General features: G+C 34.8%; 10 protein-coding genes, 2 long non-coding RNA genes, 1 other non-coding gene and 1 pseudogene across 17 annotated transcripts; 9 read left to right on the top strand and 5 right to left on the bottom strand.

The window, feature by feature from the left end:
• The first annotated feature begins 2,039 nt into the window (after positions 1-2,039).
• On the top strand, positions 2,040-8,200 carry LOC145574607 (protein WVD2-like 3). The gene is made up of 7 exons (XM_081632436.1): positions 2,040-2,247; positions 4,331-4,793; positions 5,600-5,667; positions 6,146-6,227; positions 6,314-6,385; positions 6,502-6,612; positions 7,576-8,200. The coding sequence occupies exons 2-7, from the start codon at positions 4,335-4,337 to the stop codon at positions 7,843-7,845; spliced, it is 1,062 nt and encodes a 353-aa protein (XP_081488562.1). The 5' UTR covers positions 2,040-2,247; positions 4,331-4,334; the 3' UTR covers positions 7,846-8,200.
• A 3,499-nt stretch (positions 8,201-11,699) lies between these two features.
• Positions 11,700-18,100, top strand: LOC145576356 (hypothetical protein At1g04090-like). Its single transcript, XM_081634124.1, has 3 exons — positions 11,700-12,199; positions 15,488-16,017; positions 16,813-18,100. The coding sequence occupies exons 1-3, from the start codon at positions 12,061-12,063 to the stop codon at positions 17,866-17,868; spliced, it is 1,725 nt and encodes a 574-aa protein (XP_081490250.1). The 5' UTR covers positions 11,700-12,060; the 3' UTR covers positions 17,869-18,100.
• A 579-nt stretch (positions 18,101-18,679) lies between these two features.
• On the top strand, positions 18,680-29,722 carry LOC145576355 (uncharacterized). Of its 2 annotated transcripts, none has more exons than XM_081634123.1 (10): positions 18,680-19,070; positions 19,562-19,831; positions 22,738-22,864; positions 23,541-23,602; positions 23,830-24,042; positions 25,704-25,825; positions 27,220-27,358; positions 28,172-28,297; positions 28,456-28,556; positions 29,187-29,722. In XM_081634123.1, exons 1-9 carry the CDS (start codon positions 18,723-18,725, stop codon positions 28,486-28,488), a joined length of 1,440 nt encoding a protein of 479 aa, XP_081490249.1. In that variant the 5' UTR covers positions 18,680-18,722; the 3' UTR covers positions 28,489-28,556; positions 29,187-29,722. The 2 variants fall into 2 exon arrangements, with proteins under 2 accessions (XP_081490249.1, XP_081490248.1); XM_081634122.1 differs by having other exon boundaries at positions 29,017-29,722.
• Positions 29,723-32,404: 2,682 nt separating this feature from the next.
• LOC145575247 (F-box/kelch-repeat protein At3g06240-like) lies at positions 32,405-35,355 on the top strand. The gene is made up of 3 exons (XM_081633138.1): positions 32,405-32,433; positions 33,152-33,236; positions 34,666-35,355. The coding sequence occupies exons 1-3, from the start codon at positions 32,405-32,407 to the stop codon at positions 35,353-35,355; spliced, it is 804 nt and encodes a 267-aa protein (XP_081489264.1).
• A 21,353-nt stretch (positions 35,356-56,708) lies between these two features.
• Positions 56,709-57,772, bottom strand: LOC145575246 (protein FAR1-RELATED SEQUENCE 5-like). The gene is made up of 2 exons (XM_081633137.1): positions 57,014-57,772; positions 56,709-56,825 (listed from the first exon to the last, which is right to left on the bottom strand). The coding sequence occupies exons 1-2, from the start codon at positions 57,770-57,772 to the stop codon at positions 56,709-56,711; spliced, it is 876 nt and encodes a 291-aa protein (XP_081489263.1).
• A 2,056-nt stretch (positions 57,773-59,828) lies between these two features.
• Positions 59,829-72,222, bottom strand: LOC145576354 (uncharacterized). Its single transcript, XM_081634121.1, has 13 exons — positions 72,078-72,222; positions 71,921-71,983; positions 71,665-71,835; positions 70,701-70,832; positions 70,374-70,513; positions 64,760-64,846; positions 64,144-64,269; positions 63,835-63,987; positions 62,833-62,904; positions 61,524-61,616; positions 60,387-60,557; positions 60,213-60,292; positions 59,829-60,082 (listed from the first exon to the last, which is right to left on the bottom strand). The coding sequence occupies exons 1-13, from the start codon at positions 72,106-72,108 to the stop codon at positions 60,031-60,033; spliced, it is 1,371 nt and encodes a 456-aa protein (XP_081490247.1). The 5' UTR covers positions 72,109-72,222; the 3' UTR covers positions 59,829-60,030.
• An 11,915-nt stretch (positions 72,223-84,137) lies between these two features.
• On the top strand, positions 84,138-85,937 carry LOC145575245 (uncharacterized; annotated as a pseudogene). The gene is made up of 3 exons (XR_014098261.1): positions 84,138-84,356; positions 84,438-84,485; positions 85,427-85,937. The product of XR_014098261.1 is annotated as an uncharacterized LOC145575245 (transcript).
• Positions 85,938-88,730: 2,793 nt separating this feature from the next.
• LOC145576353 (uncharacterized) lies at positions 88,731-93,291 on the top strand. The gene is made up of 3 exons (XR_014098369.1): positions 88,731-88,942; positions 89,037-89,132; positions 93,158-93,291. It is a non-coding gene; the product is annotated as an uncharacterized LOC145576353 (long non-coding RNA).
• A 4,391-nt stretch (positions 93,292-97,682) lies between these two features.
• On the bottom strand, positions 97,683-97,789 carry LOC145577247 (small nucleolar RNA R71). The gene has a single exon (XR_014098709.1). It is a non-coding gene; the product is annotated as a small nucleolar RNA R71 (small nucleolar RNA).
• Positions 97,790-104,145: 6,356 nt separating this feature from the next.
• LOC145576352 (uncharacterized) lies at positions 104,146-104,650 on the top strand. Its single transcript, XR_014098368.1, has 3 exons — positions 104,146-104,236; positions 104,333-104,449; positions 104,558-104,650. It is a non-coding gene; the product is annotated as an uncharacterized LOC145576352 (long non-coding RNA).
• Positions 104,651-107,931: 3,281 nt separating this feature from the next.
• On the bottom strand, positions 107,932-109,609 carry LOC145575244 (protein FAR-RED IMPAIRED RESPONSE 1-like). Its single transcript, XM_081633136.1, has 3 exons — positions 108,966-109,609; positions 108,529-108,708; positions 107,932-108,397 (listed from the first exon to the last, which is right to left on the bottom strand). Exons 1-3 carry the CDS (start codon positions 109,607-109,609, stop codon positions 107,932-107,934), a joined length of 1,290 nt encoding a protein of 429 aa, XP_081489262.1.
• A 7,122-nt stretch (positions 109,610-116,731) lies between these two features.
• Positions 116,732-117,768, top strand: LOC145575243 (uncharacterized). Its single transcript, XM_081633135.1, has 2 exons — positions 116,732-117,278; positions 117,689-117,768. The coding sequence occupies exons 1-2, from the start codon at positions 116,732-116,734 to the stop codon at positions 117,766-117,768; spliced, it is 627 nt and encodes a 208-aa protein (XP_081489261.1).
• A 5,930-nt stretch (positions 117,769-123,698) lies between these two features.
• LOC145575242 (putative nucleoredoxin 1-1) lies at positions 123,699-125,579 on the top strand. Its single transcript, XM_081633133.1, has one exon. It carries the CDS (start codon positions 123,699-123,701, stop codon positions 125,577-125,579), a length of 1,881 nt encoding a protein of 626 aa, XP_081489259.1.
• A 3,977-nt stretch (positions 125,580-129,556) lies between these two features.
• On the bottom strand, positions 129,557-133,237 carry LOC145576350 (serine/threonine-protein kinase PCRK2-like). Of its 3 annotated transcripts, none has more exons than XR_014098367.1 (6): positions 132,474-133,237; positions 132,289-132,374; positions 131,067-131,373; positions 130,619-130,954; positions 130,324-130,446; positions 129,557-129,877 (listed from the first exon to the last, which is right to left on the bottom strand). XR_014098367.1 is itself a non-coding variant. In XM_081634119.1 (6 exons), the coding sequence occupies exons 4-6, from the start codon at positions 130,857-130,859 to the stop codon at positions 129,773-129,775; spliced, it is 243 nt and encodes an 80-aa protein (XP_081490245.1). In that variant the 5' UTR covers positions 130,860-130,954; positions 131,067-131,373; positions 132,289-132,374; positions 132,474-133,237; the 3' UTR covers positions 129,557-129,772. The 3 variants fall into 3 exon arrangements, 2 of the variants coding, with proteins under 2 accessions (XP_081490245.1, XP_081490246.1); XM_081634119.1 differs by having other exon boundaries at positions 130,845-130,954; XM_081634120.1 differs by having other exon boundaries at positions 130,845-130,954; positions 132,289-132,371.
• Between the last annotated feature and the right edge of the window lie 10,942 nt (positions 133,238-144,179).

The following is a 144,179-nucleotide window of genomic DNA, read 5'->3' as shown; positions in this document are numbered from 1 at the left end:
GGACAGGACCGGACCAGACCGAAGATCGGGAAATTAAATTTCAAGACCCGAAGACCGGACCGATTAATTTGGTCCGATCCGGTCCATTTTTCCGGTCCGGACCAATTTATGAATACCCCTACTGTTTATCATATGACATTTTTGTAAATAAAGGCCTATTCAGATTTACTGAAAATAACTGAACTGACTGGGGGCTGAATAGAGCTGAAATGAATTGTTTCTGAGAGAAGGAAATTAGGAACTGAACTGAACTGAATTGAACTGAAATTAAGCTGAACAGAATATGCCAAATCAATAACTTTTTTAATTAAAGCAGATCCTATATTGATGATGACTGGATAAATTTGTTGCTTTATTTACTAAAATGTCATATGATAAACATTTTTTTTGTTTATCTCATTGACTAACTGGGGCTTCCTTATATATATTATATGAAAATACAAAGTTGTGGATAGTTAAGAGAATTATAATGGATAGGGAAGGGGAAGGGGAAGGGGAAGGGGAAGAGATAATACAGAAGGGGAAGAGAAGAACAAAGGGATGGAAAAAAGGGATTTTATAAAAAGAGGCAACGATAAAAGTAGGGGAAAAAATCAAGAGAGAAAAATAATAGTATTTCTTAAAATAAATTGTAGCTTGACGTTTCAAACAAAAAAAATTGTAGCTTGATATGGATAATATTTTTATACAATTAAAGAGTTCTTTAATAAGAAATACACGTGTATAATTAAATAAATAAATAAAAATATAGCAAGTTTATTATAGAATTAATATATAGATAGTTGAATCACAAAAATACAAAATGTCATATAATTTATTTTAAAATCTTAAATTTCTCACCATTACGCTCTCCGTTTTTTAAGTGATAGTGACACGACACACATGTTAATGTAAATATTTAACAAATATCATTTTTAATTATCATTAATTATAAATTATAACAATTAAACATTTTTTTACGCAAACAATTGAACATTATTAATACTTATTGAGAAGATTTTAACAAGTATGTACGGAGACAAGATTATACGAAGTACTATTTTTTTTTTCTTATGTATAATTCACAAACATTGATCAAAGTATATTTGATAAATAGTGTCAAAATCTTCGATAGAGCACTTAAATAAAACCGAGCCGTCCCCCATTGATCTTCAAGATTAACATTTTATATTTATCAAATGGCCATTTGGTAAATAACTCGAACAGTAAATGAGCCATATCAACATCTAGTTGTAAACTACCCAAGAAACCGTCATTAACGCCATTTCCCTCTTCCCGCCGTTGAAGCTTCTCATGCTTTCCTCTTTCCTCCATTGATGCATTCTTCTTTCCTACATTAAAGCTGCTTATGGACCACAATGTCAATCACCATATTTTCGACGACTTCGCCGCCGAATTAAACGAAAACCCTAGTAGAAAGTGAGAAAATAATGGGCATGGTTAACTCCAAAGGGAAGAGGTATCATCCTCCTCCATTGATGCAGCTTGCGAGCTTCAATTTCGCCATTAACGTTCTTCAAATACTCCGTCCTCCGTTAACGGCAGTGTTTAGGAAAGTTAACAATGTTAACTTTTTTTATCAGTGAAATTACAAACTTACCCATACTTAAATGCATAATGTGACAATTATACCCTTAGGGTCTGTTCTGATTGACTGAACTGAACTTATTGGAGCTGAATTGAATATTTTATGAGAGAAGGAAATTAAGAATTGCACTGAGTTAAACTGAACTTATTGAAGATGAACTAAAATGAACTAAACTGAAAATAATCTGAATACAACAGACCCTTAAATAAACATTTTAAGTTTTTCTCGAAAAAACCGGAGGGAGTATCTAAGAAGATGGATCCCTAATTCAATTGTTGTAAGTTTGTAACAATTTTTAAAAATGGGGCCAAAAATAAATAGGGTTTAACTGACTTTTACAAAATGGAGTTAGGTAACGGCGTTAAATTCTTAAAAAAAACAAAGAAAGAAAAGGCAAAGAATTGACTATAAATAAACAACGGCACGACAAACCACAGGTTTAAGCCTTTTTCTCTCTCCTCCAAAATCCCACCACTCTCAGAAAAATACTCCTTTTTACCCAAAAAAAAAGAAAAAAAATCAAATATTTTTCACCAATTTATTGGGTTCTTTTTCATTTGAGCAAGAGAGAGAAACAGGAGAAAACAAGTTTAACAAAAAAAAAAAAAAAAAAAAAAAGCTTGAGGTTCGAGATCTTTCTCAGATCCGAGCTCCAAAGCGTAAGTTCAAATTTCTCTTCTTTCGTTTATTATTTTCTTCATTTTTATTTTTGTTTTTGTTTTTGTTTTATGTTTTTATTTTTGTTTGTTTTTGTTTGCAATGCTGCTTGATCTATCATGATTTATCTTTTAATTTTCTGGGTGTAATAAAGTTTTTGTCTTTCTCTTCTACATTACTTGGATTTTTCTAATTTTCTCTTTTTATTTTATATAAGAAAAATTTAATACGAGTAATATTTTCAAGCTCTGATTTCCCTAATTTTTTCCATTAATTTGAAGACTAATCTTATGGAATAAGAGAATTTAAGCTCAAAATTTCTCCTTTTTTTTTTTTTTTTTTTTTTGCTTTTTCTGGGAATTTTTTTTAGGATTCATATTCTTTTTGCCATGTTTATTTTTTTTTTGTATCTGGGTGTTGAATATATTTTTATTTTTTTTGAAATTAAAGGAGGTGATTTTGGGAAAGCAGGGGAAGAGGGTACAAATATATGGAATATTCATGCATTTATCTTTTTAAAGGATTTTCATTTTCCCCCTTTTTATTGTCTGATTTTTTTTAATAATATTATTAAATTTTTAAGGATTGAGTTAGATTTTTCATTGGGTCCTAATAAAACCTCTCATTGTCTGCCTAAAATAATTGAGTTGGCAATTTTTGTTTGTTTTATTTTGTTTGTTTTGGCATAAATAATTTGTTTGTATTTTTTGGGCATGGATAATTTTAGTTTCTTTTCCAATGCTTAATTTTTTTTAAAGTTATGATGATTATGTGTTTGATCTAATTGCTAATTAGATTGTGCTAATTTTCCTATTTATGATGTCTAATTTTCCTGTTTATGATGTCTAATTTTTCTATTAATCATATCCTTTTATTTTATTTTATTTTTCAAAATTTGTCTTACCTTTCAAAGTCAAATTAGACCAAGTAAAACCCTGATAGAATTTCGGAATGATTCTTACATACTTTATTTAAAAATGAATGATTACTGTTGAATGAAATTGATGGCATTCACGTCAAAATAAAAAATATAAAACAAGAAGAAATTGATGGCACTTGAAGATTCATACTTCTTTTTTTTTTTTTTTTTTTTTTTTTTTTTTTTTTTTATAAATTTTTTTATTATAAAAAATTCTGTTTGGCGAGAAAAAAAGGGAGGTGAAGGGGCTGAGAATATGAATTTTAGGTAAACAGAAAGTAATACTTGTATGTTTTTACCATATGTTTGTTGAACAATAATTTTGCAAAATGCAAAAATATATTAATGTGGGTTAAAGTCACCACCATGATATTCATAGTCCCGACCAATTATAAACTTTAAGTATTAGGAGTGATTTTTGTTTCTCATCTTGTTGGGGATGTTATGGTGGTCATGGATCATGCAATACTAATTTTCCGCAATTTTTTTTTTTTTTTTTAAATTTTAATGGGGATTATGAGGTGGTCATAGATCATCCAATAATTGGTTGCTAAACGTAGGATTTTTATTGTTTGTTATATATCCGAAGTACCTATTTCTATTTTCATTTCCATCTCATTCCCCCTTGGCCCCTTCCCATAATACATCAAAAAAAAAAAAAAAAAAAATTACTATGAAGGTGTATCATTGGATATAGAAAGGAAGGCGATGAGGGTTAGTGACAAGGATATTTTAGGAGCATTTGATATTGAGAATGGTGTGTTGTGTTTAGAAAATTTAAATCTGACATGTGTGTGTTACTTGGGACATTGCTAATAGCATTCTTCTTTTAATGTTTTTGTATACCATGACTTAATTGATGAAAAAATGGATTCATGAATTCTGAGCAACTCTGCTTATGTTAGTTACTAGAATAGGAAGATGCTCAAGATGTGCGTGGATGTGCTTTTGCATCTTTGCTTTTTTTTGCGATTTATCATTAAGCATATGTTCCTATACAAATAAAAATGGTCAACGTATTGTACAATTTTTCGTTAATATACTAGTGAACTAGATAAATTCAATGATAATTTGGTGGTGGCGTTTCTACTTATCTGCTACCAATATTATACTCAATCTTACCTGGAGATATAACAGTATCATTTTTCTGGTTGTGTAATGTGCAGTGTAATGGGAAGAGAGGTTACAGGTGTACGCATAGAGCAAAATAAGTCCTCTTTTGCCAAGGTAAAGCCAAAAGTCTCTGTTGATTCAGATCAGGAGGCAAATCCTAAAGCACCTGAAGGAAACATTGAACTAAAGGATTGTGAAGTGAAGGAATGTACCTCAGAGGTCCCACGTGCTGAAAACAGCTGTGAAAATCAAGAGGTTTTGGCCATTAAGAGCATCAATTTCGATACTGAAAAGCCTGATATCAAGTCACCCATAGCTGAGGATCAGAAGATGAGCTCCCCCGATAAAGCCACATCTGGAACAACAGATGCTGGAAACTTGAAGATGAACACTCCTCAAAAACCCACTAATGTTAGAGTTGACAAGCAAGTGTGGGAGAGTCCTAGAGCAGCTGAAACTCCTATTTCTCCATCTCCAAGCAATCCAAAGTCTCCTAGCTCTTCCCGAAAATCACAGGTGACTAATGGAATTCAGTGCTTAAGGTGGTGGTATTTTATAATTTCTCATAGAGCTTTTCTCAACTTATCATTTGATCTTGCGGAAGTAGAAATTCATAATGTCATATATATCTGTCCTGCTGCTCACGTGCTCTATATCAGATAATAATTTGCAAACTTGTCAGTTGTCACCTTGATTAATTATGTCCTTTTGCAGCAACACTTTAGGATTATTGAGGAGAAATTAGGGAGTCTTCTTTTCACCCTCTGAAATATTCTCAATAAAGAAGTCTGTTCATGTTGTTAGTGTTATGATGGTCACATAGTAGAACATTTTTATATATATTTGCCCAGGTTACTTCACATCTGCATTATCAACTTTCAATATTGTTGGGGCAGCTTGAATGTTCTAGTTTATCCTCCAGCTGGTTGAATTTCCTGAAAGGTTTTGAGTTGAGGAATTGAAATGTTTTTTGTAACCAACTTTTGGTGAAGTTTTGCTGGTTTGGCTCGGGTGGGTTTCAGTTAAAGGAAAGTTCTACATTGTTATGCAGGCTAAAAGTGCATTTTTGAAGTAATGTTTCATTATATGTGGGCTTTCTAGAATGTAGATTGGGTTTTCTTTAGGCGGGCCGCGTTAGTTTTTGATAAGGTTTTGGGTTGGGTCAGTGTTACCAGATTATGATATTGATCAGTCAGAGGCTCATGACTCTGATGAATTTGTACATTGTTCATTTTCGTTTCCAAATTTTGTGAAATGGCACTTGATCATTATGCAAGTTTAGAAACCTGCTTACAGTTGCAATGTTGATGCTTACTTTGCAGCCGACTACCCCATTTGTAGCAAGGAGGTCTTTTGCAGACGATGATGACAATTGGTCTGTGGCATCTTCGTATCCTTTCTTTTAACTACATCAGTTTGTCTTTGTATATTTATCCAGCTGTTTCAAGTCCTTTCTCGGTTGAACCTCATGAGAGGATTGTTGGTGATTGTAGTATCTTATTTGTGTCAAATTGTTCCATGTTTTATTTATTTATTTATTTATTTTTATATATTTTTTTTAAAATTTATCTTTTTTGCTTCAATTGGACCCCATCTTAATACCGCAACATCTATGCTTCTGCATTTGTTGTAATTGCCTTTTAATCCGGTTTCTGGAATCTAGTCAGTGTGCAACTTTTTTCCTGAGTTAACAAAGTCAAATAAGACACATTAGGAGTTGTTCTTGGGACTGAATGTTAAGTATATGGCTATAAGCAGTTTCTATTCTTTATGTAGGCTTTTACTCAAGGATAGAGTCTAAAAAGTAGTCTTCTTGTTATAGTTTGAAATCTTTCACTTTTTGCTAGTCCTTGACCAACCTTTAATAGAGCACGGACTACAAGATCCAGAACTACTGTCGGTGTAGCTCCTACATTCACCTGTACTGATCGTTTGGAGAAACGCAAAGAGGTACTTGTGATGAGACTGAGGTCTCATTTGATGTGTATTTCATGGTTTAGAAATATTCCTCAGTTATTTTGATTTCTCCTTTCTAGTACTATGCAAAACTGGAGGAGAAACGCAAAGCTTTAGAAGCAGAGAAACGGGAGTATGAAGCTAGGACTAAGGTAAATACCCATTTACCTATATGAAGTTTAAAGAGTTATGTTAAATTGGCTAGATAGTAGATACAGATTATTAACCGTGTGTCAATATTTTGTTTTTTGTTTACTATCAAATACAGGAAGATGAAGAAGCAGCTATAAAGCAACTTAGGAAGAACATGATGTTCAGGGCTAATCCAGTTCCCAATTTCTACTATGAGAAGCCTCCACCTAAGAAAGAGCTTAAGAAGGTACATGTCAATATTTTTTGTTTTTCATCCATATCTTAGAATCCAAGTCTAGGCTAGATGGTTCAGCTGCAATCTTGTTTTGTTTTTGTGTTTATAAGCTGTCAACTTTCTGCAGCTGGGTCTGGGTCCTCAATTTTATTTATTTATTTTTTTTGGTTGCGTTTCATTGCTGTCACTAAATAGTCTGAAGTCTGTATTTCTCATGCTTCATTGGCTGGGCCATACTTTGAAGTAGGAAGTTGGCATTAGGGTGTCTATGCCTCAGCTTCAATTTTTATGTCCACTACAGGCTTTGATTCTTTCGCTTCATTTATGATCTCAACCTTTTGTTGCGTTGAGAAATGCAATTTTTTTTCTCCATTTGCAAATTAGAATCCCAAGTTCTGGCCTGTTTTTTTCCTACAATGTCAACTTCTTGGAATATTCTGGCTTTAAGTAATGGCCTTAGCACCCTAGTATATATTCTTCATTTGTAGCACCAAAGATACAAAAAAGAAAATCATCTGTATTCTCTATGTTTAACACAAGTATTGAAAGGTTTTCGATTTTTCAAATGCAATTAAATGTGAGATTGTCATTAGGAACTAAGCTAAATTCTGTATTACTTTTGATCTATTGATTCAGCCATCTGTTTCATGGATCTTCTGTTGGTGCTTTGGAAATTTATTCAAGTTTTGTGTCCTTTGATTTTTATTGTTCTCTTTGATGTTGGACAAACCTCTCTAATTTCTCTTCTCATCTTTAGGGTTATAGATTTGATCACTAGGAGTAAAGTAAAATTTGCTTGTTGTTGGTGGAAAATATGGCAGGATCTCCTTTCTATTTCTCTCTTTCCCGCTGAAATATAGTAAACCAAGATACATGCCTTTTATTGACTCTATAACACAGCTGATTCTCAGAGTTAATGTACCAAAGTTTTTGAGGGTACAACTTACTAACTTGCATCTTCAATTGGTATCCTAGCTTCCTACAACTCGTGCTGTGTCACCTAAATTTGGACGCCGAAAGAGCTGCAGTGATGCAATCAGCTCCCAGTCTGAGGATAAGAATAATGTACGTGCATCAAGGCGCAGCCTAGGAAACCTGAGAGAAAGCTCTTCCCCGAATAGCTCTACTCCTAAGAAGAAGGATCCACTAGTTAAGAGTCGGTTGAAGCAAGTGAAGGAGACTACCAAAAACACTCCTGCTAAAATTACAGAGAAGAGCAGCCCGGATATTGCTGTTCATTCTTAATGATCAGTAGGCTTACTTGTGGTATCGTGTGGGTCGAGATTTTGGAATTTCTTGGCTTTTTAGCGTTTTTATTCCTTTTTTTGCTCTTTATCCTGAAGAATAGGTAACGGAAAGGGAAAGATGGAAAAGAAAACACCTCCACTTGGGAAAAGAAATTCCTTTCCTTTTCTCTCAACCTTGATTATTTTTCGACTGACTTGTTTCCCGTGTTTCTTTTTTCTTTTGTGTGACATGTGTTGTATATCTCTGTAACTTATAATAGTACATAATGTATACCATTAAAAAGTCATTAAGTCCTTGTATTTTTCACTTGTTTGATTGTGGGATTAATGGGGATGTGATCTAACTATCTGTTGTTAACACAGAATTCTTGGTTTGGTATGCCTTTTTTGCCTTGTACTTTCATGTTCTGCATTAATGTCCTGTCCTTGATTTTATGTACTTCGTATAATATATGCTTCATGAATTCTGTAAGCAATGTCATCAGATTTTCTGACTGAAGTTTGTGTAATTTTACTGCATGATGCTAATGTTTCGTTTCCGTATATTCAAAGTTGCATACGATTTTACCTCTTTTGGTTCAGAATAAGAAGCCTTCTCAGTCTCACAAGGGAAAAGCTTAAACTGAAAGGCATTTTCATTAGTTTTCTGGACAGCTTCTGCTACAGAAATTAGGTTACCGTGGCTGAAGTAGCTAATCACATTCCTTTGTAACTTGTTCTAAACTTCTAACTTCTTCTCTAATCTATAAATGTTTAACTATTTTTGTAAAATCTAATTAAAATTATTTCTTGAATCACAATTTTTTTTCTTTTAAATATTTTTGAAGAAAGTATATATATGCTCTAAAATTAGTGAATATTGTGATATTAAAAAAATAAACTTGAATAATTTTGTATTTTCTTGATATATGGATATTTAGCCATTTTTTTTTCCCAATACTTGATGTTAATTGTTTGGAATTTGTGCTTGTACTCCGTACTAATTAAAAACACAAATTCTCCAAAAAGACGGATGTGCGTTAATTTATTGTAAGACGACTTAAAGTTATCTTAAAAATATTTAAAGGTTACCCTTTATACTACTAAAGTTATTATTTTTAATAATAAATTTTATTTTTACAAAAAACTTATAATGTATTAGACTAATCATATTAGCCTTTTTTAGTATGAATTTCAATGATAAATTAAAAGTTATCCTTACCCCTAACTAATTGTTTTACAATAAAATTAACGTATATCTGTCTTATGCAAGACTTATTGAATCAAAAATAGTTGGGGAGATTTCAAATGGTGCAAAACTGTGCATGTGGTTTGGAGTCCTCTAGACTTTGTCATTTGAAAAAAAATAAAACTAAGCAAAACTTTTGTTTGGCATTTTTGTGACTGCTTATAATCTACTCAAAATTCTCTTTAGAAACACACTTCGAATGTTGTCCTCCAAATTGCCTTGAAACTTATTCGCGAACCTAAAGGAATTGATTAGTATCTAAAGCAACAATGAACATTTTGAGACCGGAAAGTAACATGGTACGGAGTGCTAAATGACGTCTATTAAAGGATCTATTAAGAGCTTGGAAAACCTTAATTCTATGAAAGATAAATAGCAGAGGAGTGGAGGGGTTGTTTCATCCCTCCATCTCGCCTAGGTGTGACCTAGGTTCGACTTCTCATCATAGAAGGAGGATCCCCCATATCTTATCTTAAAAAAAAAAAAAATTAGAAAACAAGATAGATAGTAAGTATACATATATACTTATAGTCTTTTCTTTTTTCTTTTTTTTTTTTTTAATTTTTTTTTTAAACAATTATATAGTGATTCTTGAATGAACATTTGTGGGAAATTCATTATAAAAAATTAATTGTTCTAAAGTGGTTATTCATTAAAAAATGTTGTAAATAAGGCTGATTGAGTAACCTTTGTAAGACTGATCGAGTAACCCTATAACATTGACGAAGTTACACTTGTATTCTTGTAACATTAACCGAGTAACCTTGTGTATTCAATTACATATAAAAGTTAGTGTATTCCAAAAGGTATTTCTAAGCTCAACATAAAAAACTTGGGTATAATCATTTAAACACAATTTCGACGGTTCAGTTCTCAACAACTCTGCAGTAGCAGGAATATCATCAAAGACAACACTCTGACAGTTGTTGGAGCGCGCACCTTCAATCTCGGCAATACCAAGGTTTTCATAACATAAACTACTTCACTTCACAAAGGCATTCTTCTAGCTCTCGAGAAAGAGATCAAGAAAATTCACAACAAAGGTGATAATCTGCTAGTCATCAACTCCGTTATAGGTACTTGGTCAATTTCATGTCAGATCGATCATATCATTACAGACAAACGCTACCTTCTTAGCAAATTCAACAAATGGAGCATCCGACATATTTTTCGAGAGGCAAATAAAGCGGCAGACTGGGCTGCTAATGTGGGTCATTTAGTTATCAATAGAATGGACATCAATCCTTGTAGCAACTCTTCTTTAATTCCTATCATTTCTTCAGATGTATTAGAAATTCCCCTCGTACTAAGAGTTTTCTAATTTTTCTTCTTTTTCTTACCTTATTAAAAAAAGGAAAGAAAAAAAAAAAAAAAAAAGACCAACTAAAAATTCTTTCATATGTAGACATTGATCAAAAGGAATGGTCCGAATGAAGTCATAATTTTTTTGGTTCTCCCAAGTCCCAACATTATTTAGCAAAGTAGCAAATGAAGGTTCGTTTACAAAGTTACAAAACATCGCAATTTCTGATATTTGTTCCGAACTATTTTATTGGGACCCTAATTTCTGCTGGACTTTTACAAGCAAAAGAGTCTAGCATTGGCCATTTTCTACATTCACATCAATTGTTAAATTTTGAGAAGGACGTCTTTGGTTCTTAGTTATTCTACGTAACCCCAATTATTGGAGGCAATTTTAAACGAGGAAGTTTAACTTTGAGCAAGTCAAGATCATACAGCTCTAGCTTCAATTATTAATAATTTTCTAAAATTAAGTTCAAGCCCAATTATAGTTCAATTTGAGATGAGAGTTATACATACGCCGCAAAAATAAATAATAAAATAGTTATTACTCGTCTATACAATATGCAATGTTTAGAAATAATGCATTGTAATTTTGGATGTCATAAACTCCTTTGTAAGACTATAATATATTTTGTACGTATTCTTTTTCTTCAAAATCAATATATGTTTACCTAATATTAATGATATCTAATAAAAGAATTGTATTTTATCGGGTAATACATTTTACACTCTACCACACACATTAGATATTTTAGCCTAACATATACAAAGTACTCCGTATATTAATAATAATAGAGGGTGGAGAGGATGAAAATAAAGAATACAAGTAATATAAAAGCAAATCGTATGATTCAAAAAAAAAAAAAAAAAAAAAAAAAAAAAAAAAAAAGGGCAAATCGTCAATTATGAGAGATGGGATAATATAACTACTCGTATTTATTTTAAACAGAGAACGCATAAACTTGATTTACAAGAGAGACATAAATTTAACTAAAACATTTTCAAGTGGGAAAACAAGTATCAAACTATCATCCAACTAAACTTAGTTTACAACTTTACATAGTCCAATACCATTGGCCCCATAGTATTTAAGTTGGTGGTGATGGGTTTGAATTATTTGGCATATGCCATTTATTATGGAGGCAAAAAATCTCAAAAATTTCAAGGTCTCAATACAATTATGCAATGAACATTGAAATAAATGGAAAAAGTTGTTAAAATTTAGATAGCATTATATTGCTTTATCATTTAGAAAGAATTATAATCCACTCATTATATTCATATTATTTTATAAGTCCAAAAGTTATGCTTTATCCTATTGTCTTGGAGATTCATACAAGACAAGTTAAGCTTTCACCATTAACTTAGCTTCATTGAACATCTTTCCTCCATTTTTTGTAGCACAATTCAAGCTTAATTTATTTCCAAATTAGTTAGTTATTATGATTATTGCGTGTTTTATTATTACCTTGCACGTCACATTTTCATATTGTTTGCCATTTTTGAGTGTGAACATTCTCATCAATTATTTGAATTATATAGTTGTTAACGTAATTATTAAATGTAACATGATGAAAATATGTCATTGCCTTAGCTTTTTAGTTTAGTTTGTTTCATTGTTTATATAATTGAGGTTATTACTTGCTACCCTTTGCATTGTTGATAAGAGTAGATATTATCATGGGCAATTGCATTACTAGAGATTCCGATCCTCCTCCTAAAGACGATGCCGATGCCGATGCCGATGCAAAGGAGAGTGGAGCTTTAGCAATTGATGCAACTTTCAGTTTGCCTTCTCCTTTACCAGAGTGGCCTTCAGGTAACTCATAACCGCTAGCTATTTTCTCTCTTGCTTTGATATCGTAGTAATTTGCATCATGTGATCTACACATAAATTAACGACTTGTTTGGTAGGTGGTAATAAACAATGAAATATTATTGAACGGTTGAACCTTTTCTTCACATAATCTATACTTTAGATTTATGTATGTAATTATGTACATTCTTCGTATTACTCCATTAAATTTGGAGCAACTCAATATTAGTTCATGTAATAGAGTTTGGCTAATTTATATTCTGTACTTCGTATTGTATTATATTTATATATTATATCAAAATTAATCTATTGACTGTTTCTAAGCTCACACCCCATTTCTTCTCTATAAATTGATGCATCAAACTCAACAAAAATTTAAATTGAGCTCAACCTTGTGTCACGTGCTAAGTGTACGGATTTTGCTAAGTTACTTTGTGTAAATTTGAGTGGAGTTTTGATTGAGTTTGACCTAAGGTTGTCGGGGAAAGTTAAACATATTTGAGAAGTTCGTTCAAGGAGTAAAATATCTCTTGAAGTATTAAATTACCCTAAATATACTACCTCCGTTATATATTAGTTGCAACTTTAGAATATTTTATATTTTCAAATAATACTCTAAATAGCAACTAATATTTAACGGAGGTAGTATATACCTCTTCAATCCTTCAATTCTCTAGGTTGCAAAACACTGATTTTGTGTCTAGTTCGTTCAACCTGTAATCACATCCTGTGGAACGTGGGATTGCCAATATCTAAGGTCATTGGTGTGACGATTTTGATTTATTATCCTCATTTAGGCTATGTTTTTCTCTCTTTAGTGTATTGAAAAATTGGTGTTGACCTAGAATATGGATTAAACTAGATCGTAATGGAAACACTTATCGTCCTATGAGCTGCAAATTTATTTTTTCAGTTTGCGGTCAAGTTAGTACAAAATCTTTATAATTCGGTGCAATTTCTACCCTACTCCTGGAGTACCGAAACAATCATAGATTTAAATTATGCCTAATATTTGCGTATTTGTTTTATAATTCGGCGCAATTTCTATCTTACTCTTCGAGTACCGAATCAATTTTTTTAAGTCAGAGTTGTTTTAAATTAGAAATAAAAAAAAAAAGCCATTAAACATTAGGCTTTTTAAGGTTTTGTTTGTTTGTTTATTTATTTATTTTATTTATTTATTTTTCCTATTTTAATAAAAAAAGTTATTGATGCTGAAACTGGTCCAAACTAGCCTGGTTCAGGTTTTGGATAATTTTATCGTTATGGTCTGTTTATGGTTTAGTATAGCCGATCAGGCTTCTTTGGGCCTTAAATTTTAAATTTCATATTTGCAATTTGCCCAATGAACAACCTTAAACTCTGGTGAACAATATAATACCACTTTAAACAAATCTATCCATAACTTTTATAGTACGTATGATGAAAATTATCTGTAATACTCTCTATTATTTAATTGCTCCAATTTAATAATTTAATTGTGCACGTATGTTAACTTTTCCTAATACTGTAATATCTTTAATTATCAATAAAAATAAGCTGTAAAAATGTAAAATTCAAAAATTATACATTGAGACGATTTCAACATATACTAAATGACTACTTTATTTTCTTATGTATCAATCACTAATGTTGGTTAAAATTAATTGTATGTATGAACAATGCCAAAAATTAAAGTCAAAATAGGAAACTTAAAAAAAAGGAAGGAGTAATAATACTCATAAAAAGGTACCAACTGTCTATCTTATCCAAAACCATAAGAAAGGAATCAAATCAAGCTAGAAAAGGAAGAATACAATTGGACATATCAAAAACAATGAATCATATGATGTGATTCATATCAAACATTTATGTGAGATTTATATAAAAAAAATCATGAATTACCTTTTAGGATTGATCATATTTATCAATAATAATTGATATTAAACAATAATTGCTTCAAAAACCATTCCTATATATAGCCCCAAATACCATTCACTAAGCTTCAAAAACACCGCACAATAAAACTACACCCACAAAGATATGTGTATCAACCCTTGTTTCCATATACTCATGTAGCTAGTCGAGCTTATAATTACATATCCGTGGGAGACATAGTGTTGGTCGGTGATGCCAAATATCTAGGGTCACGGGTGCTATTAGGCAATAATAGCTTTCAACAAAATAAAGTGGCAACACAACAAAAATAAGGAAAAGCCGTTATTTAGCTAGATGAGCTAATCTAGGACAAAGCCAAACAAACAAGGTGGAAAAATTCTTAATCAAAATTATTATTCCCAATTTTCTTTATTAAAGGGGATAATCATGTCCATGATTAGCTTATTTCTATAGGTAGGGTAGAAGTCTCCCAAAGGGGGACTACATTGTTCCCTAAATATGAGAAATTAAATTAATATTAATTTTTCTAATTAATATTAATTAAATGGGTGTCATAAACTCTCAAATTTTGTTGCTATTATCATTGATAATAGCATTAATCCTAGGCAATTGTCTTTGTTACAAACAATCCAAAAATCTTCCAAACATTGATGTTGTTTCAAGAAACACTTCAAATGATTCAAGTTTTGGTGATGTTTATCATCATAAGCTTAATGTTGTTTCAAGAAGAAACTTCCGAATTGATTCATCATCTTTCAATTTCCCATCTCCATTACCTTCATGGACGAATGGTAAATTTCCTTTAACTCCCTTTCTCTCATCTTGTTTAATCAATTTAGTTATTTTAATTTTTATCTATATATATTTTTTTAATTGAATCAAAACATAATATATATTTTGTTTGTATATGCATTTTGTGAGAAACTTTGTATGCTCAATTTTATAATGATTATATTTAATTATTTTCATTTGGGGTTCTAATAGGATGGTTTAATTTGATTTTATTATATAGTCTAATGTAAGAAATATGCACATGATACATAAGTTAAACATCTTTTCTGCATTGTAGTTTGAATGTCATAATATATTATTTGAGCTATAAAATGTAAGCATATTTTTTTTTTTTTGAAAGAAAATGTAAGCTACATTATTAAAAAAGCAAACAACAATAACTAAAGCAACTAAATTGCACTTTCAATTGAAATTTCATACAGAGCATTTAGTACTCCGTATATTATAATTGTATATATAACATAATTAAAAAAAAAAGATAAAAAAAAAAACAAAGATGGTAGGTATAATAACTCATTTGTTGTTGGTCTTGAGTTCAAACCTTGTGACATGAGAAGGGTGTCACGTAACACATATACTTTCTTAGGAAAACTGTTTAATATATTTTTCTTTGGCAAATAGGTGGCGGATTTGCAACGGGCACAATCGATTTTGGAGGACTAGTAGTAGCCGAAGTGACAAATTTCACCAAAGTATGGGCAACTTATAATGGAGGACCAGACGATGGAGGGGCTACATTTTTCGAGCCAATTGGGCTACCAGAAGGGTTTTATTTGTTAGGGTACTACGCCCAACCTAACAATAGACCTTTATATGGGCGTGTTCTAGTAGGCAAAGATACTAGTAATCCTGCTAATCCAACGTTAAAGTGGCCCGTTGACTATGCCCTTGTTTGGAGTAGCAAATCTCAAGATGTTAAAGAAGACACTCCTGGCTACATTTGGGCTCCTATACCAAAAGATGGGTACCAAGCTGTGGGTCTTGTTGTTACCTCCACGCCCGAGAAGCCGCCCCTAGAGAAGGTTCGATGTGTTCGATCTGATTTTACTACGTTGTGTGAACCCGACGATTGGGTATGGGGCAAAACTGGTGGTGTTGATTCTGATGAGTTTAACATTTTTGAGTCCAGACCTGTAAGGAAAGGAAAACAGGTACTCATAATCACTAGTAGTGTACACTTTTTATCTTTTTTCTATTCTAATAGTGTAACTATTTTCTATTTGAAATTAATAGTCAAACTAAATCTAAAACTCCATGTTAGTCAATAACCGTCAATTTATAGGTGATAATTTGTGCTCATATAGTCACATGTAAATAGGGAGTCCAATTCTACTATTCTTTTGGTTTCACATTTGTGTTAATATTTATTAAGATCCCATCATCCAGTTAGAATAATTTAAAAATATGTTTTTGTATATAAATGGCACATAAAAATGTTGGACAAAAATTTTGCTTTATAAATGAGCTGAAAAATGTTTTAGCTAGTCGAAACAAAATATTTTGTCCTAAGAACAAGTAAAAACATTGGTAAAAATGTAAAACATAATAAGTGAAACAAAAGATTTAAATTTGTTATAGTAGTATCAAAACAATAATGATTAATTAGCATTCTTATCACTACAATACTTGCCAAAATCTTAATTTAGTTTAAAATTAAATCATTTTAAATCCAGTGCAATGACTAAGACAATGGAGAATGTTCTATGTACAACCGGTTGCACTTTATGCACATTACACTTGATATTATCTCTTTGATCATCATGTGCATTTGCTACCTTGATTGTTACCCTGCAAAGTACAATAATAACCAGTTGTATGGTAAAAATCCTCGACAATTGTGATATTGCACCAGTGCACCACTAATCCTTTCAAGTTTCAAATTTTCTCTTGATTGTCATAAACTAGCTTAAATTGTAATGCTAACATGTTGATTGAAACATAAACAGGCATCAGCAGTGAGCGCAGGCACATTTTTGGCTAAAAGTGGTGGAGGAACAACAGTGGAAACTCCTCTCTTAGTCTGCTTAAAATATGCCCTAAAAAACAACACTTACATGCCCAATTTACAACAACTTGAAGCACTCATCAAGACCTACGCTCCTAAGGTATACATTCACCCAAAAGAAGAATATCTACCTTCATCAGTTGATTGGTTCTTCCAAAATGGAGCGTTATTGTACAAGAAAGGTGACGAGTCAAATCCGGTCCCTATTGATCCCTCGGGCTCTAACCTCCCCCAAGGCGGCACCAATGATGGCGAATATTGGATAGACCTTCCAAGGGATAAAAACGAAAGGGAGAGAGCCAAGAAAGGTGACATGGGATCAGCCTGCGCGTATTACCACATTAAGCCTATGCTTGCAGGAACATACACTGACTTAGCAATATGGCTGTTTTACCCATTTAATGGACCGTCAAGAGCTAAAGTCGGGTTTTTCACCATACCATTAGGGGAAATAGGGGAGCATGTAGGAGATTGGGAACATATAACCTTAAGAATTAGTAATTTTAATGGTTTGTTAATGAAGGTGTTTTTTTCACAACATGCTGGGGGTGAATGGGTGTACCCTCCTGACCTTGAATTCGGCGATGGTAATAGAATTCAAGGGTATGCTTCATTGCACGGCCATGCTAATTACCGGAAAGCAGGGGATGTTCTACAAGACGGGAATGAAGAAGGGACTGATAAATTTGTCGGAATAAGGAATGATACTGATAAGAGCAACAATGTATTTGATACCGGGGCTAATTACAAGATCATCTCCGCGGATTATCTAGGGACAGTTACTGAGCCACCATGGTTGAATTACGCTAGAAAATGGGGTCCTATGATTACTTATAATATAAACGATGAAATTAATAAGGTCGCGAAATTGTTGCCTGGGAAGCTTAAGGATAAATTTCTTAGCTTTATTAAGAGCTTGCCTGCCGAATTGCTGGGGGAACAAGGGCCTACTGGTCCTAAGATGAAGAGGAATTGGGATGGAGAAGAGACAGTTTAAGTGTTACTTTGCTTGTTTTTATAGATCTTGATTCTTGAACTTGTTAATAGAGTGATCTTTGATTAATTTCCTTTAAAGTGAAGTTCATGTATGAAGATTGGAAATAATGTTCACTTTTTCAAAGAAAAAATTGAATTTGGTTTTAAATTCTGCTATGTAATAATAGTTTCTCAAATGATAGTATATGTAGCAAACCATTTTTTACAAAAAAAAAAGGGGGAAGAATTTCAATTCAAAGATTTAAAATATGCCCATCATCAAGGACATCAACTACAATATTTAAAAACTGCTATTGCATTGTTTGGTAAAAAAATTTAAAGGGGTGTTACAAGCCAATAAACCAATAAGATAACTATTTTATGAACTTCTCTTCCAATTCTAGTAAGTTCGATAACGGAAAATGATTTTTTAGGACTTAGCCATTAGTTTCTACTCTTGGTTTGTATGGTATCATTCGAGAGCCTAGTAGCCTCTCATTAGCTAAATTTAACCACATGAATAATATACATCGGAAGATAAAAAATGAACGGATGGAATAACATTAAATCAAACGTTAATTACACCAATTTACATGTTATTATTTCATATATTCATACATCAATACAATTTTAAAAATGCTTATATAATTTTTTATTTTTATTTTTATTTTTATTTTTTTTTGGTTTTATACAAGTATATATCTGAAGGGAGGATAAATCTATATCATCACTATTCACTAATAAAATTTCTAGTTGTCCGATTGTATCTTTAATCAGTAACGGTCAAAACTGAATTTGGCGCCTCTATAAATTCAGTTAAGTAACAAATTTAGATAAGAGTATCAGTCTCAGTAGTAGTAGCAGTAGTAAAAAACAATGAGCACATCCACTCAATTTCTTTCTCCTTTCATTTACCAACCTCTGAAAACCCCTAAAACCCTAACCCTAATTTTCAATCCCAAATTTCCCCAATCTCATAATTCTCAAATTAACCCCAAAATTATTCAATCCCAGAACAAACCCATTCGCAAAAACCCTAGAAAAAGGTCTTATGGAAGCTCAAGAAGGTCAGTTATTAAGAAAACATTCATTCAGGAACAAGTGGTTTTTACTGCTCCGATTTCCGATGACCCGGAAGTTGGGATAATTGGTGGCGGAATGGCGGGTCTTATGTGCGCTCTAAATTTGGAGAAGAGAGGGATTCGTTCTACTGTTTTCGACACGGTTGGTTAATTTCTATTTTCTATCTTATAATGTTTTAATTTGAATTAATTTTGGTCTGATATAAAATTGATTGTATTTTTTCTTTTGATGATTTGGGGAATGTTTCTGGGTATTGATAATAATTAGTTATGTTTTAAATTGAATTAATTTTGGTCTAAAATACGTTGATTGTATCGTTTTGATAATACAGGGAAAGATATTTATACTACCTCCGTTTTAAATTATTTGCAACAATTAGACATTTTATTATTTGCAACGATTTGACATGAAGTGTGAGTAGAAAATGTCTAGTCGTTGCAAATAATTTGAAATAGAGGTAGTACTTAAATTCATACCTATAGGCAATATTTCATTTTGGGCTTATTAGGAAAATGAAAATGAAAATGAACACAAATTGATGCATTATTAATGATATCTTGCTCAAAAATTTGATACTTCTTACTGATGATTGCCCATTGAAGTTCTGAGTTCTTGATAGTTTTCTGTCATAGGGAATGCATGGTTTGGGAGGGAGGATGGGAACAAGAATAGTTGAACCTAAGCACTATGTTTTCGACCATGCTGCTCAATTCTTTACTGTCGGCGATATGCGGTTTGGTGAGTTGGTCAATGGATGGATTGAGAAGGGGCTTGTACAGCAATGGCAGGGTACAGTTGGAGAAATTGAACCCGGGGGTCGATTTTCTCCATTGCCTGCTTCTCCACCACGATATATAGGTGTCAATGGAATGCGTACACTGGCTGATTCAATATTGTCCGAGGTGATTATGTTTGCTGTTTCACTACAACTCTTTTCCTACTATGCTATTTACTTATAATAGATGCATTTTAATTGCTGGTTGTCACTTGTCAGTATAGTCAGTATATGTATATCTCTTCCATTCTCGTTGATATTTTTGTAATGTGTGACATAGCATCTCTCTCCTGATGAGGGTATTGAATTCCATCAGGTGATGGTAGGCTTGTTAGCACCTAAGTCTTAGATCAAAGATTACACCTGAATACCTTTTTCATTATATTCACTGTTGATTGAGTGTTGACAATTTGTGTCATCATTGAACTCTTGCATATCAAATTATTTAGAGAAGTTAGTAGACCCACTAACCAAAGACTTGGAGTATGTGTATGTAGGAAATGACAAATACATTGTAACATCTATTTGTACGGATTTTTTTTGTCAACAACTACATTTTAAGTTACCACTTTTGCGAACAACTACCTTTTACTTTAGAATTTGTGAATAACTACCTTATATTGAATTTTTATTTTGGTACCACTACCAGTTGACGGATTCCGACAATATTTTTGTTACTTCCAAATTGAGAGCCCTAATTTATAATTGAAGAGTAAGAGAAATGTTTTGGAGAGAATTCGATGTGAATTGGGAGTAAAATAAGCAAATTGAAACCACAAATGCATGTTGGAATTATATTATATTAGCCCCAAATTGAAAACCCTGATCTAATTTGGGTGTAAATTAGGCAAATTAAAACCGAAAAGCATTAATATGGGGTTTAAATTAACTAGATATAACATTAAGGTGCTTAAAATAGGTTTTAATGGAGTCTAATCTATGTAATTAAAGTTAATTTTGTTTAAAATCGTTGAATGTGGGTCTTACTAACGGAAATTTTGACGGAATCCGTCAAATGGTAGTGGTACCAAAACGAAAACTCAATATAAGGTAGTTGTTCGCAAACTTTAAAGTAAAAGGTTGTTGTCCGCAAAAATGGTAAATTAAAAGGTAGTTGTTGACAAATTTTCCTATTTGTACATACAGAGTATATGTAACCCCCTTTATCCCAAATTTTTTACACTTTCTATAACATCTGTCTCAAATTAGTTTTTACACTTGTAGTAAAGAAAGGTTATACTATTATTTTAATACATCTTTTCTCATTCCTAGAAAGTTGTGGTCTTACGCCCTCTCATTAATTTATTATTTTTTTTTTTAAAAAAAAAAGCTTTTTCCATCTCAACTACTTTATTATAAGAGAAAACTCTCCACTTTCTTCCACTACATCCACTTTTTTTTTCAATAAAATAACAAATGATAACCAAATAATGATCCCACCTGAAACTATGTGTCTTGATAAGTGTCGAAAGTGATTTAGATACCACCTTTAGGTGCATATCTACAAGAGGGTGCTTACAGCTTTACATATATAACTCCTCTCATTTCCATAGCTTACACTAATTGATGTAGGTCAAATATTAATGAGATGACCGTCTAACTTCATTTGGCCATAACTATCATTTTATTTTATTTGATATAAGTATCTTGACTAAAGTATCTAGGTATGTTATGCTATCTAAAGTGGTGTCAAATTGTATCAAGACAAATGTTTCACTGACAAAGCCTATAACTAGCCTCATCATATTGAAAGAGAAAAAAACTACTCCCTCCATTTACAAATAATATTTCTGTTAGTTTTGGACTTGCATATTAAGGAATTTAGTACGCTTAGGTGAAATTGTGATGGAAAGAAAGTGGAGGGATGCACATCACATGGTTTGTGTGTATAAATTTTCATGTTAAGTAACATGAAGATTTTTTTGTGGACATCATAAAAAGGAATATAGAAAGATTTTTTATGGATGGAAATAGTACAATCATTCAACCCACCTTGAGTTTCCATTGTTAACCACCCCACCATTCTTACTTCTTTCTTTCTTTCTTTATATATTAGTACCTTCATTCAATTCTTGTCCCTGTTTTACTGCTACTTCCTTTGGTAAAAATATCTACCTTCTTTGTTGTGACACTACAAAAAGTTGACCCCCCAATTTCTTATTGGTATAAGCAATTCTATACTGCTCTTTTACTTTTCTCTGTAAAGGCTATAATGATTCATCATTCATTTTGCAACTGTAGGGATGAAAATGGATTAGATGAGAGCCCTTCATTTTGAAAGAGAAAGAACATACTTGGATTAATCTTTGGAAGGGCTTCAATAATTTTAAATATTTATTGATGGAAACCTTTCAGGTACTTATAAAGAATATCTTTAGCTCTTATCATTTTAAGCTGGATGATCAAGTTCAAGTTACCACTCATAATAATCACATATTATGTGCTGCATTTGAAAGGATTCTTTGAAAGAGTGATAATGTTGATTGCGAACCACTTCCCACGTGTAATGATCCTTTTCACAATGCCGTCGTGGTTATGCAATGTTCTTACAAAATATAAGCCAACCTTGTGTTTAAATATTTTAGGTGTAATGCAAGACAAGAACATGTTGGAAATTATAATGTTAATTGGAGTCTCTTAAGTAGATCCTTTCCTGTTTCAGCAAACTAATGCATCGTCAACAAAAACAGAATTATATGATTTTAGTCATACTCATATCAATCTATCTCATACTATGCACATCTCTAGTTCATCAAATTGATCATACCCATATACAGTAAGGCACCAGGAAGGATAAAATGAAGTTTACTATTAAATTTGTCAATGATCTTTTCTGTTGCTCTATGCCGCTGTTAACATCTGGCCTTATACTTATCTTTCTTCTCTCCTTTTCCATTAGATTGGCATGGAATAGTTTGCAAAAGATTGTATTACATGTTGTCAGATCCAATTCAGACTTTTGTTTTCATTTTATGTCTTCACTCAGTCATTCTACTTATTCAATTAATTTAACTAATTCTTGAACTTGTGCAGGCAAAAATGGTTGAAGTTGTTAGGCCATGTTGGATCAGTACACTAGAGCCATTTAATGGGATGTGGCATTTGAGTGAGAATGGAAAGCCACGTGGAAAATTCGATGCTATTGTTATTGCACACAATGGTGACTTTTGCAGCCTTTGTTTCTTTTGTTTATTTATTTTTTACTTCCCTTCAGCACTATATCGAATTACAATCATATCCAAGTAACTTTTAAAGAAAACATCCATCTGAGGTTCACTTGACATTCTGAACGAAAAAGTCCATGAAGAGATAAATGGCAATCTTGACTTATGATTTAGGCGGAAGAGGTGTTAATATGAAAGAAACAATCATTTCTTGAATTATTTTTATTCTTGTTGTTAATTGCTTACCCATAAACTGTAGAAAAAATTGTTCAGTTAATTCTGAATTGTCGTGTTAAGTCTATGGTCATTTTGCTTGATATGCTTGTAGTTTGTTGAAGTCATATCGATTTTTGTACTGCAAACCTGTGACCTGTGGTGATCAATATCGAATAATTTCGGCTATGGCTGTTTCCAGAATTCTTATTTTGAAGGTCTTTTCCAGAATTCTATCAATAGATGATTGTTGTTTTTCCTTCTATTATTGGACATTTTCTATTAATAACAATTTAATATTTCATCCTGACGCTTATTAACTTTGGCTTCAGATTGTTTAGTAGATGGAATGGTTGAAATTACAACTTTGAGATATTTTTCTTATGGCTCTTTTTAGGCTTCACTAGCTCTTGGTATATGCTGGCAATGAATCTTTTCAATATTCTACTTTGTCATCAGGAAAATGTGCAAATCGCTTACTCGCCCATTCAGGCTTGCCACTTATTGCTAAACAAATGAAGGTGTGATGAATTTCCTTTGTTTTTTTTTTTTAAAAAAATTTTATTTTACTTTTTTTTTTTTTTTTTTTTTTTTTTTTTTGGGTAGGCTTACTTTTTTCAGTTGGTGCTCATTTTTTATTGTTTGCCTGATAAATGTTTCATTATTCTGGGACCTACATTATGAGATCAAACTTGTACTGTAGACTAGCAACTTCCTGTATTTGATAACGCAGTACATATTTTTGCAGAGATTAGATTTGAGCTCTATTTGGGCCCTGCTTGCAGCATTTGATGACCCTCTTCCTTTGACTTCTACCTTTGAAGGAGCATTTGTAAATGGAATAGATGCTTTGTCATGGATGGCCAACAACTCTGCAAAATTGTCATCTACCCAAATTGGTCCTCATTGCTGGACTTTCTTCAGTACAGCAGCTTTTGGAAAACAGAACAAGGTTCCACAGGTTTGTTATGCATTGAATTGTGGAACATGTTAGTACAAATTTGACTTTCTGGGAAATCTATGACTCTGCTCAAAGTTTATATTAAGAGCTTTGAATTCGCTTCTCGTGTAGGCTCTGAAAAATTAGCAAACTAAAGACACACATGAGTTTATGTGACAACTTGTTACTAAGGATTTGTTTGGTTCAACTTATTTTAACTTTTTTCTTTGTCTTACTTCAGACAAATAAAGTTGAAATAAGTTTAGTAAGTTTTGTTAAGTTCAGACAATAACTTTTTTTTAAGATTTTTTTTTAAGACTTAATAATTGTTGATAATTTTGCACACAAATAAGACAATTTCAGACAAAAATAAGTTCATATAATGTCACTATGTCAGATAAGTTCAGACAAAATAAATTTATCAAACAGAGCCTAAAACACCCCTCTCCTCCAGAAAATATGTTCATGTTTCTGGAACTTTTTTTAATACTTGTATTAAGTGAAGTTAGTGTTTTTAACACTCAGTTGCTGAACAAGACTTTGATGGTTAAGATTAGAACTGCTATATTTCTATTATTCCAATATCTGTTATCTTTTACTGTAGCCTGATCAGTTATCTTGCCGTATACATATGTCTAATACTCTAATCTGTCCAATCTAATTTATATTTGATTGTTAATAACCTTAAGCTGTCAAGGGAATGCTCTATCGCTGACTCGCTGAGTTAAATCCCTTGCCTGCCCCCTTTAAGATCTAGAACTAACTGATCCTAAGCCAAGGGGTGAGGAACTCTACATCAACTTCCATCATTGTCAATTTTTAGTTACATTATTTGAACCCAGTTTTGAGAATTTTGTATGGTCCTCTGACTTCTTGGTTTGTATACAAGTTACCAAGCCATGGGGATGATGCTAGAGTGTATGAATTGTTCAGTTAATCTAACTTCACAAAGTATCTCTCTGGCCCAGTTGAACGAACTGGTATAGTTGGAAAAGTTCCTACTGAGATATTTCTCAGTTGTAGTTGAAAAGGCTTAATTAAATTCCTCTCTAGATGTCCCCTACTTTTTGTGTGTTATCAAGTCATAGGTATGTCCATTGCAGGTGTAAGGTTTCTAGCATATTAAATTATCCTTTTACTTTATTCTTATCAGTGCTTGATTTTGTAATCTTTACTTTTGTTAATAACAGTGTTGGGTAGTCAGATAGTATAATGTTATTATGTTAAGAGTAGTGACATTTTGCGATGGGTCTTATATACGATATCAATGTACTTTTTCAGGATACAACATATAAAATGAATGCCAATATTGTTATTAGTGTACTAAGCTCCTAGTTATATTATGGTTACTCATATGAAGTATATCTTACCCAAATCAACGAATTACAAATGCATGCTATTAAATTGTTGATGTTTCTATAATAATGCTTCAGAGCACCATCGACCCTTCCATACAATAAAAGAATACGACTTGTGACATTGTTATGCAAAAATCTGAAATGGACATTAGTTTGACCAAGCGCTCTTTGATGCCTCAATTGCATTTCACTATATGGCCTTGCATAGAGCTATAAAGATGATCACTCACTGCACCTTGTGTCTTAGCTCCTCATGCATGTTGCATCTCACCTTTTCACACATTTTTTGTCTTTGTTGCTGAATAATAATTTGTCTACTATTAGGAAAACATTCCAAGTGTCACCGCAGAGAAGGTAACAACACAGATGCTGGAGGGTGTTGAGATTGCATTAGGGCTCCCAAAAGGATCACTGAAGAAACCTAGTTATACCAAGGTGCAACTATGGTAAGGAACTAATAGAGAATATTAAAAATTCCTTGTTCATGCATGTTTATTGACAGCTGCTAATGCTATATGAGAGCCTTGATATATTAGAAACTAGCATACTTCCTTCGTTCTCTTTTAGTTGCAACTTTTTAACTTTCACACTTGCCAGTGCATAATTTCAACCCTTTACATCTCTAATTATGGATAAGTTGTACAAAAATTTGTTATTGTGAAAATATAAATCAGGTTGAATCTAACAAGATCCCACATGATTATATTTTCCCTTACTTATAAATCAACAAAGTTGATCAAATGGGAGAACATAAATAGTGAAATCTTGCATATTTTACTGTCTGAATTTATTTTGTTTTCTTATCCATTTGAATGAACTGAATTACCTAATATAAATGACACAAATCATTTGTATTTTGAGGGCGGTGAGGGCCTGAGGGGTAGATGACTGGAGCATAAAATGGAACGGAAAAAAAATATATATATCAAAGTTGATACTAAAACCTTGTTTTCTTGGCTTCAGATGAAAAGGGTATGTGAATTACTTGTTTTCAATGTTTCTTATTATGTGGCTTCAGATGAAAAATGGATGTGAATTACTTGTTTTCAATGTTTCTTATTATGTCGACAGATTACTGCAAAGAAATTGTTATTCTTACTGCAAACAAATTGTTATTCTCCATTTTCCAAGCCCAGTCAACGAAGTGCCATCCCACAAAAAATATAATCGTAAACTTTGCTTCTATAAAATGGTATGACATGGTCTAATTTCAATGAAATCATGGATATTCTGACATTTGAATTATTACGAATTAGTTGTGAATGACTCAATTGCCAGAGGTTTTATTTTGCTGTGTAAATAGGAAACGATCGTACTGTATTGTGTATTAGGCTGAGAGTCAATTGGAAAAGGCCTCTCTGTTATTGTGGTATAAGGATGGCTTACATCCATCATACTCCACCCCAGCAGCCTCTTTGGAAGCATTGACGCGTACAACGATGTAGCGCGCCTTAATCTATCCGGCCTTCTTGTCATTAAATTTTTTTTTTTCCCTCGTCTTGCTTACTTATAATTTTCCCCCTGGTGTTTTGAAATTGATCACAATTTAGACTTGCTATGAAGAAACTCAATTCATTAGGATTGAAACAAACTTTGTGTTCTTATTTTATTGATGGATATGCAAAGGCAATAGTTGGCTGATATTCTCTAAGACTAAGCATGCAAAGAAATGTGATCACTGCAATTATCTGTCACAAAAATATGATAATGTTTATTGAATGAGTTTCAAGTTATGGCTTAGCGGTCATGCTTCATTTTCAAACTGTAGTTTTTCACTTTCTTTACTAGGAATTTGAAGCTTGATTGAACAAGCAGTATTAATTATTTCTGTAATCTGCAGGGGTGCAGCTCTTCCAACCAATACTCCAGGCACTCCATGCATCTTTGATCCTCAAGGAAGAGTTGGTATTTGTGGTGATTGGCTGCTGGGTTCAAGTCTAGAAGACGCTGCTCTCAGTGGCATGTCAATGGCTAGTCATGTAAGCATAAAATCATCACTTAAATCATTCTCACTTGACATTTGATATTTTGTCTAACATCAGTACTAAGTTTGGAGGCGTGTAAGCTATGGAGTATCAACTACTCACCCTGCCCCTATATGATTCTCACACTTGCCATTTTCGTCCATTTTAATTACATTGTCCCACTTCAATGGACCCACTAATATTATATTACCTCTCTTACCCTACTAAAAGTTATGGTCCCACACTCTATCTCATTAAATAAAAAAAATTCCGCCACTCTCTCATCACATCTACTTTTCTATTAAAATGTACTTCCTCTGTCTTTTTTAAAGTGACATACTTTTTTTTTTTTTTTTTTGGAAATATTCTATTCTACTATTTTTAATTATATTCATTTCTCTTTCAGTCACACTACTATATTTTAAATTATTTCTCTCTCATCATTGTCCCAACTCCTACATTCTTAATTAGTTCTCGCATCTCACATCCTACTATTTAAATCTCTAAAAAAAGCTGCCCTACCTATACACCCTATATATTTTTCTTAAAACTCTGTGTGAGCTTGGGTCACTTAAAAAAAAACGGAGGGTGAAATAGATAAGCAAACATCTTATCACCTAAACATTGTGCAAACCTTTCTGCGATGTTTTATTTGGGATGGAGGGAGTGCAACTTATATGTCAATCCTGCTCAAGTTTAAATGCATGTGAACATCAAACAATGAATTTGCTGGGGTCTATGAGATATATATAACTGAAAACCTTCACGACATGCGGTGCTTTTTATTTCCATCTTGACTTACACCTGGGTTTAATTTTGAATTTGCAGATTGCAGACTATTTTCAAAGTGATGGAACACATGCAGAGGATTATGCAATTGGCTTGCACAATGTATTTCAACAGATACAAGGACACGACATTGGGCGGTTTCCTGGTTTAGAACCTAAAGACCTGGTAAATTAATCTTATATCGTGTTCCAAATTATCTATGTGATTCTTGTAGAGGATCAGAATTCCTGGAATTTTTAGTGTTGTGTTTGCTACTGCTGCATGTTTTTGTTGTTGACACTGATGATAGCTGTGCATTCTTTATATTAATTTGCTGAGAGTAGGTGATGGGAGAACTTGTACAAACATATAGTTAGCAAACTTGGTCTAGAAGGATCAGTCTGACTTATTACAAGACTCCATTTGAAGCATGGACTCATAAGAGGTACGTTCTATATCTAAGCAATTTGATAAGTTTCGCTTACCTGAAGTAGGAATGTAAATCATATAGACTTCAGGACAGGGGCTTCTTGTGAAAATACGAACTATGATCTTTATAGTAGATTCAGCAAACCAAGATGTTAAAGACAATTTGAGAAGTTTTTAACAGCTAAACCAACTTGTTTTGGGCACATAGAGGTCATTGTCTAGCTTGAAAGTTTTATCTTTTGTTTTTCTGCCTTTATAGCATGAGATAGATGTCTCAGGAATTTTTTTTATTAATCAGTTACTTTCACAAGTTTTGTGAGAAACCAGTTAGCAATCCAGCATGACATAAGAAATGGTACTCATACGATTAAATTTCAAACACACTGCATCAAACTGTGTCAAGGAAAAGTTGTAAGAGAACTATGAAATTATGTACCATCTAAGAAACTAAGGATGTTGTATTCTTTCCGTTTCAGCTTCTCAAAACGTGTGTACTAGGATACAACATAACAGCAGATGAGTATCAGGGTGTACACCACACCCATTTTTCTCACCCACCAGAGGCAATATCAATATTCCATCACTGATGTTCATTGTTATGTTGATATCACTAATGGCAGCCTTTCCCATGCATGCTTTCTTGCAGGGTCCCTTGAGGATGTTTCTTGATGAAAAATTGATCTACTTCAGTGAATTTTTGGATATACAAGCATTTTCAAGCAGACTCACTTTTTGCAAGAGTTTAAGCCCTTCGTTACATGCTTGCTTTTGGGCTCTCTATGAAGCTCGCCGTAAAGGCTTTCTTCGTTTGCTAATCTACACAGTCGGCGCAGTTTTAATTTCGTTGATTCGTCAACGGAGTTCAAATGACATCTCATATTTCTGGTTGCTTCATAGTTCATCCCTATTATCTTTCCCTAGCTACTTGCCGTATTTGTAAAGTCCTGCGTACTTGGGTTTCTCCTGCTCATTGGCTGGCTGTGGGAGCTCGTCGCCGATGTTTTCTGTATTTGTCCTTTTAATTTGGTCTTTGTTTGGTTGGTTAGTTTGTTTATCAGCTCTTCTTGTAAAAGAAAAAAAATTGCAATTCCAGTCCTAGACTGTTTGCTTTAAAACGATCCCAACTTTTAGGTGTATCTTTACAAAATGGTTCACGTAAAATTAACTTTTTTTTTGAGGGAACACGTAAAATTAACTTGATAAACTTCAAATTGGTTAATATGACCACTTCTTTTGAACCCCAAAAAAAAAAAAAAAAATAATAATAATAATAAATAAATAAAATAAAAAATGGTACTAAAGTGTAAGAGTTTTTTTTTTTTTTTTTTTTTTTTTTTTTGGAATAAAAAGTGTAAGAGAGTATAAACTACCTTAAAGGGACACTTTTTCATTGGATGTTTCAATCTATAATTTATAATCTATATTAAAGTGAGTTCTTAAGAAAGTATGTGTTATATGGAACCTTTCTCATGCACTAGAATCATGCCACATCATTCACAGTTTTTATAGTTTTTGGACTCATGACCAACTATAATTAAGCTATAGGTCTTACCATCTTTTGTTTATACTTTCATATTTAACTCAAATTTAATATATCTGACTTTGGTTGGAATTATTTATTTTGTATTCTTTTTGTAATAATTTAATGACTATTGGGGTGAGTAGTCACTTTTAGGGCATGAGCACTTTAGTCAATGGTTGAAATTTCTACATTGTAAACATGAATAGAATTAGTTGTGAGGATATTAAAGTTCACATGCTTGAATGTGAATCTAATTTCTTAGTTTGGGTTGATTAAATGGACTCAAACTCATTAATAGTCGGGCCTAGTTAAATCATCATGCGATTCTTTATTGTGTTTTATTTTGTGATTCTTTAATTTTTTTTATTGTGGTAAGGTGATTGCCATGACAAACAATCCTCATGCAAGTTAATTAAACCCAAATTACCAAATTAGTTTATCAAGGGTAGTGTGAATGGCATTGAAAATATTCACCCTTAAAAGTTTCTATAGTGGAATTTGATCTCAAAAGAACTACTTGTTGAAACAACTTCTTGCATAATCATAAATGTTAACCAGTTGAGTCAAGACCAAGCCTAGGTAGGCTTGGCTTGAGCTTGAAGCTCGTCAAGTGAAGGCTCGAGGCTCGATCAAGGCTTGAAAAGCCCAAAATCAGCAAGACCCAAATGGTGCCCATAATCATAGTTTCAACAACAATTAAATTTTGCTTTTACAACTCTTACATTCTATCACTTGCTCCAAACTTTCGATGAGGGACTATTTTTTTTCTTAACTTTTGTTGGTTCATCTTCTACATAACATGAATGAAAGCTCTAACACTCAGAGAGGACACAAACTAGAGTTTTGGAAATTATTATTAGTTCCTAAGTCCTAAATATGAAACAAAAGTTTATGTTACTGATTGATTTATTACAAAAAAAAAAATTAATAATATATATATATATATAAATTCGAGCTTGTTCACGAGCTTTTGAGCCGAATCCAAATTCAAGTCGAGTCCATTCGAGTCGAGCCTATACTGAGACGATTCTCAAGCAATGCACGAGCAGGCTTGGCTCGTTAACACCCCTGACATTTAGTGGTAGTTTTAATTTTAGACATAAAACATAGTATAGTTAAGTATTGAACAAACACGCTGATGATAAAAAGACTAATTGGAGAACTAGTTCATCAATGAAATATAGAGGAGAAAATGGAGCACATCAGCGTATCCAACTCAATAAATATCTCACAATTGACCATTTAACTAGTTCTCTACTTACCCTAATTTGATACTCCATCCGTGCCAAAATAATGTTCCAATTTAGAGTTTTTTTATGAGACAAATTTGATTAAAGTAGAAAACATTATTGTAGAACAGGTGGAGTAATATTTACCACCCTAACACCAGCACACAAAAAATATCAAACCATTCAATTTCAAACATAGATTTATCATCCCTCTTCCAAGGAAAGTTCTTACATATTTTTTTTATTATTTTTTTTTTGAAGATTGAGTTGAATGATCTCACATTCTCACTACCCAAGTGGACAAGGCTATAGTAGTCTCAAACAGCTCACCTCAAAAAAGCTCAATATTACCACTTCTCCCATTTCCCATTTCTTAAATATCAATCCCACCCACCTCCACCCCCTTTTCTCCTCATTACACGGTTAGCCCAAATCTAGCCCATCTCCCTTCTCTCTCTGCCACCACCATTTTCACTTCTTCTCGTTCTTCCTCAAATTCTCAATCTCATCCTCAAATTCACCAAAATCCCAGATCAATTCCCTCAAAACCCATCAATTTTCCACCATTAAAATGAGAATCAGAAGATCTTTAACTTCCTCTGTTTCCCCTTCTTCTCCTCCAACCCCTTCACCTTCACCTTCTTCCTGTTCTTCCTCTTCTTCTTGCTTCTCATCTCACTCTACTATCTCAACTCACTCTCTTTCTTCCTCCTCTAACTCCACCTCCTCTTCTTCCTCTCCTCTTTCCGCCGCCAATCCCCGCTGCCACGGCCTCGATCTACTCGTCAAGGCCGTCTACTACGTTGCCGGGTCTGTGATCGGTGTTCCCTATATTCAAAGGCGGGTTATTCGTCGTCGTAAGCCCGCCCTTCGATTTGCTAATCTTGTCATCAATTCCGATCAAAATGATGTTGGGGATTTAGTTGAAGGTGATGAGAATGTTGTTGATTTTAAAACTACTGATTTGATCGAAATTCCGAAGAAGATTAATAAGAATAGTAATGCTGCCAAGAAGCCGCAAAAGCGAAGATCAAAGGCTGTACCCTTGAAATACAATGACTCTGTTCTACAGGCTTTGAAACCGAGGGATCGGCGAAGAAGAAGATCGATTAAATGATTGAATCTTTGTGGGTTAAGATCTGGTTAGTGATCTGGGTTTTTTTTTAATTTTTAAAATTGATCTTTAATTAGATCATAATGCATTGGTGATAATTGGGTATTTTTGTTGTATTATTAGTTTATATAATATATCACTTATATATTGTATTAATCAATCAAATTTAGCTTTGATTTAGTTTGATGGGTGTTGGAATTTTACTATTCTTTGTTGAAAATCCATGGAAAAAAAATAGGTTTCTACTGTAGTATAGATGAAGGTAGAAGTAAAAGATGCAATTTTGATTTAGAATTTTATAGTAATTGATGTTTAATTGGTAGAATTTTTATGGGATTTCTCAATTGTTATGAAAAATCCATGATTTTGGAGGTTTTATACTTGTTTTTTATCTTTTGATGATTGAATTGCTAGATTTATGGATTAGAATTTGACAGATTTTTGCTGTCGGTGACTTGTATTATTGGTCTGAATTGGCAGTACTATTTTTAGAGCAGTAATTTGTGTTGCTATGAAAGTGCAAATTTTATGAATTGTTGGTGGTTTTAATTGTCCAAATTCTCTCAAAAGTTTTGTTTTTGGTCCCGTTCTTTTTATTGTATTGTTCCTTATGACTGATTCATGTTAGCCGAGCCCAAATCATTTTGGGACTAAGGCCTTGTTGTTGCTATCTCAAAATTTTGTTTTTCATCTTGATCTTGCATTTTTACTCCTTGTGGAAAAAATGATACACTTGTAATCTGTAGCTTTTCTGTTAAAGGAGAAAATCTCTCTGTAGAATCGGCGCTGGCAGTCCAGCTACACAGGTTGACGCTTAGGAGTAGGGGGAAGGTAAGGGAATCTCCACTCCCAAGCATTAGTAGAGATATTGAGACTCAGAAGCTTGTTATCTGTTGTTAAAGAGCATTGTCTTTTGAAAGTTTCAGGACCTTTATATTGTACAGATTTTCATGTTCATTTCAGACCTTTGATGTTGTTTGAGAACTTTTGCTGTGATTTTATGACCAACAACCTTTTAATTTGTTCTGAAGCTTGAGGTTAATCAGTAAGTTGTTTTGATTTGTAAGTTAAGCACTTGAGAAATTGAGTTTGTGAGTTCCAGATTTTCATTTTATAGCTGGCTGAAGTTAATCAGAAAGTTGTTTTGATTTGTAAATTGAGCATATGAGAAGCTGAATTTGATGCTGAACTGGTTGAAATGATCTAATGTTTGATCAAGTATTTTGTAAATGAATTTGTACTCGAATTTTGGGTTTGCTGGAAATGTGCAACAATTCAGGTCAATTTTTGTAGTGTACCCCCCTTTAAACCGCACGTGTGCTGCACGCGGTGGTAGAAGGCTAGAAGCACTATTTTAGAGCAATCAATATTGAATTCTAGCACCACCCAATATTTTAGAGCAATCAATATTGAATTCTAGCACCACCCAATCCGCCTCATCGATAATATGGAAGCAAACTCCAAATAATATGAATGATTGAATGGCAGATATTTGACGGGCACTATATAATAACTTTGCAAGCATATTACTCATTTTAATCATTCATGCAGTATTAAGGTTCTTTGAGCTCTTATGCATATTTTAAGTCTTATTTCTTGTCCTTGGCCAATGTTTGATCCAAGATTTGTGGAGAAGGGTGGCATTGTTATGGTTATTGGTAATATTACCTCCGGTTCATATTATATGCAACTTTGGAATTTCGAATTTTTTATATATCACAAATAATACACCAAAGTTGCATATAATACAAACCGGAGGTAGTATAGTAACAGATCATTTCAAACTATATAAGGTTAATTTAAGATAACCTCAACCAGTGAATGTCTCAAAATAAACGAATGACCTTGATTTACTGATATAGCAAATCTCTTAAGAAAAATTGATTCTAGTCACCAAGGCCATGTGGCACGTTCTGATTGGCTCCGTTTTTAATAAATAAATCAGCCATTAAAATAAAACTATGAAACGGAGAGAAACCAACATAACAGTATCCTGCCAAAAAAAACTAACCTTTGCTATTTCTATTGTGCTCTTTCCCATATAAAATTAAAAAATCGAACAACATATTCGATTTACTTGTGTTTGTAAGTATTGGTTTTCTCTCATTAGATCTCCTGAGTTTGCAATGAAACATTACACGACTCGTATAAATAGTCGAAAAGATCAATATGATCACGATTCTCTGTTGTCCGATTTTCTTCCTGGTCTTTCTTTTACCATATTTTTTATGAAAACCTTAGCGTTAAAACTCTGTTCAAGATTAGACCTGCTGTTCCTGAACCTGTATCACATCTTCGTATTTGTCATTATGATATAATATCATCTTGCTTCATTTACGGCCCTTGTAATGGACTCTTCCTTGTAACATTGAGGAGAGCTGATACTGATGATCAAGTAGGTGAAACCGTGTTTTTGCTATGGAACCCGGCTACTAGAGAAGTCTTTAAACTCCCTGATACAGATGGTATTGAAAGCTCGCGTGCCGGAGTTGGGTTTGATGATATAACTAACAATTACAAGGTTGTTAATTTTGATGACACGATGAATTCCAGCGTCGTACAATTGTACTCCCTTGCTGAGAATTCTTGGAGGCAGGTTGATGCCGGTTTTTATTTTGGTGGCCAGCCGCCGGAAACATCTGTGTCTGATCCTACTTCTAATGGTCGTATGCACAGCTGGATATTGAATTATGAAGTTGGATACGATCTTAGTTGTTCTCTTCTTTCTTTCGACATGGCTGATGAGGTCTTCGTGGAGACTCCTTTGCCTGATGAAACAAGTGAACTTCATCGTGCCTTCTTGCAACAGAGCTCCAACGATAAGTACCCTACCTTATATAATTTTGATGACGGCAGTTGTATAAAAGGTATAAGTATTTGGGTTCTAAAGGAGTATGGTCCGACAGGATATTGGACCAAACAACATTATATCAGTCTTCCCACGGAGTAAGTTTAGGCCATGAAGTAGTGTTATGGAAAAACGAGGGAGTTTTGTATATCAATTGTCAAGATCCTGACATAATGAAGTGGTATCGAAATCAAGATGAAATAACTTTGTATAATTTGAGGACACAGGAAAAGAAATCACTCCATATTCCTGCATACCACGGTATTATTGGTTATACAGAGAGTCTAGTTTCGATTGCAAAATGTGTGCGCCAACAACCAGAGCATGGACCTAGAGGAGGAGTACTGCAGCAAGAAGATTCATCTCTTGGAATGAGCTTGATTCCGCGACAGAATGACATATTTAGTGGAGTAGAACAAGAGAATGCATCCCTTGAAATTCCCATAGTTCAAAGACAGAACGATGTGCCTAGAGGAGTACATCTAGAAGAAGAACATCAAGAGAATTATTCATTGTCCCTAGAAATGGCGGTCCAACAATCGTTACCAGAAGAAGATGAACTACTACATGAAGATGATGAGGATGACAATAAGTCATCCACAGACAGCACGTACTTTCCGCATAATAGAGAAAATCAGGAGCCACATAGTTATTGGGTTGATTATACAGAAGATGAAATCAAGTATTTTGAGAAACATCATGAGGAGATTAGGAGGTTATCTAAGCTGCCTTATTGTATACGTGAAGTCAACCAATCAATTAGTTCCAGGCCTTGTACATTTTAGTATTTTTATAAGGAGAAAATTAAATTTTTTTCATTTTCCATCCTTAATGAGTTTCAACCAATTGATGTTTAATTGGTAAAATTTTTATGGGATTTCTCAATTGTTATGAAAAATCCATGATTTTGGAGGTTTTATACTTGTTCTTTATCTTTTGATGTTTGAATTGCTAGATTTATTAATTAAACTTTTATGAAGTAAATGTCAAAATGTTCTGAAATGCAAATGCTTGATCAAGTGTTTTGTAAATCAATTTGTACTCTAATTGTGTGTTTGCTGGAACTGTGCAGCAGTTCAGATCAATTTTTATAATGTGCCCCTCCTTTGGTGCTCACATGTGTGCTGCACACGGTGGTAGGAGCACAATTTCAGAGCATGTATGCTGCTCGGGCCAACCGGAGCACCATTCAGGAGCAATCGATAATATCTAGCACCATCTACCCGCCTCATCACAAGGTTTCTTTTGACATAACTAACACTACTAGTTTATGTTGGGGACTTTGGGTTAAGTGCAGTGGAATCATACCCCTAATTAATAAGAATGATTAAATGGCAAAATTATCGACATGTACTCCAGTACATTTCCTCTGTTCTTAACAAATAACACCAACCCTTGGGTGTATACAAACCTCCCTGAAACAACAGTGGTATTCGCCCATTTGCTTTTGTAATTTTCATACACGAACAAGACTGAAGTTAAAGAAACGCCTTGGCCCTTGGGACAATCAACTTAAAAAAACACCACTATAATCAAATACGAATACAACGATTGCATGCAAAATCACACTTTCAATTACTTAATACCATCATAATTACAACTGTGAATACAACAATTATATGTTGAATCAAAGAATTTTACCACAGCAATAATGAAATGGAACGAGCAAAAGGCTGTATTCTTTTGGACTTGTATTTTAGAATTTAAGTTAATAAGTATTGCTAGGAAGAGGCAAGTTGTCTTATACCTCTTACATCAAGATATCATAATAGTTGTGCCAAATTAAAAGCACAAACATAATACTTATAAAAACATTTCAATATTTATTACCTAATTGAAATCTTAAAATATGCAGGAGTTCGAACTAATTGGTTGGTTGACTTCACGAAGACAATATGGCAGCTTGGATAGTTTTTCCCACTCTTTTTTTCTGAGAGGGTAAGGATATAACTCTTATCTCCATATCGGTGTCGTATTCTAGAAAAGGTTTTCCAAGAGGCACCTGGAACGCGCTGTCAGTGGACGAATCATCACTGTCTTCACCATTTTCTCGTTTTAGTTCTCCTTCAAGCTGCAGCAGTTGTTGATGCACATTTTCTACTGAAGAGTCCTCTTGATGATGCTCATGTTGCACTCCTGGTGGCGCATACTGTTGTTGCTGTAACAAGGGCAATTCTATGGATGAATCCTCTTGATGATGCTCATGTTGCACTCCTAGTGGTGCATACTGTGGTTGTTGCTGTAACAAGGGCAATTCAATGGATGAATCCTCTTGATGATCCTGAAGCAATTCCCCTTGTGCAATTTCAACTGATACATGATACCCAAGAAATCCCCCAGATGATAAATGATCCTGAAGTATTCCCCTAAGCGCATTTTGAACTGATAATAAATGATCCGGTGGTGGTGGTGAATGGCCTACGATTTTTGCAATAGAAATTAGACTCTCTGTATAGCTAATAGTGTTGCATCCAGGAATTTGAAGTGGTTCCATTACTCGCGTAGTCAAATCATACAAAACTATTGCTTCCCGATCTCCATAACTGTGAGACACAATAGCCTTGTTCTTCCACAACAGTAGGTTATTAAGTATAAAATGTTCGGAAATTGTGATAGATTGTTGTTTGTTCCAAAACCCTGTTGGACCATACTCCTTTAAAACCCAAATATCCATAACCGTTGTACCATCAATCCCATCTTCCAAATAGAACACGGTCGGGTACATATGATTCGAGCCTTGATCCAAAAACTCAGATCAAAATTTTGACTCATAAGGCATAGGGGTGAGCACAAATACTTCATCCACCATGTCAAAAGTGATAATACTGTAAATATTACACAAAAGTACATCAGTACTTTCAGCATATATCCAATTGTGCATACGACCATTCGAGGATGAGGATGAATTCTCATCAATATAACCACGCCCAAAGTCAAAACCGGTATCAATGTACCTCAAAGAGTTAGCAGCAAGGGAGTACAATAGCACCCCGCTAGAACAATTGATATAGGTAGAACCAATAAGAACAACTTTGTAATCATTTGTTATGTTATCGAACCCAAAACCAACAGTAGTAAATCAAAAATTAATTATCTATAGCAGGGAGTCTAAATATTTCTCTAGTAGCAGGGTTCCACAAAATAAACACAAGTTCATCTGAAGGAAGAGGCCATTACAAGGGCCGTAAATACGGATATCAGAAATTACATCACGATGATAGATATCAAACCGAGGTCGTTCATAATCCGGAGCGGGTCTAAGTTTAAAGGCGGTTTCAAAAGCGAGGTTTTTGTAAGATAAAATTGAAATTTAACAAGCTGGGGGATATACGATCAATAATGAATCATTTTCATCAAGATTTTGCAAAAGACGAGTAGCATAGTGTTTGGTTGCAAATTCAGGTGATGAGATGATGTTAAGCCAATACTTACATACACAAGTAAATCGAATTAACGACTTCACAGGTAATCGAGCTAGGATCTCTATCAAAGCATCCTCTTGCAATTCCATTTTTCCTATAAATTACATATTCATTTGTTCATTATAATTATTGCAAATAATAAAACATTAATTAACAAGTTTAAAGTTAAGATTCTTACCAATGAATTTATAATAAACCAATTTGATGATTATACAGAAGTGCAAAAGATTCAGAGTAAGACACAAATTGAAGGAGTTGAAAGCGGAGAAGAAATGAGAGAATGTGAATTTTTTTTTTTTTTAAACAAAATTTAGGACACTTCAGTTCGGGTAGCATTTATAACTTTATACTTGTATTATTATATACGGAGTATAAGACACTTCAAAGTTCAAATGTACCAAACTTAGGACACGTGTAACACCAATTTTTTTGGGGTGTATGAAATTTGGATTGAAATTACTGCAATGATATCATGTACAACGTACGAAGTATGAGATATTTTATTGGTCACATACTCCCTCCGTTTTTTTAAGGCCTTATTTGATATGAAGAGTTTTTTGAAAAGCTTTTAGCTTATTAAACACTATTAGATGTTTGATTATTTTAAAAAGCTAATTTTGGTATTTGGTAAAATAGTTTTTTTAAAAGAGTTTTTTAGAATTAAAAAGCTCTTTATAAAAGCTTTTTGAAATTAGCTTATTGAACAATTAGCTAATTTTAGTATTAAATATACTAAAACAACTAACAATAAACAACTATTTACCAAACACTTTTACACAATCATCTATTTACAACTAGGTAGTCCAATCATCTAATATAACCAGCTAGTCAAACCAGTTAATACAATCAGCTAATTACCAAACAGAGCCTAAGTGCCCCATGGTTTTAGGCAAAAGAATAAAATAATATATGGGTAGGTATGGTTTAGGGGTGAGCAAAAAATCATGGTATCCTGAATCGGAACCGAAATCTATTAGGAATTGCAGGTTCCGAAACCATAACTTGTACAAGAGGTTCCAGTTTCGGGTAGCAAAATGGAGAACCTGTTACAACAGGTTCCGGTTCAGGTTTTCAATTTTTTAGAACAGGTACCTGTAGGGTACCCTGTAACCTGATAAAAGTATCACTTAATTTCAAATTATACACCAATTCTAACTTATTTTTTAAATAATAAATATCAAAATTACAATTATAATTATATGTATGAAATTTGTTAGACAACTACTATTAGTTTGTTTTATTTGCGAGTTGTAAAATTATATATTAGTGTTAGAGATATGAGATATCAGAAAATATATGTGTGATACATTTTTCGTATTGATCTTATTAGTAGAATAATATATTTAGGTTTATTTATGTTAAGATAATATTTGGTGAATATATCTTTAGGATATATGGTTATAGTAGTATATCTTTTAGAAAGATTATTTCCTATCTTGGGACCGTTCACAAAAAATTCCCCCTGCCAGTGGGTTGGAAATTAAACCCACCGGTGGGATAAATAAAAAAAATAAAAAAAAGGAAAAATACACTTTAATAATCCCAACTTTGCCCGATTTACTTTGAATAATCCCAACTTTCGATTATTCTGTAATAATCCTAACTTTCAACTGTGTTTCTTTCTTCAATCCCAAATACCGGTTACCTGAAGAAAAGGTTAAAAAAAAATTTACAAGTTGTCTGCCACGTGTTGGATGCTTATTGGTTAAAAAAAACAATAATTAATTTTTTTTGTAAAAAAAAAAAACAGAATACCAACCCCTTCTCACCGGTAATCCCACCTAACCCTTTCCTCTTCCCCCACCGGAAAACCCACCTTCCCTCCTCCACCCGCCCGCCGGTCGTCACCCCTCCCCCTCCCCCTGCGACAGTTTAGTCACCACTCCCTCCCCGCCGGTCGTCGCCAATACTCTGTTCTTGCGAAGTTGCGATTTGCGATTAAGGGCTGTTGCTGATTTGTGATTTGCTCTATATATTCTTACAGCATCAGGGGAAGCTATTACGGTTGTTGGATTGTTGTGCGGCGTGAGGTGTGTTGCGACTGTGGGCTGTTGTTGATTGTTGCGACGGTTCAGTGGTGGCTTCGATTGCAGGTTGGTGTTACGAGGAAATGCTTGGTGATGGAGCTTCTTTTGGCGATGTGGTGTTTGGTGGGAGTTAGAGAGGAGTTACGGGCTGCTGCTGCGGACTTTCAGGGGAGGGGGGTGGCGGTGTGGGTTGGGATAGGAAAGGGAGGCTGCCGGAGTGCCAAGGGTTGGGGCTGGGGTTGTTTTTTTCAAAAAATATTTTAAATTTTAAATTAATTTTTTTTCAATTAATTTTTTTTTAATTTTTGGACCAATCAAAATCTGACACGTGTCAGATAACCTGGAATATCAGGTCATTACTAAAATCTCTAAAAAAATATTAGCATATCACAATTGATTATAAAAGATAATTACCTTTAGGTAGCATTATTGTATTGGGCAGGTGGCTTTGAGGTAGCATTTATTGTATTCCAAATACAATAAATGCTACCAATAGGTAGACCTGGCAAATGGGTCATTCGGGTCGGGTCATTTTGGGTCAGCTAACATTCGGGTCGGGTCAATTCGGGTTTCGGGTCAAATTCGGGTCAGGTATCGGGTCGAGTTCGGGTCGGGTATGTTCGGGTCGGGTCAATTTCGGGTCAAATATGTTCGAGTCATATTCGGGTCAGGTCAAAATCTGGTCGGGTCATGTTCGGGCTATTTTATTTGTAAATCAAGCTCAAATCAATAATTTTATACGGAGTATGTATTTTATTATTGTTATAATAAAAACTATCAATTCAGTTTATGAGCTTAGCTACGGTTGAAAATGAACAGTTTGAGTTATTTTTGGTACAAGACATTTTAAGTTCAATTATAAGGTAATTTTAGTTCGGGACATTTCGGGTATCGGGTCTGTTCGGGTCAATTTCGGGTATCGGGTCTGTTCGGGTCAAACACTTCGGGTCAATTTCGGGTCGGGTCAGTTTGGGTGTCGGGTCAGGATCGGGTCAACTCCGTTTTCGGGTCGGGGTATGGGTCGGGTCGGGTCAATTTTGGGTTTTGGGTCATTTTCGGGTCAATGTTTTTGGGTCAATTTCGGGTCATGGGTCGGGTCATTCGGGTCGGGTCATCAGGTCTGGGTCAGGATTGCCAGGTCTACCAATAGGTAATTATCATTAGTAATCAATTGTGATATGCTAATATTGATTGCAGAGAATTAAATATATTCACACCTTTTATAATTTTTATATGTGGCTGGCCATACCATGTGGCCAGCCATTATGAGGTTACTTAGATAGCCGTTTAGAATACATTGTCTTATATAAAGTCATAAATGTCACCCTTAGTTTGCATTTTCTCTCATTTCTTCCACTCTTTCAATTTTCCTCTTTCTCTTAATCTATTGCACTTTTGTATTAGTATCAAATTGGTTGATATAGGTATGAATCTTAACTTTAAATTTCCCCTTTATTATTTGCAATACATTATAATGTACTAAATGAATCTGTAATTTATAGGAAAATGGATCTGCCAGAGGATGCTTTGATAGAGATCCTGGCTCGATTACCTGTGAAGTCGTTAATTCGATTTACTTGTGTATGTAAGTATTGGCTTGATATCATCTCATCGCCCGAATTTGCAGCAAAACACTATGCTACTCGTCTTTTACAAAATTTTGATGAAAATGGTTCATTATTGATCCTATATCCCCCAGCTTGTTCCATTTCAATTTTATCTTACAAAAACCTCGCTTTCGAAACTGCCTTTACATTTAGACCTACTGTTGATTATGAACAACCTAAGTTTGATATCTATCATCGTGATGTAGTTTCTGAAATATGCATTTACGGCCCTTGTAATGGCCTCTTCCTTCTTCGTTTCATCAAACATGAATTTGTGTCTGTTTTGTGGAATCCTGCTACTAGAGAAATATTTAAACTTTCTGCCATAGGTATTTTTCGAATTTCTATTGTCGGTATTGGGTTCGATAACGTAACAAATGATTACAAAGTTGTTCTTATTGATGCTACGGATTGTTCTGACGGGATGCTATTGTATTCCCTTGCTGCTAATTCTTGGAGGCATCTTGATACCGGTTTTGACTTTGGGCATGGTCGTATTGATCGGAATTTATCCTCGTCCTCAAATGGTCGTATGCACAATTGGATATATTCTCAAAGTACTGATGTATATATGCGTAATAAAAACAATACTCTCTTTTAACATGGTGGATGAAGTATTTGTGCTAACCCCTATGCCTTATGAGTCAAAATATTGCTCTGAGTTTATAGACTATGGGTTTTTGGATCAAGGCTCAAATCATATGTACCCGACCATGTATTATTTGGAAGACAGGATCGATGGTACAATGGGTATGGATATTTGGGTTTAAAAGGAGTATGGTCCTACAGGGTTCTGGAACAAACAACAATCTATCACAATTTTTGAAGACTTTAGATTTTATTATAACTTACTGTTGTGGAAGAACAAGTTTCTTGTGTCTCGCAGTCTTGAAAATGAGGAACCAATTGTTTGGTATGATTTGACAACGTGTAGGGAATATTTCAAACATCAACCTTGAGCCCCACTGTGATCATGCATTTAAGCATGGTGGCGTCCAAAGGGAAAGAAGCTAGAGATAAAAGAGTCGCCAACAAGTTTTAGGAACTTGTAAACCGTTCACGTGTGTGAAGGTTACACCCCATTCACGATCACGGAGATCACTAACTCCATAGTGGTCCGAAACCATGACTGGATATTCGGGGATGATGGTACGAATCCAACCTAAAAGAGATTGAACCCGCCCTAAATCGGCCTCTACTTAATTCTTATGATATTCATGTGCGCTTTCCGATCAACATACATACATCAAGTTAGCCCTAAACCTGTTTAATCTACATTGGTTGATTATTAATGCACAAATAAATCTATTATTGGCGATCACTTGAAGTAAAATCATATTAAGCCTAAATCAAATTATTAATTATCTTATTAAGCGTGATTTCAAGTACAAATTCCCTTTAAACCTACAGAAAAGGGCGTGACCAAGCAATAACAATAAATCATGAATAATCAAGCAACATATAATTAATTGACACAACAATCATCATCATCATAATAAATAGCAAGATCCTAGGCATGATACTAAACGGATTTATAACAAACCCTAGCATGTCACTAATAAAAATCATAATCAAAGCATTAGCCTAAACATGATGCTAGGAACATGATATTAGAAATATTAATTAAGCATCCTAACATGATACTAAAAATCACAAAAGCATCCTAAGAATTAAGATAACATCCTAAGCATGATTTCTACATCAAAGGAATAAGTAATCGAATTGCTTACTTTGATGCCTCGTATCTCTTTCTATCAAAACAATACACACGTTAGTAACTTCAAGAAAGATTAAATCAAACAAACCAAATAAATCAAATAATAATTGAAATATAGATTTGAGACCAAACCCTCAGAACTATCAACCTTTCACGTCGAAGTCGAAGGCAACTACGAGATTGACTTGGAGTATTCAAGGCTCGTGAAGGAGGTATGGTGTATGATTAGGGAAAAGTATCAAGGATGTGTTTAGGCTAAGGCTAAAAAGAAAGAGAGAGAAAAGCTTTAGCTTAGAGAGGGAAAAGAGATGATGATTGTTGGTGAATCAAAACGGGGTAAAACGACCTCTATTTATTGGGAAAAACGAGGGTCGAAGATCAGAAAAAGAGTCAGAATTTGACTCGGAGTAAAATAGGTTCCATCGCGACGCGATAGCTTTATCGCGGCGCGACAGGCTTATCGCGGCGCGATAAGCTTATCGTGACGCGATGGTTCTATCGCTCAGCGATGGTTTTGGAAGCTTATCCATACGGAATCCGACTTCCAATCAAATTGGGTTAATCGAATTTCCGTACGTATTATAATTTTATCAGAATTAAAACAAGTGTTTTATCCGATGTAAAACTCTTAAGTCTTTATCTTTTCAAAAACAGGATAAATTAGAACCTTCTAGAAGATTCTAGAAGCTAATAATAAATCCTAGGGATTTAGGATCGAAAACAACCTTCTAGAGGATTCTAGAAGCCTGTAATAAATCCTAATTGGTTTAAGAATGAGGTTAAGGTTAATGGACCCTCCACACGGTCATTGGGTCGCAGGTAAGGCTCGGTTTAGTATTTTGGCCATAACTTTTTCGTTATAACTCGGATTTGGGCTTATAACATATCGTTGGAAAGCTTTTTTCAAACCCCATCCGACTACACAATAATTGGACCAGGATTATGTACCAAAATAGACTGGTTTGGACGTTTTTATAAAGAGGACACGAAATGAATGATTTTGAGTTTAAAGACACGAAATGAATGATTTTGGCTTAAAAATATTTTAGGAAAGGCTAGAAATGGTCAAGGCTAAAGGGAAATTCACGAGATTCTTCAACTCATCACCTAACTCGATAATCAAAGACGTGAAAGGTACTCATCACTGGGTTTGGTTTTTGGGGAGACACAATCAGGTGTCTACACAACGCAAGAAATGAAACCACTCCAAATTCCTGGATACTACATTTTTAGCTATACAGAGAGTCTAATTTCTATTGCAAAAATCGTAGGCCATTCACCTGTTGAAATTGCGCCTGAGAGATCACTTCAGAATGATTTATCAATTGAAATTCCACCTGGGGCATTACTTCAGGATCATTTATCTGTTGAAATTTGCACCTAGGGGATTACTCCATGATCATTTATCAGTTGAAATTCCACCTGGGGAACTACTTCAGGATCATCAAGAGGATTCATCCATGGAATTGCCCTTGTTACAGCAACAACAACAGTATGCGCACCAGGATTGCAACATGAGCATCATCAAGAGGATTCTTTAGTAGAAACTATGTTTCAACAACTGCAGCTTGAAGGTGAACTAAAACGAGAAATTGATGAAGACGGTGATAATTCGTCCACTGACACCGCGTTCCAGGTCCCTGCTAAAGGAACAAGTTTTATGGAGTTGGGAAACATTTATATTGATTGTGAGACATAAATGAAACTTGATCCTCTCAGAAAAAATAGCTGCCATATGTTCTTCGAGAAGTTAACCAACCAATCAGTTCTAACCCCTGTATATTTTAAGATTTCAATCAGGCAATAATATAGCTCTTTTATTATCCATCGTTTTATGTATTATTAGTACTTTAATTATATTGTTTGGGCTGCTCTAATGTAATGCACTAGATATCTTGATGAAAGAGGTATGGAAACAATTTGCCTCTTTTTAGCAATACTAATTGTCATTTCGTTGCCTTAGGCCCATAGTTTAGACTGATTGAAGCCATACTAAAATTCTGAAAAACACAGTCTAAAAGAATATAGTCTTTTGTTCATTCCATTTCTCTATTATGATTGCTATATTCTTTGATTATACCCGCAATTGTTAGTTGTATTCGTATTTGTAATAATGATGGTGTTAAATTGTTAACTGACGGTTTTACTATACTCGTCTGTAAACTACAACACATTAGTACATTGTTGCTAGAAAGTTTTGTTTCATTTTTCTGTATAAGATTTTTGCGTATACCTTTTGATGATGCATCGTTTAAATTGCATCATAAATGGCTAATTTCACCATAAAGTGATCATGATCTAAAGTTTGCATTCTAGCTTGTCTTAAAGTTTATTAACACGGCTCACTAGTACACTACATTTCATCATAATATAATGACATTGTATATACACAACAGAATTAATAATAATAATAATAATAATAACAATAATAATAATAATAACAACAATAACAATAATAATAACAATTATTATTACGCACTAATTTCTTGTAATTTGGTTGACTCTGTAGGTTTTTGTAATTGTTTTTTATAATAATAATAATAACAATAACAATAATAATAATAATAATAACTAGTCAATGTATGAACATTTTATGTATTGGGTTGATGGTCCAGACTTATGCATTACATATACAAGTATATATATTTTAATGGAACCAAAGTTTAATTAGTAATTAAGGAAACATAATAAAGGTAAACCACACAATAATTAAACTAGCTAGGAATTATGCTGAAATTACAATGCTTTGTATAACATATAATTAAACAAGGAATTATGCTGAAATTACAATGCCTCGTATAACATATAGGTGTAGAACTGTAGACGTATTAGCACAAATAACATCCATATGAAGCCAGCTTTTCTTGTGGTGGTAAAACAAGAAGGATTTGAAAAGAACCAACACAATTACTTAGGTTTTTTATAATAGTTTTCCCAATCTACTCGTTTACCAGCCACGTTGTCCAAACAGTGATAAAGCTCAAAGAGCTATTGATATTGCCTAGGAAAAATTGCCAAAAATGATACAACCTTTGGCCCATTTTTTTTAAATAATACAACCTTTGAATTATACATGAATATTACAACTTTTGGGGGGTCTCAATTTTAAACAAGACAAAGGTTGATACCCCCCAAAGGTTGTAATATTCATGTATAATCCAAAGGTTGTATTATTTAAAAAAAAAAACGGGCCAAAGGTTGTATTATTTTTGGCATTTGTTCCTATTTCCTATTTAAAACCACAAACGGCTTGGGGAATTGAGTAATGGTGCGGACATTTTCAACGTCTTGCTGCGTGTACTCCATGTCACTGGGAGGGAGGTCTATGTTGAAATATATTAGTACATCATTAGTGTATGTCTAATTGAATTGAAAATTTTACGATGTATGGTACTTAAAGTTTAACAAAATGTTGGATTAATTCTACATAGATCAGAATAGCTCTTTCCAAATAACTAAATTTATCAAAATTACTACACGTTCCATGCTTTTTCCACTCATATGCCCAAAACCATAATGCTTGGCGTTGATCATTGTAATATCCAAGGTTTGTCCATGAAGAAAGAGAGAAACTTCTAAGGTAGCTACATCACTTTTCCTCAAAACCGAAGTTGGATCGCAATCATACAATGAAGTTGTTGGTTTTTGTAATTTGATTGGAGGATTAGAGGCTTGTAAATTCGGCCAAAGGCCGTGTCATGTATAGCAATGGCAGATCTTAGACTAAAAGATATGGGGTCAAGTTTCGAATTTTAACCTCTAATTAAAATTATAGATATCTAACTATTCACAACTAATAATGATATGAGCGAACGAAGTCAAGTTTTAAGCAATGGGGTCAATTGACCCCACATAACTCTTGTAAAAGCTTGCTTCATACAATTAAAGGACGGATAATATTATATAATGAAATTTATTAATATGAGGAATCAATATGCGAGTTCGATCTACAAATAAATCTACACAAACTTATTTGGGTCAATAGATGAAAGGTTGAAAGCAACATATTATGATACATGTATAATATATTTACAATATATGTACAAAAATAATATAATTTAAAATTTTGTATTATTTTGAAATGAAAATTTGGATTTGTATGTAGGTGATAATTTTGAATCATGACATAAATTTGTAATGTTATGATTCGAGTATAAAATTCTAAGGCCTCGATAAAAATAAATATTTATTTTATTATATTTGCTTAAAAATTAATTTTAATTTATTAGAACCGACTTGAAAAAGTTACTAGATTTTTCACTTGACATAAATTTTTATCTCAAGAAATATATTTAGTAAGCACGTCTAATAAATCTTACAAATATTATAGGGCCGGACCCCTATGAGCTCCAGTAAAGATCCACTTGTGGTGTATAGTAAATCCCTCAAAGGACCCCTATGAGCCCCAATAAAGATCTTCTTCTGGTGTATAGTAAATCCCTCAAAGTCGATCTTATTACCATTGCATGTGTTTATCATACAGAATTAATGGCATATGTATCAACTAAAATGTAATTCCATACTATAGTTAGTGGATTAGCATAATCAATGAAATGATTATTATTTGTGGGATGAAGGCTAGGAGCAACGAGAGATTATGAGTTCATGCATAAAATCAACGTAATTGCAATGAATAAAAAGTAAATGTTTTTTTGGATTCATTTTGTGTTGTTTGAATTTTTTTTTTTTTTTTTACGGTAAATACGGGGGGAATTTCCCTCATATCACAGGCTGGGGGATAAAGAGTCGAACCCCTGTCATACGGGGAGGAGATAGAAGGACTAACCATCCCTCCATTCCTCATTTCTCTTGTGTTGTTTGAGTATGCATAGTGGGTTGTAGTACCTTTTATATATATACTTCATAGGATTTAAATCATTCTCAGACAATTTAAATAAAAACTATAAACTACCCCACGTACTACATCATGAGTGCCAAAAAAAAACTTGCGTGCACCTAGTCAACAATAATATTATTGAAGATCTGAGGTTTATACGCACGCAATTAACGTTATAAAGCGACCATTGTTATTAAAATCCCGATTTAAATCTTAGAATCTTACAATTTTACGATTCATGTATATCACACGATTCGATTTACGATTCTACCCGATTTTACATATTTCTCTTAAGTAGCGAAATCCTTACAAGTTTAAAACATACCTATATAGTTATTTATAAATATATATTGTCAATTGTTGGTTGCTTAATAGGTAAACAACTATATTCTATCAATAATTAGGTTTCAAACTCATAATTTAAATATATTTAATTAAATTTAGATATAACGTCTTAATTATGCATGTCGGTAGAATCTTACGATTCTACGATTCGATTTTACGATTCAATTCTGATAGCCCCTTCCAATTCAAAGTAGAATCCCGATTTTAATAACTTTGATAGCGACCCTAATTTTAACATAGTGACCTTATTTTTAACCTAATAACCTTATTTTTAAAATGGTAACCTTTATTAAAACTTGTATGATCTTTAATATTAATGTGAACCTGAAATACGACGTTATGTTGAACATAATGACCCTAATTTTAACATAGTGACCTTTATTATTCATATTGACCAGTATATAAAAATTTTCATTAAACAAAATTGACCTCTTACAGCATTATAATATCAAAATGACTTTTATTTCAACATAATAACATTTATTTTAATATAGTAACCTTTTTTTTTATTAATATAGTAACCTAATGTTAGTGGTTCACAAATAAATTAGTGTATGTGAACCAGGTCCATTTAAGAATTTGTACATGGGTGCCTGAATAATAACTAAAATAAAAACATATGAGATAGGAGGGGTATATATAGCATTTTGTAAGCAAACTTTCATATTTTAAAATAGTAACTAGTATGTGGCCCAGGCAATGCCCCCGATTTCTACATTAAACATCATATTGTAATGATAATGTTACATAAAAGAGTTCAACCTATTTTTTTTAGTTGTTTGATGATTATATCAAATGATTTTACTTTGTATCCTTTTTATTTACATTTATTTTAGTTTTTTAGTAATTATTGACTATTGAACATAATACATGGTATTTTATGACATATAGTGGAAACTATCGATCAATATAACAGTAAATTAAAAGTTAACATTTTCTTGCAATAAGCCAACACTATCTATAGTGGAAACTATCAATCAATATAAAATCAAATTAAAAAATTTGTATAAATTAACACTCATTCAATCCAAGTTGAATATATTTCAATGGAATAAGAAATCACAATTATTAAGTAGCTAAGATGGTAAAAAGTTCTTATTTAATTCTACTTGATCTTAAGTTCAAACCTTGTTAAATTGACATTAATTGATAGTACATGATCATATATGGATGACATGGCATATTTCTAGTGCATCAGGAATGACATGGCATGTTTCTAGTGCTTGACTTGGTTCCACATGGCACGTAGACTTACTTTAGAACGCCTTTAACAAACTTTTTATTAAACCGGATTTTCACTATTTAACTGAAAATCGGAAGAAGGAAGTCCAAATTGGGTGGCCCGATTTTTGCTCACACGTGTAAAAGAAAAAAGAAAAAAAAACTTTCTTATTTTCTCTTTCCTCTTCATTCTGCTTTCCTCTTCATTCTGCTTCTCTTTCTTCTTCGATCTTTTTCTCTCTCCTCTACTTCTCTTCTTCTCTTGTTTTTTCTCTCTCCTCTTTTGGCGATTTGCATTTTCTCAGTTTGCTACTTGAATTTTTATTTCTTCGATCTTTAATTTCTCGACTTTGAAGTTGATTGTTGCTAATTTCAGGTTTGTTTACTCAATTTTATTTCATTTTATATAATTTTGAGTGTTTCGATTTTTAGGTTTTTCGTCGTTTCGGATTTTTTGTAGTTTCTGCAATGGTGAAGAAGAAGAGTTTGGTTTCTGGTGATGATGATGTTGATGTTTCTGCTCTAGGTTAGTGTTCGTTCTCTTTTTCGCAAATTTGTTTTTACTTGTTCAATTTGTGCTCTGTTTGTTTAATTGTGCGTTTTAATCAGTTGCTTTTGCTTAGATTAGGTTTTTTTGTTCTTAATTTTGTCAAAATTTGTCAAATTTTCTGTTGTCATGTTTTTTTTTTATTAATTGGTAGGATCTATCAAAGGTTTTCGTTATAGTAGAGCTGAGAAAACAGTAAATAAAATGGATGCAGGAGGAAAAAAGAAGTTGAAAGGTGAAGGAAATACATCCAAGGGAAATAAAGGGAAGAGGCATGTAAAAGAGGATGATGAGTAAGATTTTATGTTTTAGAATATTGTATATTTGCTATACTTTTGTGAATGGAATTGTGACTTTTGTAAGAGTATAGGTAACTTTGATTAATTATGTTTTTATGTGATTTTTGTGTCAATATATTAAGTGTTACTTTTGTGAGTATATCTTTCACTTTTGTATGTATAAATGTCACTTTTGTGAGTGCAAGTATCATTTTGTGAAAGTTTTGATAGTAATCACTTGTCACTATTATATCACTTTTGTGAATATCAGTATTACTTTTGTTCGTATTAGTGTCACTTTTGTGAGTGCAATTATCATTTTTGAAACTTTTGTTAGTAATCACTTTTTTGAGTATTATATCCCTTTAATGAGTATCATGAGTATCATTTTTTGTGAGTATGATTGTCACTTTTGTGAGAATAAGTATAAAAATTTGTATAAATGTTCATAATTCATGTTTAATTTTATATGATAATTTAAATTTCAGTATATAAGTATGTTATTATCATGTTTGAATGGTAAGCATCTTTTTTTTGTTTTTTCAGGCCTGATAGGAAATTTACCTGTCGTTGTAGACCTTCTTCATTAGTTAAGGTTGTAAGTGGGCTTTCTTCAACTCAAATAAAACATGTAGAAGAGGTTGGATTTGGTGGTTTGTTGTCTTTACGTGTGGAGAGTATGGTTGGAGGTATACTTCCTTGGCTTGTTGAGAGTTTTAATGGATATACTTGTATGTTTTGTGTTGCTGATGGTAAGGAGTTTGTTGTGACTAAGGATGATGTGTGTGATGTTTTTGGTTTGCCTAAGGTAGAAGGTCGTGAGGTTCCTAAAATGAAGGGTAGTTACAAAGGTCAATCTCAAGATGATAGTGCGTTGAAAAATAAATGGAGAGCTGCTTTTGATGTTGGTGTTAAGGAGTTGATACCTTTGGCTAAATTAGAAACTAGGATGAAGGAGTTGGTGGATGGAGGTGATGAATTTAAGAGGTTATTTGTTATGCATGCTCTTAGTAGTATGCTTGTTCCTACCGCTAATAGGACTGTTAATTTTAGGTTAGTTAATGTTGTGGATGATGTTGATTAGATTAAAAATCTTGATTGGTGTTCATTTGTTTTGAAAAAGTTGATGAATTCTGTTGTTAGTTACAAAAATTCTGAGGCTAAAGATAGTGTTAGTGGATGTTTGTTGTTGCTTAAGATTATGTATTTTCATCGTTTGAATTTCCAAGGTGTAGTAGAGAACTCCACTATTCCTCTTATCCAACACTGGACAGATAAAAAAGTGAGAAACAGGGTGTCCTTGGAGTTGAAGGCTGGTGGATTTGGTCAGGGGGTTTTGAATGAATATAATTGACTTATCCAGTTTCTGCTAAGCGTGTTGATTCAAATGTTAACTACTTAAGTAAGGGTGAAGTTGGTGCAGTTCCTATTGATTACAATAATGCAAGGAGGTTTGATGATGGTAGAAGATGTGTGACTTTCGATTTTCCTGAAGGAGTATTAACTGATTCTGAGATCAAAAGTGCTGCAACTGATGTATGTTTCTTTTTTTTTTTCTTTTTTTTTTTTACTTTAATAAAACATTTGTTCTATTCTGATATAATTGTTTGTTAATGTGTAGGTTTTTCATGAGGCGTTTCTTTTTATGAAAAGGAACATGGAGCTGTTTTCATCTGTGAATTCCAATTGTTTTAGTACTTTGCAACAGTTGGTGCATAGTCGTTTGGTTGAACATTCTGTTTCTTTGGATGCTGATTCTATTGAGTTGTCTCAAACACAACAACTTTTGTCTAACCAGATTATCATAAGCTTCTTGATGGCTTAATTGATGAGTTTATAAAAATGAAGTCAGTGAATGAGTTATTTAAAGTTGATGCAAGTAACTAATTAAAGTCTACCCTGGGAGATGAAGTTGGTCGAGGTGGTGGAGATGGTGGAGGTGGAGATGGTGGTGGTGGAGATGGTGGTGGTGGTGGAGATGGTGTGGCGAAGATGGTCCAGTTGGCAGCATGAGAACGAATAAAAGTTTGTGTTCTTTGGACTGTGGTGCAATTGGTGGTCAGAGTGTAGTGTTTGTTACGCCATTTATGAAAAGTAATTCTCGTGCTTTTAGTGAAAAATTACCTCGATTATATTTAGGAGCTCTTGATTATTGTCTGACGGATCACTTATTTAATAATAAGTAAGTTCTTTTTAATTGTCATATTTTTTGAAACTTTTTTTTTCTTTTTCTTTTTGTTTTGATATTAATAATATTGTTTGACCTTGCAGTGAGAATCTTGTTACTTTTGGATTGCATATTCTCATTCCAAGAAAGGATATGGTGTCTTTGGTGCATCCTAATTTGGTTTGTTGGTCAGTAGTTGATTGCTATTGCATTTATCTAAATGAATCGTGTTTTTATGATTCTTGTGGTCCTCAAAGATTCTTTTTTGGTGTGAGGCAAAGTGTAAGCAACTTTCTTGTTTTGAGTTATTTGTTTTCTTACTCTTTTCATTTATTTATTTTTTCCTTTTAGTTTGCTTTGTTGCATGTATCAGAGGGGAGTGAAGATAGTTCTGCTGTGTCGGATTTGCACGGAATTTGGGATGAATGGGTTACATATGAAAATTCTGGTTGTGATGTTATTGGTGCAGACTTGGTATATATCTTAATGTTTTATATATATTAACTGTTTGATGGCTGTGCTTTATGCTTACTTTTGTTCTATTTTTTCAGGTTTATTTTCCTATTCTTGCTGATGATCATTATGTGTTGTTTGTGATTGATCATGACAATGAATTGGTTCATTATGTTGATAATATCATTTGGAGTGATGAGACGATTACATATTTTCAAAATTTGGCTTTTTATCTGGTATGTTATTGTCTGTTTTAAAGTATGTTTCTATTTTAATCTGATTTTTTGTTGTTTTAATATTCTGTTTTTTTTTCAGTGTTCTGAATTTGCTGATTTTCTTGCACAAAGAAATCATCCAAAGAGTGAAAAAGTCCCTTTTTACAAGTTCAAAATTGCCGATTTAGTGTGGCGGAAGAGTAAGATTGATAATAATGACTGTGGTGTGTTTATGATGTGTCATATGGAGCATTTTGTTGGTGATAAATCGTTTTCTGTAGATGAACTTAGAACAGTAAGTGATCTTGAAACTGATCTGAAACAATTCATTTGATATTGTTTATGCTAATGTTTTATACATATTAATGTGCCTTTTATTTTCTTGTTGTGAGGCTGCTGGGAGGAAATTTTTACGTGCTAAGATTTGTGCGAAACTCGTGTTGTGTGACATGAACGAATCAAGATCTCAAGTCTTAGCAGAAGTTGAAAAATTTAATGAGAAGAAGAGCGATCCTGCGTATGTTACTGAAATTGAAGAAAGGAGGAAGGCTGCAGCAGCGGAGAAGAAAAAGAAGAAATCTGAAACTGCTCCCGCTGTTGACACTGCTCCGAAAGCAAAACGGACTACAAAGGCTACACAGAAGTACACTCCTTCTAAATGTTAACTAATTTTGGAAGTTGTTATTAGTTAACTACTTTTGGAAGTTGTCATTAGTTAACTACTTTTGGAAGTTGAAACTAGTGATAAATATTGACACTTAAACTAGTGTTAATATTTTCAAAATGTTTGTACAAATTTTATTATATATATATATGATTAAATATTGGTAATCTATTGTTCTTATTTTTATGTATTTATATTTCTGATTATAATTTTATAAGTGTATCATATATCATCATACAGAAATATTGTTGATTTAAATGAAAATTTAAAGTTTATCATATATTACCATTTTATTCATTTTAAAAACGGACACTTTTGTGATTATTATTGTCACTTTTGTGAATATAAATATCACTTTTGTGAGTGAAATATTTCTTTTGTGAGTATATGCAGTACTTTTGTGAGTAAAAAGTATCACTTTTGTGAGTATTATTGTTACTTTTGCGAGTATTAGTGTTACTTTTCTGTGTAAATGCATCACTTTTGTAAGTGTTAATTAGTGTCACTTTTGTGAGTAAATTCATCACTTTTGCGAGTATATGCATCACTTTTGCAAGTATATGCATTACTTTTTTTAGTATCAGTGTAACATTATATAAATGTTCATAATTCATGAGCAATTCCATATCACAATTCAAAATTCAGTATGAAAGTCAATAGTAGCATTAAACAAAAATAAACTACTACAAGTTTAGGAAAGTTTGCAGTTGTGTTTCATCCAAACTCACTACAAGTTCAAAAAAGTCGCACAGTAGGTGTCTTCGATCCAAACTCTGAATTTGGATCTGGTAATGCTTTTTTCTTTGATTTCTTCCCTTTTTCAAGTGCTCCTTTTGCTCTCTTGCTTCTTCCCTTTGTTACAGCTCTCTTAGGGTCTAATATAGAGGGTATGGTTGTACTTGTTGATGAAGAAGCAGTATTATTGTTACTCTGAGCACTCTCTGCCACATTAGAATTGTCATCACTTGCAGCAACCTCCTCTGTAAAAGCATCAGCCGCAAGTAAGTCTTCCACCATTTTCATACAGCTTTTGAAGTTTTCCTCCATGAATGCTCTTGCCTTTTCATTTTCTTCACTCCTTAAGATTAAGTTATAATATTTTCTCATCATTGTATGTCTCCATGGTGTATATGGGAGTTTTGGATCCTTTTTTTCCATTCTATTCCATACTTCAGACTTTGCAAGCTTTGTCCATCTTTTGGTAATGTACTTCTCTGGAATTCTTGTAATAGAATGTAGATGTAAAATTCTGAGGCAGTGATAGCATAGCCAACCAGACGCTTCGAAATTCTTGCAAGTGCACCATATAGTTTATCTCTCATGTATGTAACTTACCTGTTGGGAAGACCATGGCTTTTCTTCTAGAGATACTTCATAAAGAATAATGTTTTCTTCAGTTCTCCCTAGAATTTGTACTGTGGTCGCCATTGAGCAGCCAAATTCCTCTTCGAAGTCTCTAAACAGAGACAATGTGAAAACCTGTACATTAGAACAATAACTTACTACCAGTCATGTTCCTTTGCATGTATCATTTCTATATGTGCTTATGTTGTTTGTTTTCAAGTCTTAGATATATGTAATAAAGGAATATAGAAGTACCTGTGCAGCATGCTTTAGCATTCCGGATAGTGGCAATGAAGTAAAGGCTATTGATTTGTTGCAGGTAAACTCATTAAACTTCTCATCACTTCTCCATCTTTTTATGGTTCTTACAAAGATGCCATAGAATTCTGTCAGTGTTGTTGATTTATTAGCTCTGAATCCTACTGCATGGTTCGTACTTTCACTTCTTTGTGATGAAAGAATTCCTGCCGAGAAGAAATCTTTACTGAGTGCTGGACACCACTTTTCCTTTAGATCGTACACCCTTTGGTACCATGCATGATTAACCAAATCAAATTTTTGTATCATTTCTTTCCATCTTTCTTCAAATTCTGTTTCTGTCACACATCCCTTCAAGCATTTGTTGAATTTTTTTTGAACTCATTATCCCTTTTAAGGGCTCCAAATCGTGTTATTGCATTTTGTTCTAAGTGCCATATACATAGCCTATGCCTTGTGTCTGGGAATACCTGCATTCAGAATGTGATATGTCATTAAATTTGAACACTTATTCTCACAACAGTGATATTTTTACTCACAAAAGTAACATTTATACTCACATAAGTGATACTTATATTCATAAAAGTTATGAACACAAAAATGACTCAAAATGAGACTGGAATCAGTGAATATGATATTCAAATAGAAAAAGTAGTACCTGCTCAATTGCATTAGCCACAGCCTGGTCTTGGTCAGTGAATATGGAGGTTGGAATTTTATTCTCCATAGATTTTTTAAAGGTTTCAAGCAACCACACAAACGACTCTGTTTTTTCATTACCTATGAATGCACATGCAAACATACAATTTTTCCAATGGTTATCTATTCCAACAAAAGGAGCACATATAAGGTTATACCGATTTGTTTTGTATGTTGTATCAAATACAAGAACATCTCCGTATATTTTGTAATCCTCTAACATCATTGCATCTCTCCAAAAAATGTTGGAAATTCTACCTTCATTGTCGAATTTCACTCTAAAAAAGAAGTTAGGATCTTCTTTTTGTTCTTCGATCAGAATGTTCACTAATGTCTGAGCATCTCCAACCTCTATTTGTTCCATTCTTAGTCTTGAGCAGAAATTGAGGTGATCTACAACACTATGCCCCAAGTTTTCTTCTCCATTAGCTTCTGTACACATGTAATTATATGTGCCCATTGTTGAAAGTCCAGCAGATTTCATTGTTTTAATTGCTTCTGCCTTTTCTTTTGTTACTTCTCTCTCAGATCGATGCAAATAATGCCACTGCTTTCTTGTTAGTTCATGATTATGCTGTAATACATGTGACACCACCTTAAATTTTCCATCATTTATTTTTGCTCTTAGGCTTGCCTTGCAGTTAGTTCTTGTAATGGAGACTTGTCTTGGTTTTCTTTGTTTGAAATCCTTGTTATCTTCATCAACCATTAGAACCATATTTGTCTTCTTTGCAGCAATATGTCTTTTTCCTTCCGCAGAACACACATAATATTTCTATGTGACTATACGTGTGTGTGTGCGATACCTTGTTGTATGCTTTCTTATTGAAAATCCCACTGTAGAAGCATGTAGATTGTACAAGTCATAAATTTCTTTATAAGTGTCTCTTTCCACTCCAACTAATGATCCTTCCATATCTAAACCAGTGGTATCTATTGGTTTTGGATTTGTATCTGTGCATTAGTAGAATAAGAGATATTTAGCATTTTCTAGGAATAATTGTAACCAAAATCACAATTACAGCATGAACAAAATCACAAACAAGTACCTAGAGGCATGAGAACATGGGAGCAGAGTGTTATAGGTTATGCACTTAAGCATAAGCATAAAGAATAAGTTATTTGGTACAGGGGTATATAATACAACTTCTGTATTAATAAAGGTAACTTTTGTAATGATATTGGTAACTTTTGTACCATGAGACATGCATCAATGATTTACTAAATAAACATATAGTCAATGTAACTTTTGCCATAATATATGTAACTTTTGCCTTAACTAAAGTAACTTTTGTAGAATGTTACCTTCATCTTCATCTACTGGTTGTCCATTTTCATCTAATGTGTTCGGAATAACTTGATTTTCATCTTCTAATGTATTTGAAACACCTTGATTTTCAATATCTGCATTAATTATTGAAAATTAAATCAAAAATTTAAGCAAAAACAAACAATAGGTTTGTATTTGTTTAGATTATTACCTTGTATTTGTATTTCTGGAATTTTTGAGTTTTGAATGTTATCATCATTAAATTGATCGAGATCATCAACGAAATTCTCTGCTTCACCTTCTCTGAATGTTTGATTGAGGTCGAAACTCCATGTTTTCTCTGGATGTTGCGTTAATGGTGGTTGATTTTCTCTTTGTAATTGCAGAAATTCTCGCAATAGGTTTTCGTAATCGGACAATCTGGAGGTTTCCGGCATTGTTGATCGAAAATTGGAGTTTGTATTGCTGCGTGAAGAATCTCAAAAATTGGAGTTTTCTCTCTCCTCCATGGTTGCTTGGTGAAGGAGTTTTGAAGGAGGAAGTCGATGTTCGATATTTTGGAAAAAGGAACAACTTTAACGGAACAACTTCTAGCACGCAAATCGATAAAAAAAAATATTATTAAGTGGAGAGTGGGCCCCACTAACGGAATTTGTTAACGGCGAGATAACGACAAGGTTACTGTCTAGAAACTAAATGTATTTTGGGATTACAGTGTGGATTTCTCAAAAAGGGAAGGCACATCGTAGAAAACAAAAAGTTAGAGGGTTATAATGTAGAAAAACCCAAAAAATTACTTGTTTGCATGTTCGAGCTCAGCTTGTTAAAGATTATTAATGTTCAAGTATTACGCTCTAACTTGAACCAACATTCTTTTGGTTTTTTTTTTGTTCGAGTTGACCTATTTAACTTGATCAAATACTTGCTCGAGCTCAGCTTGAGCTTGATCGTATGCATTTCAAGCACAAGATTGAACGAGGTTTAAACAAGCTTAGTATAGCAAACAAGCATTAGTAAAAAGCAACAAGTTACAATCTACCAGTACCTCCTACGGCTCCTAGGCTCCTAAGAACATAATAAGCTAACATTTACTTTATGAAAGAGAACATAGAACATAATGAGTAAAACCCATTTACACATAATTTACTTATGAATCTTACAATCCAAACTTGATTCTTAATATCTCACAATTCAAACTTGATTCATAGAATAATTATTGTTAATTGATTATTGTTAATAGATGGGAACATAATGTAAATCTTACCATTCAAACTCGATTCTTAATATCATCAATTAACAATAATCCCTCACTCTATTCAATTTTTTAATGAATAAGCTTTAACTGAATGTATTTAGTAGTTCCCATACTTATTAGCTCAACTCACTCTAGACCACATAAGATCCAAACTTTTCATTCCAAACACTATTAAGGTCAATTAATTAACACTTCCTAAATGAGGCAATTTTTGGACAACCTCCAAACCATTCTTTCAGTTGTGCAAAATTCAAGAACTAAAAAATGATCAATATAATAATCTGGAAAAATGTTGAAAAACCACACCTTGGGACATTAAAATTGTTAGCAATACTGAGAGAAGCTGGACCAAGGGTAAAAAAAACGCAGATATACATAGGCAAAGTATTGGATAATTCACAGCTTCTCTCCCTATGAACAAAATTGTGGTACATTAATGCCGCAATACTGCTTATTTTGCTTGATTACTCTCATGAAATTTCCTCCCAGCCTCAATTGCCTCCCTGTGAAGATCACGAATTCAAGATATTGGCAATGACATAGATTAGACTTAAGAATCGCTTTGAAGATCAGAAAGACCAATAAACTTCAGAACCACATAAAAGGAAGATCAAATAGGAACTTGGAAATTACCTAAAAGCAGTAACTAACTCCCTATTTTCTGGGTCAAGTTGCACGCCTTCATAAAATGCATTGGCAGCGTCCTCAAACCTCTAAAATAGCATAGAGAAGGGATTAAATCTAATCTTATTAGAAGCTTCGTCATAACATATGTATTTTGAAGGGAATAATATTTAAGGAACATACCTCCAAGAGACGTAGTGCAGCACCCTCACGATAGGCAGCCTTGGCCCAGTTTGGTCTAAGTGATCTGCATGCCTTAGCATCAGCCAGTGCTTGCTCAGCTTGTCCCTGGAGAAACCAACAGAGACTTCTATTCGAGTAGAATGTGGCATCAGAAGGGTCTAGATCAATAGCCTGTCAAAATCACCAGAAACCAACAAATATGTTATCACATCAGGACTTATACAAGTAAATGCTAAGAATTCTTTTACAAGTTGGGGTTAAAAAATAGCTTGTATCTGACTCTGATAGTCAAACCTCACCAACCTTGACCATAAGTTTCTAAAAAAATGTATAGATGTGAAAATATCATCTAGATTTATTGCAAGTAGTTTTTGGAGATAATTTTTCTGTTTCAACTACACATAATAGAAAACAAATGACAAAGTCAAATGATTTGTCCATAAATACCAAATTTGGCCTATTAAGTTGAAATTAATAGTTTGAAACGAAAGCAGTAATGAATCAAACTCAGGAATCTACTCATAAGTTGTCCCAAAATATAATTCCTCCAACTTGAGTAGCTCATCAAACATTTGCACTATTTCCTCAAGGCATCTCCAGTACCGAACCTCAATAGATGTTTCATACCTCATGCTTTGACCCAATAAATGATCTTAAAACCTTTTTACCTAGGATAAAGTGATAGACCTGCACGAATCCCCTTTTCTTTGAAACAGCTCCATAATGAGAACCAGAAATTAACCTCAAACAAAACCTTTTCTAGCAATCTACAACTTTGATTACCCTTAATAATTGGTTATGGAAAGGGGCTCGAGTACAAGTAAACTGTGTGCTTTCAAAAACATGCCAAAAATGTTCCTTGAGGAATAAAGATTAAAAAAATAATTCATATGACAGTATCAGACAGGTTTACAAGACAAGCAGCCTAAACTGTATATCTCAGGTCAGAGAAGATTAAAAACTGCAGCTGAGTACATTATGAAGACACAGGCATAATTATGTAGACACAGACACAATAAAATTCTTACGAAGTACTAGATTCAATAGCAGAAGCTGGTCTATGATATAGTATATCAAATTTAAATAAAAAAAAAAATTATAATTTATGCACATAAACAAGAAATGACATGACTTTACCTGATCTGTAGCCAATGCATAGTCTTTCCTATTGAAAGCTTCATGACCTCGTGATTTTGCTTCTGCAGCTTTCTGCTTTGCCTCAGGTGTCACCTTTTAATTTGAATACAATATGTCAGTAGCATTATGAAACCAAAGTACAAAACAGCTTGCCCAAACTCATGTAAACATGTAACATCAGCATAACACCACATATGTAAACTCCAGAGAGAAAATATAGGGCAGACTGACGTAAGAAAAAACTCCAACTTCCAAAAAAAAAAAACATAATTCTCAGATGTTTGGCAGGCATGGCAGCACACTACAGCCACCTAAAAAATGAATGTGGTAAGACTTAAAGATGAGACTGAGAGAGCGATGTAGTCGTAACTCTTAAGTTGCACTATGTACAAAAAAAACTTCCTTATGTAGTTAAATACTCCAATTTTTATAGTTTACCATTTTGACTTTTTGCACTATTGAACAGTGGTGATTCATGTATAAGAAAAAAAAAAAAACATTTTTCCCTGGGAACTTGTTAGAATCGTCTCAATGTATAGTTTCTGAATATTAACTTTAATAATTTTTCTTATTGAATACTTTTGTTCTATTAAAATTGCACCATGGGGGGAGGGCACAATTTTTTTTTTTTTTTTTTTTTTTTTGTAGTGGAAGAAAAGAGAGAGGAAATATACAAAATTGCCCATGTTATTGTAAGCAAAAACTAAAGAAACATGTGTTAAAAAGTAAAGGTATCGTGGGTATTTGCATTTTGAATAGACATTTGTTTCCCTAAAATGGGTATGGTGCAATATTTGTGAAACTTCCTTAAAAGGCAAGTGGTGCAATATTAGAATGGAGGAACTATTTAAGATACAAATGGTCAAATTAAAGCCTCGACAAGCGTGAAAGTCAAAATGGGTGAAATAAAAAGAAAAAGAGGTAGTACATAATCGCATAAAAATTTGCACCATGACTGTTTTAGATTATGCTTAATCGCAGCAAACAAATGGACATAATTCTTTCCATTTACCACTTTTCAATACCATTCACCAGCAAAGACAAAAAAAATAATAATAAATTAAAAAAAAAATTAAAAAAAAAAAAAAACTGATTTTGTATGCTTACCTTAAGAGTCATAGAAAAATACAAAAAATGTCACACGTGGAATTTAAAGATGAAAAATAATCAAAGAAAGAGCATAAGTGGCACTCTGGCAGTTTCTGATGTTATGCTAAGGAGGCACTGAACCAGAAGTTCCACCACAAAAGAACTAATACTAATAGGAACTAGGAATAATTAAATATGAAATGATAGCTGAGTAATGTACCTCAGGCAAATCCTGCCTTGATAAGTTGGTATTCTTTTGTGAATTAAGTTCTTTGAAACTTCGGGCAAGCTCCTACAATAACAGTGCAATCAATCCCTGCTCTAGTAAGTGATAGCAGGTTGAAGTAGAACAATACAACTAACAACAGTTTACAATGGTATATATTTGAAAAATAGATAAAGACTTAGGCAAATGATGGATGAAAAAAAGACACAAAAGCAACAGATGGATTAAATAAGACCATGAACACTAGACAGTGCCACGCAACTACGCAAGTGATGCAACAGTACACTCCACAAGTAATACCAAGGATATGCCTTTTAAAATTAACTTCAATATACTAAAGCAAAAGCAGAATAACTTAAACTACATTATTTACCATGATTCTGTCAACCTCTTCATGCCACATTCAATTTCCACAAGGCAAGGCTTACCCTGAATCAATATGGGTAGAATCCTATAGCCATACTACAGTATAAGCAGAAATGTCTGACGAATGAGCAAATTCATTATTCACTCCCCCTTGATCTTGGCCCATCTTCAATACCAGCTAAACCATTATAGAATTTCATAGTGTTGCCACCTACCGGCATGTTACACTTCAAAACCTAGAACCCTAACTAACTACTTTTTCAAAAATGGAAAGCCAGCATCTTGAGCACACACAAAATGAAAAAACTGAGAGAGGAAGAAACGCTCAATAACTCCCTTTCTGCTACACCAATTCCTCCCTCCCGCCCCCTTTTGCACCCACATAATCATATCGTACCACCACAACCAAGAAAGGGTATATGCTTGTCAGAACCTTAGGTATAAACTGAAGCCTAAATTTTAGAACCTACGGAGCATTGAAAATTCCAGGTCATGACGTTGGACAGGTTAATGTGCGTATGCATAAGATGTACACAGCCTCACTGCCTTACCCCCCTTAAGATCACACAGGGTTAGTTTCCAAACTATCCACAGCAGGAAAAGCAGACATGATAGGAAGAAGATGGGTACCTCTTGTTTTTGAGTTTCAGACTGCATATATTGGATAATTCCATCAATTGTCCAGTTAGGAATAGATTGAACTGGTGTAGTCAAGGGAAGTAGTGTCTCAACTACATTTCTATTCCCTCGTGTAGCAGCAACCTGCACTGGCTTCTGGCCATCCTGTTTATGAAACAATTAAAGTAAGCATGAAGTACATCAGAAAATATGACAAGTGAACGATCCAGACCAAAAAAAGAAAAAAAAAGGAAAAAAAACAGAAAAAACATCACAGATTCACAGCTATATTATATATCTAAAAAGATATGTTGGCTTCACCTCGTCTGTAGCATTTGGATCAGCTCCAGCTTTCAATAAGCAATTGATAAGATCGATACTACCAAGATCAGAAGCAATATGTAATGGTGTCGTTCCACCTGCAGAGATATTGGCCTTTGCCCCTGCCTGGAGAAAGTAAAAGTCAGCAGAAGAATAACAATAATGGCATGAAAAAACAGTACTTACTTCATTCTTTTTTAGTTGACACGTTTGACAACGCACAGTTTTAACGATATCTCTAATTATCAAAATGTAAAATCATAAAAAGTTGATGTACTAAAATTTACAGTAGGAATAACTCAAACAAGATCCCACATGACTATGTTTTATCGTAGCTATAAATCACAAAAGCTAATCAAACTACAAATTGTGAATACTGTCAATATTCAAAATGTGTCAACTAAAAAAGAACAGCGGAGTAGTAGTTCTACTGAGTTTAGCGGTACCAGATTATAATTCAGCTATTCAAGTATCGTTTTCCTGTGGTGGTGGTGGTGGTGTGTGTGTGGGGTAGGGGGGGGGGGGGGGGGGGTGGCCCACGCCATAATAATGATTAATGAACACACTAACAGAATACCATTGTACAAGCAAACTTCACAAACTATATCAAGCAGACCTGAATTAATCGCTCTAAGCATTCCAGCGAACCAGCCGCCACAGATGACAACAATGGTGTTATACCTTCATCAGTTTCAGAATTTGGCTGCAAAAGGAATGCACTGATTATCATGATCCGCCCAAATATCCATGAATGTTGGCCTCATGAATCACTCTCAATGGATGCATGGAAAGGAAAACAAAATCACAAATTGTACTGAAATGAAGTTACAATATCTTAGCAAACAAAGGGCAAAGAAATGATAAAAGATTACACATCATATAAACAGCAATGCCATCAACAATACTCTGAAACAATTTCTGAGAAAATCTGGGTTTTGAATGAAAGATTGAAACTTTCGCTTTTTGATTTTGTGTTTTGAGTGCGCCGCAATTTGTTTACAGAATCGATTTTTGATTGCTGTGTTTTTGGCTCAATGCCTTACAACCTAGGTTAGCCTGACTTATATACAATACATACTCCTATAAGAAGCTAACACATCAGCTCTACAAAAAAATATACAAGCAGCAAGTACGACATAACAGGCAAGCTATCATGAATCACGTGCACTACGCTAATATACAGCAGGAATACTGAGTATGTACATATAAAGTATGCTACTTTCCTTCAATTTCAAAAGCCCAAAATCATCTGAAGTTCACTAATCTTATTGTTTTGAAATTGAGAATCATATGTATTTAGATCTACCATGTACCATATTAGTCAGCTATTGGGTTTAATAATTAATAGAGATAGTTCAGAGCAAGCATGGAAGGCGTAAGGATGGTTGGCTTGGGTTTAAGTCAATGGAAAGCAAAAAAGTGTCCTATAACCTGAAATCACGTTAGTGCAGGCTGGATGGCTCCAGGGGAACAGAAAAGATCAAAAGCAAGCCTGGTCCATGCACAATTTGGTGAGACAGTGCTAAGTAGCACGTCCATGCAGCTTGTGTTTCCAGATATCCGAAGAAGCTACTAGTTGGCGTTTCAAGACTTGGCACGCACCTGGAATAATTGGACACGCATCACATATCCACCAGTTCATTAATGCTTGATGTAACCTAGTATAAATAACCCCTAGTAGCCGGTTTTGGTTAGATTTTAGATGCTTAAACAAATTTGCTAGGGTTTCTAGAGAGGAGAAAGATTACTAGGAGCATTCCACTCAAATAAATGCTTGTAAATCACCATTGATTATCCGTAGATTACTCCATAGTGCACTTTGGTAGTTTTTATTGTAATTTCCATGTCTCTCTTGCATTATCATCAAAATAGTCAGTTTAATTGCTTTGTTTCCCTTAATTATAGTTAATTGCAAGTAACTACAAATTAGCACTCTCTAAATCCTAACAAGTGTATTAGAGCTAAGGTTAAGTTGGTGTAGGTTTGGGTTAGAAATGTTAGATGGTTGGTATATTAGCTGTTTGTGGTTGATAAGTCAAAGGTTAAATCTTTAGTGTTAAAGTTTTAATTTAAGTGTTGGAAATCAAAGTTGTGAGCATTGGTGGTTACATAAATTATACACAACAGAAGTGGAAAAATTGAGGGAGAAACTTTGATTGGGAGATATTATTTAACTTTTGAAAATGCAAATTGAGGATTAATTGTAACAAAAGTATATCTACTTACCTCTTAAGCAAAAGAGATTAAATAATATGGAGGGTTGGATTATGTTAGATAAGCCAGCAATAGGTGTAGTCAGGTTGACATTAGCCCAAAGTGAGGATTTTAATGTCAAGGATGAGGCAACAGTGGCCAGTTTGATAAAACCTTATCAAATATGTATGAGAAACCTCTGGCAATGACCAAGGTATATTTGAAATGTCTTTTGTTTAATTAGGAGGAGAATGATGATAGTTCAAGCCACCGAACACATAAATAAGTTTAATTTGACTGTCGAACAATTAACTTTAGTTGATAGAAAGCATTGATTTTGTAGTCAACTTTGCCTTAGTCATAAGACAGAATGATAAGGGTGATGTGAGTGCAAAGCTTATGGAATGAGACTTGTTGGCTTTGAAGGATGCCAAGTGATTTGTTAGTCAACTTGACAAGTCTAGTTATAAGATTATGTTTAATGGTGATTCTTTGAAATTACCAAGGGAACTACAATTGTAGCTTATGGGCAAGAAGTGGAACATTGTACACCACAAGAAATGCAACAAAGGCGGTCATGAGGGAGCTAAAGCTTCACAAAAAGTGTTTGGTTGAAATGCTATAAATACTGGTCATTGCAGGAGAACCATGGTGGGAAATTCAGTGTCTCTATGATGAATGTTTATTTGATAATGAACAAGGTGAAGAAGGAGGCACACAAGAGTTTTGCACTGAAAATTCTAAGTGGGGCAACGCAATATGCTAAAGTACAGAGTTGGATGATGATGTGCTTGGTACTTATGAGGTTCAATGGATGGCTCTTGTTTAAAGCTTTAAACTAATCTTTAGGTGGAAGATTGTTTGGGTTTGATTAAAAAAAGAAACAATGGAATGTAAAGCATGTTATGCTGATATGTGCATGTCCATGGAAGTTGGCTCCAAGGGGAACTTAATTTGGTGCACGCAAGGAATATTGAAGTAGCAAGAGCACGTCCATGCAGAATTTGGTGCACAGATGTTGCACATCCGTGCAAACTTGTGTTTCCACTTTGATGTTTTGAAACTTGGCATGTCTGTCGATTTTGTTCATTAATGCTTTACGTAACCTGGTATAAATACCCCCTTTTAGCCAGTTTTGGCTACTTAAGTATAGTTCATAAAGAGAGAATTTAAAGGCCAATTGAATGCTTGCAAATTTCATCAATTTACTCCATAGTGCATGTTAGTAGATTTTTATCCAAGAGTTAGGGTTCTAGATGAAGTAACCAGGCCAATTCAAGATGAAGTCTCATGGTGTATGTTGTTTGCGGGTGATATCGGGTGGATGAAACTAAAGATGGGGTTAATGCCAAATTGGAGCAATGAAGGCAAAGATTGGAATCTATAGGTTTAAGCTAAGTCGAAGTAAGACGGAATATTTAGTATGCCGCTTTGATACACAGATGAAGCAGGCAATGATATAGTGAGTTTAGACGGAAAGGATTTGACCATGAGTGAGTGTTTTAAATATATTTGGTGGATCATCCAGAAAAATGGTGACATTGATTAAGACTTGGCCCATGGGATTAAGTCGGGGTGGCTTGAATGGAGAGCGAGCAATACCCACGAAAGTGTCATGTGACCAAAGCATTAAGGGGAAATTCTACAGGATTGCCATAAGACCAATGTTGCTTTATGGTACAGAATGTTGGGAGAAGCACATTAAAAAGATGGAGGTTGCGGAAATGCACATGTTAAGATAGATGTATGGGAACACTCTAAGAGAGAGAATCAGAAAGGAAGTTATTCGCAAGAAAGTGGGTGTTGCAGGCATTGCAGACAAACTAAGGGAAAATCATTTGTGTTAGTTCGGGACTTCGAGCATGTAAGACTAAGACACAGGGTGCACCGGTACGAAGAGTGGAAAAGTGGGATCATGGAGAGTTTAAACGAGGTAGAGGAAAACCAAAATTAATTTAGTTGGAAGGAGTTAGGAAGGATATGAAGTAAATAGGCTTGCATGAGAATGAGGTATTTGATCGCAAGAGATGGAGGAAGATTTTTGTGGATGACTTTACGGAGCTGTTGGTTCATGTAGCCGACCCCACTTATGGGATTAAGGCTTAGATTGATTTGGTTTCCCACGGCATGTCTTGTGTCTCTATTGCACTTTCTTCTTCATGGCTGGTTTGATTGCTTAGTTTTCCTTAATTGTTGCTTCCTCTATTCCCCTAATAGTATAATAATCAAATATTCTAACATGCTTTCTCTCTATCTCTCTTCTCATCACATGGATCCCTATCTTTATTTCTCTCTATCCCTCTCCTCATCTTAAATTCCGTGTCTTCCCCCCTTGTTGCAATATTAGGGGAACGGAGGAAGTATTAATTATTGTTCACATAATAGTAAGCAATATCTAAAATTTCCACATCAACAAACCTTTCATAGAGAAAATATTTGCACTACAATGAAATTATATATAGAAAAGTAAGCACAATCTTAAGCATGGTTATCTAAACTCTAATTTAGAAACCATCACTGCCAGCTCTTCTAACCTTTCTCAAAGCCTTGGAATAACTACACTTTGGCAGTTGGCACACTTCATAACTTTATATTCAAACGTGTCAGTCACAAACTAAACAAAAATGGAAGACAAGAAGTCACTAATCATGGACTCATGGTACGTGAAAAACAAACTCCAAGTATTTTTCCACAAATAATCGTTGAAGTCCTCCAAGATTTTGTCTCCATTGACTGTCAAACCCTTAACACTTCTTAACGTTTATCTATTAACCTTCAACCTATCACAAACTTTCTCTAAAATTCAGTTCGAAGGTTACACCTTTCTCACCTCTCCTCTGAACATCCTCCACCACCTTATTGGCAACACAAAAATTAAACCACTTTGCTTCAAAGTAGTACTGGGAATAATCATCTTAAACCAAATTTCCGAGCATCTTTCATAGTTATACACATAACGGAACAACATTATCAGAAGAAACAAAATCCCCTCACTCTCTTAAACCGATCATTTTTGGGTCAAAGTGACAAACATGGTATACATGCTCTTTCCGATTCATAGTCTTAAAAGCCTTACTAATGGACCTCTTCAAGAATTGAATTGAAACATGTTAGACAAATTCTATGTCAAAAGCTCCTATCCTTATGTAATATCTAATGATTGTGATCACTGCCTTTAATCTCATCCCTACATCAAGATATAGTCATGTCATGCCAAGAGCAAAGGGGTTCACCTTCCACATCCAAATCCTCCTTCTCCAAACAACCACTAATGTCTCTTATTAACACTAGTTAACTCTAAATTGGCATACTTTCTCCCATTATTTACTGGTGTTAATTCTAGGTCTGCCTTATCTCTCTTTAAACCCTAATTAATTTCCCACATAATTTAATTATTTTCTGGTTTGACTAGACTTTATTGAGTGAATTAATAGAGCAACAGGTTAAATAGGGGTTAATGGAAGATAGAAGAAAGAATTAGAGTTAATTAGGAATTGCTTAGCTAATAGAGTTGGCAGATGTAGTCATTACTGATGGGTACATATTCACAAAATGGAGAGGAATATGATGGATTTTAGAAAGTTGGGGACGTGAACAAGTTGAACATTCATGGTTATATGCTGAAAAATCCGTTCTTTAAATCTTTTACTGGGTTATTACACGATTTGATATGGAAGATGTTATGTCTAGCGATAAACTCTAGTTTAGGGCTACAAAACTGACATACCATTATAATTATATACGTAATCAAAATCCTAAGTATAATAAAAGAACATTTTACAATTAAGTTACACAATATTAAGTGTTGCCATGCTAAATTCATTGTTAGTGAGCAATTTCAAAGTTGCCTCTCAATTCTCAACAACAAGAAAGCAACACAATTGGGCAGAAAGCATGATCAGAAGACTTTAAAGGCCGAACATGCACAATCAAGATATCAAACCAATGGAGAAAGCTGACAACACATTAACTCAAGGCCCTTATACAGCTTTAGTAAGCTTAAAGGCATTTACATTTACTAACAGCTGCATACTTACATTAGCATGGTGCTCTAACAGAACCTCTACAGCCTCTTTTTGTTCATGCCCAGCAGCCCAAATCAACAGAGTGCCAGAATCACTTTGCGAATCAACAGGAGCACCCTTGGAAAGTAGTACTTTCATCAATTCAATATTTCCTACATTAGCTTTCCAATGAACACATCAAACTGAAAGCATGGAGCCATAAGAAACTTTAAGAGGCAGTGGACAGGATAGTTCTTCTTAGAAGAATCATTAGTCAAGTTACAGAATCCTTTACACTTCTAGGCAATCTCTATCATTCTACCTGTGAAACATGGTTTGACAAATATTACAAAAGCATACCTATTCCAGCGGCATGGTGTAAAGCTGTAGCCCCTAAATCACTAGCAATTGCAGGATCTGCACCATGATCAAGAAGATAACTCACAGTAGCAATGTGCCCTTGTCTGGCTGCATGAACTAGAGGAGTCTCTCCTGCCCCATCAAGAGAACAATATTAATTCTAAGTACTTCAAATCCAATCATTGTTAACTATTAAAAGAATGGCCTCAATTTGGTTTTTTTTTTATTCTAGCTAAAATGCTCCTGCAAGTTCTCTAATTACTTACACCTATTTTCATCCCTACAAGATTGACCCCAACCCCAATTTTACTTCCTTAAGAATCAAAACAAATTTGTGCAAATGGGTGGGCACAATTTTGGTGAGGAAAGAGATTGAGAGAGTGGATGGGAAATTTTACCAAAACAGGTATGGGGCATTCTTTTAGGGACATCCAATTTTGGCATATGGAGCAATCTTTTAGGGACGTCCAATTTTGGCAAATGGAGCAATCTTTTAGGGACACAAAAAAATTTGCATGCAATGACAAAAGGCTAACCTATACAGCATTACATATTCAGCACATCTCTAGAGTAATAATTCCAAAATAACTAGCTAATAATTTAAAACAATTTCAGTCAACGAAAGTGTCACCTACACGTCTACACCCCATTTACAATATATTTAACATTGGTAGGCATCTAAGAAAGACAGAATCGCACCATCAAACGAGTTTAAGTTCTGATTATACAAGCCAAACTACTAAAAAATCATTCGACAATCACCCAACATGATGTATCTTTATCAAAATAAACTGCATTCAATTCTAGAGCTACACAAAATCATAGAGTAACTAATCTAAACTAAAATGCTAAAATTTCCCTCATCAACAATAACTACAACGAAAAATTCGATAACTTTCAAGCACAGACATTTCTAATTCACTGAATTGCAATTGTTAGAATTGAGAATACAAATCATCCATACCATCTGCATCTTTCACATTAACATCAAGTTTCAATTCCTCCAACAAATACTTGCAAACTTCAGTCTGCCCTTCTCTGGCCGCGAAATGAAGGGCGGTTCGATCATTAGCATCCTTAACATCCGCCACTGTCTTCGACAACCCTTGCCCATCATCCAATTTCTCCGCCATTTCTACAATCAACAAACTTTAAGCTCAAATTCACACCATCAATTTATTGAATAAGCCAAGAAATTAACCAAATTGAGAAAAACTTACTCTTGAAGAAATCAAGGTTCCCAGTAAGAGCAGCATTTAAGAAATCCTGCACCTGTTGCTTTACTGTTAATCAGAGAAAAACAATGGAAACAAATTATAATTTAGTCGAATTAATAGCAAAAAGAGGAGAGAGAAAAAGGGGGAAGAGAAAGAGGACCTGCGAGAGCTACAGAACCGTCGGCAGCCATTGATGGAGAAGAAGAAAACCCTAGTTGAGCAGAGTAGAGTTGTTTGAAGAGAAGAAGAGGGAAGAACAACTTTTTGAGTTTAGTTTAAAGAGATGATTTCAAACGATGCTTCTAGCTATGTGTAGTACGAAACTACATGTAACGGCGATGGTGAATGAGTGAATGACTCCTAGAATCCTCATTACGTAGGGGAGAAATCTATTTTTTTTTTTTTTTTTTTTTTTGGCTAGTTATACCGTGCGACAAGTTGATATACATCAAAACAGTGATCTGATAACCCCTGACCATTTGAGTAACCTCGACTACACAACCCCGACCGAGTAACCCTGACCGATCGAATAACCCCGGCCATACCGTGTGGCCAGCCAAGATAGAGTTGGGTGGTAAAATCAAAAAATAGTGTTTGAGGGATGGTGCTCCGGTCGAGATGTATCGATGAAGGTGCAGTCGTAAAGGCCGGAAAGGAGGTGGCCGGTGATTGTGGATGGCAAGCAAGAATGCTGGTGGAGGAGAGAGTTGGAGATTTTTTCTAATAAATTTATTTTGGAGTTAAATCATAAAAATTAAATTAAAATATCAAATCAATTAAATAGTGACACGTGTTACCTAACTTGCTAAAGCCGGTTTTCAATCGGTCATGATTTTCTAAAGCAAATCCCCCCCCCCCCCCCCCGCGAATGTGATACGGAGTATTTTATATTTATCCCTACCTTTTAAAAATTATGAGTGAACACTTATGAATAGTTTGAGGACTATTATATCATTAAAATGTTTGTTTACCTATATGTCATTATTGATATGATGTTAATGGTCTCTTTTCCTTATATGATTTAATGTTAAACAATTATACCCTCAAAAATGTTTAATTATTTACTTATTTACCATCATTAATGTTAATTGTCTTATTCTTTTAAAACTAGGTTAAATCCCGTGCAATGCACGATTGTTAAATACTTTTGAAAATAATATTGTAAAAATTATATAAATAGAATGACTTGAGTATTAAAAATATGGTGTGTATTAAAAATAAAAAGAAGCAAGAGAAAATATTTAAATTACATGTAACAGTTATAATGGACAGTTTAATATTTTTGGAAAGGAATTATATTTTATATAAAACAAATGTCATAATTTAGATACAATTTTTTTTCTCTAAGTAACAATGATTTATTTTAAGAAGGTACTTTTGGAGGGAAAATTTTTAATGCAATATTGACAAGTGTCTTTTTTTATTCGCTTTTAGTAGTATGTAATAGTATGTAATTGATTTTTTTCCCTAAGTAACAATGATTTATTTTAAGAAGGTACTTTTGGAGGGAAAATCAACAATAACATAATATTAAAACAGACACCAGGAATGACACGTGTCAATTCTTGGTGCTATTTTTTCCCTCCAACTTTAAAAACAAAATCTAATTTTTTTAATTATCCATTGATACACAAGATTTTCCATATATTTATTCAAAAAAAAATGTTTACCATATACTCCCTCTATCCCTATTTTTTTGCCCCATTTGACTTTTCACGGTTTTCAAGACGCGACTTAGAACGCACATATCTTCATTTTCATACACGTAAAAATTATTAAAACGTAATATTAATAAAATATGCAATGTGCCAAATCTAACAAGATCACTCATGACTGTGTTATCTTTTGTACATTAACGGTAATTTACGGTCAAAGTTTACAAAGTTTGACCCAAAAAATGACAATAGGGCAAAAATAAAGGGACGGAGGGAGTATATATTTACCAAATCAGAAAACCATTGACTGACATTATACGAGTACATACTATATAATTAGGTCACCGGATACTGTATTTTTTAAAAAAAATAAATGCAATGTCTTCTATGTTATTAAGGAAAATCTATTAAACAAAATAATTTTAAATAATTACAATTGATTCACTTATACATACAACGTATATTACAATAATAAGACTTACCAATTGGTTGTTGGTGCAGTGGTGATTGAGACTGCACTTGGTAGATAGGGATGGGAGGACCCGTGTTCGATCCCCCGCAACAACAATCGGGAGGGGACTGGAACCTAACCACCCTGAACTGATCTCCGATCCGAATCCGGATTAGCCAAAAGGGTGAAACGGGTGGAACACCAAAAAAAAAAAATAATAAGACCTACAAAAGTGTATATCAAATTAAAAATCTCAATTTATAATCTATATTATTTTCTTCTCATTTTGGTAATCATATTCAATCTGTATACAATTAACTAGAATTTTTGTACATATCTTCAATAATATGCTAGGTAAATTTTTATATATACTATTATATAATTAGAATTTACCTATGTTATATTATCATTCTTTTTTCTCAAACTTTATTTTTTGGCTATAGAATTCATTTCATTAAAAAAATTATTTTGATAACATATATGAAGTATGTATAAAAAAAACACGAAGGGTAATAACTTTGATGTCTATGGTATTGGATATAGATTTAATTTAAGTTATTTGCATTGGTAAAAAATAATTTTTTTTGTTAATACATTATATAAAAAATAATATTTCGATATAAAATTTAAGATAACCGTGCATGGCACGGGACTTTAGCTAGTTTTTAATGCAATATTGACAAGTGTCTTTTTTTATTCGCTTTTAGTAGTATGTAATTGATTCTTAGAAATATTGTGTGGACATTTAACCCCTAAAAAACCTCATTATGTTGCCAACTAAAAGAGCTTCCCGGACATTCACTACTAGAAATAGGCCCATTTCCGACGGAAAAATTCCGTCGAAAACACCTTAAAATCCGTCGGAAAAGGTGTTTCCGACGGAATTCCGTCGGAAATGGTTGTCGGAAAAGCGTTCGTAGGAAAAGTGACCTTTTCCGACGAAATTTCCGTCGGAAACACTATTCCGACGGAAATTCTGACGGAATTTTCCGTCGTGAGACAGGTTTTGGCACAGGCAAAGTCCGTCGGAAATTTCCGACGGAATTTAGAATTCGGTCGGAAATTTCCTACGGAAATTCCGTCGTAAAACAAATTCAAGAAATTAAAAAAATACACCGCGCCACCACCGGCACGGCGTATCACCACCTCCAACCACCCAAAACACCCCTGTCAACCCCAACCATACCCACTTCCTAACCCTAACCTATCCACAGCACCACCTCCACCGCACAGCACCAGCCCACCTAACCCGCACCACCACCCACCACCCACCACCCCCACCACCCCCACCATCGCACACCACCTAACCCAAACCAAACCTAGATCTACAACCCTAACCCAAGCCCGATACGACCGAACCCCCCAACCTAAGCAAAACACCCCTACCAACCACCTAAAATCACCACTGTGGCCACCAATAACCACCGTCACCACCAAAAATTATCAATAAAATTAAAGAATCAATTAAAATCCTTAACCATTACCCACAAAACCCTTCCACCACCATAAATCGTAAAAAAAATCCAACAAAACAACTTAAAATCAAAATTGAAAAAAAAAATACATACCTTAATTCAAGCATATATAACCTCGAAATTGGGTTTAAGAGACCAAATTCGACCATAAAAACTCTAGATCTAGAGTTTTCATGGTCGAATTTGACCTGAAAACCTTTATTTTTTGCATGAGAAGAGAGAGAAAGGGCGAAAAAATGAAAATTGTTGTTGATGTAGATGCCGGTGATGGTGTTATTGATGTCGGTGCTGTTGGTGTTTTTGTTGATGTCGGTGGTTAGTGGTTAGAGAGGAGGAGCAAGTTAACGAGATAGAGGAGGAGAGATAAAGAAGAAGAGAACGAGATAGATCGAGGAGCAGAGCACAACCAGAGAAAAGAAGGAGAACGGAGAGGGAATGAGGAGAGGAGAACAGAGAGAGAATGAGCAGGAAAGAGGAGTGAGAACGGAGAGGGAAGAGGAGAGGAGATAGAGAATAGGAGGAAAGAGGAGAGAAAGAAGGAGAGCAAAGAAAAGCGGCTGATGGAGAAGAGGGGGTTGTTAGGGTTTCTAAAGCTTTAAGTTTCTTTTTTTTTTTAAAAAAAAAAATAATTTCCGACGGACTATAAATCCGTCGGAAAAAGTAATTTCCTACGGAAATATCCGTCGGAAAACACATATTTTCAGACGGATTATTATCCCGTCGGAAATTTCCGACGGATTTTCGACGGATTTGTAAAATTCGTCGGAAATAACTGACGGAATTAAAATCCGTCGGAAAATTTGATTTTTCCGACGGAATAATGGGTCCGTCGAAACCAGTCCGTCGCTATTTCCCTGTTTTCTAGTAGTGATTACTTGTAACACCCTAGAAATTCTTTTTCCTTAAAATACCTGTTTCCCCTTTTTTTAAAATACGAAATAGGAAAATCTAAGACATTACCGCCACCGTGAAAACGGCTAAGGCAACTATCAAAGACACACAGCGGAAGACTATCTTTGAAAACATTCAAAACAATTCAACTTAAAAAGTCAACCAAACGAAAGTAAAGTCAAACTAAAGTAAAACGAAGTCAACCTACAACTTGGAACCATTGTAGGCCCTTATTTAACCAAATCAACTTGAAAACCTTTGCGTTAGTCTCACAAGCATAATAAAATAAAATAATCAAAACAATAAACACATCATAAACTTATGGAAAACTAGCATGATTCGCTTTTCACTCATGCCCATCATGAATATGCTTCATCACCTGAAAAGCTTCCCTCTACTAGATCCCACTACTCTCCATTAAAAATGGGTCATCATAGGGCCAAAGTAAAGACAAGGCCAAACAAACATACAAACACACAATCAGCAATGCTGAGAACATAAGCGTAATTAAACACACTATCATGCTTTCACCTATCAACACACAACTTACCTTGTTGCACCTGTTTACAAGCATACAACATACAACATGACCCTCAATTAAATAGCTAATTGATTCATTTAGCATTTATTACGCATCGAACGGGTTTTCCCCCTAACCTGCCCCAATAAAGGGGTACTAACACGGAGCTAACCGTGCCAGTATAAAAGAACCACTCGTAAGTGGCGGAATTCCTGCGCATAATAATAAAAGGAAAATACAGCGTCCTGTACTCCCTATAGAAGTCATGGTTAAAATTAAAACCCCATAACTCCCCCCATATGTTCATACTCAAGGTATATACGTTCCAAGAGTTTTGGTGCGTAATCTCTTTTACTTTACGTTGTTTACATATTTTTAAACTTTGGTGTTGACTCTCAAACCATAACACAATCAATCATAATAAATCACTATAATTACTCAAATAATTAAACATACCAATTTAATTCTTGGATATTTAGTGACGACATAATATTTAATGTTGAACCCTTTTTAATCTACCTCGGTGTCAAAGACACCTTAAACGCATAATGCGCCAAAATTCCTATCCCTCGGTGTTAAAAACACCTTAAGTGCACTAAGGCACCAATACATAATTTATTCCTCGTGTACATAGACACTTAAATAGCTCTATCCTCATGCTTGTAGCATAAATAAAAATTATATGAACCATAATAAAATTCCTTTTTAATATTCCAAACCAAATTAAACATTTAGTTTAATTAAACATGCTCTCTATCATGCCAATAATAAAAGTGTGGTTCATACACAACATGCCAAATTAATTATTTCTCTTCACTAATCCATCACAAATAATTCGTGCTTCATAATTCAATCACCAACATCAACCAAATAATAAATTCCAATCAAAATCTATCATGATACTATTTGGAATCAGTTATTCAAAGCCTAGCATGTTCCTATATCACCAAATAAATACCAAGTACGCGAACGTACCTTGAATACGATCTTAAAATCGCCACGACTATATGAAATCACTCACTTGGAAGTCTCCTACAAACCAAAATTATAACAAGGCATTAAAATCTACTCCCCACAAATTTCCAGCACTATATACTCTCATTAAACCACTCATAATTTATTTAAAACAAGTTGAAAATTAATTTAAAACCCCTTACTTTAATCCCAAATAATGGGTAGTCAAAAATTCCTTCAAGAAACTTAATTTTAGCTTACTAACAAAATTTCCAGCAATATTAAATCATTAAAACTTGCTGTAAATATGTTTTAAAACCCTCAAATCAAAGATTTAAACCACCCTAAATCATATTCCTTTAATATACAATTATTTTACAAACCTAGGGTTTCAAATTTGGGGCTTTTTAATTAAAATTAAAATCTGAAAATTTATTTACATACTACCTACAATCAAACATCATGAAAATCATCACAAAACCCATAATTATAATTAGATTTAGGATTAAAGCAAAAGAATAAAAAAATAATTTTTTTTTTTTGAATAGGGTCGCTGGACAGAAGCCACGATACCACAACCGGCTGCTGCCGTGCTGCTGGTGGCGCCGCTGCTGCCGCCGGCGCTTGCTGGTGGCGCGGTGGCCCGCCGGTGGGCATGGTGGTGGCCGGCGGTGGTCCGAAAAAAAGGGGAAAGGGGAAAAAGAAAGAAAAAGAAAAGAAAATAAGAGAGAAGGGAGAGAAAATTTACCTTGGGTATTCTCCACTCTGGGCAAAGTTTAATTTGCCCATGTGTTGAATACTTATACCCCTTTGTTTCTCTAGAAACCCTCCTACCCTTGAATTCCCTTTCTATCCTTACTAATCCCTTTCCTAATCAAACTTGACTTTTATAAAAATTTCCTTTTATAAAATATTCTCAAACTTATTAAAATAATTAATTAAATAAAACTTTTCCTTTTATAAAATATTTCCAACTTATTAAAATAAATAATTAAAATGCCATAATAATTCATTTAGAATTATTTAAATACTTCACAAAATATCTATTTAAAATAAAATACGTATAAAAATACGGGGTATTACATTACTAGCCATGGCGTGCGCAAGCCACCCTATTTTTAGGATGATTAGAAGGTTGTTTTATTATAGTGGATTGGTGAAAATTCGCATTATTCTTGTCACAATGCCTTTTTGGTGCAGCATGCCACACCGTGTGGCCTGCTGCCAACTCAGCAAAAATAACGGAGTCTGACACTCACGCGCAATTTTAAGTAACCCCTAATTTCAGGTAACTCCTAATTTCAGGTAACCCCTAATTTCAAGTAATCCATATTATAAGTAACCCCTAATTTCAAGTAACCCATAATTTCAAGTAGTAACCCATATTATAAGTAACCCTTAATATCAAGTAACCCATATTATAACATACCCAAAACATAAGACAAAAACAAGTAACCCATATTATTATAAGTAACCCCTAATTTCAAGTAACCCATATTATAAATTTCCCTTAATTTAAAGTAACCAGTACTATTAGTAACCCCTCAACAGTTAACCCATATTATAAGTAACCCCTGATTTCAAGTAACCTATTTATAAATAATTTAGAATATGAAACAAAATGACACAAAAATAAACCAATTCAAAACTTAGGTCAAAATTCACAATACAAATACAAAAGAAACTAAAAATTAAAGAAACTAAAAACAAAACCGATTCAAATACTCCATGTAATCAATTCCATGTTTAACTCTACCATAAAGTGCAATAGTATTGAGTTCAACTCGGAACTCGAATAGGTCTCCTAGGTACAGAACCTAGAATTTTGCTGGAACAAATTCTGAGTTTCCCTTCTTTTCTTAACTCTTCTTTAGGGCAAAATACAATGTTGTTAATATAAGGGCATGGAGGTCTTTTCGTGTGATTTAATTAGGGGCAAGATGGTCCCAGGAAAGAATCCTGGCGATTCTCCGTTCTATTTCCCGCGTTTTCAAATGAATGAAATCCGACTGTCGTTAAGTCTCCATCCACTTATTCAGTCTTCCTTCCGATCCCATTACCACCTTCAAGCATAACCCTATTCAGTAATGTCGGCCTTATTCAGCCTTCCCCGGGCTTTGTGTTCTCTGAACAAAAATCGGCTTAGTTCCACCTTTAAGCAGTAGCCAATTTCAAAGTAATCTGAACTTTTATGGAGGAACGTACCAATTATTTGGAATCATTGATGTAATTTAATTTAGGTGGAGATGAGACCGAGAAAAAAGGTAAGTTTTCTGTTCTGTTGAATCTGAAAAATTTATTCACTTGATTTTCCAATTAGGTTATTTGATTGGTAGTTGTTGAAATCCAGAAAAAGTACACTCTTGGTTTGATTAGTGGGAATGCTTATTGTATTTCTCAGCTTAGGAGTGATACAAGCTTCTCCATGGAGCACAGAATCAAAAGTCCTCTGTTCAGATTCTTGTTTTAGATGATCTTAGCATTGCTAGAGGAAGTTTGAGTTTCGTACTTTCTCGTTCTTGTCCTAGAGTATGTAATAGAGCTGCACATTTCATTGCTAAGTCTTCTCTCGATCGCTTACAATGAACTCTTCAAGACAAAAACACTTTGGCTGAAGAATGTGATGTGTCTGTAATGCAATATAATTCATGTAATTGTTACCATATTTTGCAGTGATGGTTGTACAATGCTTGGTTACTTAATGATAGGATTTATGAATTTCAGCCATTGGATAACTTTGGTTGATTGTTAAAATAAGGTTTCGTAGGAAGAACGTATGGAGGGAAGGAGAGGTTTAAAGCGCAAGTGGAATGTATGCCGGAATGATGACTTGCAAATGGTATATGTTTGTTATGACCTTGAATTGAAACTAAGGGCAATTATCCTATTGAATTCATATTATTTTGAATTGTTCTGTTTTCAGGAATTTGGGTCATACACAACACCTCGTCTCAAGAATCTAACTCCAGTTATGTTTTGAGGTAGCAAGATTCTATTTAATTATGTTAATTGCTATATGATATAAAATTTGTTGTGGTTGAATTTCTTTGGTTTGTTGGTGTTTTAGGATAACTCGTTAACTGTTGGTGGACAAGTTAAAGCTAGAGGGGAGGTGTTAAAGCACCGAGAAAGATATTGTAGTCGGGTGAGATTTGTTTTTATTAAAATCTCAGTAGAACAAGATGTTTAGTGTCCAAGTTGTTGTTGTTAGTCTTTCATTTTCCTTACTCGTATGCAGCCACCGAACACAAGTTGTCGTATTGAGACATTTGGGAGAATTTGCCAAACTTTCGACGATCGTAAGATTCGATGGGTTGGGGAGATGGGATTTGGAAGGCTGTTACAGTTCGTTGGAGACATGCACCTTCCAAGGCAACTTTGTTATTGGTCAATGACTCGTATTGATCCATTGAATTGTACACTAAAAAGTGCGGATGGCAGGTTGTTCAATCTGTCAAAGAACCAAGTGCATTGGGTCCTAGGTATTCCCAATAGGGGGATTGCTGTTCCAACTTACAAATCATTGTCAGAGGAGAGAATGGCGAAGATGAATGAGATAATGACTCGGTATGGTAAATCATGGATTAGTAAATCAAGCAAAACCGGTCAACAATATAAGTCTGCAGGAATCCCCGTGAATAGCAAATTAATGGAAAGGGTGGAGGGGGATTGTCAGGAACACGAAGCAGATAAGTTTAAGATGTTTTTATTACTATCATTGGAGATGTTGTTATGCCCTACAAGTCCTCTAGGTTGGCTTCAGATCTTGTCCCTTCATTGACATGTGCCAGTTGAGCAGCTGAGTATGACTAGTGCACCCTTGTGTTGAATAAGCTTATGGATAGTGTAGCTACTTTTGCAAGAAGATTCTACTCTCATGGGTATGCTAGTGGTTGCGGTGGTTGCCTCATCTTTGTTGTGGTACAGTATTTTCGAAATTATTAGTCTTCAATAACCTGGACCTTAACTGTTATGTTATTAAATTTATAAAACCATTGTTGTAGGTGATGTATTTGGATCGGCTTGATAGGCAACCTGTTCAATGGGGCGTATTTCCAAGGTTGGAAGTGTGGAGCATGGGGCAGATTGGAAGGGCTGTGAAGGCTGATCGCTTGCCGGATTACTACAAGAAAAAGGGGAATTAGCAACTGAAATTTGCGACTACCCTAATATTCAGTCGCAAAAAATATTTTTGCGACGGAAAGAGACGGATAGTCACAAATTTTGCAACTGATTTTACAGTAATTGTTATGTGGTCGCTAATTTGCGACTGATAATTGCGACTAACATAATATTCAGTCGCAAAAAATGTTTTTGCGACGGAAAGGGACGGGTAGTTGCAAATTTTGCAACTGATTTTGCAGTAGGTGCTATGCGGTCGCTAATTTGCGACTAACATAACATTCAATCGCAAAAAAATGTTTTTTGCGACTGAAAGAGACGAGTAGTCGCAAATTTTGCAACTGATTTTTCAGTAGTTGGCTAATTTACAACGCTCATAGAATTTTTACAACTAAATTATAGCTGCTGGGGTTAGTTATTTTGAAACTTTTTTTTTATTGATAATTTTTTTGATGGGATTTATAATTTGTGATTAATATTGCGACTAACTCGGTAGTCCCTGCCATTGTTTTAAGGAAATTATTAAAAAAGAAATAAAAAAACCTTAGCATAACAAGGTGTTGCCAAAAAAAAAATAAAAAATATAAAAATATAAAAGAAGTAACTTAATCACTCCTTATTCCTTAAGTCGATATTCATCGATACAGACTCTTCTTCCTCAAAAAACATAAAATGCTTCTTTCAAAAAAAAAAAAAAAAAAAAACAAAAAACAAAAATCATAAAACGCAGAAGGCCAAGTTCAGAGAATCAACCCGTCACCGTCGCTCTTCATCGGCCGCTGCTGCGCCACCACTTCTCCTCACAGGTTAGTTTAAATGCCTGACGCATGCTTCCCCTTCCTACAGTCCATTCCATATTTCACTTACCGTAATTTGTCAAATGCGAATTTTAGGGTTATCATTGATTTTTTTGTCCAATTTTTTATTTAATCTGGTTTCCATGGTTTAATTGAAATCAATTAATGAAAAATCATTCAAAATTGACTGATTATGCAAAACGCCCTAATTATTTTCAATATAAAAATCTTAAGTCTGATTAATCCAACCTTTTTTTTTTTCTCCCTATTAGTTGTTAAATATATATTTTCTGAAGAAAGGGGGTTGATTGGTTAGATTTAGTTCTAATTGTAATGGGGTAATCAAGAGGAAGCCCCAGTTTCTCACCGTGAGAAACGAATTCGTTTCTCTTGGGGGCATTTTTGTGAATAAATCAACAACTTTATTCAATTGTGGAGCCCACAATATTGAAAAAGTTGTTGATTTGTTCACGAAAATGCCATCATGAGAAACAAATTTTGTTTCTCACCATGAGAAACAGGGAATTTCCCGGTAATCAATGGATGGAGGGTATTGAGGTTTGCTCGAACTCCATTTAATTCTGGTTTTGTTCTGATTGTATTTTGTTTCTAGGCCTATAAATTTATGCTGCTTGGTTGCCGTGACAATGGTTGTGGGTGGTCGCTGGAATAAGCGTGAGGGAGGAGCAGGTTCAGCAATGGGGTGTGAATGCAAGGCTGCTATATGCGTGGCTGCTCTTTGCTGCTGATTAATATTTATTTATCACTTTCAAATACTCTATTTATCTCAACTACTTAAGATTAATATTCTACACCCTTTAACACTTCTCACCAATAAAGGTAATCTGAACTATACTAAGAAGAAATAGCCCCCTCATCAATTAGATATTTCTTGTAGTCACTATTTGATAGGGAAAGATTAATGTTCACGAGAAGAAAAGATTATTGTTCATGAGAGGGAAAGATTAATATTTCTTGTAGTCACTATTAGTTTATAAACTGAATATTAATATTTGGAATTATTGTCCTAATTGATGTATCCCTTATCGGGTTTGATGGTGACATTACTTTGAGCTGTTTTGATCCATGATCACTGTCTGTTTGAATTTGCTGAACAGTTAATTAGCTTATGATTGTAGGTTGATCCTTTTTACTACGTAGTTTTATTGTTGCTTTGCAGATATGATTATTCTGGGTATGAACAGTCTACAGGCAAGGTATGTTATTGCATCACCAAGTACTGCCCCTTTTTGTTTACCTTGTATAGATGAATTATGATTTTGATCTAACATATTCCACAAATGAAGATATAATTCTATTTTCTTATGTTCTTGCAACCTAATGAGCAGAATACTTATGCAGACATAGAGGCTGTATATAGATGTCTTGTGGAAAGATATGGAGTGAAGGAGGAAGATGTTATATTATATGGGCAATCTGTTGGAAGTGGGCCTACATTAGATTTAGCTACTCAATTACCAAAATTAAGAGCTGTTGTGCTTCATAGTCCAATTATGTCTGGCTTATGGGTTATGTATCTAGTAAAGAGATCATATTGATTTGACATATATAAGGTGGGTTAATGTGTTTGTTGACTGACAAGCAGCTTTGATACACATGTGCAAGCTTTCTAACTTTATTTCTTTGTAATGCAGAATATTGACAAAATATCGTTGGTCAGTTGCCCTGTTTTAGTAATTCATGTAAGTATCTTCTGACTCATCAACAATTTGAAATTTTGATGTCATACTACATGAGGTTCTTGCATAGGCTGCATTTAATTGTTTGCTTGAATTGTGCTTTGTGCTTATAAATCGAATTGTAATAATATAAGGGTACCTTTACATTAGACCGTTGATGCCGTATGGAATGGTCAACTGTTGTTCTTACACTAGTGCAAGTCAAGATTCCTCCTAAGTGTAGACATATTGCAAAGGTGGCTATTTAGGCTTACCATTTGGCTCTTCTCTGCCCTCTTTGATCCCCAACATAACTTTCTTCTAAAGTTCTAATTTTTGATTGAGTGCAAGAAGGAACCTTGAATAATCAAAATCTAAACTATTTAGTGAAAATACATTATGTTACGGCTTGTTATTTTAGAGTGTCAAGAAATTCTGTTAAACCTTTTTATTCTTTTCTTTTTGTGTGGGTTGGGGTTGGGAAAGGGAGTAGATGCTGAGAGTAAGGCGCACACTTTACAAAACTGCAGTTCATGTATCAAATTCCATGGTGATTTTCTTTGTTACTTGACCATGCTATTGATTTTAATTAGGGAGGTAGTTTAGATTTATTGAGTGACGCTGGGAGTACAAGGGTGTATGGTATAACACTATGATCTTTTGCTATCCCCAAATCTAGTCATATCCTATATTTATTGACTGATGATTGTGAAGCATCCTTTTACTGTCAAGATTTTACTAGACTCTTGGTGTAGTATTTCATCCTAGTTGCATATCCACCTCATTGACAGAAAATTTATCACATATGAACATGAATGTAATGATCTATCTAAATTTGATCAGGTACTCACATCTATCTCATTGTTCAATTCTATTTCAAAAATAGACAACCATGTGCTAACCTGCCAACTCATTTATACTTGTATGAGAAGATGATGATATACTTACATTTGTTGGTGCTGCAGGGGACATCTGATGATGTGGTTGATTGGTCTCATGGTAAGCAACTGTGGGAGAATTATAAAGAAAAGTATGAGCCATTATGGGTTAAAGGTGGAAATCATTGCGACTTGGAGCTTTATCCAAAGTACATAAAAACATCTTAAAAAGTTTATCTGTTGTTGAGAAATCACCACAATTAAGAAGCGGATCTAGATTGAGTTCTGAACGATTAGATCATCCACGGAGGAGCAGCACATATGTCGAGATAATAAATCAATATCATGTGCTGATCAAAGAGATGCCTAAAGCAAGTATGGACCAGAAAGAAAAACCCACAAAAATAATACAACTCGTTCTCGTGATGCAACTAAGTGATTTTTATTTTCTTGGTTGTAATTTTATGAACAACTGATCTTTAGTTTTTGGAGGCATATTTGTATATCTTCATTAGTTCTTATTGGAAGTAGCTTCCTTAATGTGGGAGGTGATTTTTGAAACAATTAGTCATATGGCATAGAATATTGTTTTTTATTATATTGATACAAAATTGATGATATTTTGGATGTTTGAATGAAATTTACATTTTAGTTATTTGAATTTATGCGTGGGTACCTTTTTTTTGTGATTGATATTGGTCGTTGTTAATTATGGTATCCAAATATTGATAGTTAGTCGCAAAAATTTAGTGACTATAGATTTGTTTTAGAGACTAATTGGTTAGTTGCAAAATAATTGGTCTCAATAGTTGCTAATTTGTCACAAAAAAAATTAGTCTCTGTAGTCGTAAAAGTTTGGTCTCGTAGTCGCAAAAGTTTGGTCTTGTAGTCGCTAATCCATTGCAAAATATTGGTATTCGTAGTCTTAAAACATTGGTCTCCGTAGTCGCTAATCCGTCGCAAATATTTTACGACGGACAATGATTTAGTTGCTAAAATTTTAAATTTAGTCGCTAAATGGCAGTTGCAAAGCCGTTGCAAATCCGTCGCTAAAGTTGCGACTATTCAAAAAGTAGTCGTAAAAATGGATTTGTGACGAGGTCTTTAGCGACTAACCAAAGTAGTTGCAAATCTGTCGCAAATCCATTTTTGCGACGGATTTGCAACTACTTTGGTTAGTCGCTAATTCCCCTTTTTCTTGTAGTATATGGTGGTGACTTTGGGCTACTAGGGGTAAGCTTCAATTGATTAGGCATGCTTTTATGTTTGTGTGTGTGGCTTTTGATGTATGTTTGTGTGATACCCTGATGGTACTTTATTGTATTGCAGACCTTGGATGTGGCCTATGGTGAAAAACATCCGAGAGTGGCTAGGGACACAGATGGGCCTGTAGAGCAAACCGAGGTATATGAATTCTAAAGTAACTGATATAGGTGGTTAGTTTTGTCACCATTGAGGTTGCTGAATTTTATATATTGTTGATCAGCGGGTGAGAGTAGGTAGGGTTTGTAAAAGGAAGAACCCGACAGCTAGGCGCATTTCAATCACTAAGAACCTAAGACAGTATTGGTCACGGGATGTGGAACCATATGCATCTGTCTTATGGCAATGTAAATCCAGTGGCCAGTCGATGATTTTCTTTCAGAATACCAGTGGTTTTGTGGGTTTACTTGCAGTTGCAGCTTTGACAATGGAACAAATAAGGAGGTACGTACTTTTCTTGTATTATCTGACTAATCATTTACAATGTATTGTTATTGTGTTAACTGGTTATCCTTAATTGTAGGTGGGTATGTGAAAGATAATACAACAATGAAATCAATATGTACTAATTCAAATATTTTTGTTTAGCCTATAATGTGATTTGTGGATTATCTTTTAGGTGACTGAACTCCTTTGGTGGATGGACTCCAATTCAGGTGGTTGCCGGGTTGCAAAGTACACATTCATTTCGGTGAGTTCCAAAATATTTTGTTAGTGATGAAGGTGGGTCCTTGTGACCAAAACTGATCCATATGTTGTTTGCCGTTGTTTGTCAAGATTCGGGGACCTGTTATTGGTACTGAAGTCATTTCCCTTGTATTGGCTCTAATGACTGTTTTTCTTCGGGGTGGTTGTTGTCGTCTGTTTTCTGCTGTGTCGCATGTGAGTTTAAGTTTGTTGTTACTCATGACTTTATATGGTGGATAGTGTCATGGATTTAACCTGACTTAATAATTTTGGTGTTCCTTCTTTGCAGTTAAATCGAAGTCATAAAACCATTACATCACTGACTGTTATAAAATGTTGCTCCTCCGGCTATGTGTATGTGTTGAAATCAAATTCTTGTTCGGGGTCATTTATAGTCACCCAAAAACGAGTGAGTTCCTCATTGTTTTGTCGAACAGAGCATGTATGGTTTTTTATAGGTAGGGTTTCTGTTTATGATAAATGAGTAATGATCTTTGTCTTCTGTGTTGCAGATAAATAGAGTTGATCAATTGTTGGTTGAAATGAATAACCACTTCAGCTACAATACTTATAGGACTGTGATGATGGTTTCAAACATCGGTTGTGTTTAGTATTGAGAGTCTTTCCTAAAAAATAATGGTATTGTAGTATCATAACCGGATTTGTACCATTTAATCATGTGATTTGTTTTATGTTTGTAACATTATTTAGTGTGGAGGAAGTACAAGCTAATTTCCTAATCTGGCGTATAGTGTGTGCATATGTTGAACTATTATATGATTTGGGATCTGACGGACTAGTGCTTGCTTAAGTTTAATATGGGTTGGGCCATTAATATGGGTTGAAAGTAAATTCTTAGTTGCTGCTGTTTATCATCCACTTGGTGAATAGATATGGGCTGCCCAATTTTGAGTAAACAAGCTAGCTAACATAATTGCTCATTCTTTAAAAAGGCTTCCTTTTAAAATGTGACCCATAATGCATCACAATCAACTACATTTTAATATTCTGCCCGTTACGAATAATCAACTAATCGTAACCAACATCTCTGCCCGTTACGAATAAGTTATTATTAGTAACTGACGTTGTTCTGCCCGTTACAAATAACTAACTAGTCGTAACTAACTAGTCTTGCCCGTTACGAATAAGATTTCAAAGTAAACCCTATTTTATTTTCACTTTCCCCTTTCTCACTCTCAGCTCTCCCGCGTCCTCACCTCCCACCTCCCTCAACCTCATTGAAGCGCACCTCCCACCTCCCTCGTCCTCGTCCTCACCTCCACTCCTCCTCCATTGTTGCGCACCCTTGAGTTTTCCATTAAAGCGCACTCTTGAGTTTTCCATTAAAGCGCACTCTCACACTCTGAGTTCTCCATTAATGCGCGGTCTGAGTTCTCCATTGAAGCTTTGTCTGATTCTCCATTGAAGCGCACTGAGTTCTCCATTGAAGCTCGGTCTAAGTTCTCCATTGAAGCTCGGTCTGAGTTCTCCATTGAAGCGCACTGAGTTCTCCATTGAAGGGCAGTCGGAGTTCTCCATTGAAGGGCAGTCGGAGTTCTCCATTGAAGGGCACTCGGAGTTCTCCATTGAAGCGCACTGAGTTCTCCATTGAAGGGCACTCGGAGTTCCCCAATTTCTTAACCCTTGTTTCCTGTAAGTTGCTTAATTGCAATTGCTTAATTATAGGTTTTTTTCCCCAAATTAATGATTAATTTTACATGTTTAAATTGATTCTTGATTTTGCTAGGAAATGGGAGTGAATTGAAATTGATGTTTTAGGAGTACCTCGGTCCTCAGCTCCCTCAACTCCATTGAAGCAGCTTGATTTCTTGGTGACAATTTGGTATGATTAATTAATTGATTTGTAGTTTGTTTTTTTTGTTTTGTTTAATTTACTTCCAACTTTCTGCAAATTCAAATTTGTTTTTTTTTTCTTTTTTTTTTTGTCTAATATTTTGTCAATTTTTGTTGTGTTAATATTTATAATGCATTATATCTTCATATGCCTAGATACCCGTTCAAGATTTACTCATTAGGAGTAAATATTGAATAGTCCTCGTTTGGGACTGTTCTTGGAATTGTATTCTCACTTAGGATGTAAATGGTTGATTGTTTTTCGGAAGTAAAGGTAATTTCGTGTAAGCATTCCGTAATGTGTTCTCTGGGTACATACGTAATTAAGAAATCAATTACGTCGTGTACTTGGAGAACCGTAGGGAAATGCTGCCGAAATTTCTTTAGGTCCGAAAAGTGGTCAACCATTTTCTAGTGGGAATACACTTCCAAGGATGGGTTAGGTTGGAGCGATAAGGACCTTTGAAATCATGCATTTGGAGTATGTTGATATGTGATGTTGAATATAATTTCTTTCTTGGGATTTAATCATACATTGTTAGAAATGGACCGTCGTTGGATGTATAATGCTTCTCGAACCACACCGGAATACTTAGACGGGGTCAAAGAGTTCTGTAGAGTCGCAGTGCAACACCAATGGAGTACTCTGGTTGAACAAAGGCTAACCAAAGCAAGACCTATTTTCTGCCCTTGTCGTGATTGTAACAATGTGAAAAGGTGGGAAGACATTAAGAAAATAGAGGACCATTTGATTATTCGTGGGTTTATGCCAGACTACAATATTTGGTATTGGCATGGTGAAAAATTTCCTCCCATGGATAATTGTTCTTCTATTAACGGCAATGGCAATGAAGCTGATGAATTTGAGCCAAATGGTTTTGAGGATAATGAAGTGGGTTCTAATGATGACATGGAGGAAGATAGGATAGATGAGATGATAGACGGGTTAGGTGATCATGTTAATGAAGATTCTCATATATATGAGAATGTGTCGAAAGAAGCTGAGACACCGTTGTACCCTGGTTGTTCTAAGTATTCCAAGCTTTCTGGGATTCTAACATTGTACAACTTGAAAGCGAAGAGCGGGTGGACCAACACTAGTTTCACTTTGTTGTTGGAAACCCTCTCTGATATGTTTCCAGAAGGAAATGACATTCCTAAGTCGACTTACTATGCGAAGAAATTGATGTGTCCATTGGGTTTAGAGTACTCCAAAATCCATGCTTGTCCGAATGATTGTGTGCTATATCGAAAGGAGAATGCAAAATTGGATGCTTGCCCAAAGTGTGGCGTGTCACGATACAAGCGAGAGGGCTCAAATAAGGATCCCTTGAAGTGGCCACCAGCCAAGGTAGTATGGTATCTTCCCATAATACCAAGGTTGAAGCGCCTGTTCTCAATTAAGGATGAAGCGAAAAAATTGGTGTGGCATGAAAATGAGAGGAAGAAAGATGGGTTGATTAGACACCCGGCTGATTCATTGCAATGGAAAAACATTGACAAGACATTTCCAGAATTCGGGAAGGAGCCGAGGAACATAAGACTGGCATTAAGTACGGATGGGATGAATCCATTTAGCACTCTTAGTAGTCAACATAGTACATGGCCCGTTCTTCTGTCAATATACAACCTACCTCCTTGGTTGTGCATGAAGCGCAAGTACATCATGTTATCACTTCTAATCCCAGGTCCTAAACAACCTGGCCATGAGATAGATGTTTATTTGGAGCCCCTTATTGACGATTTGAAACAGTTTGTGGGATGAAGGTGTTGTGACATTTGATGCTCTTTCAGGTACAAATTTTCGATTAAGAGCCATGGTGTTTTGTACCATAAATGATTTCCCTGCGTATGGAAATTTGTCAGGGTACAAAGTTAAAGGAGAAAAACCATGCCCTATTTGTGAGGATGACATGGAAATTACACGCTTGAAGCATTGTGGCAAGAATGTGTATATGCATACTAGACGATCACTTCGTCGAAATCACCCATACCGGAAGATGAGACAACAATTCAACGGGCATGTTGAGAATGGAGTGAGTCGTGAGCCATTGATAGGAATTGAAGTGTATGAGAAAATTAAGAATGTTAAGACAATCTTCGGTAAGATGCACAGAGAAAAATCGAAGAAGGGTGTGTTGTGGAAAAAAGTGTCTAAGTTGTGGGATCTGCCTTATTGGAAGCACTTGTCGGTTCGACATTGTCTTGATGTTATGCATATTGAAAAAAACGTTTGTGAGGCACTAATTGGGACTTTGTTGAATATCAAAGGGAAGACAAAGGATGGTGATAATGTGCGTAGAGACATGAAGAAAGCCAAAATTCGACCTAAGCTATGGCCCGAGGATAATAACACAACGAAAAAAGCATTTTTGCCCCATGCGTGTTATACATTGTCTAGAGAAGAAAAAAGGATCTTTTGTGAGTGTTTGAAAGGAATCAAGGTGCCGACGGGGTATTCATCGAACATAGGGCGTTTTGTTTCTACTACTGATAAGAAAGTTGTTGGTATGAAGTCCATGACTGTCATGTGATGATGCAAGTGTTTATGCCAATTGCACTCCGAGGCCTTTTGCCAAAACATGTTAGGCATGCTGTTGTGAAGCTTTGCTTGTTTTTCAATGCAATTTGCAGTAAGGTGATAGATCCAAAAAAACTTGACGATATGGAATATGATATTGTTGAAACATTATGCAAATTCGAGATGTATTTTCCTCCTTCTTTTTTTGACATAATGGTTCACCTTGTTATGCACTTGCCTCGTGAGATAAAGGAGTGTGGTCCTGTATTTATGCGTTGGATGTACCCTTATGAGAGGCAAATGGGTACTTTGGCAGATAAGGCAAAAAACAGAGCAAATCCCGAAGGGAGCATCGTTAAAGGAACCATAGCCGAGGAAGCAGGGAACTATTGTTCAGTGTTTTTAGCTAAGGCTAAGGAAATTGGGATTCCAACTTCTCGTCACGAGGGAAGACTTCAAGGGAAGGGTACAGTAGGTCGGAAATTGGTTAAGCCTCCACTTGATCGATATAAGAAAGCCCACCGATTTGTGCTTCAAAATCTATCTGCAGTTCATCCATACATTGAAAAACACCTTAATGAGTTGAAAATTCACAATCCCAAGATCAGCTCCTACGCGTTGATGCAGGAGCATAATCGCCACTTTGTTGAGTGGTTTGAAGGCCAAGTGAAGCTTGAATTGAGTAGAAATGAGAATGTTTCAGAAACGATCAAGTGGCTTTCACGAGGTCCACAACCACTTGTTTATACTTATGAGGGTTACGATATCAATGGATTTACTTTTGCCACTTGTCGTCAGGATGAAAAAAGTGTGCAACAAAATAGTGGTGTTGTCGTGGTTGCATCTTCTACTGAATACTCAAGCTCTAGGGATACAAGGCCAGTTGAAGCTACACAGGCATATTACGGTGTCATTCAAGAAATTTGGGAGTTGGATTATGTTGATTTCACAATTCCTTTATTCCGTTGCACATGGGTTGATAACCGTCGTGGTATGAAAACCGATGAGTTATTTGGATTCACCTTGGTTGACTCTAGTCGATACATTGATGGTGAAGAGCCTTTTGTATTAGCCTCACAAGCGAAACAAGTATTCTACATCAAGGATAATATAGATCTGCAATGGCGTGTTGTAGTTGAAGGCAAGCGAAAAATTGTGGGTGTGGAAGATGTTGTGGACGAAGAAGAGTATGACCAATTCGATGACATCCCGCCTTTGACAATGGGAGTGCAACCTCTACAAGAAGGGGAAGATATTGTTGATGATGAAGAGTATGATCGTGAGGAAGGGGAAGTGGTTCCTATATCTACAGTCGAGGTTTGTGTTATTGTATTCCTTTAACAATATATTTGTATTTTTGGCTATAAATATTGAATTTATTAAATTGGTATATATTTAAATCATTAGTTACTTTATTGTATAGTTTTTACATTAATATAATTTTAATGTTATGATTTTGATTCCAATTCTTATTAATTTCATTCTTTGTGTAGGTGTAGGCTACTACAATGGAAGAAAACAAAGGTGATCGTGATGGACATGAACAATCTGGCGACATGGATGTCTCCACTTCCCACGGAAAGTCATTTACAAGAAAAGGACGAGGCCCATCTAAAGCAGTCCAAACAACTACACCCATGTTCCTCGAATTTGATGAGTTTGACATGCCTACGGGAAAGTGGGAAGCTGCCTATGGGAAGCAAATTGGTAATTGTGCTCAAAGAGTTAACATTAATGTGAAGGGATATCCGAATTATGATAAAGTTCAAAAGCAAAACTTGTGGGAGGAGAGTAAGGTAATTAAGATATAAATATGGTTAGTGATCAAAATTTAATGATACTTATAATTAATTCTAAATATTAACAAACTCTAATTTTGTAGCGGAAGTTCCACATTGATGATCCCAAGGGTATTAAAGAGAAGAAGTTCCACGAAGATGTTGGTGCTAGATTTAGGAAGCACAAGTCTTGGTTAATTTCGCGATTCATTACTAGGGAAACAGCACCTCCGCCTGACTCACCAAGTGCAAACATTAAGCCCTGGGAGATTTATGAAGGATACATCACAGAAGAGCAATGGAAAGAGTTTGAGACATATTGCAATACAGATGAATTTAAGGTGTGCAATTATGAAAGTAATTTCCACATACTTCATTTCAACTATAACACTGCTTACACTAGCTTTTCCATTTGTAACAGGCTTTGAGTGAAAAAGGCAAGGAAAATGCAAAGAATAATAAGCATCGCCACCATCTAGGCTCCAAGAGTTATGAGAGGGCTCGAGTTGATTGGAGTAAGACCAACAGAATTCCAGCAGAATCTTCAAGCTCAAGCACAACAGATTCCACGACAAGCAGTGTAATGAGTGAAAAGCTTAAAAACCGGTCTACGTGGTGGATTTTGGCCCGTCAAACTCGTCGCGCAGATGGATCGTGGGCTATAGACCCGAAGAATACCGAGACCCAGCAAATAGCCAGTGCTATTGTAAGTGTTGTTCAGGTTTTGGCTGTAATTTTTGAGCTGATCAGTTCTGATCAGTGCTGATCTGTTCCGATCAGTTCATGTTTGGGCTGTAAATTTATAGCTGATCAGTTCTGATCAGTTCCAAACTGTTGTGATCTGTTCTGAACTGTTCTGTTCAGTTCAGGTTAGGGCTGCATTGTTTGAGCTGATCAGTTCTGATTTGTTTTGATCAGTTCCTAAGTGTTCTGATCAGTTCCTATCAGTTCTGAACTGTTCTGAGCATTTCTGAACTGTTCTGATCAGTTCTGATCTGTTCTGATCAGTTCAGTTCTGATTTGTTTTGATCAGTTCCGAACTGTTCTGATCAGATCAGATCAGGACTGAGCAGAAAAGTATAGAACTGAACTGATCAGAACTGATCAGAACAGTTAGAACTGATCATAACAGTTCAGAACTGATCCGAACTGATCAGAACAGTTAGGAACTGATCAGAACAAATAAGAACTGAACTGTTCTGATCAGGGGATGTTTTTGCTGAAAATTTTGGCTCTGATCATTAACAAACTCTTCTGATCAGTTCATCTTTTTGAAGCAATTATTGAACTGATCAGTTCTAATCAGTTCTGATTTGGTCTGAAATTCTTGAGCTGAGCAGTTCATGTTGTGGCAGAAATTTGAGAGCTGATCAGTTCAGTTGTTGGCTGGAATTTAAGTTCTGATCAGTTCGGATCAATTCAGATCGATTCTGATCAGTTCAGGTTTTGGCTGAAAATTTTGAGCCAATCAGATCTGATCAGTTTAGTGTTAAGGTTCTGCCAAATTATGAAATTTTCTTGGAATCTCATTATGTAACTCTCTTGCTGTATAATATGTTTATTTACGTTTATTTTGTTAATAGTTGGAAAACTTGGAAAAGAATGCTGAAGGAAACGATTCAAGTGAAGGTATTGGTATGGATGCCCTGAACAAGGCTTTAGGAAAAATGGATCACCGCGGGCATGTAAAAGGACTAGGAAGGTGTGGGGTTGGAGTTAGTCACACACAAGTATTTGGGAAGGGACATAGAAAGGGTAAATCATCCGGCCAAGGTGGATGCTCATTGGAAGAGTTAGAATCAATGAAAGCTACCCTAACTCAAGAATTTGAGGCGAGGCTAGATGAAAAGGTTGAAGAGAAGATTTAAGAGAGGATTGAAGAGAGGATTCAAGAGAGGTTGGATCAACGTGTGGCAATGGAGGTGAAAGCTTATCTCGCCAAATTACTACCACATATGACCGGTGACGTGGAGGCATTTCAAGGAATGCAACTGAAGACGACCATGGAGGCAACACAAAGCACTCGTGTGATAGAGGTACATGTCTTATGAACTAATATCCAAGATGTGACTTAGCATGGTTAACATGTATAATATTGATCGAGTTTTTTGTATTATGTAGGTAGCCACTGATGAGTCTATTTTATATATATATTTACCCCCGTCCCTTGGTCATAATTAGTAGTGTTTTTGGCTCTTTTGAGCCACTTTTATTACTAATTGGTGTTTTCTAGTGTTTTCGTAGTATTGCTTGAGTTTTGTAGGAAATTGCACCCTTGGAGCATTTTTCCGGGATTTTATGGAGCAACTATGAGCATTGGAGAAGCACGACCGTCTTTCGTAGCCCAAGATCGGTTAGAGTAATCAAGCCGGTGATTAAGGGCTCGGTTTATGTGATACCGGGGCATTTGGACCAAGTATTCAAGACCCGAAGAGGAAATCCAGATTGGCCGAAGAATAGGGGCCTAATTGAAGTCCAAGGCCCGGTCCAAGTGCTTCGCCCGAAGGCGCGCCCGGCCGGGCGGGGCGAAACAACAATCCGCCCGGACACGCGCCCGACCGGGCGCGAGAAGGCATTTGAAGTGGAAAAAAGTCGCGCCCGACCGGGCGCGAGATTTGAAGACCTGACGAAAAGGCGGGCCCGACCGGGCGGCCCTTCGCCCGACCGGGCGCGTGTCTCTGAAGAGTTTTCTTACGTCGTTTTTAGTTTGTTTTAACTTAGGATTCTTTAGGAGTAGTATAAATACTCTTTTGTTTGTTTAGTTTTAATCATCAAGGTTCATTGCGTGAGACAATTTTCCTTAGATCAATTTCTTTTCTCCCTTAACTCAAACTTTTACTCTCTTTCTCTATATGATCTTGGATAATTGAGTGACACATTTGTCTTTGATTTCTCTTTAATGCTTTATTTAATTGCTTTATTTAGTTTACTATTAATTATGTCTGAGTAGTTTCTTTCTAGGGTTTATGGGGATCTAATAAATATTATGAAGGGGTAATTTATTATTGTTAATTATCAATGCTATATTAATTTCCCATTGATTGTTTTAATAGTCTGTGACTAGATTTGCGCAGATCTTTTATGCATGAGTTTAGCAATATTAATTTGAGATTCGAGAGATGAGAATTGATGTTAAGGCTTAGTTTCAATAGGCAGACTAATTTATAAATGGTTAGGTCGAGATTCGAGAAATGAGATTTAATACCGGTAAATTAACTCTGTGATTATAATACGTAGCGAAAGCCCTTTATAATCTGATTAATTAATGTATTGATGATTGATTATTATGTTTCACCCTGGAATATTGTTTATTAGTGAACCTATGCCCTAGGTTTTTATTATTATTTGTTTTCTCCATAAACTTAATCTTCTTAGTATAATTTCATATTAAAAACAACAATTTGGTTACTCAATAATTTAGATTATAATTATTTAATTAGGAATAAAAAGACTTGTTTCCCTGTGGAGATCGACCCTACTTCCCTATCTACTTTAGTTAGAGGACTTAGGTAATTACTTTTGATTTGGTGATACGACTTTAGCCTGTCAAAATTTGGCGCCGTTGCCGGGGACACGGTTTAATTTTTATTTCTGATTGTTTTTGTAGTCTAGATTATTTTCCTTCGTCCCAGAGAACGTAAGTTCTTAGGGACAGTTCTCATATTTGTCGTCTAGTTCTTTGTTTATGCCCAGGTGTTCCAGATCAGGTTACATTCCATTCGATCCTGAGATCGAGCGCTCTTTTCATAGGCAAAAGAATCTATACAGGCAAATACTGACGAGTTCTGGTGGTGATATTCCTAGAGACCCTCCATCTGATTCTAGTGATTCGGAATTTTCTTCTGAACTAGAATCAGACATGACAGCACCTAAAAAGCTCAGCGATTATTCGCAGCCGTCTTTGACGGATTTTCCTCACCTTATTCCTACTCCAACTCTTGAAGGAGTACAATTCGAAATCAAACCCCAGTTTATTACGATGATAGAAAGGAAGCAATTTAGTGGAGCTAAGGGTGAAGACCCAAATCTTCATGTTGCAGACTACTGTCAATATTGCAATACTATACGGTAAGCTGGGGTCACACAAGACCAAATCAGGGAGATTCTTTTTCCTTTCTCTTTATGTGGAAAAGCTAAATTGTGGTTTAATGGTTTAAATAGAACTGCACTTGGTATTACTAACTGGGAGACTCTTGTTTTAAATTTCTATAATAAATATTACCCTGCAGAAAGGACAGCCTTATTAAGGAGTGTTATTCAGAACTTTGCCCAAGAGCCAGATGAAACTTTATATGAGGCTTGGGAAAGATTCAAAGATCTGCAGAGAGAGTGTCCCCATCATAATTTAGCACAGTGGCAGTTAATACAAGCTTTCTACAATGGGATTGGAAATTCCTCTAGAGCAATTTTAGATTCTGCAGCTAATGGGAGGTTTATGAACCTTAATGTTGATGTTGCAGGTCAGGTTATCGAAGATATGGCAATCCACAATTCCCAATATGGGAATCCTAGGGGTTTTGCAAACAAGGGAAAACATCACGCTGATTCAGTATCCTTTTTGCAAACACAATTGACCTCTATTTGTCAGAAATTGGATAATCTTAGTACTGCTAATTTTTCTAATGTAGCCAATGTTTCTGCGATTAATAATAATGCTAATGATGCTTTTTGTGAAAATTGTGGAATTGTAGGTCATTGGGAGCAGGAGTGTAGGAGTTCCATGGAGCAGGTTAACGCTTTTCAAACCTATAAGCAAAATAACCCATACTCCAACACCTATAATCCTGGGTATCGGGATCATCCATACCTTTCCTACCGGAGCAACAATGTACAAAATCCTTCACCCCCACAACAACTGCAACATGCACCACCACCACAGCAGAAATATTACCATCCCAATTCTAGCCAGAATTCTCAACCACAAATCCCTCCACCCTCTGACCCAGCCTTAACAGAAATTAAAGCGATGATAGGAAATATGCAAAAGCGTATGGAGAGTAGGGATGCTCAAATTGATTCAATTTTAGCTCATAATAAAATCTTAGATAATCAAATTGCGCAGATTTCCTCTACTCTGCAAGCTCGCCAACAGGGAGCCCTACCATCACAACCAGTACAACCCACAGGTCAGGCGTTCGCGATCACCCTCAAGAGTGGTTCACACGATGATGAACCTGTTATAACAGAAATTGCTAATCCTGATCCCCTTATACCAAAGGATATTAATCCTAGCCCTGCAGGGCTAAAGGGTAGTACTAATATTTCTGATGATTCATTGCAGGATACAACCTCAGGGAAGGATGCACCCCAGGGGAAGAGTAGGGAAGCACCACCAGTTATCAAACTACCATTCCCAAATCGACATTTGAAGACTAAATCGGATGCACAGTTTGGTAAGTTTCTGGAGGTGGTGAAAGATTTGCATGTAACGATCCCTTTCACAGAATTAATTACACAAATACCTGCATATGCAAAGTTTTTGAAAGAAATATTGACTAGGAAAAGATCTATTAGTGAGGTAGAGACTCTTGCTTTTACTGCAGAATGTAGTGCCATACTACAAAATAAATCTCCACCTAAACTAAAAGATCCGGGTAGTTTTTCTATCCCTTGTCATATTGGCAATCTTAAGATTGATAGTGCATTATGTGATCTGGGTGCTAGTGTTAGTGTCATGCCATTATCTGTGTGTTCCAAGCTTAATATGGGTAAATTAAAATCTACTAATATTACTCCGCAAATGGTCGATCATTCTTTTAAATACCCTTTAGGTGTCTTAGAGGATGTTCCTGTCAGAGTAGGTAAATTTTATATACCTGTTGACTTTGTTGTTCTTGACATGAATGAGGACTTGAAAACTCATATTATTTTGGGTAGACCTTTCCTTAATACTGCGGGAGCAATTATAGATGTGCAAAGTGGTAAATTGACATTTTCAGTAGGGGATGAAAATATTGTTTTTAACTTGAATAACGCCCCTAAAAGCCCCATGATTGAGGAAAAATGTTTTAGCATTGATGTGGTTAAAAATAATTGTTCTAATGAGCCCCAAGCTCTTATTAAAGATCCCTTGGTAGTGGTATCTCGTGTTGCATCTTCTACAGGTAGAAAGAAGACTTGGAAGGAAGAAGTAGATGCAATAGAGCAAGCTTTATATTGTGAAGGACTTGGTTTTGATGATGAGGATGAGGAGCAAGGTGAACAGGTTGCGATAATTGAACCCTTAATGAAAGTCCCACCTGATCGAGTAGCAATAACTCCGTTGAGGGGGGAACCAAGGCAATTTGATCCTGAGGAGGTGTCCCTTGCTATTCATGTTGAAGAGCCCCCAGAACGTGTTACGGAAGATCCGCCCGACCGGGCGGAGTCGCGCCCGACCGGGCGCGAGAAGAATAAAAATTGCGGCCTTAAGTTCGCCCGGCCGGGCGAACCCCCGCCCGATCGGGCGCGTGAAGAGGTCCGTATACGACGAATTTCGCCCGACCGGGCGCGAGAGGGAAATATTTCAAGGCCACAAAATTGCCCGACCGGGCAAAGATCCGCCCGACCGGGCGCGAGGTTAGCGTGTTAGTCCTTGATGATCGCCTGACCGGGCGATCGGCCGCCCGACCGGGCGCGCCATTCCCTTTTACCGTTTTATTTTCCTTTTTCTTTCCTTTTCCTTTTTATCTTTTCTTTCTTTGTCTTGTCTCTTTCTTAAACCAGGTGACGTCTAGCCGCGCGGGCTTCACTCTTGAGTCAATGAGGACATTGTCTGATTTTGGCTTGGGGGAGTTTTTGGTTTGGATTGAGGTATGATTTCTTTCTTTTTATTTTTGGTTTGTTTAGTATAGTTTTACTGCTTTCCTTATTTGAAAAAATACAAAAAAATTGAAAAATAAAAAAAAATCCAAAAATACGTTCCAATGAATTGTAAATCATGCTTCCATGTGCCCCATACTTGAGAAAATTTGTTTTGATTCTTGGTATTTGATTTTCGATATTGTGGATTTGTTTGTCATGATTTGAAGTTTGATTGCTTGGATTCTTAAACTTGCGTCAATTTTGTCCAACTACGTGTGAATATAGTGCTTGACTAGTTGATTTGGTTAGGAATGTGTGTTAGTTCCTGGTATGTCAATGAATTTGAGTATTGGTTTGCAACTATGAGTAGTGTTTCGTGACTCACTATTATGCACATGAGGAGGACGAAGGCGTTCATTCTTTTAGGTAGCTTAGCCTTCAGATTTATTTAGATACATTTGTTCCCTTCTTGCTATCCATGTTGTTACTTGTGCCCTTTTATTGTTTTTAGCCACATTACAAGCCATGTTTGCCCCATTGGTTACTAGTCCCAAGCTTGGCTTGGGGGAGCTATTAGTGAGTGAGGTGAGGGAGTTTGTAGTGTGCACGTTATTTGCACAATTTGGGTGGGTTTGAGAAGTTATTTGTTCTTGATCATATTTTTGTTTTGATGAGTTTTATTGTGTATATATTCGAGAAAAAATAAAGTGTGATGAAAAAAAGAAAAAAGAAGTTCAAAAAAAAAAAAAAAAGTGAGAAATTTGTTGAAAAAAAGAAAGTGAACTTCTAATGAAAAAAAAAGAGCAAAAAGAAAAAAAAAGTGTTATATGTTCAAATGTTCTAAGTGAAGGTTTATCAAAAGAAAAGGAAAAAAGTTGAGTTTCAATGTAACTATTTCAAGTTATGAGTTCAAAGTTTTTTAATCACTCTTGTTCCATATTATCATATTCTTATAAGTGAATTATGTAAGAGTTGGGATTGTTTATTTATATTGGAGTATATTTGGTGGATTGTTATTGGAGTTGGTTATGTTGGAGATGTGTATGATCATTATTTTTTATCATGGGTTTATTTAGGTTTTGGCTCCCTTAATGCCTAGCTTTTTCTCTCACATTTCCCCAAATTTATCCTACCCCTTTACCCTAGCCTTACATTACAAGCTTTAAAGACCTTCCGACCTTGTGCATAGAGTTGTGTGAATGTGAAAGTGTTGTTTATCAATGCAAGTTATGACTTGACATATTCCGAGTCGACTATTAGGTTGAGTGTATATCTTTTTAAACACACGAGTGTGTGAGTTTGGGAGGGCATTGTTCACATTAAAGGGGTTGGGATGGAGAGCGATCGAGTACATCTTTACTCGCCACATAAATGAGAGTTGAGTGTGTGAGCACTAGTCTTGAATTCTATATGCTCTTGTGGTTTGCTCTATTTGACAATTGTTGGGGAGGAAGAGTGATTGGATGAATAAGATTGATTGATATTGAAGCATGTTCTCTTGATTTGCCTTGAATCGTTTGTGCTTGATTTTTATATTGGGGTGAGGCATGTTTTATATGTTCATTGATGAGCTCTTTGCTTAGGGACAAGCAAAGGTTTGGCTTGGGGGAGTTTGATGAGTCTATTTTATATATATATTTACCTCCGTCCCTTGGTCATAATTAGTAGTGTTTTTGGCTCTTTTGAGCCACTTTTATTACTAATTGGTGTTTTCTAGTGTTTTCGTAGTATTGCTTGAGTTTTGTAGGAAATTGCACCCTTGGAGCATTTTCCCGGGATTTTATGGAGCAACTATGAGCATTGGAGAAGCACGACCGTCTTTCGTAGCCCAAGATCGGTTAGAGTAATCAAGCCGGTGATTAAGGGCTCGGTTTATGTGATACCGGGGCATTTGGACCAAGTATTCAAGACCCGAAGAGGAAATCCAGATTGGCCGAAGAATAGGGGCCTAATTGAAGTCCAAGGCCCGGTCCAAGTGGCTTCGCCCGAAGGCGCGCCCGGCCGGGCGGGGCGAAACAACAATCCGCCCGGACACGCGCCCGACCGGGCGCGAGAAGGCATTTGAAGTGGAAAAAAGTCGCGCCCGACCGGGCGGTGTGGCGCCCGACCGGGCGCGAGATTTGAAGACCTGACGAAAAGGCGGGCCCGACCGGGCGGCCCTTCGCCCGACCGGGCGCATGTCTCCGAAGAGTTTTCTTACGTCGTTTTTAGTTTGTTTTAACTTAGGATTCTTTAGGAGTAGTATAAAAACTCTTTTGTTTGTTTAGTTTTAATCATCAAGGTTCATTGCGTGAGACAATTTTCCTTAGATCAATTTCTTTTCTCCCTTAACTCAAACTTTTACTCTCTTTCTCTCTATGATCTTGGATAATTGAGTGACACAGTTGTCTTTGATTTCTCTTTAATGCTTTATTAATTGCTTTATTTAGTTTAGTATTAATTATGTCTGAGTAGTTTCTTTCTAGGGTTTATGGGGATCTAATAAATATTATGAAGGGGTAATTTATTATTGTTAATTATCAATGCTATATTAATTTCCCATTGATTGTTTTAATACTCTGTGACTAGATTTGCGCAGATCTTTTATGCATGAGTTTAGCAATATTAATTCGAGATTCGAGAGATGAGAATTGATGTTAAGGCTTAGTTTCAATAGGCAGACTAATTTATAAATGGTTAGGTCGAGATTCGAGAGATGAGATTTAATACCGGTAAATTAACTCTGTGATTATAATACGTAGCGAAAGCCCTTTATAATCTAATTAATTAATGTATTGATGATTGATTATTATGTTTCACCCTGGAATATTGTTTATTAGTGAACCTATGCCCTAGGTTTTTATTATTATTTGTTTTCTCCCTAAACTTAATCTTCTTAGTATAATTTCATATTAAAAACAACAATTTGGTTACTCAATAATTTAGATTATAATTATTTAATTAGGAATAAAAAGACTTGTTTCCCTGTGGAGATCGACCCTACTTCCCTATCTACTTTAGTTAGAGGACTTAGGTAATTACTTTTGATTTGGTGATACGACTTTAGCCTGTCAGCCACTAAATGTCACCTTGCTTTGAAAGATGAGTACAATCAAAATTTAGTGGTTGTGGCAAATGGAACGGTATATCCTGTTACCGGTGGAGTTACTCACAACCTGAAGATGTTACCCGATCATTACAGGGTTAGTGTGGACAACCCTTATCCCGATTGTGCCCTCCTTGATATACCGGTACCGAATGCCGATGGTGTGACTAAGTTGGGTAAAGCCAAGTCTGCCTTTGTACTATGGCCTGTTGACATGGTTTTTTTTTATGAAGAGGTATATTCGTCTACTATTGACATTAAATTCCATCATTTTTGTATATTTTACGAGGACTAATATTCGTCTTTTCTTAAAGGTTTCACCATCACCCAAAAAGAAGCATAGATCTACCCAAAGCAAAGAAGGGGACGATAGTTGTGGCGTTAAATCAAGGCAATCTACCATCAAACCCACAAAATTCCAACCACTTGAAGATAAAATTGTTGAGACTTTTGGCGAGGGGTGTGAGTTGTTGTATTGGTTAATGAGTTCTGATGATGCAAAGTATGATACAACATCGGTACTTTTAAAGGCCTCAATGTTTCATTTTGACAGCGACAAACACATTTGGGTAACTGCTACCGATATACGTGAATTTCTAAGAGGAGCGTGGGCTAATGTTTCATTGATCCATGTTTATATCATGTAGGTTACTTAATAATCCTTTACATTGGTTGTTTTATTTAATATAGTAATATTTTTACTTCTATAATGCTGATTTTTCTTTGTCATGTAGGTACTTAGTAGACAATGTCATCGACCTTTTCAACAAAACTGAGATCACATTCTTTTGTCCCCAACTCATTTCTGAATCTTCAATTGAGAGTGATTACCTCGAAACTTATGTGTATGTGAAGAATGCATTTTTGCATGAATTAGATAAGGCGGGTAAACGTTGCAAATTCATAGTGGCTCCATATGTAGCAAGGTTCGAACTATGTTTTTAATACTTCCACTAAACTTGTTTTTATAAATGATTTGTTTTCTAATACTCTAACTTATCTTTATCTTTTAAATGATGTAGTGGACATTGGGTTCTTGTGGTGGTAGATCTACAATTAGGTTTAGCGTATGAGTTTGACTCTATGAAGCAACCTAAAGAAAATCCAAGACCAATGAGAATTGCCGAAATCATGATGACGTGAGCCACTAACTTCAAATTGTGCCCAATTGAGTTTCTATTTTCATATTGTTTGTGGTGTTGTAGATTATTTTGTTCTAAGTGCCAAATTATATATCATTTTTGTAGGGCTTATAAAGTATATCGGGCAAATCTCACAGGGAATGAATTGAAAGCACATAGGCAAAAATTGAAATTCATACAAATGGAGGTAAATACACAACTCACCCCGTTTTATCATACATTGTTAACTTTGAATATAAAATGTCCTTACTATTTGTTATATATGCTAGTGTGCTTAACAACAAGGAGGCGTTGAGTGTGGCTACTACATTATGAGATATATGTATGAGATTGTTACTTCCCACTTGGATTGCAAAGGTGTCTTAGAGGAGGTTAGTAGCTTTTTCATTGAGATGGTTTTCAAGATGATTTATTGACATGTATGCGATGTTATGTGTTTTAATCCTATTCATAGAAACCAAAATATAAGATAATTATGGATGTTGTGTGTTTTATTTCTATAATTTGATCAAATACATGATAGATGGGAAAGATAGAAGTCCCTTGGGCTATTTTGAAGCCTTTTTGGCTTTATATGCTCCCAAAAGTGGGTAAATGGTCCTATTACATTGATTTCAATTCATAGAAACCAAAATATAAGTTAATTATGGATGTTGTGTGTTTTATTTCTGTAATTTGATCAACTACATGATAGATGGGAAAGATAGAAGTCCCTTGGGCTATTTTGAAGCCTTTTTGGCTTTATATGCTCCCAAAAGTGGGTAAATGGTCCTATTTTATTGATTTCAATTCATATAAACCAAAATATAAGATAATTATGGATGTTGTGTGTTTTATTTCTATAATTTGATCAAATACATGATAGATGGGAAAGATAGAAGTTCCTTGGGCTATTTTGAAGCCTTTTAGGCTTTATATGCTCCTAAAAGTGGGTAAATGGTCCTATTACATTGATTTCAATTCATAGAAACCAAAATATAAGTTAATTATGGATGTTGTGTGTTTTATTTCTGTAATTTGATCAACTACATGAAACATGGGAAAGATAGAAGTCCCTTGGGCAATTTTGATGCCTTTTTGGCTTTATATGCTCCCAAAAGTGGGTAAATGGTCCTATTTTATTGATTTCAATTCATAGAAACCAAAATATAAGATAATTATGGATGTTGTGTGTTTTATTTCTATAATTTGATCAAATACATGATAGATGGGAAAGATAGAAGTCCTTTGGGCTATTTTGAAGCCTTTTTGGCTTTATATGCTCCCAAAAGTGGGTAAATGGTCCTATTTTATTGATTTCAATTCATATAAACCAAAATATAAGATAATTATGGATGTTGTGTGTTTTATTTCTATAATTTGATCAAATACATGATAGATGGGAAAGATAGAAGTTCCTTGGGCTATTTTGAAGCCTTTTAGGCTTTATATGCTCCTAAAAGTGGGTAAATGGTCCTATTACATTGATTTCAATTCATAGAAACCAAAATATAAGTTAATTATGGATGTTGTGTGTTTTATTTCTGTAATTTGATCAACTACATGAAACATGGGAAAGATAGAAGTCCCTTGGGCAATTTTGATGCCTTTTTGGCTTTATATGCTCCCAAAAGTGGGTAAATGGTCCTATTTTATTGATTTCAATTCATAGAAACCAAAATATAAGATAATTATGGATGTTGTGTGTTTTATTTCTATAATTTGATCAAATACATGATAGATGGGAAAGATAGAAGTCCTTTGGGCTATTTTGAAGCCTTTTTGGCTTTATATGCTCCCAAAAGTGGGTAAATGGTCCTATTACATTGATTTCAATTCATAAAAACCAAAATATAAGTTAATTATGGATGTTGTGTGTTTTATTTCTGTAATTTGATCAACTACATGATAGATGGGAAAGATAGAAGTCCCTTGGGCTATTTTGAAGCCTTTTTGCCTTTATATGCTCCCAAAAGTGGGTAAATGGTCCTATTTTATTGATTTCAATTCATAGAAACCAAAATATAAGATAATTATGGATGTTGTGTGTTTTATTTCTATAATTTGATCAAATACATGATAGATGGGAAAGATAGAAGTCCCTTGGGCTATTTTGAAGCCTTTTTAGCTTTATATACTCCCAAAAGGGGGTAAATGGTCCCATTTTATTGATTCCAATTCATAGAATCCAAAATATAAGATAATTATGGATGTTGTGTGTTTTATTTCTATAATTTGATCAAATGCATGATAGATGGGAAAGATAGAAGTCCCTTGGGCTATTTTGAAGCCTTTTTGCCTTTATATGCTCCCAAAAGTTAGTAGATGGTCCTATTTTATTGATTTCAATTCATAGAAACCAAAATATAAGATAATTATGGATGTTGTGTGTTTTATTTCTATATTTTGAGTTTTATTTCCATAATTTAGACCATAACATTTATTCAAATGATTTTTTCTATTATGGATTGTTTTTATTTTGTAACCTCATTTGTATGTTTTTTTTTTTTTTTTTGTTAAAAGGATTATTGTCCAAGGAAAGCCCCGTATGATATTGAAGATTTGAATGTGGTTCGAGAACAGTGGGCGCACTACTTTAGGACAAAGTATCTATTGAATGCATAACTATTTGTTTAGGTAGAACATTAGTAATGTTATTAGTGTTGCTCGTTGTATATATGTGTTGGATAAATTTATACAAGTTCTTATTTGTAATATTATACTAGAATTTTTATATTATGTCGTATTAATTTTTACAAAAGTCGGTATAATTGTTTATCTACAGGAACAGGTTTATTATAACAGGTTTTAATTAAAATATATTAATTATATATAAATAAATGCTGCCGAAATTTTATAAAAAAAAAATAATAATTTAATGAATATTTGTAACGAGCATGGAATATGTATGTTACAAATAAGCACTTATTCGTAACGGGCGTTTCTGATGCCCGTTACAAATAAGTACTAAATTGAACACCACAAACCCTTATTCGTAACGGGCAGATATAATGTCAGTTACGAATAATGAGTTATTCGTAACGGGCGTTTATAGTGCCCGTTACGAATAGAGTCTTATTTTTGTTCAAATAAAGACTTATTCGTAACGGGCAACTGAAATGCCCGTTACGAATAACAAGTTATTCGTAACGGACATTTTATCTGCCCGTTCGTTATTCGTAACGGACATTTTAACTGCCCGTTACGAATAACTCATTATTCGTAACGGACATTTTATCTGCCCGTTACGAATAACTTGTTATTCGTAACGGACAGCGCCCGTTACGAATAAGATTGGCGATCCGTAACGGCCGCATACGTAACGGACGCTGCCCGTTACGGATGGGCCCTTTTTGCCCGTTACGGATGATATTTTTTCCACTAGTGCCCGTACCAAACGCCTCCTGTCAGTTATAACATCCTCACTCTTACCCTCGGGTATGATCCAAACCCGATCCTCAAGGACATATTCCGTCTTGTTGTTTCCAATATCTCGCCTGTCATTGGGAACACATACAGTACCCCATCCTTTCACACTCCTTCTGGAGTACCTGAAACTTAGCATCAGTGTAGGTTTTCTGGAATAGTTTCTCAACTTTAAAACCACTAACAAGCCTCCGAACATACTTGCCACATCTTGCATCAGCATCCAACTCAGATTTTACCCGCCTCTCCATCGCCCTAGTATATTTCTCGGGGAATTCATGGAGCTTCGTATGTCGGTTTACAAAACCATCAAAGAAACTATTTATACTCTCAACACGTTGTGTTGTTTTCATTCCGGCCCAAAAATGCTCCTTCATAAATGCCGGAACCCACATATGTCTTTCTTCAAATAGATCACACAACCAATCATTCTCCTCAAGACCGTACTCCTCCATACATGCATGCCACCGGCTCTCAAATTCTTCAACTGTGAAGCTCTCATAAATAAGAGTCTTTAATGGGCTCTTGAAATCAGCATAGCTGCCATCAAGAACTAAGTTGAGCAAATAACATGCACACATATCACCTTTCACACTACAGGCAAACTGACTTCAGAAACCACATAACAATCGGTGCACAAGTTGTTGCATATGTCTGCTACTATTACAGACAGTGACATAAATGAAATGCTAACAACACCAACTTCAAACCCAAACAGTGTAAAGAAGTAGCAATTCATAACAAATACAGACTCATTAATAAATTTGATATGACATTTCATTACCACTAAAACACAACTTGAACAAATAGACATGCCAAAATACATATGAAGCCTAACATCCATCACAAACCTACAGGAGAATTCAATTTCATAAGAGATATATTTTCATAACTTAATCTGACACAGAAGAGTCCTTTCCAGAATAACAAGATAAATCACAATAATAATGGCTCAACATCAAGGCAAGACAAACATAAATGTAAACAAAGAATTCAATTCATCTGCCTTACAGATTCTTGCCACACAGAAAAAATGCGACAAACATTTACACCACAAAAAATTTAACACAGTAATAAAACAACAGCTGTAAGATACTCAGATACTCACTGTTCACACTTGCCCAACTTCTCCGGAAATTTCTTCAGGATATGCCAAATACACCAACGGTGGCGAGATGAGGGCATCACGGCTGCCAAAGGCTTCCTCATAGCGGCAACTTGATCTGTCAAGATTGTGCCAGGGGGTTTGTTGCCCATACAAGCTAGCCACTGTTGAAAAATCCATAAGAAGGTCTCGGAATTTTCATGTGAGACTAAGGCACATCCCAACAATAAGGATTGGCCGTGATGATTTACCCCTACAAAATTGGCAAAGGGGAGCTCGTACTTGTTGGTGAGGTAGGTCGCATCAAAGCAAACGACATCCCCAAACTCCTCGTACGCCACCCGGCTCCTAGCATCAATCCAAAACACATCCTTCAAACGGCCCTCTTGATCTAGTCGATGGGCGTGATAAAAATTTTGATTGTCAGCTTGCATACGGTCAAAGTACGCCATCATAGCTGCAGCGTCCCCACCTTCCATTTTCAATCGACGCTCCTTATACACCTCATGTTGAAGATCTTTTACGGTCGGCAAATTTTCCACACCCCCCATCTCAGTAGCCATGCAACCATGAATTTGAGTTACTGGAACTCCTTCTTCATAGTAGTCGAAAAGCTTCTTCTTCACTTTTGAAGTATAATTTTTCATTCAGTATTCCTTTACCAATTTCGACTGAGAAGCGGATAACTCGTGGGCGTGGTCGATTTTAACCGTCCTTATGACCCAATCGCCTTCAGAATTGACACTTGCATAAATTCTAGCCTCACATTCACACTTCTTGGAAGTTCTTTTCCCGCGAACCAATTCATTTTCTCCTATTTCACCATTTACTATGCCACCTGTACCACAAGCTTCCATAACTTTCTCCCTCTTCTTGGCTTCCCTCCTTGCCCTCATATCAGGGGGGGCCCCAACACTCACAACGCCATGTAATAGCCCTCCTCTCCTTGTCCTTGGTAAAGGCCCCTGCCTGTCGAGTAACACCAAAGTCGTGTTGTTCCGCATATTCTTTATAATAACTTTCAACATCCTCCCACCTCTTAAAAACCATCCCAACTCTAGGTGCTTCAACTGTACAGTACACGCTAATCTTGTTTGTGGAGACAATGGTTTCAACAGTCTCGAGGGTTTTAATTGGAGATGTTAATTGAAGGCCATGCTGAGTACATTGAGAGGCCTGAACATAAGGTGTCAAGCAGTCCAAAGATGGGACTTCTGTTTCAGGAGGAGTATCAGGGACAACAATCTCATCAAACATATTGACCTCACTCACCATACCAACATCTTGTTCCATATCACACCCACTAATTAGAGTCAATCAACAGGTTGAATAAAAGACCATTTTCTCAGTGATAACTACATAAACTGCAATGTAAGTACACAACCATTGCAAATTAACACAAGCTATCAATGTACTGAAGTTTAAAATTGCTCAAAATCAATCCAAATTTTTTTATTAATGTTTTATTTTTTATTAACACAAGCTATTACTGATTTATTAAAACAAGCTACTAATGATTTATTATATGCATCACCATATAATCATTTACTCTTTCTTCAGACAACAAATTAAACATAAATCGTTAAATCACAAAAATTACAGTACATTACTCATGTTTAAAGCATAACAACCAACAGAGCATTTCCTCAAATAAATCATTCCAACCCAATCAAATAATTCGAAACTTTAAAAAAACTGAAGCAATTACAACGAACAAAGCATTTCCTCAAATAAATCATTCCACCACAATCAATTAAATCGAAAATTTAAAAAAACTGAAGCAAATTCAATTCCACGAAGAACTACCCCCGAAATAATAAGCCATACATTACCGTTTCCAAACGAACAAACAAGTAAAGCAAGGGATCGAACACCATACCTGAATATTAGCGGTTAAAGAAGCCAGATTCCGACTCTAACTTCGTTACTTTGACAACGTTTCTCCGACTGCTAGAAACCCATGTTTCAACAACCCAAGGATCTATGTTCTCAGCTGGATGTTTGTGTGGCGGGACCAGATTAAGCTCCTCCTTCTTCGATTTCTATCATTTTGGGTTTGGTTCTCTCACCTAGTATTCTGATAACAAGGGTTTTTCTCTTCGTTTTAGTTTCTCTCTCCTCCTACCTCCTACCTCCAACCCAGATTTAACTTACAAGAGCAGACAGCGTTAAGTTGCCCGCCAATTAGAGTACGGGAAATTCCCTGTTTATCATGGTGAGAAACAAAATTTGTTTCTCGTGATGGCATTTTCGTGAATAAATCAACAACTTTTTCAATATTGTGGGCTCCACAGTTGAATAAAGTTGTTGATTTATTCACAAAAATGCCCCCATGAGAAACGAATTCGTTTCTCACGGTGAGAAACTGGGGCTTCCTCTTAGAGTACCGTTACAAGTTGTGCAAATACAAATTGGAAAAACGGTGTCCAACTCAGCATTCCACTGCTCTAACACTACTTTTCAGAAAATCAGGCCAACTATTTACAACAATGCCATTATATTAACAAACTTTGTTAATAACTGATATCAATGGGGACAGACTCCTTCTTTAGCCCTAAAATCAATCCTATAATTGATGCTCTGGATCTCCTCCACTATCCATATGCTGTCGTTGTCCCATGCGCTTTCCTCCTCCAATTGTTATTTGTTCCTGCAACCCCGAACTTTCTATTAAACATTTCATTAAAATTGACATTAATTACTGATTAATGGGGTTTTCTTAACTTTTTCAGAGGAGTTTGGCTTACTCTTAGTTGCAGAAGCTTTGCGCCACCATTTGAAAGATTCTTGAGATGGAAACGACAACATTTCAAAGAAGGGTTTCTTCAAAGTTGGAAGTTCAAATAAAACGGTTGAAATTCTAAAAATAACGAGATATTTAATTGGGTCCGTTATTTTTTATTTGGAATCCGTAATTTATTGGGCCTGAATGCCATGGGCCTTACATTGTAGCTGGTCAAACCATGTGGCCAGCCACATACAAAAAATTGTGTTCAATCTTTCTAGTTATTAATGGCTACTTGGCTAGAGAAGGTTGCATGATTTCAAAGATAACTAGTGTTTAGTCCGGGCGATGCCCGGGGTCTACAAATTAAATATTCTTCACTTCGTATTATAGTTTTCATGTATTATAATAATCTTAAATACTTTTATTATAGATCTAATTGAAGAAAATAATTTGTAAAAAAAAAAAAAAAGACTCGTGCCCTACATTAAGGGCATGTTCTCTTCAGCTTAATTTCAGTTCAGCTCCAATCAGTTCAGTTCAGTTCAGCTCCTACTTTTCTTCCCTCGTAAACATTTCATTTCAGCTCTATTCAGTTCAGTTCAGTTCAGTTCAGCTCCAATCAGTTCAGTTCAGTTCAGCTCAGTTCAGTAAATCAGAACAGGCCCTCATCAGTATATTTAAGAAGAATAAATAAACAAAAGTATTAGATAGCAAATATGGTATGACTTCTTATTTATAATCTAATGGACCCGAGTTCAATTCTTGACATAAACTATTTTTAATTGACATGTACCAATTCTCCTTGGTGACGTGGCATCTTCTTGGTGAAGAGAGGGGTGACACGTGGCGTGTATTCTTGATTAGGAACGCCTTTTAATATATAGTATAGATATATATAGATAAAAAAACAAAAATTTTGCACAACAAATGTACAATTGTACGTCCTCTTTTTTTTAAACGAGTGCAACATTTGGACATATATTGCCCTAAACACTAATACGTATTAAGAAGAAGAATTGACACATGACGTCATGACATATTTTCAAGGAATGTTGTCCCATGATATATGATAGATAAATTGTTTATTATAATAATTCAATGATTTTCTATACTTCAAAAAACATTGTCAAATAGGATCTTGTTTGAGTTTTTTTTTTTTTTTTTTTTTTTTTTTTTTTTTTTTTTTTTCTAAATTGTAATTTCATATATTTTTCATATGTAGCTTGAAAGTTTTTATTAAATAAATTAGAAATATGCAAAAAGAAAATGTGAAAAACATAATAAAAAAATAGAGGAATTATTCTTTGTAGAAGGTGTTAGTTCTATGATTATAAAGGAATACACCATATAACTTTTCGACAAAATATTGTCAATTTTTCACCAAAATATTGTACTTGTATAAATCAAAACATAACACCAAACAATGACGCATGATATTTTAATTTGGAAAAGTATTGTGTAGAACGGACTCACGTGAGTCCATCATACAAAAAAAAAATAAAAAAATTAACTGTCAGAAATTAGATAATAATGGTCAGAAATTAGATAATTAGTGTCAGAAATTAGATAATATTGGTCAGGTATTAGATAATATTGGTCAGATTTTAGATAATATGTATCAGAAATTAAATAGTATTGGTTAGATATTAGTAATTATAAGAAATTAGATAATAAGTGTCAGAAATTAGATAATATTTGTCAGAAATTAGAGAAATTAGATTATTTTTGTTAGGTATTAGATAATATTGGTCATGCATATAAACTATTGTTAGAGCTCCTCTCTTTTACAAAACCGTACAGAGTACTACATTAGACACCATTATCTTTACCCTCAATTGTGTTCACAAAGTCAGATTCTCTCTCAATTTCTCCATTTCTGAGCTCTAATTTTTGCATCATTTTCAAATTTCTTGCAGGAACAGCAACAAAAAAAATAGAACTCAAAGGCATATATATTAGATAGTATTAAACTCGCCTATAGAACATATCAGCAGGTTCAAGTAATTTCATTCAGCATATATGTAAATGAGCTTCTTTGAGTTGATGCGGAGAGAATTCGGCAGCATATTTGCTAGAAGTTGTGGATGGCGGCAGATAATGGTCGGCGGCAAATGCAGGAAGTTGCGGTGTGGCGGCAGATGAAGGAAGTTACGGTCGCGAATTATCGCTCTTTAATATCTGCTGCTGATGCTTTGGTTTCGATTAGAGAAGAGCTCATCAATAATGGAGGAGAGAGAAAATGTGAAAAAAATAGTGATGAATGAAGGATTGTAACAATGGAGGAGAGAGAAAATGGAGGTGGTGTGTTTGAAAGTTATAAACTGGACTTACGTGAGTCCGTTCTACGCAAAACCTTCTGTTTTAATTTCTTTATCATAAAAAACATAAAATAAATCATCGTACCACTTAGTTGTTATAAAACTTTTAATAATAAACACATATTAATGAATTATAAACACAATGAAAAAGGCACAAACTTGTGCTATTCCAAAGAAATATTCGAATGAACAAGATAGGGTATTGAGATTACGAATTGTTCCTTCATTAAAAGGTCTAAACTATTAGTGCTCTATCGAAATGGTGCTTGGATGCAAGCGTATTTTGGCTTTTTTTTTTGTTTTTTACAATTGTAGTATCATTTTTGGGAGACATCTTTATAATATTTATTTAATACTTTTGCTTCTATAATAATGTATGTGACAAAATATAAGACATCATCAAATTTTGGTGCTGAAAAGACTTGTGAGAATTGCGAGCAAATAAAAAATCGATTGGTTATTCATACAACAAGATTACTTTTAAAGTCTCCACTATGTATGTTCATTGAATCTATGGATAAAACATTCCAATATATCATTTGGAATCTTTAATGTTCATCATTAGATTTAATATTTTTAATAAATTATTATTAAAACTGTGTGTTTATATAAGTTATTGTCAAATTACTAGTGCTGTCAAATTTCAAACCGAAACCGTTTAACTGTCCGAAATCGACTGACCCAAATGAGAACCGAACCAATTAAAAACCGATTTTTTGAAACCGAAAACCGACCCAAACCGTATTTTAGTAAACCCGAAACCGAATCGACCCGAATAATGTTAAACCGTATAAGAACCGAACCCGTTATCAAACCGAACCAAATATAAACCGAGCTGAAAGAAAACCGAACCGAAAAAGAACCGAACCGTATTTAACCCGAAACTGGTTCCAACCCGAAACCGTTTAAACTGGCAAAAAAACCGCTTACACCGAACCGTTAGCAAACTGCTACCCGTTTGCACCGAACCATTTAAAAACCGAACTAGTTATAAACCAAACCGTTTATGAACCAAACCGCTTCTAAATCGAACCGTTTACAAACTTTTTTATATTATTAAATGGATTTTTTTTTTTTGACGGGAATATAATTAAATGGATTAAATATTAGAAATCTTAGAATATTTTTTTTAAAATAGCAAGGCAAATCATTCATTAAGGATAATCAGTGTTCACAAACAAGAGCAAAACAAGCAGGCTCAGGCCCTGCCTCAAACTATTAGCAACACTACTGCCTCTAGTCATGTATATTAATGATTAAATAAGCATATAATAACCTAATTGTAAACACAATAATACATGAATACACTAACTCTTATAATCTACTTCGTAATAAACTAGTAAGGTCAGTATGACTAAACTTGAAACAGAACATAATATGTATTTATAAAATCAATGAGAATTTGTTTATAATATGATGACTAAATAGTAAATATGAAATGATTCGCGACTTTATATAAAACTTGTGAACACAAAAGGTTAGCAAGTACTATCAAATTCCAAACCAATGCAAAACCATTTAACTGCCCGAATCCAAACAACTCGATAAACAATTTATTTTTTGAAACCAAAAACCGACCCGAACCGTAATTTAGTAAACTTGAAATGGAACCGATATGAATAACGTTAAAGTGGTTAAATCATCGAAGAACCGAACCAGTTATAAACTGAACTGAAAAAGAACCGAACCAGTTAAAAACTGAACCGAAAAAGAACCGAATTGTTTCTAACCCGAAACCGTTTCCAACCGAAACTGTTTGAACCGGGATAAAAACCGTTTACACCGCACCGTTAACAAACCGCAACCCGTCTGCACCGAACCGTTTACTACCCGGACTGTTTACAACCCGAACTGAATTAAAACCGCTTAAGAATAAACCGAAACCAAATCGAACCGATAACTATTTAAACCGAACCAAAACCGACCCGTGAGACAATTAAACCGATTCCAAACCGACCCGATTGAATACCGAACCGATTTCAAACCGAACCGAAACCGAACTGTCAAACCGTTTTGACAGTGCTACAAATTACTGATTTTATAATCTCGTGCATTGAACAAAATCTAAGTTGGTTAATCCGTAAATAGTGTGTACAGAGGAGTGCATGTATGCTATAAGGTTGCATTTTCATATAATCACATGCCTATAAAAAAAAGGGTATATGCTAATAAAATTATACCACACACAAGAATAACTATATGTTAGATATAGGAAGGTTTTATTACCAACATTCCAAGAATTACATATGCACTTACATGAAGTTTTTCCTAAAATTAAGTTTCCAATACCAACACCCTCTAAATTTAACACTCCCTTACATGTATTGTCTATAATTGCTACCAAAATGGATGGTAGTAGCACTTATACATCTCAATGGATAACCGCAACTAACGCCTTCCTTACAAATACTCCAAATCCCTCCATTATTCCCTTTCTTTCTATCTATCTCCTCCTCCTCCCAAGTTAGTTAGGATAGTTGTTGTGCCCTCACCCCTTTTTATTCTCACATAAATCTAGCAACACAATTATAGTAGTATAATCAATTTCCCCGGAGACATCATTATTTATCAATTAAAATTTAGGCATAACATCCATTCCAACTTTTTTTCCTTCTCTAATTAGGCCGCGGCAGCTTTTTGCTGCCACGGCCGTACACCAAACTTCTCCATCTGCCTCCTCATTACCAAGCTGTAATATTAATTTCATGCATTCTTGGGACAATATGAGCATGCTTTACATGGACTCGAAATTAAAATCTTCTCCACCACCTCCTCCACCACCACCTCCCACCAATCGTTCTCGATTTTCATCATTGAAGATTGATACCTCCTCACTTGAGTCATCAGAGTCCGAGGAGCTACAACGACTAGTTCATGCTCCACCATTTTGGAAGAGCAAAAAGAGGTTGTCTAAGCAATTGTCCATGTGTGAAACTCATAGGGATGTTGCATGGGAGAAAAGACGTCGTCAAAAATTAAGACAAGAGAAGAAAAAGAGCTTGGTTCTTGAAGTGGATGATTTAACAGACGAGGATTTACATGAGTTAAAAGGATCTATTGAGCTTGGGTTTGGCTTTAATGAAGAGGCAGGCCAAAAGCTCTGCAATACCTTGCCAGCTTTGGACTTGTACTTTGCCGTTAATCGGCAATTGTCGCCGAGTCCATTGTCTTCACCCCATAGCCAAGCATCAACTAGCTCCATGGGGGCAAGATCCTCCTCATTTGAAAATAGTCCAAGAAGTGAAGATTCTTGGAAAATATGCAGTCCAGGTTTGACATTACTCTTTTCTTAATTATCATATGCGAATATATATCACCAATTAATACATTATACATTATTACTTTTTAATACCAACTTGTTATAATGAATATTGAGTGCATTTCACAAGCTTGATAACAATCATTTAGAAAATTTACTTGTAAGCATGTAAGTTAAAATATTAATAATATTAAGGTTCGAAATTACAACACCCTCTTATTATGATTCGTTATATCAAAACTTTACAAGGTTGCTCTATGAAAAAAAATTATACGTAGTACTTAAAATTTATACATTTATAGCTCTAATATAGAAAATATAACAATTATTTTGGCATTGTAATTATAAAAATGTTTTCCCTTAAACATGTGAGCCTATTTAATAACAACACGACTAGATAAATTATAATGATTATTTGCAGGAGATGATCCACAACAAGTAAAGACCAAGTTGCGACATTGGGCTCAAGCTGTCGCTTGTTCTGTAATGCAATCCTCTTAATGAATTGATCAACAACCTTCACAAACTTTAAGTAAAGAAGATCAAACAAGATTGAATGAACCGTCAAGTACAACCACAGAGGAGAAAGGAGAGCCGAGAGGGAAAGATTGATAGAATGATTATAACAACTGAGATGGATAACAAGAAATTTAACATCTACGTACGTTAAGCTACATGATCTAAATGGTCATGTATGCATGTTCTTGCACAACCGGGGTTATTATAGTTCTACTATTTATTCTGATCACTATGAGGGCACAATTAATTAGTGATCAAAGGAAAAGATTATTTATTAATTTATTATTTATTTATTAATTTTGCGAGGAGTAGATATATTTATCTTTCCAAATCATAATTAATTAATTTGTAATTTGCAATGTAAAAGATTGTTCTTGTAGTAGTTGCATCAACTTGCATGTATCATTTGTAAAAAAACAGTTTTGTAGTTTAATTAGGCTACTTTAATTTCCAAAGCATGTAAAAGATTTGCAACTATGTCATTAATGGATTGATAAATACATTTTCCCGCATTTTTGTTCATATTGATGTTTGCATTATCTCTATAAATCAAGATGCTAGATAATTTTATTGCAACGACACAAATGTACACAAGTGATGACTTTGATATATGAAATTATGAATAGCTTCTATATATAAAGGTTGCTCTTATTTCTTTCGATTAATTTTTGCATGAATTATTAGGTCACTCACTCCCTTTTCTCACAATTAAAAGTGGTGGTTTCCAAATAGTGATTGATATAGTGTAACGTAAACAAGCATTCTTTTCATCGTAATACATTAGTATAGGGACTCCTTATTTAAGCTTATATTAGTATGTTATAGAGGTGAGCATACCCGGGTAACCGGTTGGGTTCTTTGGACCTAGGACCAAAACAGGTTAAACTGGTTCCCAAATATTTAGAATCAGTCTTAGATGACCCAATTAGAACCAGTTCCACAACCATGTACTTGGTTCCCCTCCCTTACCCAGCCCTCCCCTTCTCCCACTGCCTAGCCAGCCACCAACCCTCCCCTCTCCCCACCCTCAGTCGTGTACCCCGGCCCTCCCTCACCCTGATGACACCCACCCAACACCCTTGAACGACCTCCTCCCGGAAACGAACCCCCACCCCTTCCTCCATCGTACCTAAAACCCACACCCAAATCATACCCAAACCCGAAACCAAATCCTCACATGCCGGAAAACGAAGCCACCCTGCATGAAGGGGAGGGTGCCGGAATAGAGCTGAGGACGGGGAGGTCGGAAATGGGGACGAGAAGGGGAGGGGGTCGGAAACTGGGATAGGGGCAAGGGAAGTTTTTTTTTGGGGGGGGGGGTTGGTTAGGAGGGTTTTCTTTTTCTTTTTTTTCTTTTTTTTTTTTTTTTTTAATCTTAAGTTTTTATAAAATAAATTTTAAGGATTTTTTTAAAAGCAAAATTGTTGAAAAAACTAGTCAATGACATTGTGACACGTGTCACATGTAACCTATTAAATAGGTTACCAACAGGTCACGTTTCATTCTTGGCAGATTTGTGTCAAAGGCCGTTTCATTTTGAAATAGTTCAAAGGTAGTCCCATTTTTGAAAGACGGCTGAAAGGTTGTGTTATTCTTGGCAAAATATAATTTTAGTTCAATAAAAAAAAAAAAAAATTCAAGTTTCTAATGACATAGATATCTATTTACAAACAAAACTTCAAAAAATACATTATTATATAAATAAATGATATGATATCATATGTTCGAATCCGAATAGGAGGCGGATCGGACTTGGACCCAGTGCAATGTCCAACCGGATCCGACCTGAGTACGAATCCAGGTATGAGGATATGCTTTATAGGTTGGGACAATTGCTTGCTTGTTTGTATCAAATTTTTGTTATGTAACTTAATTCATAATTTAATTATTTTATTTTTAGACTTTATACTATACCCTTAATTCTATCTAATTGTTTACGCATAAATGTGATATAAGAAATAAAATTTATAAGGGACAATACAAGCAATTACAGGTACATCATACATTACCAAAAAAAAAGTATTCGGATCATTCGGAGGTCTGAAAAAACGGATCGAGTTTGGATTCTAAAAATACAAGTCGGATCGGACTCAGACTTTTCGGATTCAGATTCAGACCCGAGTCCAAGGTCCGTTTACTAAACGAATCGGATTCGAATTTAGCCACATCCGACCCGAATCCGATCCGTTGCCATAGTTAAATATGTTTTAAAAAAATTTCTTCGATTTTCGTGCCAAAAATAAACATGCTCTTTAGAGGTTTTGGGGGTCAATTTTGTTCTTTGGGACTGATTTGAGCTTAAAGTTGGCAAAAAAATTATCAAAATGCCCTATATTGCAGTGTCACGCAAACCGAGGTATTTTTTAGTACTAAAAAACGAGGCATTTTCCAATCAATTTTTGTAAATTTTGACCTCAAATCAGTCTTAAAGACAAAAATGACCCCAAAACCTCTAAAGAGCATCTTTTTGGCACAAAAATCAAAGAATTTTATTTAAAACGTTTGAGTAAACGGTTTTTTTAACGAAAGTGTTAAATGGTGGTCATAGTTGTTAAAATTCCGATCCGGATCTTACGATTCTACGATCAAAAATTGCATGATCGAACCGGATCTTTGGTAGGATCTTAAAGTTTGTAGGATCTTACTATCCTACTCCGATATTAATTATGAGTGGTAGGAATGTAGGATCTCAACACGATCCTACGATTTTATTACGATCCTACGATCCGATCCAACATTTTACTATAATATGAGACTTTGATTTATTTTGACATATTTTTTTATTACCCATTAGGTTATATGCACCTAAATTTAATGTATTCAATAATTATCGCTAATAAATTAGCGAATCCGAGACATTAATATGATTTTATCAATTGACAACTTGCAATTGTCATAGTTAAGGTCTCATTCTTGACAAATTTGCACATAATTTATCAATTTAAACTTGTGTTATTAATCTTCTAACTACCATACAGACAAAGCTAAATGAAGATCGACCTTTCTTAAGCAAACCAATGTCTTTTAGCATTGAAACCCCTTAGAAGAAATGTTTTTAAGTCAATTAATAGCATAATATATAATATTATTCGTTATTAAGTAGGATCTTACGATCCTACGATCCGATTCTATCGATTCGATCCCACCCCCCCTCATCGATCCAAGGTAGAATCCCGATCCTAACAATCTTGATGGTGGTCTAATCTAATATTTTTGTCTTTTTAGGTGATATTATAAAATTATTTTTTTTGTGGTAATATCAATAAATGTGTTATTTGTGGATGGTAAAATACAAAATTTCCTATTGATAATTGTGAAATACAAAGTATAAAACTAACGGTTAGAGATGTCAATTCAGATGATCGGATCGGATCTGATGAGGTCGGGTCGGGTCGGGTCGAGTCAATTTCTAAAATTGAGTCATGTTGAATTATTGTGTCCCGCGAGTCTAAATTTGAATCGTTTATTTTTCAGGTCGGTTTTGATCCGAGTTGGGTCGGGTGTGGTTTTGACACTTCTACTAACGGTTCACGGTGATGAGCCCTTTAGTACTTCCTCACGGATAGAGTATATGTTTCATAAACCCCTCGATATACTTTTTGGATAGATTTTTAAAGATAAAAAATATTGTATAGAGTTTTATTATCGATATACTTTTTGGATATATTTTTAAAGATAAAAATGTTGTATAGAGTTTTATTATCGATAGAATTATAATATTTCATATACACAAAAGTAATCATAACTTTTAATAAATATCCTATAACTCGGTACTATTTCCATCATAAAATTCGTTTTAAAAAGTTCTTTAAAATAAGATCTATTCATAATATATTTAATTTATTTACGAAAATAATAGAGAATCAGTGAAAATAAGTTTAATTAGGAAAATTAATTTTAGTTTTGGTAAAAATTAAATACTTTCAATTCAGTAAAAATAATTTCAGTTCAATAAAATATAAGTTTAGTTCAGTAGTATGTCTAAATATCTTGTTTTACCAAAAGAGATTATATGACCGTATTTAACATTTAATCAAAGTTTATCCTAAACTTTTATCAACCATCTGGGTATCGCCCGGGCACAAAACTAGTATATATATAAAGGGGAGTTTTTTCCCGAGTCTTTAGAGAGCCATCACATAGGATTTAATTTTCTTAGCACGCCATGTAGGATTATAAATTTTGGTGGTAGCCAATGAAATAAGAGATTATTAATTTCTTTTAGAATTAAATAATTTAAATGCCACGTAAGCAAAATTGGCAAAAGAGATTTAAAATTTAATTTAATTAAATATAATATATTATCTTTTGAGATTAGGAAGTTTATCTAAATATATAACGAATGAGAGAAATTCACAATTTATTTTTAAATAAAAATATTAAATGATATACTACGTACAACGTATAAATAACAAGTTTTATCACATAAATACAAAAAAATATTTTGGTTTTAAAATACAAACAAACCGTGCATCGCACGGGCTTCATCTAATAATAATAAATAGGATATTAAAAAAAGGTTAAAAAAAAAGAGAAATTCTCAACAGTGACCCCCAACTTCTGCTACGCACCAATGGTGACCTTTTTTTTTTTTTATTATACAAAATGACCCTAATTAATAAATTTATCTCACATATGACATTAATGAGTGTTATTGATTTTAAAAAATACTAATTATGGTTAGCTTTAAAAAAAAAAAACTAAAAAATAAAAACCACCAACCCAGCCACCACCTTCACCTGTAGTCAGCACCACCTCCACCCTCACCGGAGCCACCATCTCCACCTTACCTTAGTGTTGCAACCACCGCCCAAACCAACCACGCAAATCACTCGCAATCCCTTGCTTCCCCAATTCACCAACAACAATAACAGCAACAGCAGCAAAACAGCAACAATTCACCACCACAATCAACATCAATTCCCAACAACCACCACCTTCCCCTGCTTCCTAACGCAAGCAACACCAGCCACCTCCCTACCTCCACCTTCAACCCATCACCGCACAACCCTAGCGTAACAACTCCCTCGCACAGCAGCCCGCAACCAACCAGCAGCCGCTTCCCACGAGACAACCAGCGTCAGCCGCCGAATTAACCACCAGCACCTCCAATTCGACCACAACAGCCACCATCGCATTCAGTCCACAGCAGAGCCACCACAAGAAGCCGCGCCTAACGCTCCAATTCAGCCAATGAATCAGACCCTTCAGAGCGGGCGCTCATTCCATTGAAGCGGTCGCTCCTAGTTCGATCTACAAAATCCAAATCGTGTTTGGGTTCGGCGGTCTGGGGGTGGTCGGGGTTCTGAGTACGGCGACCTAGTGGTGGTGACGGTGAGAAGGACGAGAGGGAGGGAGGGTTGTGGGCGGGGATTTGGGAATCTGGCTTGGCGGTGGTCGAGGTGGAGTTGGCGCAGTGTCATCGGCGGTCGGGGGAGTCTAGGTACTGTCGGCGGCGATCGATGGAACCTGGGGTATTGTCGCCGGAAGGGAGATGGTGGCTGGTTTTTGGTGGTTGGGGTTAATTTTTTTTAATTTTTCTTTTAAATAGAAATCTAACCATAGTTAATATTTAATGAAATAAGGTTATGAGTTAGATGAAATTTTTAACTAAGGTCATTTTGTATAATAATAAATAAAGAGGTCACCGTTGGGGCATAACAGAAGTTGAGGTCACCGTTGAGAATTTCAAAAAAAAAAAAAAAACCCTCAATTTTCCAATTGAGAGTCGTCAATTTGTCACAAACCCAAAGCCTGAACCCTTGATTTTGCTGGAGAATTTCGTCACGGAAGATCAAAGGTGTTACTTTGGCGCAGAGGTTAGATTATTTTGTAATTTCTGGGTTTCAATTTCGATTATTTTACAATTATACAAAAACAAAAACCCTAATTTATAATTGAATAAATTAAGGATGGGTTCTGTGTATGATTACTTCTTTCCTGCTGTTCCTCAGCCATATTTATGGTCACAAGAAGAAAATCTACTAAAAGCATTGTCACTAGATGATAATGATGATAATAAGGATTTAGAAATTAAAGTGATTGATGAATTTGATGATGACGACGACGACGACGACGATGACGTTGATAGCTGTGAGGAATTTGAATTCGATGATGACAGTAATAGCGATGACAACGTATTCGAGAGTGTTGTGTTTAACAACAAATTTCCTATGAATAGTATTATGGTTCAGGGCCTTAAATTGACACTGAATGAAAAAAAAGCATCTGAATCTGAATATAAATGTGCAGAGCAAGGAAAGCGATTTGATGTTATATCAATGTTGTCAAATTATACGAATTACTTACAGCGTTTAGATGGTCGTCGAGTTGAATTTAAGAGCCTTGAGAAAAAATACATCTTGGTTTGTTGTGTGTATGTTCCTAGTCTGTGGGTAGATTCTATCCTTAGAACCATAGCAGTTGCGTCGTTTGAGCTGTATAATTCTAGAAAGGATTTCGAGATGGTGATTGTACCACAGACTAGGCGCGAATCTATAACTATCCCTACGCCTATACCACAGATCAAAGGTGAGTATATGTTGGATATGGAGGCAATTAAGCAGAGTTTCTTCAAAGCCTTTTCTCCCAATTGCCTTCAGTTCCCGAGTTGGGATACTGGAGTTTTTAATGCTGTTGCCAATGCTATTAATTTTGTTGGGTGCCCAAAATTTCTTCTTGTAGATGAGGATCAAATTGTTATGTTCAATAATGAGCTTGATTTGCTTGGTCTTTTCGGAACAGATGCCTTTCCGTTTACTGATGACAAGCTGGACGAGGATTATGAGAAAGCAGATGAGATAATGTCCCAAGCTTGTTCTGTTGAAGAAATTTTGGGGTGTGATAGCTCTGATGTTGTGTGCAGGAAGGTTCGAGGAAGTACGGGGGAGGAGAAGCTGTCAATTAAACATCTCAAAGAAAAGGTTTTGGGGTTGTACATGTTTAAAAATTGGGATCTGTTGAGAGTGGTCCGTAAAATTGAGAAGGCATGTAGGGAAGCAAACAAGGAGTTTGAAGTTGTGCTTATATGTGCACCCCCAGCTGACGGTTGTGATCCAGAGGTGTTCCGTGGTCTAGTTATGCGTGCCTTGGAGAAGATGAATTTGTCTTGGTGGGTAGCACCATTCAAGAGTTCGGCAAACCATAGGCTTGCCAAGACCTTCAACCTGAGAGATGGGGTGATCGTGATGGGACCTCATAGTTCATATTACGAACCTCGTGCTGGGGTAATCATGAAGCGATATGGTATTGATGCTTATCCCTTCACTAAACAATGTTTGATTGAAAAAGAATTGGAAAAGCTAAATTCTGTTACGTTAGAGTCGTTGTTGGTTTATGAGTCGCGAGATTATGTTCTTAAAGGTAAGACTATGTTGCCCGTATCAGATCTCAAAGGAAAACATACCCTCATTTATTTTGTCTCAAAGGGGCCGTATGATAAACGAGTTCGTAAACTACTAGCTCAATCTTATGCCAAGATAACGCAAAAGTATAAAAACTTGGAAGTGGTATGTGTTCCCTTGTCTAAAACGAAATGCACCGGCATGCCCTCACCTATTTTTGAAAGGCCATGGTTGGTATGCCCTTATAATCCTCGTCACTCAGCTTTTGTACGTAACCAGTTGTTTGTGGAAGGCTATCTTTTTAGTGCTCTTGTTGCATTTAGACGTGATGGTCATGTTTGTTCAATAAATGTTGAACGTCGTCTAGAACATGGAGCTGATGTATTCAATGGAGATCTGGGTGAGGATGTCAGGGCTGAGTTTGATGATGTATTCTATAGGCATATCTAAAAATACTTGTGGTCCGGCTTAATTTTGTTTAGTAGGCTTGTGCTTTATTAATTAATGTTCTAGATCAACATTGCTTGGTTTTACCTGTTAGGTTTTGGTTAGCTTTTTGAAATTACTCAATATTTGTTTGAGTTATGTTTAGTTTTTTTTTTGAAAGAGAGTTATGTTTAGTTTGTGTTGAGATTTTGTTACTGAAATTAGTTGATCTTGAGTTTAGAAACACTTCTAATTAGTATAATATTCTTGTTACAATGCTCTAGATTCTCTTGAGCTCAAGTTAATAATCCCCGCAAAAGCAAACTCATTCTGAATTCAGAGTAGTATCTGAGCTGTTGGGTGAGATCAATATATCTCGTCCAATTTGAGTGCAATTTATTGAGCTCCCCTAATAATCCTTGCAAAAGCTTGTTTTGTTAGAACTTTAATTATGGCTCTTGTACGTTGTACCTAAGCCTTGTATCGTACCAGTTTCATCATACACTTCAAACGTACAAGTACTTTGTAATCATACATTTAGAGTATTAATGCGACATGCTTATAGTAACTATTGTAGTATGTAGACATATTTCTACCTCGTTATCCTGCTATGTCATGCATCGAATATGATGTTCTCGAGCTTGAACTTCTAAAATCTAACTAGAATCAGATATTATGATCTTAGCATCTTACAGTTTGCTTTATTAGCTCCTCCGCTAAACGATACACCACAACACAGGCATACAGGATCGGATTTCATACACTTTTTTAAGATTAGCTAATCTCAAATGGAGCTCCAATCACTGTGCCGCGTCATTTATTAATAAGAGAGTATAATACAATACTCTATACAAGTCAGCAATAGAGCATGAAAATGTAATTTCCAGAAAGCGTAAAGGCAGAGCAGCTATAGGACACCGAAAGATAAAGAAATTAGCCTATGAGCTTTTCAATGGTCATGGAACGAATGCCAACAGGAGCTTCTTATATCCATCCCTAGAATTAGTGTTTATGATTCCTTTATGCTATTACAAATCTACAATTTACAAGTTCCTGCATCATTAGTAGTTTCTCACTCGATTGTACGCCAGAATCTGGAAATAATTCTGTACAAGCAGCAGCACGCAGCAGCACGCAGCAGCATTAAGGCAATTCGTCACCATCTCACAAGCAGACCGTGCCACAGTGTGAGATACAACTCCAAAGATTCCAATCGATTAGTCATTTATATTCATGTAATCCAGCATCTGTTCACCTGTGCATGGAAGGATAAAATTTTTAACAAACTACAAATTACAAACACCAATTCTGCCTGTTATTACCTGTTTTCATCGTGAATTGAATTTGTAGCTGTAAGAAATATGACTAATAGCAATTAAGATAATTAAATGACTTATCTAGAAAATGTTGTGGCGTGACAATAGATCACTGCCCTAAAGTCGAATTTTCCTCGCACAGGTACACACGGACTCATAGCATCGACCTCCAGGGTTACACGACTCCAACTCTTCGGTGTACTACGAAGACTTAGATTGAAAACACCTTCGAACAATGCTCAATAGAAAAGGAGGTCATGAAGAATAATGGTAAGAGAGGATAAATTCTCACTTTTTTCTATGTTCGGAAAGGGACAAAAGGAGATGTTTATATAGTATATGGGTGTGAACTGGATACAACGAATCTGGTCACGAATGAGAGTGAATAAGGTACAACGAATTTGGTCACCGATTTAGACCAAAAAATGGTTAATATAAATTCCCCAATTAAGTCCAAAACGATTGACTAAATTGAGCATATTTCAAGGAACTAACTTAATTTAGGAACCAATTTATACAATGCAATCTTTGACAAATGGGAATTAATTCTTTTGAAGCACAATTTATTTGGAGTTCTCTACCTAAACTCCAACATTCCCCCACATGATTCAAAAGAAGAATGAAGAAAAAAAAAATTGAGCATTGGATATTTAGTTTTACAAGTACCAATGTCTTGTGGACTTGAATTGATACCCAATACTTACAATTATATTCTACAGTCATGTTAGGTGGACTTCGCATTGAACCTTTCATGAAGTTTGTAAAATACAATTGCGTACTAAACTTTTCTCAAATCAAAGGTGTTCTCGCGAAATTAAAAATGCCCCACATTTGCATGGATTTTTCATGAATGCTCTAGAGCTCTTAGCATTTGGAACCTCATAGGGGATTGGGCGTAACCCCCACATTCACATAGGTAAGTTTATCAAGTTTGTACCGCCACAAACCACCTTTATATATTAAGGCTATGAACTTATCAAGAGTTCTTTAACTCAACCTCATACACATAGCAGTAAGAAGTACCACATCTCTTTATTAATAGGAATGGTCGTGGTACTATACTTGAGCTCTTTTGTGACTTTGTTTGACCCATTGAACTTAGACATTTCTAAGATGAGTATCAATCACAATTCACTCCTCATAGGCTTAAACCCATTCCTTGTGCCGACTTTAGCACCATTTTTTTGCAAAGGCGTTTGTTTGTTTTTTTTTTTTTTTTTTTTTTTGACAAGAAGAAAAGGATTTCATTAATGAAAGATAGCCAAACGACACTTACAAACAATTCCGAGGAAATCTAAAATTCCAATACAAATACAATTCACCTTAGAACTAGTTACATCGCAGATTCGATCAACGATCGCCTTTATAAAAATCTTCATTTGAAGCAATACAATCTGTGAGTTAGCACTAATTCGGTTTGAGATCCATAGATGAATAGTTGTTTGGGTGAAAAAACTCATATGACCTTCTAGACACTTTTGGAGATTGTGAAACCCTAAATCTTCAATCTTTGAAAGACGAACAAACAAATAAATTAAACCTAATATAATAGAATAAACTCCTCATAAAGATGTGATCCTTTATTGAAAGCAATTAAAAAGTTTTTTGGGGCTTACCACCGGTAAAAACACCGATGGAAGCCCCTACAAAAATTTACAATTGAGACCAGAAGAAAAGAGATGGAAGAAAAAGAAAGAAAAGGAGAAGATTGAAGGAAAACCTTCAAAAAAGTAGAGAAAATCTAGCAATGGAGGCTAGAAAAACCCTCCCAAGGGAAAAACCCTAGAGGGAACCAAAAAACCCTCCCAAGGAGAAAACCTAGAGGAAAGGCCTTTGTTGAGGAATCTCTAATATTCCTCACACATCACGTGATCGCATTTTTATGATTAGTATTCATGCCACTAGCATGTATACATTTTTATTATTTTTCCATGGTAAGTTACTTCAATTGTAACTTGTACTTCACAACACATGTATTTAATGGAGTTGGCTTCCCCCACAATTGATATCTACTAATAGATTTTGCAATACGATTGCATAACGTTTTGAGCCAAACCTTCATAGTGAACTCATCATTGTTAGTTACTTCGTAAGCATTTTCAACCTGCAAGTTTAATTCTTATTTCACAGTACCATACAATGATCATTAGAGAGCACTTTCATAGTCTCAACCTGCCCTATGATTAATATACACTAGTACAAAAACATTCATTTGCGTCGCTCATTTAGAGTGTTTGCGTCGCTTCTATGAGCGACGCAACTGCTCGCGACGCAAATGACTCAAGAGTCATTTGCGTCGCTCATAGGAACGACGCAAATGAGTGTTATTTGCGTCGCTCATAGGAACGACGCAAATGACTTAACTAATGTTATAAAATAGAGTTATTTGCGTCACTCCTTTGTTAAACGAGTGACGCAAATGACTTAACTAATGTTATAAAATAGAGTTATTTGCGTCACTCCTTTGTTAAACGAGTGACGCAAATGGCTTGGTAGACAATTCATAATCAAGGTATTTGCTTCACTTGTTTGTTAAATGAGTGACGCAAATGATGTTAATTTTTTTTTTTTTGCTTGTATATGTTTGTAGTACCTGTTTCCCTTGGTAGTGGTATAACGTAATATGCAATATTATATTAATTAATTCAGAGAACTGAAATTAAAATGCAATATTATATTAATGAATTCAAATGTAAATTTCGGCGGAATTTCCTTTGTATTTTGGCCTACCCATAAATTTGGGAATGACGGCAATGTATACACTAATATCCTGTCAAAAAGTTTACAACTCAAAATTATTGGTATCATTAACCAACACAAGAGCAAAGACCAACCCAAAATGTTGGTAACCCAATTACATTCATTTCAAGCCTAAGAACTAAACAAAAAAAATGGAGTTAGCTAAGTTAAATTCTGAATTTCAACATTGCTCATAAAATAGTCTGACCAAATATCTTGAACCACATTTATCTCCTCCCCAATATAAGGTATTGTTCTAAAAAAAACCTGTTAACACAACACAACACAAAACAAAAAATAATAATCATTTCAAGAGTGTAGCAAATCTAAAATATATTAATTAGTAATGAAAAATGTGACAACACATACTATAATAACATCCTCACTACTACCATGATGTTGAACTATTTCAAACGTATAGCACACAACATAGTATCCATATCTCACATCCTCCCAATTTTTTATGACACTACACGCATCATAGCAACAAAGTCAGTTGACATACTCAAACAATTGTGAAAGGGGGGTCTTGACCATAAATTAATTATTTTGTTTGAGTATTCTCTAGCTAGCAACCTTCTATATTATATGTTCATAGCAATCTGACCTTCTAGACTAAGCTTGAGTTACTCAAACAATTGTGAAAGGGGGGTTTTGACCACAAATTAATTATTTTGAAGACGATTAAGCTGAATTTAGTCTTCCATACTTACAGTTGTTGAAACATGACTACTTCCTGGAGTTGGACCTTCTCTAGCTAGCCCAAAGTCTGACAACTTTACCTGGAAATTCTCATCCAACAGTACATTTGAAGTCTTGAAATCACGGAATATCACCTTCATCACAAACATCAAAAGTCAAATGTAAATCAGTAAATATTTTAGGGATCTAAATCTTTCACTTTACTAATCAGTAATACAGACATACAGTAATATCACGATTCAAATAGAATAATAGACAGGACATAAGCATATTAATTAGACCTTCATCCAAGATTAATGGACTTACTATGTGGTGGTCCCTCTTTAATATGTATTGTGAAATCTGTCTTGTTCCTTGATAATAGCTAAATTAACCTTATAATAAGTCTGTCAGCTCTCAAAAAGTAGAGTAGCATAACCTACAAACTGATTCACCCCTTAGCTCTCAGACTTAAAAGATCATGAACAAATTAAGTAGGCTAGATCAGGTAAACAGAGCACAAAATTTCAGAAATATGGTCATAGCAACTCACATCTTCTGGCCACATCTAGGAATGAGAACTACTTAATTAGTTCCCTCTCACGCCATACAAAACACGTAAAAACTGTATCGCAGACTAAGTCTTGACTCTTGATTATCCATCTACAGATCCACAAAGTAAAACACCAAGTGATTAATCCTCAAGAATATGAAGTCAGTAGCAAAACACACCAAGTTACGAAGTGAAACTTCAACAATTATCAGAAAAGCTTACCTGAGAATCTGAACGAACAAACCTGATACCCCTTCCAGGGTATATCTTTGCACCACTAAAGCGGCAAAGTTCAGTCCTGGAGTTCACAGTTTAAGCAAGACCAGGTAAATCCAAAGCAAAGTAATCAACTATAAACATGGAAGGGTAAGGCAGATTTTAAAGAAGGGTGACATTATTAAAAAAGAAAATAAAGTGGTAATATTGATAATGTGCCCATCATACTGCAACACCCTTTCTCTCAACACACAGTAACAGAAAACTCAAACTGATGCTAAGTATCAGAGGGTTAAACCGCTGCACTGAGGATCTGCATCAATAATAACCCATAAAATAAGAAACTTAATACTTTTACTCGTACTAAGATATGAGAACTGACATTTAAGGAGAAAAAAAAACAAATACAATATTGCCAAAAATAAACTACTTTGTATAATATAAACAACATTGGGTAACTTCTAGTAACATGTACAAGCAGGAAGACACATATTTTCTATGATATCCACATACTCCAGGATATGGAACGGCCTTGCTGCTTTTCTTCCCATTCTCAGACTAATAATACCTCACATAGAGACTCTTCCAGCTATCAGCCACCCTTAACACAAAGCATCCTAGTGTTCATTCACTGTTTAATATTGGGTGCGAGAAAGCAATTCACATGTTCACACCCTAGTGTTTATTACATTAGCTTTAGCTCAAACCAATCGTTTTTTTTTCCAGATCGCAATTCCCAGGGGTTTGATTAACAAATTAAATATCACAAATTCTATACAGTTGCACATCTATGTGATTCTTCACTATCCCTTTAACCTAAATTTAATCCCAAGAAACCATATCCCTAAGAAATTGGGTGAAAATTGTAACACATGAGTAAGCCACTCACGGAAGACAATTAGACAAAACATAAACCAGAAAATAAAATTAAATTAAAACGATGGCAAGTAACATGTCGAGAGTAAACAGCTTCAATCCAAAAAAAAAATAAAAAAATAAGAAACCCAAGATTACATAAACCCTAAAATCCAGAAATACGACCACCCAAATCGAATTAATGCAATCAAGTGAAATAAAAGAAATTCGGCGAATCGAAACATGCAAGACGTATAAACTAAAGCTCGAAATTCCAAAATAATCAGGCAAGAAAAAATAAAAGATTTATATATCTCAGAATCTAATCAAACCGAACAATTAGTAAAGAAAAACAACGAGAGAGAATCCATACCTATCAATCTCTTAGAGAAGATCGGAAATTTCGCCAGAACAAGGAGCGGAGGATTGATGAAAGAGTTACTGCAAGTATGTCGTCTTCTTCGAAGGCATGATATCAAATTCGTCAATTCATTTACAAAAAGAGCTCCATATATCCATGTAGATTGAACAAAAAAAAAACAGATGAAGAGGTCTTACATTGGTTGAAATCGAGCTTGCAACTTCAGCAAAAGTATGCCAAATTCCATAGAATCGAGTACAAACCTTAAGTTTCAAATAATCGAAACAAATTGCTACTAATTTGAACAAAAACCCAACCTTATTGCTTAGATCTGTGCGTGTGAAAAATAAAACGAACCCTAAATTTGAAACACAAACTTAAATTCTCTCACAATTTTGTTCGGATTTTTGGTCGAAATTTCTAGGGTTTTTGGGGGGCGAAATTTACTAGCTCGATTTTCTGCGATTCTTATAGTTCGAATTTCGTGGGGTTTTGGGTCGATCTTTTGCTCGAAAAATAGGGGGTTTTGGCTCGGATTTGCTCGAAAATAGGAGGTTTTGCCTCAAATTTGTTGGGGTTTTCGATTAGTGGTCGAATTTGTAGGTTTTGGGGTCAAATTTTCTGATGAATTCGCTAGTGTTTTGGGGTTGAACGGCAGCGCTGGGGAATTCTAGGGTTTTACTAGATGAATTTTGGGGTTTTGCTGTTGAATTTGGGGATTTTGGGGTTGAATTTCTTAGGGATTTTGGGGTTTATACACCGAACTTCTACTCGAATTGGGGGTTTTTGCTCGATTTTTATGGGGTTTTAAGTGTTCGATTTTGCTGGGGGTTTTGGTTCGATTTTGTGCTCGAAAATGGGAGATTTTTGGCTTGGATCTTTCTAGTTTTTGGGGTTTTGGTTTGGTCGAATTGTTGTTGAAGGCAACAAGGGTTAGCAAGAGTATTTTTTTGTGGGTATATTGAATTTGGAGACAGCAGCAAATGGCGAGATGGGTAGAATACCTAGACTTATTTGCGTCACTCATTACTTAAAAAAGTGACGCAAATAACTTAAATGTAATGATGTGAATTAACTATTTGCGTCGCTTATTAATTAAAGAAGTGACGCAAATAACTCACAAACTCATTTGCGTCACTTGTCCCTAAAGGAGTGACGCAAATAAGACTGTTATTTGCGTCGTTCTAATAAATAAACGCGACGCAAATAACATAAAGCTGAAGCATATCAGACATTTGCTTCGCTTTATAGCTATGTCCGACGCAAATGACTTATAATGAAGCCAAAATATATTATTTGCGTCATTTGTTCGTACGAGTGACGCAAATGAGGCGACGCAAATGAAAGTTTTTCTACTAGTGATCATAACAATATTCTCACACGTTTGAACTACTATGATTAATATCATAACAACATTAAGTTAGAAGCATATGATTCACAATCATGGTCAAACTAACATATTACGAGAATAATTATGTGATGACTTCTCACACCATAGATTTGGTGCTCAATTAAATATAAAATAAACTTATTTACCTTGTATTATTTATTACTAGGACACATAGAAAAAATTTCTCCACTTTCAAATTCATAACTAAGTTGTCATACTAGTTTGCAATATAAGCCTTCACTTGAACCACTATCAAAATATTAGAGGATAATAATGCAAACAAGACAAATGAACGCACAAACTTAGTCATGATGATGAAAATAACAAAGATAATCAATCACCAAACCTTCGGTGAAGTTATATCAATTTCTTTACTTTCAATTGACTCATGAAAGTCAAATAAGGACTTATATTTAACTTGTTTCTCTCCAAAACTAGCACAAACACAAGGACATGATTTCTCCATATGGTTATGGATATTTATCCATCACTTTGTGAAGACATCCCATGACTTCTTCTAATCCCCAAAACAATTAGACTTTTAGGTATAAATTTTAAATTATCATACTATTACAAAATTGAGAAAACATTCTCAAACTAGCGCATATGATTCGCATATTGGAATTTAACACAATTCAAGTCATTCTCAGAGTAACAGTACTATGTCAACCCATTGTGATAACATTAGCACAACTTCAAATCAAATTAGTATAACTTATCCTAAATCGCAGATCAGGACCTTTAAGTAGTATAAAGGTTTATGCTAGCTTGAAAAAATTTACATTGCTCATGAATGAATTGAATAAAAGATTACTCACATAAATGGATAAATAAGTAATATTAAATTCGTCATACTCAACAATCACAAACATCACAATGTCTAAAAAAATCAACTGCAATGCACACCAAGGAAATTTCACCATAAATAGGTACCCCCTCACAACAAGCATTTGAGATTATGACATAAATAATCTGTTAATCAAGGGATACTTAGACAAACTCTCGTGAGATGGACCTTAATTTAGCCAACATGGTGAGCTGAAAAATATTGATACCCGCACATAGGTTACATTAACCAAAGTTAAAACACAGGCTATTTATAAGACCTTTAGGGTTATTCCCTCTTATTATTCCAATATGTAAAAGTTCTCATAATACCAGCTTTTGATGACCATTCTAAATTTTATAGATTTTGGTCAAAACAACACTTTTACTTACGGTATATAAACATGGAAAGGAAATAGTCTATCTAGACCATGAATAACATTGTGACTTAAGCAAACATTGCAATTACAAGTAGCTAGAATAAAACACGTTTATAATTCTACTCTCCAACTTTAACAAATGAATTGAACTAAATCATTATTATCAATTAACTCATATAACCATAGGGTTTTAAAAATAACTGACTTAGTTACAAAACATTGTATCCATTAACCACTGGATTAGAGATATAAGATTACACCCAAGGCTCATCAAGAGTCACATAATATTAATCTTGTAAAAAGGCACATTAAACATGCATGTAAATTGGTTGTAATTATAATATAAGTTTGAGAGAAAACTGTCTTGTCACTTAGCATGGTAGACAAATAATGTACTATATAGCTTGTACCCACACACTTGATTACTCATGTTTTAGAACTCATGTTTATGAAATCAACATGCAAGCCATGTCCATTAACAAAAAGCCGATTGGTCCAAAACCATGAAATAATTCATCTTACGGTCTTACCATATTGTACATAACTCCCTTGGGTTATATAATTATGTAGGGAATTTGAAAATATATAATTCATCACATCTACATTTGGCTTCTAATAAATTTAATGTGTACTCTGTCCATATGTACTCATATAATTCCTCATAGAAAATATACATACTCAGACCAAAGAAGAAGAATGTGCGCTTAAACTTAATTGCCAAAAAAAAAGGAAAATATACTCAACTTAATTCATCTATTCCATCTACTAGGGAAATTATATCTATACAAGTATTTCTCTCAATATTTCATTGTGTTTTCAAAACACAATAATAATGCATACAATTACAAAATGTAGAGTATCATTTTGACACTACAAGATACAGATAAAGCCAAATCAAAGATATGCTCCCAATCTAAGATTCAATTTACACAGTTGTATATTGATATCGTTGACTCTCAGAGAAGTGTTTGAACCTTTTTAGCATTACAAAATCAGATCATAATAACTAACTTATTGTTGTTAGAATCAAGCTCAAACTCAAATTTATCATCTATCCCTCACCGTGCATTATTGTCATGCATCATCATCATATATATACTCCAATTACATGGGTCACAAAAAGTTAAGAGTACTAAAAGTAAATTAAAAGACATGATACATAACAATAATTAATCTATTACATGGATTGTCTGCTCATGTTCTCAATCCGAGTACTAGTAATTATTATGAGAGGGGTGGTAAGGGGAAGGCTTTTAGGTTTGAGGCTTGGTAGTTGAGAATGCTTGGGTTAGTAGCGTGGGACAAGATACCGCAAGCAGGATTGCAGTTTGTGGGGAAAGCTTATCCTCATGGGCTGCTCACCGGCAGGGCCGTTGTAATGATTTTAGAGGCCTTGTTCTAAATTAAAAAGGGCCCTTAATAATTTTAAAACTAGATTAGCCTCGTGCGATGCACGATTTTAACAAATAAAATTGTACTCCATAGTGTTGAACTCGCATATACTCTACAAATAATCTTCTCGAGTGAGGCGTTAGATAACTAATTAATATATTACTTAAAATAGTACTCCCTATTAAGTTTGTAATGCATGACCAAATCACACATCAATCGGATATTAATCTTAATTGTACTTTAATATTTCCACATTTTTTGCCATAGATAAAATCATAAGCCTATGTTGTTAAGTGATATATTACTAATAATACAATCAACTCTTTCAATATAATTGACATGTAGTGGCCAACTTAAAATTAAATGAAACAACACCCAAATTATCAAATACAGAGAAATACTACAAAGTTCAATTTATCAATCTTTGAAAGAATAAAAAAGTATCATCAACAACATGTTCAATAGTATGTCAAAATATTAAGGTGGATGATTTCTAAAAAAACTCACACAAACAAAATTTTTGTATTAAGTGTTTCAAAAAAAAAAAAAATTGTATTAAGAAAATATTCTAATTTGAAAAAAATTCAAAATTCTTGTATTAAGAAGCAACCCCAGCAATATGATTAACATTATTTTAAAGCAAACCAATCATTAATATGAATTCGAAGTAGAAAAATAACTATCCGTTAATATCCCTATCTTTTAGGAAAATAGTAGTCAATTTATTTTATTACTTGTAATTTAAATTATTGATTTATGTAAAATGTATAGTAACTTGGGATAAATACAAAAACAACTATACCAATTCAAATCCCATTATTTTAGGAAATAATAGTTTACTGCTGTACATAATTTTAATGATAATTATTTTTTTATTATTTTTTTTCTAAAATAAGTCATACAATTGGGCGGAAAAAAATTTCATAATAAGTCGACACATGTACAAGTTTGGGGAAAGATGACGTCAGCGGTTGCTACTTTAGTTAATATATAGATATAGATTATACTCCATACAATTTTTTTATCTACTATTTAGGTGATGCACAATTTTCCTATACATTACAAAATGAAAATGCGTTCGTATAGCAATTATATACGAAGAATTTATTTCACCAAAAAAATATACGAAGTATTTAGAGAGTGAGAATTAGCTCAAGTGGTTAGAGCTCCCCTCCCGATTTCAAGGGATATTGGGATTGATTCTCACCCCCCATACGGCTCTCTAAACACCTACCAAAAAAAAATAAAATTACGAAGTATTTAGTTACGCAAACCAAATTCGGATATTTTATTCAAGTTGATAATAGCAACTAAATATAACTCAAAACTTTTATATATCAACTTAACTCAATCTTATGGACTTATTCTAATACTCGTCTCTTTAATTTGCTTAAGAAGATTTTAACCTTCACAAAAAAAAAGCATCAATTAAAAAAACTACTTCGTATTTGACATCATCAAAACTAGAAAAATTACCTAAAATCAAACAAAGGATGGGCAATAAAATTACCTAAAATCAAACAAAGGATGGGCAAAGAAGGAATAATTCAAATCAGTAATTCACTAATTCCCAATTCATTTTTGTTTTGTGTATCAATTGGAAAATTGGCTACAACAACTACAAATAATATTTTTTTCCATTGAAATTTCTTGAATGGAGAAATAAGCAATATGAGTATAATTTTCCATGAAATTAAATTGATGTAATTATGATAATAGTAATTTGAATTGATGGAAAAATATAAAAAGTTGTAGAAATTAATATAAAAGCTAGAATTAAGGCTAGAAAATTGGCAATTGTTAATATATTGGATTGCTTAGTGTTAGAAACAAGAAGAATTTTACAACTTAAAAAAAATAGGAAAAATAAAATGAAAATGAGCCCTTTTGAAATTGGGGCCCTGTGCAAGAGGGCTTGTTGCACTTGCTCTTCTACTGCCATGCTCACCGGTTTGGAGATATAAAGAAAAAAATAAAAAAAAAAAAAAGAAATTTTGCGAACAACTACCACAAAAGTTCCAACTTTTGCGAACAACTACCTTTATCTTTTTTTTTGCGAACAACTACCACAAACTTGGTATTTGTTTTGTTACCACTACCAGTTAACGTTTGCCGTATGGTTGCCGTTTGTGGGGCCCACCTTTCGTCCTTTTCCCTCCAACTATCTCTCCTTTATATTAAGGATTTTCCCCAAAATTATACACTCTGTGTTTCTTTGAATTTGTGGCTTCAAAAAATGTTAGGGTATAGGTGAAATTTCTCACCTAGAGATCAAATTCAAGCTATTAGGATTGAAAAAACAGGTAATATTCTTTCATTTTCTTAATCTTACTTATAATATCTGGTTAATTGTTCATTTATTTGTGTATTGAACGAATTAGAGTTTTTTTAAGTTAGGTTTAATTCATGTAATTTGGTTCAAATTAGGGTAATTTTGGGTCAAATTAAGTAAAAAAGTCTAAAATTACCTTACTTTAAAACCTACACCTTTTATTGTATGGAAATTTGTAGGATGAGTCGAAATTATCTTGTTCCAACATAGGCAAGCAAATGCAGGTGTGCAATTCCTGCCAAAATGCTAACATCTTGGACAACTGATAACCCTGGGAGAAGGTTCCTTACTTGCAAGTTCTCTGATGTGCATACTGGGAGAAAGGGTTGTGGGTATTTTTGCTGGGTTGATGAAGACCCAGCTGAGTGGCAGAGGGTGGTAATCAATAACTTGGTTTTGGAGAAGAAATTACTAGACACAGATATTCGTTTCTTGAAGGCTGAATTGAGCAAGGTTGAAGATGAAAAAACATTTGTTGTTGTTGAACATGGGAAGATCATACAAAAGTTGAAGAAAATGAGAGGTGCAAAGGAAGGTTGGATTACTGATGGTGGGGTGCTTTATGTGGTTTTAGCCTTTGTTACTTGTTGTATGATACTGTATGTAATGAATAAATTATGGTAATTAGCTCAATGTGAAGGTGAGGTTGATTAATTATCTAGGTTTGTAGTAATTGGTTGTATGTGACTGAATTTTTAGTAATGGTAATTTCAGTTATTATTAATCATATATTGCCGAAATTGATATCCAATGTAACTTCAAACTTCCAGAAAATTGCACTTCATAAATTACCAAAAGTTGAGCTCAATCATTCACATAATTGAAATTCAAAATAACATGTTGTACAATTGAGCTGATTTACATAAGGTGGAATATATAAGTTCTAAAACTAAAACTAATATAATCTAAAACCTAAAACATAGAATAAAATGCTGATGAACAACTCAGATCAAAGGTCTGATAAAGCTTTCTTCTTCTGACCCCTAACTTGCAGCTTTTGTCTAAAAGTTGAAAATGCTTGTTGTGCTTGTACTTGTGCTTGATGTAGAAGTAGTTGTTGCTGCGAAGGTTGTGGTTGGTGGCTTCCACTTTGACTGTGTCCAACATTATTTCCCTGCACAAGATCAATTGTAATATCATTTAGTCACAATTTAATTATCTTAAAAAATTTCAAATCAAATAGCACACTTACTATTTTTTGTTTTTGAAGCCTCTTTCCCCCTTTTCTTCCTTTGGTTTTGATTCCACTTGTTCATTGAGGCCGGTCTTCCTCCTTTGTCTAGCTCTGTCACAATAGGAGGTTTCTTGCATGTCAAAGTGTTATGGCCAGTTCCTTTGCAATTAGAACATTTGTTTGGCTTCCCACCTCTCTTCACATACTTCCTTTCCTCATCTTCACCCACTTCTTTTTTCCTCTTCTTTAGCTTTGGTCTTCCAACTTGCTTCTTCAATAATGGAGGCAAGGGTTGTTGTAAATCCGACTTGGCCCAATGCTTAATGCCAGACATTGCCTTAATATGTGGGGTATAAGCCTCTAAGTACCTTTCCTTACTGTAACAAGCATCTACAAAGTCTTCAGGTCTAGCTCTCTTTTTTACAATACATGCATATGCATGTGGGCAAGGTATTCCTGTCAATTGCCACCTAAAACAACTACAAGTGTTGTCCTTCAAATCAACAACATACCTATCATGGACTGTGTCCACCTCCCACACATCTAATCTGCTAGGGGAAACTGAACACCGTGTAGCAGCCTCTTCCACCCACTCTAAAACCTTCCCAACATACGACATGAACCTACCCTCATACTTTTGAATTCCCTCCTATTTCTCTGCATTTCTCCTCATGACATACCTCCTCACCCACTCAAAACAAGTTACAATTGGCTTGTCCCTAGCTCTTTAATCACAGCATTAAATGTTTCACACAAATTGTTTAAGAGCATATTCGATTTACTATTTGTGGAAAAAGCAAACCTACACCAATGCCTTTTAGGTATTGCTGTCAGAAAATCAAAAGCATCTTGACTCAATTTCTTGATTTCAGCCATATGCTCCTCATGTCCATGCTAAAAATAAACAAGATAAATTACACACTACACTCGAAATCAATAATTTTTATTTTAAAAACAATCAGACTAATCATTATGGTAAAACAAGCTAAGATATTGTTCATGTTTAAACAAGCTGAAGGAAATTTATAACATGATAGTGTTTAATTCATACCTTGGTATGTGCCCTAGCTGCAGCCCAGAAGATCTCTTTAAATGCAGTGCCACTGAATTTCAACTCAAAGTTGGCCCAGATATTTCTTGCACAAAATCTGACTTCAGCTTTGGGAAATATAATTGAAACAACCAACAACAAGTCCTACATGATCATGTAATGCATCTTAGAAGTGTAAAATCTCAAATAAATGAAACAGTATAATACAAAAGGAAAAAAAAAGAGACAAACCTTTTGTCTGTCAGACATTACAGTCAACTCTTCTCCCTTTTCCAAGCCAAGATCCTTCTCTAGAAGCTCCAAAAACCATATCCAGCTATCTTAGCTTGATTTTCAATTTCCACCACAGCCCATGCAATGAGGAAAATATTGTTATTCCCATCCTTTCTTACAGCTGTTAAAATCATCCCAGGATAAGCTCCTCTAAGATGACAAGCATCAACCCCAACTAAAGGTCTACACCCTCTTTTAAATCCCACTTTCAAAGCCTCGTAACAAACATACATCCTTTGGAAAAAGGGAGGGGGTATGTCTATGATATCAGCAATTACAACAGCTGATAATCCAGGATTATGCTTCAAAATTGCAAAACCATAATCATAGACCCTTGCATACTCCTCTTCTGCATCACCATACAAAATCAGCTTAGCTCTAGCCCTTGCATACCAAGCCTTGTAATACCCTATATGAACCCCTGTATCAGCATATACTCTCTCTATAAATACTTTCAATCTCATATCTGGTTCTCTCCTCCAATCCTCTAGGTACCTATCAGCTAACCACTCTGAAGTCATTTTTGAACTAGAATGAATAAAACCACAAGTATGGGTCAGCCTCAAACTCCTTACTTCATATGTTTCTTCCAACGCCCTCTTCCTCACATGAATCTTAAAAAGACACTTGTTTGTACTCCCACACTTACACATTAGAATTCTACCATAATGTGAATCCCAATTACACTCACATCTGTACCTACAAAACACAGTCACTCTCTCCCTCCCATTGTGTAGATAGTAGTAGTCATAATGGTTTTGGATTGAGTGATATCTAATAGCCTTCCTAACCACCTCAACACTTGTGAACAAAAGACCTAATTTGATTCAATAGGCTTTTTAAAATCAATCTCAGGATTAAAAGTTGTACCTGATCTCACAAACTCATCTTCTGAATCAGATCCATTAATACTCCTAAGCTCTTCTGAATCATAGTCTAACTCATCTACTAAATCAGGTTGTCCACCCTCTTCAACATCTTTCACCAATATACCTTTGGTAGAACACTCACCAGCTTGTGTTCCTAGCTTGATTTGTAACACCCCCTCACTCAGAAATAATTCATCCCTGTAGGTCACATCCTTATCTTCTTCTCCTATGTCAAAATCTACACCCAGATCTGACAATTCTGAATCAGAAACATCCTTTTCTTCTCCATCCAAGCCTTCCTCATCCTAAAATAGATTTATAACCCTTGCACTCTTCCCCTTCCCAGAATCAATCTTTTGCTTCACTTCTTTCTTTGATTTTTTCCCCTTACTTGCAACAATTTTAAATCTCTTAGGAGTGGCCTTGGGTTCAGCTTGAAGAAAAGGTTCAATTTGATCTCCGTCTCTAGCTTTAGGTTGTGGTTTGGATGGTGTTTTGGGTAATTTTACCCATGCCACGTGGGCCAATCAGTGCTCGACACGTGTCAAGCCCTCATTGGTCCTAATAGGACCAATCTCCATCTGACACGTGGCACCCCATAACTTGGGAGAAAAGGCGGCTTTCAGGCCCAAATCCCGAGGTAACCGCAATGTGGCGCAGCCCATCAATAATTAGGTCAGAACGACCTAATTAAGGGCACCTTTCCCAAGGACCCTGTAAATAGGGGAAATTCCCCCATTTTGGGGACATCTACAAATCTACAATTATTACAACCTACACTACACTCTCTCACATCAGAGAAAACACCTGATCGTCTCGGAATCCGAGAAGATCTCACCTCAATTTCCGCTCCTTTTTTCCTTCTCATTCAAGTACTAACTTGATCGTCGGAGGCGGAGCTCCACCCACCCGGAGTCTCCGTTGTTTTGCAGGTACAGGCGCTACCGGATCAGACCTTGTGTTGTAACTCTCCCGAGGGACTAAAAACACCCAAAACATTTGGCGCCGTCTGTGGGGAGAGTACCTCAAGGATGGTTCAAGAGTCTGTACCTGACAGGGTAAAGTCGTATCCCCTAATCAAAAGTAATACCTAAGTCCTCTAACTAAAGTAGATAGGGAAGTAGGGTCGAATCCACAGGGAAACTGGTCTTTCTATTCCTAATTAATTAATATAATCTAAATTATTAAAGTAATAAAATTATTGTTTGTGAAAAGGAACTATACTACGGAGATTAAGAATAGGGAAGAAATCAATAATAAGAAAGCCTAGGGTCACAGGTTCACCAATAATTAATATTCCGGGATAGAACATAACAATCAATAATCAACATTGCACAAATAACATGATTAACAGGCTCTCGCAATTTATTAATCAACATAGATCTAACAGGCTCTCGCAATTTACAAGATCTAAGTTCCTATTGAAAATAGCCTTTAATATCAAATTAACATCTGCTCGATTCATCAATTCAATATTGCTATACTTTTACAAGCGATCACATCTGCTCGATTCATGATTCGGTTGTAAAGCGTTAAAACAATTCAATGAGAAATTATCATGCAATATCAATAGTCAACAATAACAAATTATCCCTTCATATTAATTATGGATCCCCATAAACCCTAGAAAGAAAACTACTCAGACATAATTAAAGCTAAACTAAACAAAGCAATTAAACAAGGCATGATAGAAGGAAGAGATTAAAATAAGAGAGAGAAATTGTTACCAAAGTAAGGGAGATAAAGTATGGAATTAAACCAAGAGTTGTAGAGAGAGAGAAAAGTTAGAGAGAGAAAGAGTAAGGGAGAAAAGAGATGGTCTAAAGACAATCGTCTCACGCAATGGTCCAAGACAACCCAGAACTAGCTTAACAAAAGTCTATTTATACTAATCTACGAATCCTAAGATAAAGCAAATTAAATCTGGCGCTTAATAAAATTCCTTCCAAAAACATGCGCCCGATCGGGCGAGGCACCGCCCGATCGGGCGCGCCTTTTTCTTCGACTTCATAATCTGGGCATAACTTCGACAGGCCATAACTTTTGCGTTTCTTATCGGATTTTGGCATGTGACCTATCATTGGAAAGCTCTTCAAGTCTACTTTCCAACCCAATTAGAATCACTGCAATAGGATTTATACATCAAAATTTATGATCAGAATAGTGAACCTGACTCAAATTTGGACTTTTTCCCACTAACACTTTGTTTCATTCTTG

This window comes from Chenopodium album, chromosome 13 (assembly GCF_948465745.1).
Source record: "Chenopodium album chromosome 13, dcCheAlbu1.1, whole genome shotgun sequence".
NCBI lineage: Eukaryota > Viridiplantae > Streptophyta > Magnoliopsida > Caryophyllales > Amaranthaceae > Chenopodium > Chenopodium album.
Note: the sequence above shows the minus strand (reverse complement) of the source record. Positions and strands in the feature narration are given on the sequence as shown.

Excerpts from the sequence above, each read along its gene's own strand:
- LOC145574607 (XM_081632436.1), top strand. The coding sequence starts at position 4,335 with ATGGGAAGAGAGGTTACAGGTGTACGCATAGAGCAAAATAAGTCCTCT. Across the intron at positions 5,668-6,145 it reads AATTGGTCTGTGGCATCTTC|AGCACGGACTACAAGATCCA; the intron begins GTATCCTTTCTT and ends AACCTTTAATAG. Across the intron at positions 6,613-7,575 it reads CTAAGAAAGAGCTTAAGAAG|CTTCCTACAACTCGTGCTGT; the intron begins GTACATGTCAAT and ends TTGGTATCCTAG.
- LOC145576356 (XM_081634124.1), top strand. The coding sequence starts at position 12,061 with ATGGGCAATTGCATTACTAGAGATTCCGATCCTCCTCCTAAAGACGAT. Across the intron at positions 12,200-15,487 it reads TTTACCAGAGTGGCCTTCAG|GTGGCGGATTTGCAACGGGC; the intron begins GTAACTCATAAC and ends TTTGGCAAATAG. Across the intron at positions 16,018-16,812 it reads CTGTAAGGAAAGGAAAACAG|GCATCAGCAGTGAGCGCAGG; the intron begins GTACTCATAATC and ends AAACATAAACAG.
- LOC145576355 (XM_081634123.1), top strand. The coding sequence starts at position 18,723 with ATGAGCACATCCACTCAATTTCTTTCTCCTTTCATTTACCAACCTCTG. Across the intron at positions 23,603-23,829 it reads TTATTGCTAAACAAATGAAG|AGATTAGATTTGAGCTCTAT; the intron begins GTGTGATGAATT and ends ATATTTTTGCAG. Across the intron at positions 24,043-25,703 it reads AACAGAACAAGGTTCCACAG|GAAAACATTCCAAGTGTCAC; the intron begins GTTTGTTATGCA and ends GTCTACTATTAG.
- LOC145575247 (XM_081633138.1), top strand. The coding sequence starts at position 32,405 with ATGATTGAATCTTTGTGGGTTAAGATCTG. Across the intron at positions 32,434-33,151 it reads TCTTTGTGGGTTAAGATCTG|CTTTTCTGTTAAAGGAGAAA; the intron begins GTTAGTGATCTG and ends TGTAATCTGTAG. Across the intron at positions 33,237-34,665 it reads CGCTTAGGAGTAGGGGGAAG|ATTAGACCTGCTGTTCCTGA; the intron begins GTAAGGGAATCT and ends ACTCTGTTCAAG.
- LOC145575246 (XM_081633137.1), bottom strand. The coding sequence starts at position 57,772 with ATGGTTCTAATGGTTGATGAAGATAACAAGGATTTCAAACAAAGAAAA. Across the intron at positions 56,826-57,013 it reads TGGCTAATGCAATTGAGCAG|GTATTCCCAGACACAAGGCA; the intron begins GTACTACTTTTT and ends TTCTGAATGCAG.
- LOC145576354 (XM_081634121.1), bottom strand. The coding sequence starts at position 72,108 with ATGGCTGCCGACGGTTCTGTAGCTCTCGCAG. Across the intron at positions 70,514-70,700 it reads ACACCATGCCGCTGGAATAG|GAAATATTGAATTGATGAAA; the intron begins GTATGCTTTTGT and ends AAGCTAATGTAG. Across the intron at positions 60,558-61,523 it reads ATGCATTGGCTACAGATCAG|GCTATTGATCTAGACCCTTC; the intron begins GTAAAGTCATGT and ends TGATTTTGACAG.
- LOC145575244 (XM_081633136.1), bottom strand. The coding sequence starts at position 109,609 with ATGAAAAATTATACTTCAAAAGTGAAGAAGAAGCTTTTCGACTACTAT. Across the intron at positions 108,709-108,965 it reads AAGTTGGGCAAGTGTGAACA|GTTTGTGATGGATGTTAGGC; the intron begins GTGAGTATCTGA and ends ATTCTCCTGTAG. Across the intron at positions 108,398-108,528 it reads AGCATTTCATTTATGTCACT|CTATGCTGATTTCAAGAGCC; the intron begins GTCTGTAATAGT and ends TCTTGATGGCAG.
- LOC145575243 (XM_081633135.1), top strand. The coding sequence starts at position 116,732 with ATGAGCATGCTTTACATGGACTCGAAATTAAAATCTTCTCCACCACCT. Across the intron at positions 117,279-117,688 it reads TTGGAAAATATGCAGTCCAG|GAGATGATCCACAACAAGTA; the intron begins GTTTGACATTAC and ends GATTATTTGCAG.
- LOC145575242 (XM_081633133.1), top strand. The coding sequence starts at position 123,699 with ATGGGTTCTGTGTATGATTACTTCTTTCCTGCTGTTCCTCAGCCATAT.
- LOC145576350 (XM_081634119.1), bottom strand. Across the intron at positions 129,878-130,323 it reads GTAGTCATGTTTCAACAACT|GTTTTTTTTAGAACAATACC; the intron begins GTAAGTATGGAA and ends TTGTGTTAACAG.